The 142,268-nt window shown below is 47.6% G+C and overlaps 4 protein-coding genes across 7 annotated transcripts; 3 read left to right on the forward strand and 1 right to left on the reverse strand.

Annotated features, from left to right (window-relative positions):
- Positions 1–50,402: 50,402 nt before the first annotated feature.
- Oxa1l (OXA1L mitochondrial inner membrane protein) lies at positions 50,403–58,596 on the forward strand. The gene is made up of 10 exons (XM_051143367.1): positions 50,403–50,465; positions 50,734–51,009; positions 52,895–53,108; positions 56,678–56,821; positions 57,022–57,107; positions 57,269–57,433; positions 57,582–57,686; positions 57,788–57,950; positions 58,180–58,260; positions 58,343–58,596. Exons 1-10 carry the CDS (start codon positions 50,403–50,405, stop codon positions 58,507–58,509), a joined length of 1,464 nt encoding a protein of 487 aa, XP_050999324.1. The 3' UTR covers positions 58,510–58,596.
- Positions 58,597–59,488: 892 nt separating this feature from the next.
- On the reverse strand, positions 59,489–110,477 carry Slc7a7 (solute carrier family 7 member 7). The gene is made up of 10 exons (XM_051143069.1): positions 110,437–110,477; positions 108,812–109,356; positions 68,868–68,993; positions 67,277–67,421; positions 63,409–63,532; positions 63,074–63,177; positions 62,716–62,812; positions 61,243–61,392; positions 60,160–60,343; positions 59,489–59,932 (listed from the first exon to the last, which is right to left on the reverse strand). Exons 2-10 carry the CDS (start codon positions 109,308–109,310, stop codon positions 59,841–59,843), a joined length of 1,521 nt encoding a protein of 506 aa, XP_050999026.1. The 5' UTR covers positions 109,311–109,356; positions 110,437–110,477; the 3' UTR covers positions 59,489–59,840.
- Positions 110,478–126,259: 15,782 nt separating this feature from the next.
- Positions 126,260–129,048, forward strand: Mrpl52 (mitochondrial ribosomal protein L52). 4 transcript variants are annotated; one of them, XM_051143064.1, is made up of 5 exons: positions 126,260–126,354; positions 126,428–126,485; positions 126,561–126,628; positions 128,172–128,245; positions 128,883–128,984. In XM_051143064.1, the coding sequence occupies exons 1-5, from the start codon at positions 126,327–126,329 to the stop codon at positions 128,982–128,984; spliced, it is 330 nt and encodes a 109-aa protein (XP_050999021.1). In that variant the 5' UTR covers positions 126,260–126,326. The 4 variants fall into 4 exon arrangements, with proteins under 4 accessions (XP_050999021.1, XP_050999020.1, XP_050999022.1 ...); XM_051143063.1 differs by having other exon boundaries at positions 126,271–126,354; positions 128,172–128,236; positions 128,881–129,048; XM_051143062.1 differs by having other exon boundaries at positions 126,297–126,354; positions 126,425–126,485; positions 128,172–128,236; positions 128,881–129,048.
- Positions 129,049–131,095: 2,047 nt separating this feature from the next.
- Mmp14 (matrix metallopeptidase 14) lies at positions 131,096–141,049 on the forward strand. Its single transcript, XM_051143068.1, has 10 exons — positions 131,096–131,476; positions 135,154–135,302; positions 135,541–135,663; positions 136,033–136,340; positions 137,018–137,183; positions 138,473–138,629; positions 138,831–138,969; positions 139,093–139,243; positions 139,750–139,865; positions 140,155–141,049. The coding sequence occupies exons 1-10, from the start codon at positions 131,369–131,371 to the stop codon at positions 140,484–140,486; spliced, it is 1,749 nt and encodes a 582-aa protein (XP_050999025.1). The 5' UTR covers positions 131,096–131,368; the 3' UTR covers positions 140,487–141,049.
- Positions 141,050–142,268: the final 1,219 nt, after the last annotated feature.

Raw genomic sequence — 142,268 nt, forward strand, 5'->3', positions numbered from 1 at the left:
CCCTTTCCAAATTTGATTTTTTTTTTTACATATATATTTTTTTAATTTTTATATGCCTGAAGTGTTTTCCCTGCATGTATGTAGGCAGACATAGTATGTGCCCGGTGCCCAAGGAAGCTGGAAGATGGCCCTGGACCCCTGGATCTGCAGCTCCGGGTGGCTGTAAACCACCATGTGGGTACTGGGAATTGAATCTAGTTCCTCTGAAAGTTCTCTCAACCACGCAACCTCTAGCCACTTCAAGTTTGTATTTTTTGGTTTGTCCTTTTGATAATTTCTCATTGTGGTTTTGATGTGCAGCTCCCTGACTGGTAGTGCCGTTGAACAGTTTTATTTATACCTCTCGCCCATTTCTTGCCTTCTTTGGGAAAATGTCTGTTCCTGTCTCTTCCACTTATAAATTAAATTGCTTATTTTTGTTCCTTTTGTCTGTTGAGGGTTTGTGTGTGTGTGTGTGTTTTGTTTTGTTTTAGTTTTTGTTTTTTGTTTTTACTACCTTTTATATTCTGGACGGTAACTCTTTGTCAGATCCATAGTTTTCAAATACCTCCCCTACTGCCACAGCTTAACCCCCTCATTCTGTGGTTTCCTTTGCTATTTGGCAGCATTTCGAATGTGATTTGTTACCAGGTATGACGGCACACACCTGTATTCTCAGAACCTACGAGATGCAAGTGGGAAGATCAGTAATTCGAGGAAGGGGTCATCTCTCACTACACAAGAGTTCAAGGCCATCTTCAACTAGATGAGGCCCAGCCTCAAAGAAAAATTACTCGTTGGTGCAGTGGGCGCCACAGGGTTCGAGGAGGAGGAAGATTGTGTTACAGAACTACATAGAAATCAGGCCACAGCCTGATTGGGAGGAAACACTTAGCGCAATTTATTAAAAACACCCTAGCCAAGATCATCCAAGATGGCGTCAGTCGCACACTGTGTCTGATCCACGGAATAGCAGTGACTGCACAGCTACCAAAGGACCATACTGAGAGCTCCAAAGCACAGTGCTGGTGTTTCCCAGAGAGAAGGAAACCTGTCATGTGGATCGTCCATGCCTTCCTGCCACAGGACCACGGAACCACGCTCAGGTGAGCTCCTAGGGACCACGGACTGCTGCCGCTGCCCCAGCAGCTGCTTTTCAGGTTGCGGCCTGACACAGTGCAGACCAAGGATGGTGTTTGAGGAGGGGGTGCTGTTTGAGTCAAGCCTGAGCAAGGACTGCACTACCCACACCACAGGCCCCAAGGACCTCCTCAGTGCCAAGAGCTGGATGATGCAGAGGTGGATACTAGAGGCAGCACCGAGGTGGGGGCCTATGGCGGATGGAGCACATGATGGAGCCAGAGACTCAGGAGGCACTGAGAAACTGTAAAATTGTAAAATATAAGATGCTTGTTTGCTTGCCCAACCTTGCTTGCCTAGAACCTAAACTTCTGACCCCAGAAGTTTCTCCCAGAACTGCTAACCTCAAGAGTTCTTACCTAGTTCCCAGAATAGTCACATGCAAGCTTCCGAATATCAGATGTCCCCATGTGGTTTCCAGTAACCGCTCTAGGGACCCACACCCAAGTCCCCACAAGAGGTCTCCCAATGCCAGATGTCCTAATGTCCATATGGTTTAACTTGATAAGCAACCCCACCTGCTTTGCCGTTTTTGCTTTTAAAACTAGCCTGTACCAGCTGCTCGGGGTCCTTCACCTCCCGAGTGCTGAGGGACCCTGACACATCGACAATTGGGACTTCTGATGTGTCAGTAATAAATTTTACCTATATCTCCAGCCTGTGTGACTTGAGTGATCTCTCGAGGTGACCCCCTTCCTGAATTGGACTCAACAGAGTCAAAGTCCCCCAGGACAAGAAGCTGAGCCAAGCCAACATCAATGGTTTCTGCGAGGTACTCAACGAAGACTTTGAGAGGTCTTCACTTGCCACCTGCTTGATGGCCCACAAGATCCAGGACCCAAAAGAGTAGGAGGCCATCCAGGCCTTGATGGCCAGCAACAATGTGGTGAATTGAACGGGAGCAGGAGAGCTGGCTCTGTAGACATGGAAGCAGGAGAGCTGACCCTGAGGACCCAAGAACAGGAGAGCTGGCCCTGCCCTGAGGACATGGGAGCTGGTGAGCTGGCCATGCCCTGAGGACCCAGGAGCAGGAGAGCCATCCCTGCCCTGATGACATGGGAGTGGGTGAGCTGACCCTGCCCTGAGCATATGGGAGTGGGTGAGCCAACCCTGACCTGAGGGCACGGGAGCAGGAGAGCAGGACCTGCCTGGTGACATGGAAGCAGGAGAGCAAGCCCTGCCCTGAGAACAAAGGAGGGGGCCCTGATCCAGGCTTCTGAGTGGACCTTCCCCTACATCTACCCCATGTATGACCTGCTGGAACACATGAAGGGGCCAAACTTGCAGATTCAAAGATTAAGAATCTCCTTGACACACGGCCACAACGGGATATCTGACAGCAGTCCCAGTGAGGATCCAGTACTGATAGTGCAGGCCTCCAACCAGACCCGTGACTCCTAACAACGAACATTTGAAAGTAAACATACGTGGACTAAAGGCTATACTGCATGATACACTACAGCTTCTGTGACAAGATTTTTTTGTTTATCTATTTGTTTTATTTTACTGGGGTGAGGAGAGAGATTTTGGTGCATGACGTGTAAATCATAGATATTCAATAAAAGTAAAAAAAAAATTACTCTTTATCATTTTGCTTTTGTTATCTGTACTTAGGAGGTCTTTCCCAAAAAGTTCTTGTCCAGGTCAATGCTATGATATCCTCACTCCCTGTGTTTTTTTCTAATAGTTTAGTAGTTTTGGTCTCACATTTAAGTTCATTTTTAGTTGATTTTTTAAAATAAATAAATAAATATTTATTACATATACAGTGCTCTGCCTGCATGTACACCCACACACCCGCAGACCAGAAGAGGGCACCACATCTCACTATAGGTGGTTGTGAGCCACCATGTGGTTGCTGGGAATTGAACTCAGGACCTCTGGAGGAGCAGCCAGTGCTTTTAACCTCTGAGCCATCTCTCCAGCCCCCTTTAGTTGATTTTTGAAGGTGGTGAGCAGCAGGGGTCTAGTTTCAATTATTCTAGCACTGAAATATCTATATTTTCAAGCACCATTTATTGAAGCTTGTCCTTTCTTCAGTGTGTTCTTGGTAAACTTGTCAAAATCTGATTGGCTCTAAGTGTTTTTTATGTATTTGTGAGTTTTCCATCCTGTGTGATCGATCCATACACTTATCCTTCTGACAGTCCCAAGATGTTCTGGTTACTACTGCTTTGTTGCATATTTCGGAGTCAGATGGTGTGAATCCTTATTTGTTCTCAAAACATCCTGAGGCCCTTTGGGTCTTTTGTGGATCAGGACTGCAAGTCAGGCAGACTTTTCCCTAGCAAAGAAAAGGATGTGTAGGTAGAACAGACTTGTCACTTAAACATTTCAGGTGGCTGGAACCTGATTCTTCTCATTCTCAGAGCCCAAGACTTGATAGACTCTTTCCTTCCAGACGGAACTGTTCCTGGAGACTTTCAAATACCATGCGCGCGCGCGCACGCGCGTGTGTGTGTGTGTGTGTGTGTGTGTGTGTGTGTGTGTGTGTGTGAAATAACACTTGGCTGAGTGCTGAGGCCTTGCTTTTCCAGCTTTTTAATTTTTAAGGCAGCAAATGAAAAACTGTGTCTGTAACCCTAGACAACCTCACCCTGGTGCCATCAGTTCCATCAGTCCTTGGCTTTATCTCTGTTTCTACCAGGTCGCCTGGGTAGTACAGTCCTTGGCTTTTCTTTCTTTTCTTTTATTCTCCAACGTCTCGATCAGTCACTTAGGATTTCTATCTCTTCCTGATATAGCTGGACTAGTCTGTATTCTTACAGTAGTTTTTTTTTTCCCATCTCATCTAAATTTTCCAAACTATTGGCATATACATCTTCAAAGAAATGGGGCCTGGAAGCTGGCTCGGTGGGTAAAGTGTTTTCCATCTAACCTGATGACCAGAGTTTGAAGGCAAAAAGGATTCCTGCAAAGTATCCTTTGGCCTCTGCCTGTGCTCAGCAGCATACTCGTTGTCGGTCCCACCACTAAATAAAGAGAAAGAAAGAAAGAAAGAAAGAAAGAAAGAAAGAAAGAAAGAAAGAAAGAAAAGGAATTCTTAGTGAAGTTTTGTGGTTTTATCACATTAGTTGTATTTCTTTTTGTCTGGCATTTTATGTGAATCTTTCCTTTCCCTGCCCCCCCCCCCCCTTTACTAATCTGGCCAAAGTTTTAGTAATTTTATCTTTTTAAGAGATGAATTTATTGTGCAGTATGGTGGCACACACCTTTAATCCGAGCACTCGGGAGGCAGAGGCAGGTGGATCACTGTGAGTTCAAGGCCAACCTGCTCTGCAAAGCGAGTCCAGGAGAGCCAGGGCTACACAGAGAAACCCTGTCTCCAAAAAAAAAAAAAGATGAACTTTTATTGTTTCATCAACCTTGTATGTTATTTTAATTTTTATGTGTATGGGGTTTTTTTTCCCCTGCATTTATGGAAGTGTGCCACATCTGTGCCTCATGCCCAAGAAAGCCAGAAGACAGCATTGGATCTGGGGTTACAGATGGTTGTGAGCTGTCATGTAGGTACTGGGAATTGAACACAGGTCCTCTAGAAGAGTGGCCAGTGCTGTTATCCACCAAGTCATCTCTCTACCCCATCTTGTGTGTGTGTGTGTGTGTGTGTGTGTGTGTGTGTGTGTTGAAATTTTGTATTTCACTTGTTGTTCTAATCCTTTTTCAAAAGAAAATATTCATTTCATGTATATGAATGTTTAGTCTGCATGTATGTCTGCAGAGCACATGTGTTTCTGCTGCCTGTGGAGGCCAGAAAAGGGTGATGGATCCTCTAAGACTGGACATAAAAACAATTGTGAGCCTCCATATGGATGCTGAAAATCGAACCAAGTTCTTTTGGAAAAGCATCCAGTGCCCTTGCCTGCTGAGCCATCATCTCGCCAGCCCCTCTAGCCTATTGTTATGTTTTACCCTGTATCCGAATCTGTGGAAAAGAACAAGTTCAACACTGGACAGGCAGAATGTTCTTCAAATGCCTATTAGACCCATTTAGTCTGCAGGGAGTACAGCTTAAATCTAGCGGGTTTGGTGTTGGTGATGGCGGTGGCGGTGGTGATGGTGGTGGCGGTGGTGATGGTGGTGGCGGTGATCTAGGGCAGGTTTGGTGTTGGTGATGGTGGTGGTGGTGGTGATGGCGGTGGCGGTGGTGATGGTGGTAACGGTGGTGATGGCGGTGGCGGTGGTGATGGTGGTGGCGGTGGTGATGGTGGTGGCGGTGATCTAGGGCAGGTTTGGTGTTGGTGATGGTGGTGATGGTGGTGGCGGTGATCTAGGGCAGGTTTGGTGTTGGTGATGGCGGTGGCGGTGGCGGTGGTGATGGCGGTGATGGTGGTGGCGGTGATCTAGGGTAGGTTTGGTGTTGGTGATGGCGGTGGCGGTGGTGATGGCGGTGGTGATGGTGGTGGCGGTGGTGATGGTGGTGGTGGTGATCTAGGGCAGGTTTGGTGTTGGTGATGGTGGTGGCGGTGGTGATGGTGGTGGCGGTGATCTAGGGCAGGTTTCTTTATTCACCAGGTGTTTGCTTGTTTTTTAATGAATACTGACGAAGAGAGGATGGCTCAGAGCTGGTGAGCCCCAGGGAAGAAACATTTACTCTACAGCTTCTCACATCCAGGCTGAGTCTGAGGGGAAAGTAACAGAATCCCGCACAGTGCTGTGGATCTGAAAACAGAAAACACCTTTCATTCACTGTCTGGAGGGCTCCGAGGCAGTGGCCACAGATGGAGGCAAAGGCTGTATAAGCATTTCTAGGCCTGTGGGAACTTCGGGAGCCTCAGCATTTTCTGCAACTGAGCAAAGTACCGAAATAAAGCAATGAAACCCTGCATGCCCTCAGAAGGAAGTAAAAGCAGCAGGGGAGGACTTTCCCACCCCAAGGGCCTTACTGCTGAGACTAGGTGTGAGACACCAGCTCCCTCTGTGGACTGATGACTTCGGCAGGATGCACTGCAGCTGAGAGAGGGCAGAGGAGACAAGAGCCTTCTTTTCCCTCTCATCGCCATCAAAACAGCAACACTTCTCTAATGAAAAGTGTCCTGGGAGAGAATTCAAAATTGACTGCAATTTAATTTCTACTATCAGGTTAATGGGGTGTCTAGGGAAATTAAGCTGGATTTTTAAATACCTGAAAAATTAAATTTTGTGCACACATGAGTTTCCAGATTGAGATTAGTGTTGCCTTGGCATCAGATAGTGTCCTTTAAATATTTGCATAAAATTCTCAAAGAGTACAAGTGTACATGTCAGAGCAGCGTGAACTTTGTCATAGGAACATAATTTAATTCAATGATCTTTTCTCAATAAACATGTGGAAATGTTCACCTGCTCTGAGAGCCAATGTCCTGGTCCATTAACTATGTGCTTTAGTGGGAAATGTGATGATGCTAGAGCCAAAGCAGTCCCCAGCTGGTGACCTCCCCCAGTCGTCCCCCAGCTGGTGACCTTCCCCCCAGTGTCAGTCTTCCTATACCTAATAAGTGCTCCGTGCATATTATTTATTTTTTGTTGTTACATTTAGTGTCTGTGTCTGTGTCTGTGCATAACACAGTCTATGTTTCGCTAATTTGTAGGGGTCATTTCCCTCTTTTACGTGGGGGTCCTGGGGATGAGACTTGGGTGTCAGCACCTTCACCTGCCGAACCACGGGCATCAGCCTGACTCACGAGTTCCTCTCTGCCCCTTCGGAGTTCTCCTCAAATCACTAAAGGTCGAGAGTGCAGATCTGATGTTGTGACAACACAAAGCACCACTTCCGTTTGTAAATGCTTAAATTATTATAGTATTTCTATTTGCCTCTTGGGTTTAGGTTTGGGCTGTTCTTTTCTTTCAGGGCCAGCATATACTAACACTGAGCTACGTGTTCAGCCTTTATTTGTTTGAGACACGGTTTTAGGTAGATGACTTTGGACTTGCTGTGGAGCCCAGGCTGGCTTCCAGCTAGCAGCCCTCTCACCTCTGTCTTCTTTGGGCTAGGATTATACGCATGCACCACCATGACAGGCTTCCCTCTACTATTCTTTTAAGATTTAGTTACTTATTTATTTTCTGTGTATGCACAGATAATATGTGTGTATGTGCACCAGTTGCATGCCTGGTGCCCACAGAGGCCAGAAGAATGTGTCAGATCCCCAAGCACTGATGTGACAGGTGGTTGTGAGCCGTCATGTGGGCTCTGGGAAATAAACCCTGGTCCTCTGTAAGAGCAGCCAGGGTTCTTAATTGCTGGGCCAACTCTCTAGCCCCTACATATATTTAAAGAATGCATTGCGCTGTTGTTTCTTAATTTATCTACTTTAAGTAACACCTATGTGTCTCTTTCATAGAACATAGGGGAGTTTGCTCGCCTCTTCCCATCGGGCTGCTTGTGTGTGGTCACTGTTAAGATGCACCAGTGACTTCTTAGTGAGTGATTAGCCAGAAGATTCCGTGACTTCTTAGTGAGTGATTAGCCAGAAGATTCCGTGACTTCTGCAGCTCAGCTTTTATTTTTATTTTATTTTTTAAAAGATTTTATTTATTTATTATTTATACAGTACTCTGCCCCCATGTGTGCCTGCATGCTAGAAGAGGGCACCAGATCTCATTAAAGATGGTTGTGAGCCACCATGTGGTTGCTGGGAATTGAACTCAGGACCTCTGGAAGAACAGCCAGTGCTCTTAACCTCTGAGCCATTTCTCCAGCCCTCAGCTCAGCTTTTAAACCTACACTCCATCCTCTGTCGGCACCCTGTTTGTTTACCCTCAATGAGCAAATATGTTGTATTTTTATACCTACAAATCATGCATTTGGTATCATTCCTAAGAAATCTTTGGTTTTGCCCATTTCTCCTACAAAAAATTTGCCAACTCAGAATTTACATTTAATTCTCTGATGCATTTTGAATTTTTATGGATGGTGTGAGTTAAGAGTCTAAGTTCCATTTTAAAAAAAGAATGAATATCCTACTTTCCATCACTGTTTTAAAGACATTGCTTTATTGCCGCCCTTATGTGTGTGGCTGCATTAATGTGCCTGTGGAGATCAGGGGACGAGCCTGGTGTGTCATCCTGGCCATCCTTCCTAGTTAGAACTTGGCCTTCAAGCATCCCAGAATGCTCCTGTCTCCACCTCCCATCTCCACCTGTATGAGTGCTGGGATCACTGGCATTCATTCAGCTTAGCCCTGTTTAAAAGATTTTCAGTGGAACTCCGTCGTCCTAGTCAGTTGCTTTTGTGCCTTCATTAAACCAATTGATTAGATGTCTGAAAATTTACATTTCTTGAATCTCATTTTATTTCATTGGATTCTAAGTCTATCTTTAAATTTACATTTAGTTACTTATTGTGTGTGCTTCACTCGTGGAGGTCAGCTCTCCATCCACCATGTGAGCACTGGGGATTTAAACTCAGGTAGTCAGGCAGTGTTCACCCTTACCTGCTGAGCCATCTCAACAGGCCCAAGTCTGCTGTGTGATAATACCACATTGTCTTGATATTTGTAGTTTATTCTTAGTTTTGAAGTTAAGAAATACTTTGAATGCTTTTGTTTATTCTTCAACAATTTCACACATGCATCTTTCATTCGATGTGTCTTGATCACACCCAACCCAAAAACCCCTCTCATGTTCACTTCAGCCTTCCTGAATACTGTCTCCCTCTCCCCTTCATCCCCCTCCCCCCTGCCCCCTCCTCATTATCATCTTTATCCTCCTCACCATCCCCTTCCTCCTTTATAACCTACTGAGCCCAGTCAGTGACATTTAGATGGATATGGAGCCATGGACCCGAGCATAGGCACTACTGGGGTCTACACTCCCCAAGGAAAAATTATTCCCTGTCCCTAATCAGCCCTCAGTCACTAGAAGCTCATTTGCAAGGGGTTGACCTCTTGAGCCCCTCGCTGTGCATGCTGGGATATCGACCATGAAGGTCACCACCAAAGCTGTGAACTCATGACCGCCATGGCCAGGTTACGGTCAGAAGACAGAACTGGAAATGGAAGGGACAGTCTTCGTTTTTTTGTTTTTGTTTTTGTTGGTTTTCCTCACCATATTGATAGGTTTTGAATTTGTGTCTGAGGCGGGACAGAAGGAAGATGGAGGGTTTCTGCAATAATGTGTGTGGTGTGAATTGATTCACCTTCCATGAGGACCCTGTGTAGGCTGGACTGTAAAGGGCACGTGTAGAGGCAGAGAGGCGACCTCAGAGATGACTCAGAGGCCATTGCGTAGTGACCTGAAGAACAATGGCAGTTCAGTCTGTCTTGAAGGTTGTCAACAGACTAGACAGGTTGACTGTGGGAAGAGAGAGAGAGAGAGAGAGAGAGAGAGAGAGAGAGAGAGAGAGAGAGGAGAGAGAGAGAAACAGGACTTTAGTTTGCCCCCTGGGCATGCTGGTAAGTGGTGGTGCCACAAGGGACGGGAGCTGGGGGAAGAGAAGGGTTCTTTGTCCAGCTAACCTGGGGCACCTATGAAACGACGTTAGTGAGGGCTGCGTGCTGCTGCCTATAAGCAACAGAAACCCAATAGTAGCTGAAATACATATTCCATTATTTCTTATATAAAATACTTTTTTCCCCCTCATATCAAAGGACTTCGTGGTCTCAGTGGTGACTACAGTAGCAACTGTCATGGCCACATTAGCGCCCTTATAAAAACACTCCCTAAGGCAAGGGACGTGGCTGTGTGGTTGAGCTAACATTCATGAGAGCCTAAGCTCAATTGCTAAAACTACAAAAAAAACCAACTAAATAAAAAGTCTTCTCTCTAGAACTACACTCAGCACTTGGATCCCATTAGTCACGTGGGCTACATCTTCCTAAAAAAAAAAAAAAAGACGTTGCTTTATAGAGACAGAGCTTAATCAAAAAGTACCCTGGTACTGAGAGGGAATTAAAGGTCATCCTATGTTTAAAATCCTCACTCTCTAGGAATAACTCTAACATACTTCACGGTTAGAAGGAGAGAGATTGCACTACTCCAGTGTTCTTTAATTTATTGGTTTTTTTTTTAAGAAAATTAATTTCCTTTTATGTGCATGGGCGTTTTGCATATATATATCTGTGCACCGCGTGCATGCAGTGAGTGCCATTGGAGGCAAGAAGGGGACATATGCCCCAAGGAATGGAGTTACAGATGATTATGAAATGCCATGTGGATGTTAAGAATTGAACCTGGGTCCTCTGGAAAAGCAACCAATGCTAACTGCTGTTCCTCTCCCCTCACCCCCGCCCCGCCCCCGGCCCCCCAAGTGCTGCTGGGATTAAAGGCATTCCTCCACCCAGCGGTACGGTTTTCCTCCCACCATTGCAAGACAATATGAAAACTTCCACAGGCGACTCTATTGTGCACCCACACTATCTACAAAGTACTCTAATCCAAAAGAAAGTATCAAGGCAAAAAAATACAAGTGAGCTTAGACGCTGGTGTATTCGGTTCCTTTTGAAGTCTCCTCTTGAATTTAGAAGCACAGAGCAGCCTTTGTGTGAAAGTAAAATGTTTCAAACGGAGAAATTCTCTGTGGCTTCTTTGCTTGCTTTGAGATAACGGAAGTGCCTTGGCTCGAATCTTTCCGGGGAGCATCGGCACCTGTCGGGGTTTTTTTTGTTTTGTTGCCTTTGTTTTCTCACCTTTTAAATCTGCTACCATGGTGACGATTATGTAACCATCCTTATCGAGATTTGCAAGAGTGCTCTTAATAACTGGCAAAGTCACAGATTTTTCAGACGTTAGGAAATTGAACAGCAGTGGCTTTGCTTTCCCGCAGCGTCGCAGACAAGGGCCCGTTGCTGACAAACTCGCCTGGAGCTTTGCTGTCAAGCTGCGACGATTTAGTTGGTGATTGAGAGCCGCCTGCTCTTACCTTAGAGACGGAGGGCACCAGCGCTAGGCCATGGTGGTCTCTTTATCTCCCGTTGGCTCTGAAGTGGTCCTCTTCTTATCACTGTGGGTGGAAGACCCTTTTGATGGTGATGTGGGAAAGCAACAGATAGAATCTTTGTGGCCTTGGGAGAGCTGTAAAAAGAGTTAAATAAGGAAATAAAATAACTCTTCTGTTTTCTATGTATTACAAATTAATTTATGCTCCTCGTTTTAAAAAAAAAAAGCTAAGAAAATTTAGGCGAGGTGAAAGAGAAGTCTAAAAATCACTTGCATTTTTTTTTCACATGGATGCAGTAATCACTAATATTTTTGAAAATGGGGCTGGAGAGGCTGCTCAGTGGTAATGAGACCTTGGTCCTACTACAGAAGACCTGGGATCAGTTTACACACACGCACGCATGCACGCACGCACGCACGAGCCGTGTGCAGTCTGTTGTGAGCCATTATATGGGGGCTGAGAACTGAACCCACGTGCAAGAGCAGCAAATGCTTTCAATCACTCAACCAATCTTCAGCCTCATTCTGGTTTTTAAAATAAAAGTATACTGGAGAGGTATTTTCAGGTTAGTAAATATATATAATTAATCTAAATTATTTAAATTACTCTCCTATTAACCTCTCTGAGGACTGAGCAATGCCATCAATTATATCATTATAAACATATTTTTATACCCCAAAATTTGAATGTTTGGCTATATGAAAATTCAAATGCTGTTGAAAATATATTATAGATAAAGTCAAAACGTTGCTTTCTTTTTCTCCCAGTCAATTTCCCACAAACCTTACCAGGAATGCTTGGTGGCTGGGCTGTTCTGATGGTTATTATTTTATATTTGAATATTGTTTCTACCATTAGTAATATATCTGATTCTTTTCCTTGGTGTATCATCTTTAGACATAATATGGGTATACTTTGAGATAGGGAAAATTGATTGACCTTTCCTTGACCCCTCCAACTTCACACTGTGGTTATTATCCTTTGTCGATGTCGTTAGTGAAAACAACATGCTAGAATCTGTCCCTTTTAGCTACTTTCCCTACCAAGCCCACCGTCAAAGACTAGTTAATCGGCTGGCCATCCAATGCATTACTGTTTTTAGCTGTATTAGTATTGTATTACACTGCAATAGCCTTGTGATGTGCTATGACTTCAACTAAACCTTTGTATCTGGACTATGGGTTAATGAGGAAGTAGAAAAATCGGTACACAGTGTTTTTTATTATTGGGTAAAGAGTACTGTAATTTGATTCGAACTGGGAAACAAATGAAATTCATTTCATTTACACTTCGTTGCTTGAAGGATCACCATCCAAATGGTAAGATCTAGCTAAGGGATGGACTCAGGCTTTGTTGGTCTTGAATTTTACAAGAGCTCAGAAGTCTACCAGGCGAAAGCACAAGATTGCAAATGCTACCGCAAGGGTCAGTCCTTGGCCTTCAAGAGAGCCAGACTCCAGCTTCATCTTCTCTGTGATAAACTGCTTTACGCCCCTGACACAGGCTGACACTGGAACTAGTTCACAAGCCCCAGGGAGCCTCCAGCCTCTGCATCTCCAGCGCGGGCCTTGTAGGCTCACAAGCAGCCATGTCCAGCTTCACACTCAGATTTCCACACTTCCACAAGGCTCTTACTCACAGACTCTCCAGGCCCTAAGAGACACTTTAACATAGATGCCAGGCTCAAAAAGAAATATGTTCAAGGAAGGACTAAGACACAGCCCCACATGGGTATGGACTCCTCAACACAGAACTGTACTTAGGTGTTATTTCAGTGAGCATCTGTAGGATTTTGGTGGCTCACTAGTCACATCTGTAGAGGTTGCTGAGAATTCTTCACCCTTTCAGTATTGCCCAAAGAGTAAAGCTTACAGCAAGGTTAAAAGTTAAAACAAAACAAAACATATGTTCTCCTGTAAACAAAGCTGTAAGGTGAATTTCTGGGGAATGCGGTTGAGGCTGAGGAACAAGCAGGAATGCCCGTAGCATGAGCCTTTACATCATTTTGGCCTTAAATAAGCACAGTTTATTGCTTTCAAAAGACGTCCTTGGAAAACATATTTCACCTCTGTGTGCAGTCTGGACTATCAGGAGCATTTGAAGTTTCTCAGCAGATAAGGCGGACCAGACCTCAGAACAAAGGGGCCATTTCCCCGATCCCTTCCTTTCATGTCACCATAATTTTTCTATCTTTCTATCTTGCCTCTTTGCTATTGGTCTTTAGACACTTTTCCCCTATGTTTACAGTGGATCTGCCTTCAGATGCCCCTATGGAAACTTAACCCCCCATATTTCTGAGTTTCCTTGATTGTCCTCTAAGGCTTGAAAGTCAACAAGAGTGGAGGGGAAGGAGGAGGAGAAGGAGGAGGAGAAGGAGAAAGAAGAGAAGGAGGAGGAGAAGGAGGAGGAGGAGAAGGAGGAGGACAAGGAGGAGGAGAAGGAAGAAGAGGAGAAGGAGGAGGAGGAGGAGGAGGAGAAGGAGGAGAAGGAGGAGGAGGAGAAGGAGGAAGAGAAGGAGGAGGAGAAGGAGAAGGAGGAAGAGAAGGAGGAGGAGAAGGAGGAAGAGGAGAAGGAGGAAGAGAAAGAGGAGGAAGAGGAGGAGGAGGAGAAGGAGATGATGATGATACAGATCCTTAAGAGGGAATTAATAAACGCCTTTGGGCGGCCTAGCCACAGCAGTTCTGGAAAGCTCAGTCTGTTGGTACGGATAAGGGAGAGCCAGATGGCGGGCAGACTGACCAGCTCAGCTACCGCCCAGGACCAGATCCATGGCTTTGAGTTGCCCACCCCAAAACCAACGTCATTTGTGAACTGTTGGGGTTCAAGAGAGGCCCTGTGGTGTTGTTAATTTAGAAGTCAGGCCTAATAAATATTTATTATTGGGCTAATTGTTATTCTGGTGGTATTTTCTAACCCACTAACAGTTAAGGAAAACACAGACACCTGATGTATTTTAGAATAAGCCTGTAGGCTCTGTTTTTTAACAATTAAACTTTGTTATACAACCCAACTAGCTTACACAAGAGGGAAAAAAGGTGAAAGGGAAAAAAGAGTTCCATGGGACAGGTCCCTAGGTGTCTCTGGCCTGTGTGCTGGTCTGGCCTGTTTGGTGATCCACCTGCACTCAAGCCTGGTCTGAACCTGCTGCTGCTCTCTCCTCTTGCCTGCCTGTGTCACGTGGGAAGGGCGGTCTCCTTCTCCCATTGAGGGTTGATTAGAAAAACAATAGTCCAGGTGGAGTCCCCAGGTCTGCTTCCTGAATTCCAGACCCAGGATGGCTCCACCCAGTCTATCTCAAGGTATCCATGGTGTGTCCAAGGGGAAAGCCCGCCAAGATTGTTTTCACCTGTGACAAAGCTTTCAGTCTTTCCCACATAAGCCTTTACCTGGGGCAAGGCAGATGTTACCTCCTAAGCTATACTCCAATAACTCCCAGTCTCCATCCCATGCCATCTGATCTAATAGTTTCTATCTGGGCTACCCCTCATCCATAATCCCAAAACACTGGCCACTGTTCTCCATCTCTTTCCATGAGGAACTTCGGAATTCCTCCTCGGGGCCCACGTCGCTTCATCCCTATCCCATGGCGATTCTCCTTCTTCTTCCACTGTCCCGTCTCTTGCTTTTTTCCCAAGATTTTGTCTTCAAAAGCCTGAGAACCTTAGCCAGGCCTATCCCATTTGCCTGCCCAGGTGTAGCGGCTTTTTATTGGTCAGACAGGATTAATTTTTTAGGCAAGGTTACACAGCAATATTTGGGATACAATAAAAGACAGCAAGCTGTAATTAGCATCACAATACATCAGACCAACCTCCAACAGTCCTGCTATGCCAAAGCTGCAGGGTCTCCATGACACAGGATAACAGGGAGGAGTCCTGATGAGGATCCAATATTGACGGTGTCACAGGAGCCAGAGGCATCCAACCAGCCCAATGACTCATTGCAATTAACAATGAGCAAGTAAAGATGCATGGACAGAGGGGTCTATGGACACTGAACCCACTACAGCTTCCAGAATGAGATCCATCCTATGCTTTGTATATTGTTTGTGTGTGTGTGTGGTTTTGAGGGGCATTTCAAGGGCAAAGGGCAGATATGAGAGGACAGCAAGATAAGTTGGATTGGGGTGCATGATGAGAAACTCACAAAGAATCAATAAAAAGGTTTCTTAAAGATGTTTATAAAAGTGAGATTTTAAAAAATGAATTAATGATTAATGACTTCAAAATAACTAGAGACACTAAATCTGTTAGAAGAAAAATTGGGGAAGAGCCTGGAACTCATTGGCACAGGAGACAACTTCCTGGACAGAACTCCAACAGCCCAGGCCTTACGGTCAACAATTAATAAATAGGACCTCATGAGGCTGAGAAGCTTCTGTAAGGCAGAAGACACTGTCAACAGAACAAAGCAACAGCCTACAGACTGGAGAAAGATCTTCACCAACCCTTCATCTGACAAAGGTCTAATATCCAAAATATATAAAGAAATTAAACACCACCAAACCAAATAACCCAATTGAGAAATGGGGCTCAGAACTCAACAGAGGAATATCGAATGGCTGAAAAACACTTAAAGAAATGCTCAACATCTTTAGTTATCAGGGAAATGCAAATCAAAACAACTCTGAGATTCCATCTTACACCCATCAGAATGGCCAAGATCAAAAACTCAAGTGACACCACATGCTGGCAAGGATGTGGCGAAAAGGGAACACCCCTTCATTGCTGGTGGGAGCGCAAACTTGTACAACCACTTTGGAAATCAATCTGGTGCTTTCTCAGAAAACTGGGAATAAGGCTTCCTCAAAACCCAACTATTCCACTCCTTGGAATGTACCCAAAAGATGCTTCACCACACAACAAGAGCATATGCTCAACCATGTTCATAGCAGCCTTATTCATAATAGCCAGAACCTGGAAATAACTTAAACGTCCCTCAGTCAAAGAATGGATAAAGAAACTGTGGTACATTTACACTATGGATTACTACTCAACTATTAAAAACAAGGAAATCCTGAAATTTGCAGGCAAATGGATGGGACTAGAAATGATCATCCTGAGTGAGTTAACCCAGACCCAGAAAGACCCACATGGTATATACTCACTTATAATTGGACACTAGCCCAAAAGGGAGGTCCTATGAAAGTCTTCACTTACCAGGAGATTGGAATAGATGCAGGGACTCCCTATTGGGACTCTAGGTGAGAGAAGTATGGGAGAATGGGGAAATAGAAGGATCCAGAGGGTCCTAGAAACCTACAAGAAGAACATCATAACAGGTGGATCTGGACCCAGGGGGTTCTGCTCAAACTACTGCACCAACCAAGAACAATACATGCAGTAAGCATTGAACCCCTACTCAGGTCTAGCAGAGGGACAGGACATTCTCCACAGTTGTGTGGAGAGCAAAGACTGACTCTGACATGAACTCCAGTGTCCCATATTTGACCACTTCCCCTTGGTGCGGAGGCCTGGTAGCACTCAGAGAAAGGATAAGCAGGTTACCAGGATGAGACTTGATAGGCTGTGACCATATGGTGGGGGAGGAGGTCCCCTTCTGTCACAGACCTAGGGGAGGGTAATAGGGTGAAAGAGGTAGGGAGGAACAAATGGGAGTATACAAATGAGGGGATAACAACTGAGATGTAATCTGAATAAATCAATGAAAAAATGAATAAATGCCTTTTTTAAATCCAGGAAAGCACAAACAAACAATTGAAGGAAATTTAAAAATCCTTTAAAGAAAATACAAAAAAAATTGAAGGAAATGAATAAATTGTTCAAGATCTGGAAATAGAAATAGAAGCAATAGAGGCTAGAGAGATGGCTCAGAGCTTAAGAGCACCATCTACTCTTCCGAAGGTCCTGAGTTCAATTCCCAGCAACCACATGGTGGCTCACAACCACCTGCAATGAGATCTGGTGTCTTCTTGTGGTGGGCAGGCACACGTGTGAGCAGAATACTGTATAAATAATAAATAAATCTTTTTAAAAAGAAGGAGAAAACAAATAGAAGCAATAAATAAAGCACAAACTAAGGGAATTCTGGAAATGAAAAATTTAGGAATTTGAACAGGAACTACAGAAACAAACATCACCAACAGAATGCAAGAGATGAAAGAGAGAATCTTAAGACTGAAGATATGATAGAAGAAATGGATACATCAAATAAAATGTTAAATAAAAAAAAATTCCTGGCACAAAACATCCAGGGAATCTCGGATACTATAAAAAAAACCAACATGCAAATAACAGTATCTATCTACAAATCCATCCCTACAGAAGGTGCTAGAAGCAAAACTCTAACCTAAGGAGGCTAACTTCACCCATAAAAACACAGGAAATAAATAAGCTCACACTAGGAAAACAAAAAGAAAGGAAATACACACACACACACACACACACAAAATCACAAACAGGAATCAAAAATCATTAGCCATTGATATTTCTCAATATCAGTGGTCTCAATTCTCCAGTAAAAAGTCACAGACTAACCAAATAGTTGCAAAACCAGGATCCGTGCTTCTGCTGCATACAAGAAACACGCCTCAATACGAAGAATAAACATTACCTCAGAATAAAAAGTTGGGGAAAGATTTTCCAAGAAAATGGACCTAAGAAGCAAGATGGTGTAGCCATTTTAATATCTAACAAAATAGACTTCAAAACAAAACTAATCAAAAGAGATGGGGAAGGACACTACAAGCTCATCAAAAGAAAAATTCATCAAGATGACATATCCATTGTTAACATTTATACCCCAAACACAAGGGCACCCACATTTGAAAAAGAAACACTACTATAGTTTAAATCACATATTGACCCTACACACTGATGTTGGGAGACATCAGTGCCCAACTCTCACCAATGGACAGGCCATCCAGATAAAAGCTAAACAGGAAAATAATGGAGCTAACAGATGTTATAAACCAAATGGTCCTAATAGATATGTACAGAACATTTCACCCAAACACAAAAGAATGTAGCTCTCCTCTGTGCCTCATGGAACTTTCTCCAAAACTGACCACACACTCAGACACAAAGCAAGTCTCAACAGATACAAGAGAAGGGAACTAACTTCCTGCAGCCTGAGCACCACAGATTAAAGCTGGATATCATCAACAACAGACGCCTACAAACTCACGGAAACTGAGCAACACTCTACTGAATTAAACCTGGGCCAAGACAGAAAGAATGAAATTCAAGACTTTGTAGAATTCAATGAAAATGAATCCAAACTTATGGAAGACAATGAAAGTGCCGCTAAGAGGAAAAGTGAAAGCTAAGTACCTACGTTAAATAAAAGTGGAACAAACTCATACTGGCAATATAACAGCATACTTGAAGGTGTGGAACAAACGGAAGTAAGCACACCCAAGAGGAGTAGACAGCAAGAAATAGTCAAACTGAGGACTGAAGTAAATAAAATAGAAACAAAGAGAACAATACAAAAAAATCAGTGAAATAAAGCATTAGCTATTTGAGAAACTCAGCAAGATAGACAAACCTTTATTCAAACTAGCTAAAAAAATAGAGATAGAATTTTTTTTTAAATCAGAAACAAAAAGGAAGACATATCCACAGACACTGAGGAACTCCAGAGACTCAAAAGGACATACTTTAAAAACTTGGACTCCACCAAATTGGGCAGAATGTCAACTGTAGCAGGGAGATGCCCACACACTCGGTGCCCCTGAGGGTGGAGCAGACTCTAGGAGCCATAGAAAAGAAACGTAAGACATAGGCAAGACGTGAAGGATGGTTAGAACAGGTGGAGGCTCAAAGAAGCGGCTAAGGAGGTGGATTCTAGATTTTAGAATCAAATATGGTGGTGGCAGAAGCCAGCAGAAACACAACAGCAGCTTGATGCTGATGCTGAGTTAGTCCCTTGGTGGGAGGTTCGTTCATGCCACGCCCGTGGTTTCAGCACCAGATGAATGGAAAATGAAATCAAAGGCGGAGAACACGGCTACTCCTAAAATGTGGAGAAGGTTTTTATTGTAAATACGGAGGATAGTTGGCTCCATAATGACCTGTTTCTCATCCATGTTGGGGTGAGAATTGTTTTTTTGGTCCATACATTCAATAACTCATTAATTTAAGAAAACCGTGTTGCTATGGCCTATGTTAGGGGTAGAACACAAGAATGATTTGAATGCTCAAGTAGCTCATGTCTACAAAGACAAGATCACACACGCAGGCAGCTGGGGAGCACTGGGAGCTGAGTCCCGTGGGGCAGCATCACACACACGCAGGCAGCTGGGGTGCAGTGGGAGCTGAGGCCCGTGGGGCAGCACACACACACACACACACACACACACACATATACACACACAACTGGGGTGCAGTGGGAGCTGAGTCCCGTGGGGCAGCAGCACACACATGCAACTGGGGAGCAGTGGGAGCTGAGTCCCATGGGGCAGCATGACACACATGCAACTGGGGAGCAGTGGGAGCTGAGTCCCGTGGGGCAGCATCACACACGCAGGCAGCTGGGGAGCACTGGGAGCTGAGTCCCGTGGGGCAGCATCTCACACGCAGGCAGCTGGGGAGCAGTGGGAGCTGAGTCCCGTGGGGCAGCATCACACACATGCAACTGGGGTGCAGTGGGAGCTGAGTCCCGTGGGGCAGCAGCACACACACGCAGGCAGCTGGGGTGCAGTGGGAGCTGAGGCCCGTGGGGCAGCATCACACACGCAGGCAGCTGGGGTGCAGTGGGAGCTGAGTCCCGTGGGGCAGCATCTCACACGCAGGCAGCTGGGGAGCACTGGGAGCTGAGTCCCGTGGGGCAGCATCACACACATGCAACTGGGGTGCAGTGGGAGCTGAGTCCCGTGGGGCAGCAGCACACACACGCAGGCAGCTGGGGTGCAGTGGGAGCTGAGGCCCGTGGGGCAGCATCTCACACACACACACACACACACACACACACACACACACACACACATACACACACAACTGGGGTGCAGTGGGAGCTGAGTGCTGTGATGCCAAAGTGAGTGTTCATAGTCAGTAGATTTCAGAAAAGCCTGAGGATGAAAAGAAACCAGAAGTTCAGCCAGGAGGAAACGCCTGACGTAAGGAACGAAGGCAAAGCGAACACAGATAAGCAAAAGAGCTGAGGGGCGGCCCAGGCTGTGGGAACAGCGGTGGCAAGGGCCTGTGTCTGGAATAAATCGGAAGCTCTCCAAAAGCACGGAAAGAACAAGGCCGGCCCCTCATTAGACCCACAAACCGGTCTAAATCTCTTTCTAAAGGCATAGTGAAATTTTGTTCAGAGATTGTGTGTGAGCTAGGGATCTTTTAACAGCGTGGCTTATAATTAAACCATTGTCTCTAGTCACTGTTAGGTAGCCTCCCAGAAAGGCCAGCTACCCCATGCTAATGTATAACTCCTTTGTTTTCTGTAAAATAGCCAGCTCTGGTCTAAAAAGGAGCTTCATGCCTCTATTCAAGGGGAATGAATACCCCGCTCTGACTGAATAAGAGAAAATCTTGGGCTCTAATGATCTGTGGACCGTTCTTGGATGCACATAGCCAGCGCACCATGTAGCCCTGTTCCTTCTAACAGCGTGGAAAGAGAAGGCTTGCAGGGAGCCTGGAGAATGAGCCTTGCTATCCCTCAGCAGGCACAGAAGGAGACATGCCTGAGTGAGCATGCTGGGAGGAGAAGGCGGAAGGCTTCTAGGCAGGGTGAAAAGACTGGGGAGATTGCGAAAAGCAGTCCCTTCCCTCAGAGTTGGTTGAAGCCTCTCTCCAGCTGAGGAGCAAGAATTCCAACAAGTGGCATGCTCTGTAAAGACTGACCACAGGATATTGCTTCTCGGTTTTATGTTAAAATCACAATGCAAGGCTGGAGAGATGGCTCAGAGGTTAAGGGCACTGACTGCTCCTCCAGAGGTCCTGAGTTCAATTCCCTGCACCCACATGGTGGCTCATCTATATACTGTGATCTGATGCCCTCTTCTGGCCTGCAGGTGTACGTGCAGCCAGCGCACTGTATATAATAAATAAATAAACCTTTAAAAATAAATAAATAAGGCCGGACGGTGGTGGTGCACGCCTTTAATCCCAGCACTTGGGAGGCAGAGGCAGGCGGATCACTGTAAGTTCGAGGCCAGCCTGGTCTACAGAGTGAGTCCAGAACAGCCAAGGCTACACAGAGAAACCCTGTCTCGAAAAATAAAAATAAAAATAAAATAAATAAATAATAAAACAAAAGAACAATGCAAAGGCTTAAGACCTTAGGAAGGACCCCATTCCTTTCCCAAACACTCTCTAAGACTATGGAAATACTAACTTTGTTTTTAGCAGAAATATCCTACCTTCTTGCATCTCTGTGATATCGTTTTAGTTTGTCCGTTGTAATCCCGCCAGGAACTGCCCTGTGACCTCCTTTCAGCTCCTTGGTGACCTTTTAAAAATAATAGCTTCGACCCCACAAAATCCTGTCTGTGCAAAAGACACTGCTCTGTCAACAGAGAAGAAAGGTACTTCATTCTGAGATCAAATATGAGTGGCCATGGCCCAGGAGCAAAGATTTTGATTGCCCCGAATTCCATATTCCCAGGGGATAGCTGTTCCATGGAGTTTTTATAGTAAAAAGACCAAAAAGGTCATAAATCAAAATGCTCCTTAAACACATTGGGGGGTGGTTGTAACAAACTGGAGAAACCTGTGCTATAGGCCTCAGGTGTTTTCTGGTGACTTCCTTAGCTCTTGGCTGGTGGAAGCTAGGGATCTGTTAATGCATTCCAAAAATCTTCACCAGATAATCACAAGGATATTAGGCCAGACACAGAGGTGAACAGGGATGGCTATTAGTGGTGCTGAAGACGTCCCAAGATACATTATTATTAATGTATCTAGGCCTGCAATATCCCACACTCACTGGAGTTCTAGTCAGTAACCAGCCTTGTAGAGCACTCAGAGCAAAGTTCGTCTTCTTTCCCGGAACTTTGTTCACAGCCCCATACAGGCCCGCTGTGCAGGGAAGCCCACCTTTGACCTCGGATGTCTTAGTTTCTTCCCGGACACCATCAGCTTCCTTTCAACCCCTCCCCACAATAACTTTGCACTCCCCACACCTGAAGTCATCTTGCGATTTGTAGAAGATGTATGAATTTGGCTATGAGACAGTTTAACCAACCCATCCCTGGAGAAAAGACAATGTGGTCCCAGGTTTCCTGCATTGACTCCTTGGTTACAGAGACAGTTTATTTATTCAAGTCCAGGATTAAGGACAATGGAGTAGGCATTTCCTCTGACAGAGCCACCACTTTTCACATAGAGAGGAGATGAAGGATGAACTAGTGACTTCCTGTAGCTGTGAGAGCACACCCTGGCCAAAGCAGCTAAGGCAAGGAAGGGTTTGTTTTGTTTTCTGATTACAGCAGAAAAGAGGAGGAGGTCTGGCAACAGGCAGGAAGATCGAGCTGCCTGATCACAATATCCATCCTCATACAGGAAACCAAGAGAGAGCACAGGAAATGTGGCAGAGCTATAAAACCCTCAAAGCCCAGACCCAGACATATTTCCTCCAAGAAGGCTGCACCTCCTAAAGGTACCAGGACCTCCCAAAATAATGTCACCAATTGGGGACCCGGTATTCAAGTGCATGAGCCTGTGGGAGGCAGTTCTTAGTCAAATCACCACACTCCTTCCCCTGCCCTCTATAGGGCCGGGGCCATCTCGGTGCAAAACATGTTTAGTCTAACCTCAAAACTCCCGCATGGGTCTTTACAGTCTCAACACCCCATATACATATGTGTGTTTGTGTGTGTGTGTGAGAGAGAGAGACAGAGACAGAAAGACAGAGAGGAGAGAGACAGAGACAGAGAGAGAGAGAGACAGAGAGAGAGACAGAGAGAGAGAGACAGAGAGAGACAGAGACAGAGAGAGACAGAGAGACAGAGAGAGAGACAGAGAGAGAGAGAAGGAGGGAGAGAGACAGAGACAGAGAGACAGAGACAGAGAGAGAGAGACAGAGAGACAGAGAGAGAGAGACAGAGAGAGAGAGAAGGAGGGAGAGAGACAGAGACAGAGAGACAGAGACAGAGAGACAGAGAGAGAAAGAGACAGAGAGAGACAGAGAGAGAGACAGAGAGAGAGAAGGAGGGAGAGAGACAGAGACAGATTTCTTTCAAGGCACAACAGCATAGAAAATGCGTTCCCATCCTAAAATAGAGAAACAAGGACATAAGGAAGGAAGATTGGACCAAAGCAAGAACCACAGCAATCAATGCAAAGATCAGCTTATGTAGCTCCACACCCAGCAGCTGATGCTTCAGTTCTGAAGGGCTTAGATGCCTCCATCCCTCCATCTCTGCTTCCTACATCTCTCTCTTGACCTTCCCAGCCCTTCCCAAACAGTCCTATACGATGCAGACCAAGCATTTACTTGCGTGTTTATGTTTACATGAGTCTGCGGGGGCCATTCTCACTCACACCACCGCTGTCCGTCACCGAGGAGAGAAGCAGAAACTCAAGATGTGCACACAAAGTCGGGAACTGTGAGAACACAGTCTGAGAATGAAGCCACGTGAGGAGAGATCTGAGCGCTTGTGAGAAAACTCTAAGAAAGCGGGAGAAGAGTCTTGTGACCTCAGCTTCTTCAAAACACAAAATTGTTCTTAGAATGACCTTTTGTGTGCCGCCTCCCAGGTGTAGTGGACAGGAGTGAGTTCATTTCAAATTATTCATTACAACTGAATTATTTGTTTATTTGTTTATATGACTCTACAGAAAAACATGTTTTTTGCTGCTTCTCCTTGTGATGGTATGCTTTATGTGTGTGATTCTTAACCCTCGGTGTATTCATTGCCTGATGCTCTGAAGAAGGTGGATATTGCATGAGACTTTAGTCCACCTCACTTATTAGTTCTATTCTCTTAGGTCACCTTGCCGCTGGAGCAGTGACAAGGATGCAAAGCAGACTATGGAGAAGCACTGCTTCCTCATTATCTTTCCATGGCTTGCTCGGCTACCTTTCTCATACACAAAGGACCACCTCGTCAGAGAAGACACCGCCCACCATAGGCTGCGATCTCCCACATTACTCAGTGATCACGAAAACGTCCCTAGGACATGCCCGTAGCCCAGTCTGACAGAGGCAGCTCGCATCTTCCCGGATGACTCGTGTTTGTGCCAAGTGTAACCAGAGCAGATAGATAGAACCTGGGGAGATGTATTTCAAGTTCTGAAATGTCATAACTGCCAATCCAACTATTGCACCCAATAAAACTATCTATTAAAATTGAGCCGAGACAGCAAATGGCAGCCTTGGACACCTACCACAGCCCAACAGCCCAGCCTATAGCAGCTTCTGTGGTGGCAGAAGGCGTGGTGGTGACTGTGCTGGTGGCCATGGGTCCCAAAGCCAGAAGGACCTGCCCACAAAGCCCTCCAACACAATGCACATAGGAAATCTCCCTTTTAAAATAATTCAGAACAACATAGAGTCTATCTTTGAGGATCTCAGCACATGGAGTGTATGGCTAGTCACAAAGATACAGGAAAACTGAAAGGGTTCTGTTCCATCAAGTTCAAAGGGGTGGATTCCCTGAAGGGGGCTCTAACATAGGACAGTACACTCTGGGGCAACTGGTTACTGCAAGTGGACATTACCATAATTAACTTCAGGAAAGGTGGACCCAATGGAATAGGTGGCTCCTAAGAAGCTTGAGGTAAGTGAGACACCTTTCGTTATGACTTCTTGGGGGTGGGCAATCACCCTGGGGAGCTCTCCAGTGGAGAGCTGATTTCAAGATAATCCTCCTTTTTGCTGCTCCAAAGAGGAATTTACAGGGAACCTACAGATGAGAAAAGAGCACAAAGGCCACCACTGCTCCTTAAACCTGGGCAGTGGCAACACCACTCAACAGAGTGCTCCACACTGACTCTGACATGTCCGGGAAGTTGGAAGAGAAGAGCTTCAGACAGAGCCAGAAGGGGCTGGGATTGAGGGGATAGGGCGTGGGGAAGCTGGAGCACAGGCTGGTGGCAGGAGCCCAGAAGGTTCCATTCCCCTGTGCTTGGCACTGTCCTCCCAATAACCAGAAACAGCTTGTGAGTGCTGTCAGCTGTTTCCAAGTGGATTTCTAGTTTTTAAAAAGGAGAATGAGGAAAAGAATGAGAAATTCAAATTTTCCTTAATAAAAATAGACTAGAGAGTTTATGAGCACTTCATCAGCTCTCCAGTGGAAACTGGGAGAAATACCTTAGACTGAAGCCGTATTTAAGAATTGTCTACTACTGTGTAGCACGCAGAGCCAGCAGGAGTTAGACTCGGGGCACAAATCACGAGCCATTGGTGTTACAGCAGCAGACACAAGATGAGAAAGATACTCAATAACCACGGTTGTAAGTGCCAGATCCGGGAGAAAGATAACGGCTATTGCTCTCATGGTGCTGAAGCTGCCAAGCCCATCAGAGGGAGGAAAAAAGAAGTGACTTTCTCTTGTTTGCCCAGCCACTTGCTTCCAGTTTATATACTGTCAAGAGTTTCTGCCTCCTTGTGAGGTAATTATTTCTACTGACAAAGACCTGGAAAGATCTAAGAGATGTCTTCTAGGCATGGTAATTTCCCCCCAGGAAAGATGAATAATTGCATAAGCCATCTCAATAGCTAGTAGAAACTTATAAAACTGACATTATTTCCATTTTAGAAAAAAAGTCAGGGTAGAAATTAATGAGCTAGGAAAAAGTAAAACAGGGCATGGAGAAATGGTTCAGGGTGATGAGTAGGTTGCTCTGGCAGAGGACCCACGTTTAGTTCATGGCACCCACATCAAGCAGACACCTGTAACTCTAGCTCTAAGGTATGAGTGCAGATCTAGGAAGTTCAACATCCTCTTCTGGCATCCATGAACACTTTCATTCATTTGCGCGCGCGCGCACACACACACACACACACACACACACACACACACACACACACACCCTTAATTAAGATTAAATATTTTAAAAAGAATGAAAGAAAAAAAGAAAAGCAGAAAACAACACAAATAATGTAATAAAGAGTTGGTTTTTTTCTGGCCAATGGTGTTAAACTCCTTTAATCCCAGCGCTTGAGAAGCAGAGGCAAGCAGACCTCTGTGAGCATGAGGCCAACCTCATCTACAGAGAAAGTTCCAGTATATCCAGGGCTACATAATAAGACCTTGTCTCAAAAAAAAATAAAAAGTTGGTTCTTTGAAAAGATAAACAAAATAGCAAGACTGACAAACAGCCAAATTAGCCAGGGGAGGGGGAATAAAAATCAAATTAATACAAATTAAAGGTGAGGACTGGAGAGATGGTTCAGTAGTTAAAAACACTGGCTACTCTTGCACAGGACCCTGAAGGGGAAGTTTCTGGTTTCTTTGACCAAGTTGTGCCATGTGAATGTGTTTTTTGTTTTGGTCCCAAGTGTGGGATGTGAAAGTGTTTTTCCACAGCTGAAAACAGACATGTGAGAAAGCACATGAAGTTTTGCAGGAAGCTGTCTCATGCAAGGGGCATGGGTTTTGCCACTGCAAAATATCCTTGTATGAACTCTGAGAAGAAATAAATATCAAAGTTGGCAGATCTGGACCCAGGGGGACCTGCACGAAATGCTGTACCAACCAAGGACAGTGCATGCAGTAAACCTAGAGCCCCATTCAGATCTAGCCAATGGACAGCACATTCTCCATGGTTGTGTGGAGAGTGGGGACTACCTCTGACATGAACTCTGGTGCCCCCTGTTTGACCACTTCCCCTTGGTGGGGAGGCCTGGTGGCACTCAGAGGAAGGAGAAGCAGGCTATCTGGATGAGACCTGATCATATGGTGGGGGAGGAGGTCCCCTTCTGTCAGAGATCTTGGGAGGGGAATAGGGTGAAAGAGGGAGGGGGGAAAAGGGAGATACAAGTGAGGAGATAACAATTGGGGTGTAATCTGAATCAATTATTTTAAAATAAAAAATAAATTAGAAAAAAGAAAAAAGAACCTTCAACAAGAGAGAGACAGAGGGAGCGATAGATGGCTTAACAGTTAAGACTACTGACTGCTTTTCGAGGGGACCTGGGTTCCCATCCCAGCACACACATGGCAGCATACAACTGTCTGTAACTCCAAGATCTGTTTTTGTGTCGGGGGGGTTGAGACAGGGTCTCTCTGTGTAGCCTTGACAGTCCTGGACTTGCTTTGTAGACCAGGCTGGCCTCAAACTCACAGAGATCCACCTGCCTCTGCCTCCCAAGATCTAGGATTAAAAGCGTGCGTCACCCCGCCCGGCCAACTCCAAGATCTGACACTCTCAGACAAACATACATGAAGGCAAAACACCACTGCATATAAAATAAAAACAAATACATTATTTTTTTAAAAATCATGGAGAAGCTAAGGGATGGAGGGAACATACCTCCACACAATACAAAGCTATATACAGCAAACCCATAGCCAGCGTTATAGCAAATGAGGCAAACTCAGAGCGTCCCCACTAATATTAGGACCAAGACAAATGTTCGGAGCCAGCCTGGGGTCATTGAAGGTTAAAAGAGTCTACTGGCTATGGAAAACTAATGATGCCCCATTCCAAAGCTGACTTCCTCCTTTCAGCTCCTGCAGAGGTTTAGCAGGTTAACTGACTTCCTTCTTTCAGCTTCTGCAGATGTTGTTTAGCAGGTTAGCTTGGGACTTCCCGAGAGATAGTTAGCTAAGATAAGATAGAAACTGTTCCCCTGACCTGATGGTATTATCTGGAGATATTCTTGGGCCCCTCTTACTGCTTAGTTCTTGCCTCCACCCCATATAAGCTTTTGCTTTTGCTTCAATAAACAGACCTTGATAGGAACGCTACTTGGTCTCGCCTCTTTCTTTCCCGTCCCATCATTTCAGGTATGGCTCCCCTGGCGACCCTGTAATTACTGGTCCTGCTGGACGGGACAGACAAAGGCATCCGCTCTCTCTCTGCTTCCATTCAACATAGTGCTTGAATTATTAGCTAGAGGAATAAGAAAAGAGAAAGAAATAAAAGGGGTACAAACAAAGAGCTCAGAGAATCCCATTTTACAAGATACCTAGGAATAACCCTAAGGAAACAAAAGGCCTCTATAGACACTGAGGAAGGAAGTAGAGTAAGACAGTAGGAGATGGATCAGAAAAATTAATCTTGTAAAAATGACCACTGTGGGCTGGACAGATGGCTTGGCAGTTAAAAGCACTATCTGGTCTTTCAGAGGTCCTGAGTTCAATTGCCAGCAAGCACATGGTGGCTCACAACCATCTATGAGAATCGGTGTCCTCTTCTGGCAGGCTGGCATACATGGGAGCAAAATACTGTATAAATAATAAGTAAATAAATCTTTAAAAACAATGATCATCCTGGGCCAGAGAGAGGGCTCAGAGGTTAAGAGCACTGCCTGCTCTTCTAGAGGTCCTGAGTTCAACTCCTGGCAACCTCATGGTGGTTCACAACCCTCTATAATGAGATCTGGTGCCCTCTTCTGGCCTGCAGGCAAAACACTGTAATTAATAAATAATAATCATCATTATCATCATCATCATCATCCTACAAAAATCAGTCTACAGATTCAATGTGATACCAATCAAAATTCCAGAGCTATTGTTCACAAGTATAATAAAAACAATCCCAAAATTATGTGGAGGCACAAAAGACCAAGAGAGTCAAAGCAATCCCAAACAAACAGTAGACGGCTGGATGTAGCACCATCCCTGGCTTCGAATCATACTACTGAGCCATACTGACAAAAACATCATGGTAATGACAGCAAAATAGACATATTGGTTAATGTTATATGATAGAAGACTCAGATATAAGTCCACAAAAACTACAGTTGATTTTTTTTACAAATATGCCAAGAATATACACTGGAGAAAAGACAGTATCTTCAACAAATGATGCCAAGGAAACTGGATTTCAGCATGAAGAAAATGAAACTATCTCACCTTGTAAAAAACCCAGCTTTTTTGTTGTTGCTGTATTTTTTGTTTTTTTGTTTTTTTGTTTTGTTTGTTTGTTTGTTTGTTTTTTGAGACAGGGTTTCTCTGTGTAGCCTTGGCTGTCCTGGACTCACTTTATAGACCAGGCTGGCCTCGAACTCACAGCAATCCACCTGCCTCTGCCTCCCGAGTGCTGGGATTAAAGGCGTACACCACCATGCCCAGTTTGCCCAGATATGCCAGTTTAAGAACCTCAAATGTAAGGCCTGATATCACAAAATGGCTAAGAGGAAAAGGTAAAGAGAATGCTAGTAGTACAGGAAATAAGATCGACAATTGAAAAAAATGGCACCATAGAACAAAAAACCTTCTGGACAGCAAAAGAACTGTCAAGAGACAGAAGAGGCATCCCACAGAATAGGATTAAAAAAAAATCTTTGCCAGTTGTACTTCTGACAGAGGATTGACATCTAAAATACACAAAGAACTGGAAAAAAAACAACAAGAAAACAAATACTCAATTTAAAAACTAGGCTATAAAACTGTCCTGGTTCCTTTTCAATTACGATGACAAAATGCCATGTCCACGGCAACTCATAGAGAAGCATTAATTTTGGGCCTTATGGTTTAGTTTCAGAGGATTAACATCCATGACCATTATGGTGAGGAGCACGGAAATAGAGAGGCATGGGGCGGGAGCAGCAACTGAGCTTACATATTAATTCACAAGATGGAGGCACAGAGAGAGACAGTTAATTGGGAATGGCACAGGCTTTTGAAACCTTAAAGCCTACCCCGGGTGATACACTTCCTCCAACAAGGCTGCGTAGCTCCTAACCCTTTCCAAACAGTTCCGTCAACTGAGGCCCAGGCACTGAAATGTGTGAGCCTGTGGGGCCGTTCTCATTCAAACCAGTGCAGGGACTGACTACAACATTGTCAAAAAAAGCAACACGAGTGGCCAGGAAACCACTTTTAAAGATGTTCAACATCCTTAGCCTGCAGGGAAATGCAGATTAAAACGATTTTAAAACCCCATCTTAATTCAGTCAGAAGGGTCATCATCTAGAATACACAAATGACAACAGAGACTGGTGTGGGTGGAGTGAAAGGGGAACAGTTGTTGGGATGTAAAACTAGTGTGGCCACCTTGAATATCAGTCTAAGGCCTTCTAAAAAAAAAAAAAAAAAAAAACTAGGAATAAACCTGCCATATGACCTAGATATGCCACTGCTGGGCACATACCCAAAGGACTTACAACCTACTGCAGAGACACTCGGGCATCGTGTTCAGTGCCAACTCATCCACAACAGTTAGGAAATGAAATCAGCTGACATGTCCATCAACAGACGGCTGGGTATGGAAAATGTAGCAGGTATACACAATGGAATCTTAGTCAGCTATAAAGAAAAATGAAATTTGCAGGTAAATGGAAAAAGTATACTGAGTGATGCCGCCAAGGCTCGGAGAGACAAACACCACGTGTTCTCCCTCATGTGTAGATCCCAGCTTCACAGCTCTTGTGTGTTTGACTTGGGGCACAAGCACAAGCCAGGAAAGTAGGAAGGGGCTGGGATAGGGTAGGAACGCACTGATGAAAGGGGGTTAGTAGGTTGTAGGCTCTGTTTCTTAACAATTAAACTTTATTATACAACCCAACTAGCTTACACAAGAGGGAAAAAAGGTGAAAGGGGAAAAAGAGTGAACCTTCCGGTATCCGTTCTACAGGACGGGTCCTTAGGTGTCTCTGGCCTGCGTGCTGGTCCAGCCTGTTCGCTGATCCACGTGCGCTCAAGCCTGGTCTCAACTTGTTGTTCTCTCCTCTCCGCCTGCCTGTGTCACCTGCGAAGGGCAGTCTTCTTCTCCCATTGAGGGTCGATTAAAAAAACAATAGTCCAGGTGGAGTCCCCAGGTCTGCTTCCTGAATTCCAGGCCCAGGATGGCTCCACTCAGTCCATCACAGGGTATCCATGGGGTGCCCAAGGGTAAAGCCCACCAAGACTGCTTTTACCTGTGACAAAGCTTAGTCTTTCCCACAGTAGGTTGTAGGTAAAAGGAAGGTGGAGAGGTGGGTGGAGGGCAGCACTGTGCACTCGTGAACTCGGAGCAGCAGTGGTAACCTCCCAAGGTCTGCACAAGATGGAGCCAAGCAGCAATGCCAGGCTGGATGAGGGAGGGACTCCTGAGGTCCCACCCCTACCTAAGGAGCTATGGGCAGTTGGTAGCTACTGAGAGAGAGAGAGTTGCTTTTCTTTACAAGTGTAGCCATTGGAAGGTTGCCCGTGCCCCAGTGGATACCCCCATGCCCATCTGCATAGTGGCAGCACTATTTGTATTTAGTGGGTTAAAAGTCAATAAATAAATAACAGCAAAAGGAAAACATGAAGTTGGGAGGGAGCTATGGGTGGTCCTGGTGAAAATCGGAGGAGTTGAGTAAGGAGTGGGTATAACGGAGATATATTCACTACGTGTGTGGAAACTTCAAAGAATAAATAATATTTCTTAATTTTGAAAGTAAATAAATAAATGGAACATCACCAGCTAATTTTTTCCAGAAAATCCCAAGTGAATCCCCATTCATTTCAAATTAGTTCAAAGCCAGCTTGGGACGCATGAAATAATTTTTGCTTAAGGAAAAATATAGGCATGATATAGGTTTCCTATACTTTTTAAAATTACGCTATACTGTGTTTACTGTGTACACGCACGCACATACACTCATGCACATGCACTGTGCATGTAGAGCTCAGACAACACTCATGGGACTTGGTTCCCTCCGTTTACCGTGTGAGCCCTGGGCACTGGCCTCAGATAATCCGGCAGAACCACCTCATCAGCCTCCATGTGGTTTTGTTTGGGGTTTTGGGTTGGTTGTTGTTGTAGAAAGGGTCTCTCTGTAATAGCCTGGCTGTTCTGGACTCATTTTGCAGACTAGACTGGCCTAGAGCTCACAGAGATCCGCCTGCCTCTAGTTCCCAGGTGCTGGCATTAAAGGTATGCACCACCACACCCAGCTACTTGTTTTTACTAGTAAACAGTAAGAAGTTAATGACAGCTCTAGTGATCCAACCTAAGACAGACGACCGGGCTTGTTGCTGTGCCTTTCTTCATGTGCTTTAGCGGTTTTGTGGTTTTATTTCAGCACAAATAAAATGTGTATGTGACCCCTTCATCGGTTCTGATCCACATGCCTCCCAACCCTTTGTCATTGTGAACCAGAAACTTCCAGAAGCCACTGGTCAGCATGGGTTGTTTTCTTGTTGCTTCCACACCAGCCCTTGAATCTGCTCCACATCATGTAGCCAATACCTCTGGGTTTTCACCAGTATTCAATGGCGATGGATTGGTCTGAGTAGGGTCAGATGAACTTCTTGCTCCTCTTTTTGGGGTATCTTGAGGTACTCCAGAGGCCTGAGGGTAGCTATGAGGCCAAACAGAAGAAAACTGTAACCTCACAGGCAGGAGCAAGGTTACTTAGGGGTTGGGGATACCCTCTTGGGTAGCCTTGGCTGTCCTGGACTAGCTCTGTAGACCAGGCTAGCCTCGAACTCACAGCGGCCCGCCTGCTCTGCCTCCTAAGTGCTGGGATTAAAGGCATGCGCCACAACTGCCCAGCGTTGCTTTGTGTGTGTGTGTGTGTGTGTGTGTGTGTGTGTGTGTGTGTGTGTGTGTGTAGTCTTGTTTGTTTTGTTTTTTTATGAGGAGTTTTTGCTCGCTTGTTTGTTGAGACAACTTCTCATTCTGTAGTTCCAGGCTGGTCTGGAATTCAAGCATCCTGGCTGGCTTTGAACTTATAGTGATCCTCCGGTCTCAGCCTCTCAACTGCTGAGATTACAGGCATGTGTCACCACACAGCATTATGGTGGTTTTTCTAAGGATGAATCTGAAACTTGAAATGATTATAAAAACCACAACCATAAATTGATATTTTTAATTTATTTCAATCACATCTAAAAGCTTTTGCATGTTGAGAGGCTGGAGAGATGGCTCATTGAATAAGAACACTTAGTGACAAAGCAATTCACAACCACCTGTAGCTCTGGTTCCAGGGACCCAATAACCTCTTCTGACCTCTGCAGGCTTCTACATGCATGTGGTGTGGACCTCTGCAGGCTTCTACATGCACGTGGTGCGCACACATACACATTAAATAAATAAACAATGAAAATGTGCCACGCTGGGGGTAATTAAACTTCACTGCTTTATATATGATGGTGAGTGTATATTATATATACAGTTGTCCAAACCCTCAACGAAACCATTGATTTAGGTGATAGCAATCCATCTAGGAAGCCTTAACAGTTGTGATCAATTTCACTCTCTTCCAGAATATTGACAATGGAGAAAACTGCTATGTGTGTGGCAGGGAGCATCTGCTTCAACTCAGTTTTACTAAGAACCTAATCTGCTCTGCAAGATAAAGCTTATTAGAAAAAATATTCATCAACATAACAATAGAGACAATGAATGTTAAAACAGGCTCAGTGCTTGATTTTGTATTGCAGTGACCCTAATCACTTGGGATGAAAATCTTGTCTCCCAAAACATTGAGATAATCATTTATTTTTTTCACATATGTTCGTTTCAGAAGATAGTGCTATTATTAGTAGTAATAATGTAACTCTCAGAGGCAAAATAAAATTTATGTTATCTCACTCGAATCTCATGAGTGGTTGATGTGATGCCTTTACGGGTAAGGAAACCTACACTTAGAAAAAGCAACTAAGGCCTGGAGAGATGGCACAGAGGTTAAGAACACTAACTGCTCTTCCAGAGGTCCTGAGTTCAATTCCTAGCAACCACATGGTGGCCCAAAACCATCTATAAAGGGATCTGATGCCCTCTTCTGGCCTGCAGGTGTACATGCAGTCAGAGCACTTATACATAATAATAAATAAATCTTTTTTTTTTTTTTTTTTTTGGTTTTTAGAGACAAGGTTTCTCTGTGTTGCCTTGGCTGTCCTAGACTTGCTTTGTAGACCAGGCTGGTCTTGAACTCACAGTGATCCGCCTGCCTCTGCCTCCCGAGTGCTGGGATTAAAGGCGTGCCCTACCACAGGCCCCACTAATACATCTTAAATTAGAAGAAGAAGAAGAAGAAGAAGAAGAAGAAGAAGAAGAAGAAGAAGAAGAAGAAGAAGAAGAAGAAGAAGAAGAAGAAGAAGAAGAAGAAGAAAAGAAAAGAAAAAAGGAAGGAAGGAAGGAAAAAGCGACTGAGGTCCCTACAGATACACAGCTTTTTATCATCAGGATACAACCCTCACCAACAGCCAAGGTTCTGCCTGGGCAAATATAAAAGACTTGGGCAGTTGCCACACACTGTTAATTATTCAAGTAACTGTGCTTTGCAAGCTGTTAGTAATGACAGCTTCCAAAACAAAATCCGCTGTAGTTACCGTTACCCCGGTTGGTGGATTTGATGATTGTGTTTACCCGTTTATATTTATGAACCTGTAACGTGGGTTACATTAGTAAATTGTCGTGTGCTTTTTAAGCTCACTAAGAAGCTGGCTCTGAAGGCAAGTTTGGTCCCCACCTCAGGCCTGAGCGTGTTTGTTTAAGAGTGTCCTTCAAGACCCCTAGTCTGGAAACAGTCTGGCCCTTTGGCTGTGTGAGAAAGAGAAAGAAGAGCAAAAATAGAAAGTGCTGTATCCTTGAGAACGGAAGATGACTAAACCATTTGAATAAAACACACTGTGCCCTTGAACACTGGGAGGTTACCCAGTCCCAGGCACCTTCCCAGAGCAGAAGTCTTAGCTGTTATGTATCCGTGATATAAAAGTGTCTGCTGCAGGGAATCACTAATCAGAATTCTCACCGGGAGCAGACTTCTGCCTGAGATGCTCTTAGTGGACCAAGGACCCGGGCTGACACTCTCGGTTCTGGGGCTTCCCCAGTGGGTTTTGTTGAATGGTGGAAGTATCTGATCCGATGCTTGCTCTTTTGTTTTTTGACTCCTGCCTGCTGTCCCCTTAGCAAGCTCACTCATTGGAAACCCAAAGCTTGTGTGTAGTAAGGAACAGAGCTGAAGTCTACGTTTACAGCAGGTAAATGCCACCTCTCCCTCCTTACTTTTATTCCGGACCGTTATACCCTTTCTCTGTCCGCGTCAACAAACAGTTGCTCTTTCAGGAGGTCCAGAAGTTTAACAAATGAACCTTGCTCTCAACTGCAGGTGACGAGATCACAACAGAGATGATGCTTTTCGGCCCTGCAGAGGCCATCTGAGCTCTAGCCCAGGGGCAGGGTTGGTTAGCGTTTGAAGATGCCTACCTATGTCGATTCTGACCACAAAGCATCTTCAAAAGCCAACAGATTCCGCCAGGCGTGGTGGCGCACGCGTTTAATCCCAGCACTCGGGAGGCAGAGGCAGGCGGATCGCTGTGAGTTCGAGGCCAACCCGGTCTACAAAGCGAGTCCAGGACAGCCAAGGCTACACAGAGAAACCCTGTCTCAAAAAGCAAACAAACAAGTAGAACTGTGGTGTAAGATGAGCTTGAAACACTGCATCTTCTTGAACATCAAACAACAAAGGTAATTCTCCCAGAAGGATGGGTCCAAAGAGCCTGGGACTCGGATGGAGAGGACTCATGGACCAAAACTGACACAGTGTGAAGTTCATACTAAAATGATAGTAACATGTCCTAATCAATCAACTAACACGGGATTTGGGATACTCTTATTGACATGAATAAATTAATGGCATTATCAAATAAGAACACAATTGGGGCTAAGAAAGTAGCTTAGTAGGTGCTTACCTAATAATTCCCACCAGTTCGTTTCAAAGGCAGGGTGGGGGCAGCTTGAGAAATGACTCAACAGTTAAGAGCACCCTGAGCTCACTGCTCCCTGTAACTCCAGTCCAAGGTATCTGGTGCCCTCTTCTGGCCTCTGTGGGCACCAGGCATGCACACAGGGGACATACATGCAAGCATGGGCTCACACATACACAAAGAATGAACACTTAAAAGACAGTTTTGAAGAGGGAGCATGGTGGCACATGCCCATAATCCCAGAACTCTAGAGGATCATCCTCAGGAATATGGTAAATTCAAGGCCAGCCTAGGCTACATGGGACCTTTGTAGCCGACGTTTGCTACTTTGTGGGTTCTTCTTCTTTCCACCCTCTCCACCTCTTTTCTTTCACACTTTCAACCCCTTCACACTAGAAATGAGAGGACAAAAGGATAGAGAGGATAGAAAAAGGATCCCTGAATACAATGAGGGGTCAGAAGTGGGGCAACATTGTCACTAGATTACTTCCTGCTCATTAGGGGCACCAAGTTCCTTGGGGCAAGTTTGATTTTCAATGTCAGGATGTCTAATTTCTTCTTGCTGGTGCGTCTTCTTTGCACACAACTACTTAACAAACTATGGCCAACAGCAACCAATGACAACCAACAACCCCCCTGAACAACCAGCAACCAATCAACCAATCCCGCCTCTCAGGGCTCTAGCATTTATATACTCTCTGAAAAGTTCCCAGGATTCCAAATGCCACACAGTCACAGAAACTATCTGCAGCTGGCAGAAACACACCTCTGCTACAGCACAGGGCAGATCGTAGTCAGCTCTGTGAAGCAGCCCCATACCCCCCCCCACACCTGGGATTAAGATGAAAATGTATTCTTACAGTATTTCTTTTTTCTTTTTGTTAACTTATTTATTTAATCACTGTTCAGACTATTGCAGCCCCTTACCTCCTTGCCTCCAAACCCCTCCCTCACAACCCATCTCCCCGATTCCTTTCACTCTGAGGAGAAGGGGAGGCCCCCCATAGGTAACAACTCACCCTGGCACCTCAAGATGCAACAGGACTAAGTGTCTCCTCTCCCACTGAAGCCAGACAAAGCAGCCCAACTATGGGAAAGAGATCCAAAGGCAGGTAACAGAGTCGGAGACAGCCCCTGCTCCAATTATTAGGGGACTCACATGAAGACAAAGCTGCACATCTGCTACATACATGTAAGGGGCCTAGATACAGCCTATGCATGTTCTCTGAGCCCTGCTGGGCCCAAGTTGGTTTACTCTGTAGATCTTCATGTGGTGTCCTTGACTCTTCGGTCTCGCTCCATCCTTCTTCCCACTCTTCCACAAGACTCCCTGAGCTCTGCCTATTATTCGCTTGTGGGTCTCTGCATCTGTCTCCATCAGCTGCTGGATGAAGCCTCTCAGAAGACAGCTATGCTAGGCTCCTGTCTGTGAGCAAAGTAGAGTATCATTAATAGTGTCAGGGATTGGCTCTCTCTCATGGGTTGGGTCTCAAGTTGGGCCAACCAAGGCCATTCCCTCAATCTCTGCTCCATCTTTATGCCTATATTTCTTGTAAGCAGGACAAATTTTGGGTCAAAGGTTTTATGGGTGGGTTAGTGTCCCCCTCCCTCCACTGGAAGTCCCACCTGGCTACAGGAGGTGGCAACTTCATACTTCATACATCCAACTACTGGAGTCTCAGCTAGAGCTACCCCATAGACTCCCGGAAGTTTCTCTCTCCCCAGTCCTCCCCTTCCCGCCTCCCCACACCTGATTCCTTCCCTGTTCCCCTGCCCACCCCCACTCCCACCAGGTTCCCTTCCTCCATCTACTTCACATGTTTCTTTTATTTCCCCTTCTGAGTGCAATTCAAGCATCCTCCCTAGATCCCTCCTTGTTACTTGGCTTCTTTAGGTCTGTGGATTGTAGCATGGTTATCCTGTGCTTTATGGCTAATGTCCACTTCTAAGTGAGTACATACTATGTGTGCCTTTCTGGCTCTGGGTTACCTCACTCAGGATGATCTTTTCTGGTTCCACCCATTTGCCTGCAACTTGCATGATGTCTTTGTTTTTAATAGCTGAGTAGTATTCCATTGTGCAAATGTACCACAGTTTCTGTATCCGTTCTTCAGCTGAGGGACATCTAGGTTGTTTTCAGTTTCTGGCTGTTATGAATAAAGCTATTATGAACATAGTTGAACAAGTGTCCTTGTGGTGTGGTGGAGCATCCTTTGGGTATATGCCCAGGGTGGCATAGCTGAGTCTTGAGGTAGATCGATTCCCAGTGTTCTGGGAAATGGACAGATTGATTTCCAGAGTGGTTGTAAAAGTTTGCACTCCCCCCCAACAGAGGAGAAGCCTTCCCTTGCTCCAGATCCTTGTCAGCATGTGCTGTCACTTGAGTTTTTGATCTTAGTCATTCTGATGGGTGTAAGATAGAATCTCAAAGTCATTTTGGTCTGCATTTCCCTAATGACTAAACACATTGAACATTCGTTTAAGTGCTTCTCAGCCATTAGAGAGTCCTCTGTTGAAAATTCTCTGTTTAGCTCTGTGCCTCATTTTTAAAATTGGGTTATTTGGTCTGTTTATGTTTAATTTCTTTAGTTCTTTATGTGTTTTGAATCTTAGCCCTATGTCAAATGTAGAGTTGTTGAGAATCTTTTCCCACTCTATAGTCTGCCTGTCTGTCCTATTGAAGGTGTCCTTTGCCTTGCAGAGGCTTTTCATTTTCATGATCCTGTTTATTAATTGTTGATCTTACTGCCTGAGCTGTTGGTGCTCTGTTCAAGACACTGTCTCCCATGCCAATGTGTTCAAGGCTTTCCCTTACTGTCTCTTCTACTAGAGTTAGTGTCTCTGGTTTTATATTGAGGACTTTCACCCACTTGAACTTGAGTTTTGTGCGGGGTGATAAATATGAACCTATTTGCATTCTTCTACATGTAGACCTCCAGTTAGACCAGCACCATTTATTGAAGAGCTTTCTTTTTTCCATTATATGGTTTATGGTTTATTTGTCAAAAATCAAGTGTCTGTAGATGCGTGTATTTATTTCTGGTCTTCAACTCAATTCCATTGATCAACCTATCTGTTTTTATATCAACACCATGTGATTTTTATTATTATTGCTCTGTAGTACAGCTTGAAATTAGGGTTGATGATACCTCCAGAGGTTTTTATTATATGAAATTGTTTTAGCTATCCTAGGTTTTGCTGTTTTTGTTGTTTTATTTTTGTTTTGGTTTGTTTTTCCATATGAAGTTGAAACTGCTCTTTCAAGGTCTGTAAAGAATTATGTTGTAATTTTTATAGGAATTGTACTGAATCTGTAGATTGCTTTCAGTAAGACAGCCATGTTTACTATGTTAATCCTACTGATCCATGAACATGGGACATCTTTCTATCCTCTGATATCTTCTTCAGTTTCTTTCTTCAAAAACTTGAAGTTCTTGTCAGACAGGTCTTTCACTTGTTTGGTTAGAGTTACACCAAGATATTTTATATTATCTGTGGCTATCGTGAAGGGTGTTGCTCCCCTAATTTCTTTCTCAGCCTGTTTATTGCTTGTGTAAAGGAGGGCTATTGAATTTTTTTTTTTTTTTTTTTTTTTTTTTTTTTTTTAGTTAAACTTCTATCCAGCCACTTTGCTGAAGGTGTTTATCAGCTGTAAGATTTTCTCTGGTAGAATTTTTGCCAACATTTATGTTTGCTATCATATCATCTGTGAATAGCGATGCCTTTACCTCTTCCTTGCCAGTTTGTATGCCCTTGAGCTCCTTTAGTTGTCTTATTGCTCTAGCTAGGACTTCCGGTTCTAGATATGGAGAGAGTGGGGAGCCTTGTCTTATCCCTGATCTTAGTGGAATTGCTCTAAGAGTCTCTCCATTTAGTTTGCAGTTGGCTATTGGCTTGCTGTGTCTTTCCTTAATTGTGTTTAGGCATGTGCCTTGTATCCCTGATCTCTCCAAGACATTTATCATGAATGGGTGTTGGATTTGGTCGGAGGCCTTTTCAGCATCTAACGAGATGATTATGTGGTTTTTTTTCTTTCAGTTTGTTTATATTAGTGGATTACATCAATGAATTTCATATATTGGACCATCCTTGCATCCCCGGAATGAAGCCTACTTGATCATTGCACATGATATCTTTTAATGTGTTCTCGGATTCAGTTTGAGAATATTTTGTTGATTTTTCTTTTTGCAATAATGTTCATAAGAGATATTGGTCTGAAATTCTCTTTCTTTGTTGGGTCTTTGTATGGCTTAGTTATATATATCAAGGTGACTGTGCCTTCATAGAATGAGTTTGGCAATGTTCCTTCTGTTTCTATTTTGTGGAGTCATTTGAGGAGTATTGGTATTAGCTCTTCTTTGAAGTTCTGGTAGAATTCTGCACTGAAAGGATCTGGCCCAGGGCTGATTCTATTTCCTCAGGGTATATAGATCTATTTAAATTGTTTGCCTGATCTTTATTTAACTTTGGTAAGTGGTATCTAACAAAAATCATCCATTTCTTTTAGATTTTTCAATTTTGTAAAGTACAGGCTTTTGGTTTTGTCTTGTTTTGTTTATTTGTTTTTTGAGACAGGGTTTCTCTGTGTAACAGCTCTACCTATCCTGGAACTAGCTCTGTAGTCCAGGCTGGCCTCGAACTCACAGAGATCCGCCTGCCTCTGCCTCCCAAATGCTGGAATTAAAGGCATGCGCCACTACCACCCGGCTGAGTATAAGCTTTTGAAGTATGATCTAATGATTTCTTGAATTCCCTCAATGTCTACTGTTATGTCCCCCTTTTAATTTCTGATTTTGTTAATTTGGAAACTCTCCCTCTGCCTTATAGTTACTTTGACTAATAGTTTGCCTATCTTGTTTATTTTCTCAATGAACCATGTCTTGGTGTTGTTGTTGGTGTTGGTGGTGTTGTTGGTGTTGTTCTCTTTGTTTCTAATTTATTGATTTCAACCCTGAGTTTGATTATTTCCTGCCTTTTACTCCTCTTGAGTGTGTGGGGTTTTTTTTTTTCTTTTTGTTCTAGAGCTTTCAGGTGTACTTTTAAATTGCTAGTATGAGATCTCTCCAATCTCTTTATGAATGTACTTAGTGCTATGAACTGTCCTCTTAGCACTACTTTCATTGTGTCTCATAAGTTTTGGTATGTTGTACGTTTGTTTTTATTGAATTCTAGAAAGTCTTTAATTTCTTTCTTATTCCTTCCCTGAGCCAGTGGTCATTAAGTAGAGAGTTGTGTTGTAGAGAGGTCTACTCACACTATAAAAGAGAGGCTTAACAAACAGAAAGGGTAACAGAAACCCTGAGAAATTACATGGTGCTTTATTAACTTCAAATTTTAGATGCTAATGAAAAAAAAACTACAGCTGCTGAGAAACATTGGATTATGGAAAAAACTGCTGAACTAAACTAACTTGTGTATATTAGGGACGTCTAAACTTCCGAATGGAAGGAAGTAAATGTGTTACACTGAGGAAGAGATTTTGTGTATGTTTCCACAGAAAAAGAGAAACTGTGGGTTCCATTCAGATTAATCAAAATCAGATATGACCATGGGAGACCTCCTGAAGATCTCCACAGATAGGAAGAAAGAAATCAAGAAGAGCAGCAAAGCAGGCAACATTATAGCTGAACCCTCCACATGGGAACAGCTCTGAGACTGAGACATGAAAAAAATGTCTCTGCAAGGCAATAAATCCTGTTGGCTGCAGAGCCCTCAGGACTTATCATGCCATCCTTTTATATGGCATAGATAAAACTGGTATTACAGTTTGGTCATACAATCCAGACCGGCTTGTAAAGAAAAGACAGATGCCTTTCACCTGCTCAGAGAACAGAAAATCGTTTTCAGCTAAGTTGTGTACACTGCACATTTCATACATGTGTTTGTGCGAAAATGTTTATTACCTGTGAAAATTTATGTTTACAGAACAAAAGGACCAGACATGATTCATCCTGAGGGATGCTGGGACAGTGAGACATGTTCCTTCTAGCACCCTGGCTGATCCTATCACAGACTACCTCAAAGCTGTTTTCTTTACAATCTACATCCAAAACAACTAAAAATGGCTAGCTAAATTGTTCAGCATCATAGACTGTTCCAGTCTGGACTTCAAATAAGCCTATACTTCCACAGGACACAGAGATTGGACAACAAGTGCAGCAGCTAACCTCTCCCTCCATCCATCCACCCCCACACACAGGACAAGGTTTCTCTGTGTAGCCTGTGTAGGCTGTTATCATAGATATCTTCCTGTCTCTGCCTCTGCCTCCCCAAGTGCGGGGATTACAGACGTGCACCACCACACCCAGCTCTGCTATCTGTCTTAAGAATGGTCAATATCAGCCGGGCGGTGGTGGCACACGCCTTTAATCCCAGCACTCTGGAGGCAGAGGCAGGTGGATCTTTGTGGGTTCGAGGCCAGCCTGATCTACAAAGGAGTCCAGGACAGCCAAGGCTACATAGAGAAACCCTGTCTTGGGGGGGAAAAAAAAAAGAATGGTCAATACCCCAAAAAAGGAAATGCCATCCCAAAAATAGCAGAAAACAAATTTAAGAGACAATGCCCCATTTCCCAAAGAGAGGGGGTGTCTGTTGGCTGTTCTATAGATGATGACAGCTTGCTGTTAAAAGAGAATTGGGTGAAAACTGTTAAATGGTTTTAATTAGGGAGAAAAGAAGGCAAAGGAGCTTAGACTCAGGGATTTCTACCTTTGGTTTTTTCCTCTATCCTTCTCTCTCTTATCTACTGTTAAGGGGGGAAGTGGGAATAAGAAAGATGGAAAAGGGGGGATATGGAATAATACAAGAATAATAGGATAAAAGGGGAGATTACTGAATCTACTTTTAGAGTAAAGAGCACTAACAAGCCAAATATTTCCCATTTAGTATGAACTTTATGTGTTGATACAGATTTAGAATCATATTTTGCTATAATATACTATGTTTATATGTTTCAACCCTTTTTCAAGGTATTGTTCCTATGCAACTCATTTAAAAACCCAATGTAAAGTTCTAGTTCTTTTGAAAGCTCCTATTACAAACTGTTTGGAATAATTAAAAAATGCAAGTGAGGGCTGGGTGTGGTGGCACATGCCTGTAATTCAGCACTCAGGAGGCAGAGGCTGGTTGAGGCCAGCCTGGTCTACAAAGCAAGTCCAGGACAGCCAGGACTACACAGAGAAACCTTGTCTCAAAAAAAATTAATTAATTAACTAATTAAATTAAAGAAAGATATACAAGTTAGTAGTTTGTCGATCAAACTTATGGTCATGATAGAAACTAGTTTAATTAATTACAGAGAGATGTTTGCTAGGTTGAACTATCTAGTAAGTAGCTAAAAATGAATAATTTTTGCCTATTCAGATATATTATACATAGTTAGATGGTCTTCAAAACCTCAGAGATCCACAGAATATGGCTTTTAAATATTTTTTAAAGGACCTCTTGACATTGAGACATACCAGCTCCTAGCAGCAACCCTTTCTATTTCAAAGAAGATGATGGGCATCAAAGAACATCTATATAGAGTTTGCTCCAAAACTAGTTAGCCAAGCCAGGCATGGTGGCGCATGCCTTTAATCCCAGCACTTGGGAGGCAGAGGCAGGCAGACTACTGTGAGTTTGAGGTCAGCCTGGTCTACAAAGACAGCCCAGGACAACCAAGACTACACAGAGAAACTCTGTCTCAAAAAACAACAACAACAACCACCACCACCAAACTAGTTAGCCAACCATCGGCCAAGAAACTTCAACTGCACAAACTCGGACAAACAATGCAGGGAAGTCAACTGCCAAACTTTACCAAGACAAGGTAGGCAATCCTTCATAATTTCTGCTTCACAAAAAAAGTCTGCATACACTGGGCCAGAAGGCTGAAGATGATGCCCAAACATTACAGAGAAAAACTGGGATAACTGTCCAGGCAGCCAGCTGTCTCTGTCATTTCTATAATTAGGAAGCTGCTTGCCCTGCACTTCCTGTTTACCCAGGTACTATTTGTCCTTCCCAGGTGTCTGATGGAGTTGAAGACAAGATAGTTATAATCACAATGTAGCTTAAGGTGTTTAGGATTTAAGAAAAATGTTTTTACAGTTTACTCTTAGGTCTAAGAAAATTATTTGGGTACAGAACTCTGAATTCACCAAGATGATAGATAATAGAGTACTTTCTCCTGCGTGTTGGGGGTTGGTCTGATGCTCTGTGTATTAAATGCTGAATTCCGGGCCCGAGGATCTCGCTGCAGTCCAGACAAGGGCATCGTCACATACATTGATCAATATTGTGCAGACCTTGCTTCCCAATTATCTCTGATTGGTTATTAAAGTAGATGACAGCCAACTACTGGGCTTCTGCTTCCGGTCGTGGAATCTCAGGTGGGTACCACAAGGAAGAAAGAAGGGACTAAAGAAAAGGATGAGAAAGTACATGGCCCGATGGAGCAGAAACAGCCCCAAAAGGACCAATATGGCAAGTAGCTCAAGGCTCATGGCTGGAAAGTAGCCAGACTAGCTTAGAGGATTAGAATAGATCATCTCTGCCCAGTTATTGAGCCTAAAGCTTATTAATAAATCTAATAAGTCTCTGTATCATTTATTTGGAAGCTAGTGCAGATGATTAAAAAGGCCTCCCAAAATACAACTTATCTCTTCAGAGTTGTTTAGTTTCCATGAGCTTGTAGGCTTTCTGTTGTTTCTGTTGTTGTTGAAGTCCAGCTTTAGTCCATGGTGGTCTGATAAGATACACAGAGCTATTCCAATTTTCTTCTATTTGTTGAGGCTTGCTTTGTGACCAAGTATATGGTCAATTTTGGAGAAGGTTCTGTAAGGTGCTGAGAGGAAGGTATATTCTTTTGTGTTTAGGTGAAATGTTCTGTAGATATCTGTTGTGTCCACTTGACTCATAATGTTGGCTAGCATCGTTATTTCTCTGTTAAAATTCTGTTTAGTTTCTGTCTCAATGACCTAACTATTGGTGAAAGAGGGGTGTTGAAGCCTCCCACTATCAATGTGTGGGGTTTGATGTGTGATTTAAGCTTTATTAATGTTTCTTTTATAAATGTAGATGCCCTTGCACTTGGGGCACAGATGTTCAGAATTGAGACATCATCTTGGTGGATTTTTCCTTTGATGAGTATGAAATGACCTTCCCCATCTCTTTTGATTAATTTTGGTTGAAAGCCTATTTTATTAGATATTTTAATGGCTATTTCAACTTGCTTCTTGGGCCCGTTTGCTTGAAAAACTTTTTCCAGCCCTTTACTCTGAGATAATGTCTATCTTTGCTGCTAAGATGTGTTTCTTATAGGCAGCAGAATGATGGATCCTGTTTTTATATCCATTCTACTAACCTGTGTCTTTTTATTGGGGAATTGAGTCCGTTGATACTGAGAGATATTAATGGCCAATGACTGTTAATTTCTGTTATTTTGATGGTGGTGGTGGTGGTGGGGTGTGTGTGTGTGTGTGTGTGTGTGTGTGTGTGTGTGTGTGTGTTTCTCTTCTTTAGGTTTTGCTGATGTGGAGTTATTTATTTCCCGTATTTTCTTGGGTGTAGTTAACCTCCTGGGGATGGAGTTTTCCTTCTAGTGTCTCCTGTAAGGCTGATTTTGTGGATAGATGTTGCTAAAATTGGGTTTTGTTGTGGAATATCTTGTTTTCTCCATCTAAAAGTTTTGCTGGGAAAGGCGTGCGCCACCACGCCTGGCTCTCTGGCTTCTTGTATTTTTATAGGCATCTCTTTCTTTAACTTTTCTTCAGTGATTTTGTTGAAAATATTTTTGGGGGCTGGAGAGATGGCTCAGAGGTTAAGAACACTAACTGCTCTTCCAGAAGTCCTGAGTTCAATTCCAGACAACCACAGAGTGGCTGACAACCATCTATAATGTGATCTGATGCCCTCTTCTGGCGTGTAGGTGTACTTGCAAATAGAATGCTCATATGTGTAAAATAAATAAATAAATCTTTTTTAAAATATTTTTTTTCTAAGCCTTGGAGCTAAGAGTCTGTTGGGAGCCGAGAGACCCTGGCTGAGTTGAGAGACCCTGGTTGCGTTGAACTCCAGCTGACCCTTTCCAGCCAGCCTATACAGAAAGAACTTATCAAACATTTTGCCTGGCAACGGACAAACCGCAAACATCGTGCGGGGAACTTGGCCCTGAGAAAAGGAACACTCAGTGTACCGTGGCTTTGTAGCCTTTCTCAGAAGTCACGGTACATGAACATCTGACGTGCTGTGGTCTCTGGGAGAGGACCGCGGGGCCACCTGTCTCCTCCCCCCGCCCCACACATTGTCCCAGGGGTTCCTACCCCGAAAGATTCTGTACTTTCCCACTGCTCTCCCTCCTTCCCCTGCCCTTCCTGAAGCACACTTTAAAAATCATACACCTGCTTTCAGTAAATGACTCTTGATAAGACTTCCTTTCTAGAGTCGTGTCTTCTCTCTCGCCTATTCTTCATTCACAGGCCGCGACCCCCTTCGAGAACCCGAATAACTAAACCCGCGGGACGGGGACAAGAGTCTTCTCCTTCTTCTATTGCTATTATTTTTAGATTTGGTCTTTTCATGGTGTCGTGGATTTCTTGGATGTTTTGTGTCAGGAATTTTTAAGATTTAACATTTTCTTTGACCAATGTATCAATTTCTTCAATTGTATCTTTTAAGCTTCAGCTTCTTTCTTCTGTCTCTTATATTCTGCTGGTGATGCTTGAGTCTGTACTTCCTGTTCTCTTCCCTGGTTTTCTATCTCCAGGATTCCCTCAGTTTGTGTTTTCCTTATAGCTTCTCTTTCCATGTTCAGGTCTCGAACTGTTTTATTCATTTCCTTCACCTGTTTGATTTCCTTTTCCTTTATCTTTAAGGGATGCATTCGTTTCCTCTCTACAGGCCTCTACCATCTTTATAAGGTTGGATCGAAGGTCATCTTCTTTTTATTTTTTTAATTTTTTTTATTTTTATTTTTTGTTTATTTATTTTTAGAAAAGAAATACAGATGTGTAAAAACAAACTGCAAAATAATCTTCACCTTGTTTGAAAATAACACTTATGAAACATTTAATTGGTGCTATAAATCAGCATAATGTTTTGAAAAGAATTTTAGTTAACACATTTCAAACACTACTAAAATTCCATCACCTTTAACTCAGTGAGTTCAAGAAATCTAAACATTGAGCATTAAAAAGCAAGAGATATGGCTTCATGGCTGAACTCTTGTCTTGCACGCTCCAGACTCCAGGTCCAATCCGCAACATCACAAAAGTAACAATAATAAAATAAAATAGCAAACATCAGTAGAATGCTAAGTGGAAGGTCATCTTCTTATGCTTTGTCTTTGTTAGGAAATCCAGGGCTTGTAGTAATAGGACAGCTGGGCTCTGCTGGTGCCATACTGCCCTGGCTCTTGTTGGTTGTGTTCTTATGCTGGTCTTTAGCCATCTGGTTGTCTCTGGTGTTGGCTGGATGTTCCTGATGTTGGCAGGACTCCTCAAGGAAGCAGGCAGAGCCTTAGGCCTGACAACGGAGCTCAAGCAACAGGACACAGCTCACCTCTGCTGCCTGTGCCCCAGGAGGACCAGGCAGGTAACAACTGACAGGGAGATTCTAAGCTGGATATTCCTGGAGCCCTGCAGGCCTTCTCAGGAACACAGGCAATGTGCAGCTCACCTTTGCTGAGTGTTTATTTCTGGGTTTTTGGTTGTTGGTTGGTTGGTTGGTTGGTTGGTTTGTTTTTGGTTTTTCGAGACAGGGTTTCTCTGTGTAGCCTTTGCTGTCCTGGACTCACTTTGTAGACCAGGCTGGCCTCGGACTCACAGTGATTCAACTGCCTCTGCCCACAGAGTGCTGGGATTAAAGGCATGTGCTACCACACTCAGCTCTATTTCTATTTGTTTGTTGTTTTGTTGTTGTTGTTGTTTTGGGGGGGGTTGTTTTGTTTTTCGAGACAGGGTTTCTCTGTATAACAGCTCTAGGTGTCCTGGAACTCTCTCTCTCTGTAGACCAGGCTGGCCTCGAACTCACAGAGATCCTCCTGCCTCTGTCTCCCAAGTGCTGGGATTAAAGGTGTGTGCCACTACCACTCAGTTTGTTTGTTTGTTTGTTTTTTAAAGAAGCCAAAATTCAGCCGGGCATGGTCGCGCATGCCTTTAATCCCAGAACTTGGGAGTCAGAGGCAGGCGGATCACTGAGTTCAAGGCCAGCCTGGTCTACAAAGCGAGTCTAGGACAGCCAAGGCTACACAGATAAACCCTGTCTTGAAAAACTAAAAAATAAAAATAAAAATAAATAAGCCAAAATTCCATAATTCTTACTACAGACACTGATTCAAAAAAAATTAACTTGCAGGAAAAGAAAATGGAATGTTCTTCTTTAGAGAGGACTTTAACTCATAATGCAGAAGAAATAGTGCTTTTAAAAAGTTGTCATGTGAGGCAGGGATGTCATTTAGTTGATACAGTGCTTGCCTAACAGTCATAAACCCCTGGGTTTAATCTCAGACACCACACACTCCAGATGTGGTGGCACCTGCCTGAAATCTCATCACTCAGTGAAGGCAGGAGGGTCTGGTCAAGGCTATCTTTGCCAACATGGTGAGGTGAAGGCCAGTCTGAGACACAGGAGACCGTCCTCTAAAAAATTAATAAGTACAAACATGTCTTGTGGCAAATATGACAATAGTGACTGTATAGACACAAGGACTAAGGCAGATGAGTAAATGTTTACAGAGCTTCCTGGTTTCCTTCTGCTATTGTAATAAACACTATGACCAAAAGCAACTTGAGAGCTAAGCGCAGTGGCACACATGTGTAATCCCAGCACTCAAAGGAGGCAAAGGAAGGTGGATTTCTGTGAGTTTGAGGCCAGCCTGGTCTACAAAATGACTTAGCTAAAGCAGCCAAGACTACACAGAGAAACCTGTCTCTTAAGTCAGGTGTGGTGGTGCACGGCTTTGATCCCAGCACTTGGGAGGCAGAGGCAAGCAGATCTCTGTGAGTTCGAGGACAGCCTAGTCTACAAAGCCAGTCCAGGACAGCCAAGGCAACACAGAGAAACCTTGTCTTGAAAAACCAAAAGAAAGAAAATGAAAAAGAGAGAAACTCTGTACCAAAAAAACAAAACAAAACAAAAGCAACTTGAGGAAGAAAGAGTTTATTATATTATGCTTCCAGATAACACTTCATCCCTGAGGGAAGGAGCTAGAGGCAGAAACCATGGAGGAACACTGCTTAGTGGCTCATTCTGAGGCTTCTTTCTTACACTTCCCAGGCCCATTTGCGTAGGAGTGGCATTGCTCACAGTGGGCTGGGCCAATTAAGAAAATGCCACACAAATATGCCTACGGGCCAATCTGATGGCGACGGTTCCCTGCTTAAGATTCCCTCCTCCCAGGTAACTGACTCTTCATCTTCTCTGGGCCGCTGTTGAGATTTGGTTGGCCTGCCCTGGTTTTTTTTCTTTTGGACTCTAATAAAATTTTCTTTAATATTCTTTTTGAGCACATTCCAAAATTATTTATTAACCTCAAAGGGGACCGTCAATTTCCCTGATAACAAAAATGGTAGGGACAAATGACAGAAGTGGGGATAAAAAAAAATCCTGCCTTCCGTGTGACTCAGCAACTTTTCCTGGTGCTCCTCAAGAAAGCACTTTAAGAGAGACTGGGCCATGGTGTAGATATAGCAAAAAAAAAACAAAGTTTTAGATCAGGATTGATTGAGATGATGTAAAAATGAGGAAGCTGAAATCTTCCTCAACAGGAACAAAGAGCACTTCATCACTGTGAGGAGCAAGCAACCGTCCCAGGGGAATGTAGGTGGAGGAGCCAGGATTCCGGGGGAGTCAGGGTAAGGTAAGGATTAGGGGTGGATGGAAGCAAGAGTTTTAGTTTTTTCTTTTCTTTCTTTCTTTCTTTTTTTTTTTTTTTTTTTTTTTTTTTTTTGGAGACAGGGTCTCTCTGTGTAGCCTTGCTGTCCTGGACTCACTTTGTAGACCAGACCGGCCTCGAGCTTTTTCTGAGAATGAGTGGTTGGGTGCACACAGGCTTTTCAGGACCCGAGGATTTAGCTTGGGTTGGACGTCTTTATTAGAAGGGGCGGAGGTTCTTCTCAGGGAGCAGAGGCTCTACATCTCTCTCAAGATGTTACATAGTCCTCTGGACTTCCTTATCAGGAGCAACGTTCTCATTAGGAGAGAAAAAAAGTTAGTGGTTTACCGGCCACACAGACCTTCAAAGATGAGCTTCGCACATCCATCGTTGTACTTATAAATTTGTGGCTTATTTTCTAAATTTTTTTTTTTCAAGACTAGGTTTCTCTGTGTAGCCTTGGCTGTCTTCGACTCGCTCTATACACCAGGCTGGCCTCGAATTTATAGAGATCCGGCTGGCTCTGCCTCCCTGAGTGCTGGGATTTCAGGCGCGCGCCACCACGCCTAGCTCGTGAAGGCTATTTTTAACCCCAAAAATCGGGGGACAATTGCGGTTTAGAAAATGGAAGGGAAAACGGAAAATATAGCAGTTAACAGCGGTCACCGACGTTGAGTCTTAGCTTATATCTCTGAGCGATCTCATTGGCGCGTCTTAATCGCTTCACACAGGACCGCCTCCCTTCATTCTCCCTCACTACCTGCTCTGTGACGACATATCTGACTTCCTGCCCACTTCCAAAATGGCCTCTCCCTCAGCGTCAAAGCTCTGAGTGCGCACGCGCGGGCGTAAGTCCTCTCCCGGGCAAGATGGCGATGCGTTTAGTGTGCGGTCGCCGGCTGCTTCTTCGCCTTCTGCGGCCTCAGCGTCCGGTAAGGTCCCGTCCTTAGCTCCGGGATGCTGCCTTGTCCCTGCCACCTGAGCTGAGGCCATGAGCGGACGCTGAGCTGGTCACTGGGACCTGCGCGTCATGACCTCGGGTCGCGTGAGGACACAGCAGGGTTGGTCACCTGCAGGGGGTTGGTGGCCCGGAACTGCCTCTGACCCTGAGCCGTGACCCCCCGGGGTCCCAGTCACCCGGCTTCAGTAACAGGATGCGGGAGGGAGGCCGGGGCCCAAGCTGCACCCTGCACGCTGCAGTGCACGCCTTCGGGACCTGCAGTCTGTGCGAGCAGAGTAGCAGGTCCCTGCAACAGGCTGTCGGCGGGGGCCCTGGGTGGGGGCGGCGGGGACTCAGGGGCTACCCTTACCCTTTCACACGAGCAGTTCCACAGCGTCGCAGGGTCCCCGAAACCGCTGGCCGCGGAGCTCCTCGTCGCGGCCCGCCCTGGTAGTGGGCGGACACACTACGCGCTTCTCGCCGCCTTAAGTCCCCGCTGCATCAGTACATCTGCCACCTTGTTTGCAGAAGCCCAGGTAAGAGGTTCCCACCGACGTCAGGAGCGCTGCTTTTAATTTTTGTTTTGTTTTGTTTTTCCGGGAGAGAGTGGATGTGTAGCAGAGTTCTTTTCCACCCTCCACGCAGTTCCTCATCATATTAGCCTCGCTGTTTGGAATAGAAGTAGATTCTCAATCAACTCAGCAGGGAAATGCTTGGAAATGCATGAGAAATTTGTGGGGCAGGCTCTTGCCGTGCAATCCTGGGGACCTGAGTGCCAATTCTGAAGTAAAAGGTGGAGCCTCTTGTGGCACAATCCCTCTAATCCCAGCACTTGGGAGGCAGAGGCGGTCAGATCTCTGAGTTCAAAACCAGCTTAGTCAATATAGCAAATTAGGGTTGGGTAGTGAGATCCTGCCTCAAAAATAAAAGATTGGATGGATGGATAGATAGATAGACAGACAGACAGACACAGACAGACAGACAGATGTGGAAGGCAAGAACTGGCTCCATAAAGTTGGTCTCTGACTTCCACCATGCTGTGGCATGCATGCCTACATACCTCATGCACACACAATAAAAATTAATTTAAATTTTGTTTTATATTCAAGACACTGATTGTCAGAGTGGTAGCAAGCCAATAATGTGAACTGTTATTATGTGTATGACTGTGTAGGTGATCATGGGTGCCCATGGGCACCAGAAGAGGGCATGGAGACCCTGAAGTTGTGTGCTGCCCTATAAAAGGGTGCTGGAAACTGAAAATGGATCCTCTACAAGGGTTCTTAACCCCTGAACCATCTCTTGGAAATATATTCAATAATAGAGCTCTTGGTTAGCACATGTAAGGCCAACCTGGACTGCAGAGCTATCAAGATCCTGCCTCTAGCCTCCCCACCCATCACCACCACTACTATCATGAAAAATTTTTTTTAAAAAACTGAATTGAATTGACTTTAAAAAAAAAAAAAAAAAAAACTGTGAGCTGAGGGCTGGCTCAGTCAGTGCTCTATTTTGTGTGAGGCCCTGAGTTCAATTTCTAACACAAAACAAAAGAAATCTTGTAGTGGTAATTTTGGAGTTTGGGTTTCTTTTAAACACACACACACACACACACACACACACACACACACACACGGGGTGGGGGGGTTAGTATTATAAGAATATGTTTGTTTGGTTTTTTTTTTTTTTTTTTTTAATCCCAGATGTGGCATGTGGGCCTGCTTCATATTGTCTGCAGCAGGTGACTATGATTTGCCTCGTGCTCTAGCAGAGGTGTGGTTCTGCCAGCTACAGATAGTGTCTGCGATTTTGTGACGTTTGGAATTCTGGGGACTTTTCAGATGGTATATAAATGTTAGGGCCCAGAGAGGTGTCATTGGCTGGTTGTCGGTTGCTGTTGGTTGAAATTTGTTAAGTAGTCGCTCACAAAGAACAAGAAGAAGAAATTAGGTATCCTGACAGCAAAGATCAAACTGCCCCCAAGGAGCTCAGGGCCACTAACCACCAGGAGTAATCTAACAGTCACTACATCCCCTTTCCCCTCTGTCCTTTTTTCTCTCCTACCTAGTGTTAGGTGGTTAAAAGAGTGGAAGAAAGAAGAACCCACAAAGTAGCGAACCCTGGCTGCACATTCTAAGTACTATAGTTTCAGAATATGGAGAGGATGGCGACCATGATGCTAAAATGCCTGAAATCTGGGACGCTTGATGCAGGAAACAAGTTCCCTGCCTGAAGGGAAGCCATGAGACACTGTTAAGTCGTTATTATGATAGTGGCAAAAAGAATGTCCTTTGAAAGCAGGAATGTGTAGACACCATTGGCCATCCCGGAAGAGCAAGAAAAAAGCCCAGAAGAGATTAGCGTAAGGGATGCTCACCTTTCACGTGTCCCACTTAGAGTACTTGCTCTCCTTTCTCACAGGTCCAGGCACCTCCTGCTGTTCCTGCCGCCTCCACCCCTGCTGCAGTGCCAGGGGTGGCTTCTGGAGAAGCTGCGGATGTGGTCCAGTGTGCTGCAGAGCCGAGCTTCACTGAGCTGGGCCTTGGGTCCTACACCCCAGTGGGACTCATCCAGAACCTCTTGGAGTTCATGCATGTTGACCTGGGCCTACCTTGGTGGGGGGCCATTGCCACGTGTAAGAGTACATCCTGGGCAAGGGTGGTGGAAAAGGGGACAGGACCTCAATCGCGGCAGTTCCGTGCGTGGAGTAAGGAAATGAGTGCAGAAGGCAGATGATTCTAAGAGGGATGGTACTCAGCTTTCAGTTCCTAAAGAGCACCTGACAGCCACTTTTACATGTGCTTCAAAATGTACAGATGCTTGAATGTGAGCTAACAGCTGGAGGAAGGGAGCCATATTAAAAGTAATGAAGGTTTAAAGAAATAATTTTTTTTTAAAAAAAGAGCTGGGCACGGTGGCGCACACCTATAATCTCAGTACTCGGGGAGGTAGAGGCAGGCCTGGTCTACAAAGAGAGTCCAGGACAGCCAAGGCTACACAAAGAAACCTTGTCTCGAAAATAAAAGTTATGGAGCTATTCTGACTTACCAGAATAGATGGTTGGGTTGGGTGCTTATGCTACCAAATTAGAAAGCTATTGTCATTGCTCTTATAAAAGCTGAAAACATGTTTTATTTTGTTTAATCCTTATCCTAGTAGCTTTTTTTTTCTTTTTTCTTTCAGTTTTTTTTTTTGTTTGTTTGTTTCTTTCTTTCTTTGTTTTTTGAGACAAGGTTTCTCTGTATAGCCCTGGCTGTCTTAAAACTTGTTCTGTAGACCAGACTGACCTCGAACTCAGAGATCCGCTTGCTTCTGTTTCCCAAGTGCTAGGATTAAGGTGTGTGTGCCACCACTGCCCAGGACAGTTTCTTTCTTTCTTTCTTTCTTTCTTTCTTTCTTTCTTTCTTTCTTTTTTAATCATAAAAATTCAGTTAAGGATAGAAATGTAGCTCAGTGATAGAGCACTTGCCTATTGTGCACGAAACCAGCCTGGGCTACATAGTCAGACCCTCTCAAAAACCAAAATCATTCATCTGCCCCAGTGCTTGGGATATAGATGTCAGAGGGTCAGAGTTCAGACATCCTTAGTTAAATAAAGAGTTTCAAGGCTAGCCTTGTACCCTAGTCTCTGTTTTGAGCACAGCAACTCTTTTTTGTTTCCTCTGTCCTCTGGCTGTCCTGGAACTCACAGAGATCTACCTGCCTCTGCCTCTGCCATCCTGGGATTAAAGACGTGTGCCGCCGCCACCCAGTGACCACAGCAACACTTACAAAGGAAAGCATCTCGCTGGTGATTTGTTTACAGTTGCAAGAGGTTTAGTCCATCATCCTCATCTCAGGGAACATGGCGGCATGAAGGCAAGCATGGTGCTAAAGAAGTAGCTGAGCTCTACATCCTGGTCCATAGGCGGCAGAGGGAGAAGTGGCTGGGCCTGGAGTGTGGCTTTTTGAAGCCTCAGAGCCCACCCCCAGTGACATACTTCCTCCAGCAAGGCCACGCCTCCTAACCCCATTCAAATAATGCCACCTCCAACAAATCTGATGACTAAGCATTCAAATATATGTGCCTTCAGAGGCAGTGCTTATTCACGGCCTGGGCTGCATGAAACTGCCTTTAAAACATTTTCAAACACTTCAGTTGAGCGAGGTGTGGTGGTATACACCATTAATCCCAGCCTGGGGTAAGGGGTGCAGAGACTGGAGGAGCTCTGTGAGTTCAAGGCCAGCAAAGGTAACAGAAACCCTGGTTGGTTGGTTGGTTGTGGGGGCATGGGGTTGAAGACGCCTCAGTGGTTAGGAACACAGCTGCTTTCGCAAAGAACCCAGGTTCTATTCCCAGCACCTACATGGTGGCTCACAACTAACTCCAGTTCCAAGGGATCTGATACCTTTTGACCATTATGGGCATATTGGCAGGCAAAACACCCATAAGCATTAAATGAGAATACATATTTTCCTTTGTTTTATATGTATGAGAGTCTGTGTTTATGCCTGTGTGCCACATGCATGCAGTACCTGCTCCAGTGACCTTGCAATTGCTAAGGCAAGGGTCCTACCACTCAGTAAAATGCCTCAGTTTTCTAGGGTTTTTACACCAGCATGAATTTCCCTGTGAATTTGTACACTTGTCTGTGGATCCCTTGGAGCTGCAGTTCCAGGCAGTTGTGAGCTAAAAAATCAGTCACGCAAAGCCACTGAGCACTCTCTCCAGCCCTTTGATGTGTGGAAGTCAGGGCTTGCTGACCCTCCTCAAACTCATACCCTTGGCCTCCCTGGTGCTGAGATTAGAAGCTGCACCATCACCCTAGGTCTCAGTACTTTCCTGTTTACCCCAAGTATTCAAACAGCCTGCGCGTGCCTGTGTGTTACTTGAGGGGTCCGGTGGGCCTGCTGCTTTGTAGGCTTTGACCCTCAGCCATCAGGGCTTCACTAAAATCACCTCCCTGAAACTGTTGGTGACAGCATTGCTGAATCCACTTTTTCATCACACTCGAGCTTGCATTAGATAAGTTAAAACCTAACACCCTTGGCGTTGTGAAAGCTCTTCCTGTGCTCTCCCCCTCTTGTTTTTCTGACCACACCTGCCCATGTCTGACGCTCCACCTTTCTTCAGTGATGGTATCTGGGTTGTGTCCTTAGTGTCTTCTTAGCCCACACCCCCTTACATGTCTCCTGCTAGGGGGGCCTTGTTATCTGTTGGGATGGCCAGTCGACAGGAGTGTGAGGGAAGGAGCAAGTGAAAGCACAGAAAGTGGCGGCTGACTACTCTAGCGGCTTTCCAGATTTGTTCTAAGCTGGGTTCAATGAGGCAGGCCTATATTTATAGCACTCGGAGGTGGGTGGGTGGGTGGGTGGGGGCTGAGGAAGGAGGATCTTGAGTTCAAGACCGGCTTGTACACACCACAACCCTGTCTCCAAAATGAAATCATATTTCATTCTAAGACTCAGAGTTCTATAGAGGCACTGAACAGGGTGATAGTTCTAAGTAAATGTTGTTCCTTTATCAGGAGTAAATTAGTTGGCATATTTTCATCTACACTTAAGAGTTGACGCCAGGCGTGGTGGCGCACACCTTTAATCCCAGCACTCAGGAGGCAGAGGCAGGTGGATCGCTGTGAGTTCAAGGCCAGCCTGGTCTACAAAGTGAGTCCAGGGTAGCTAAGGCTACACAGAGAAACCCTGTCTCAAAAAACAAAAATCAAAACCAAAAAAAAAAAAAAAAAAAAGAGTTGAGGGGAACGTTTCCATTGACAATACAAAAGTTTGAAGTACAAAAGGAACTTTTGCTTGGCACTGGTGGTAGATTTTTCCTTTTCTTCGATTTTTCGAGATAGGGTTTCTCCATGTAGCCTTGGCTGTCCTGGAACTCACTCTGTAGACCAGGCTGTCCTCAAACTCAAAGAGATCCGCCTGCCTCTGCCTCCTGAGTGCTGGGGTCACAGGTGTGCGCCACCATGCTGGCTGGTGGTGTTTTTTTCATGGAAACCAGATCCCTACTCATCTGCTTAGAGAAGTGACACTAAGTTTCTGCCATGGCGGCCTGAGCCTGGAAGAGCTAGATGTGCCCTGTCCCTAAATCTGGGCCCCTTGCGAGCCACAGTGTGGAAAAGACTAGAGTAAGACTTGGAGCGAGAAACTGAAGCCTTCAGCCTTCTAGTAGTGGCAGCTTTTAATTTCGCTCCAAGCCTGTGTTGTGTTTTCCAGGTACGGTCCTTGCCCGCTGCCTGGTTTTCCCTCTCATCGTGAAGGGCCAGCGAGAAACAGCCAAGCTCCACAACCACATGCCAGATCTCCAGAAGTTCTCCAGTCAAATCAGAGAGGCCAAGTTGGCAGGAAACCAGGCTGAATGTGAGTTGGTTGCAGGGCATGTGTTTGAGACAGTCTGCTGGGGGGCCAGGGGAGGGGGGCAGACAACAGGGGCCATGCTGGGGCAGTTCTGATTAATCTGAAGGTTCATCCATTCCTTGGGAAGCTCATGGAGCCAAGATGAGGATGTTCACCTTCACTGACGACTCCTAACGCAGTGGTCCATCTCTCTCCCGTCTCAGTTTACAGGGCCACCATAGAGATGACACGCTATCAGAAAATGCACGACATTAAATTCTCCCGGTCCTTCATTCTACCTCTCACCCAGGTGAGCAGAAATGTCCCCCTGCTAACTCTCTCTGAACCCATAAAGTTGCCTCCTGTTTCCCATGTCCCCAGAACTCCAGAAAAACGGGTGATGGAGCTATGTGTGGCTTTTATAAAGACAGACCTCATGTTAGGCTGCTGACTGCTTACCCTGTGTAACAGGCACCCGTCTTCATCTCCTTCTTCATTGCCTTGAGAGAAATGGCCAACCTGCCTGTGCCCAGCCTCCAGACTGGTGGGCTCTGGTGGTTCCAAGATCTCACGGTGTCTGACCCCACCTACGTCTTACCGCTGGTCGTCACTGCCACAATGTGGGTTGTCCTTGAGGTAAGCAAGGCCTGCCGGTGATGATGGGGCATCCTGGATGGGGATGAAGCCGGATGCAGAGTGTAGGGCTTCCATTCGCTGGAGAAGCAGAGCTGACAGGGTCAGGCATTGGAACTGACTGTTGCTTCCCTCAACCCGTTTCCGGCAGCTAGGTGCTGAGACGGGCATGCAGAGCTCTGACCTCCAGTTCATGAGGAACATCATCAGAGTGATGCCCCTGATGGTCTTGCCCCTGACCATCCACTTCCCCTCGGTAGGTAATGGCTCTGTGGCTGCCTCCAAGCCCTCCCGCCTAGGGCCTCTGAACAAGCTGGCTCCCTCGCAGCCCTGAGCACCTTCCCTCCATCCACCCAGGCAGTGTTCATGTACTGGCTGTCCTCCAACATGTTCTCCCTGTGCCAAGTGGCCTGCCTCCGGGTTCCCGCTGTGCGCACAGTGCTTAAGATCCCCCAGCGCGTCATACATGACCCTGACAAATTGCCCCCTAAGGAAGGCTTCTTGAAGAGCTTCAAGAAAGGTAAGGGGTATTGGGCGGTGGGGTGGAGGGGCGGGGCGCGTGTAATCCCAGCAAGCTCAAGGACAAAGCAAGATTGTACCACCTAGCCAACCCAGGCTGCATAGTGGGGTCAAGAGCAGCCTGTGCTACGGGACTTGAGATTTTTCTCAAAAAAAGGAAAGGGCAGGGGGGTCAGGACCAGGAGAAAGTAGCCTTAAAAATGAGAGGAATTCATTTTCTCCTCCTACAGGCTGGCAGAATGCTGAGATTGCACATCAGCTCCGAGAGCGTGAAGAGCGAATGCAGAAACACTTGGACCTAGCTGCCAGGGGTAAGGAGACCTTTCCGGCTAAATGCTGTCTCCCATTTCTTCTTTCTCTTTGCCCATTGAGATTTGTTCTGTCTTCTCCCAGGTCCCTTGCGACAGACTTTTACCCACAACCCTCTGCTACAGCACGATCCAAGCCACCCTCCCAATACCCCCAACAACACCAGCAGCAGCAGCAGCAGCAGCAGCAGTAGCAGCAGTAGCAGCAGCAAACCCAAGCCAAAGCAGCCTTGGCGTGACACCCTCGGCTGAGGCAGTCTGTGCTCACCCTGACAAGAGCCCTGCCTCTTTACGGACTCCTCCAAACAGACTTGATGCTGTGTCCTTGCCCTGGACCTGGGGACCTGGGGATTTGGAAGTGTTCATTTTAAAAGTTGTTTCCACTACAGACTCTTATATGTCTATATAAAGAGCACCAAGCCATCTTCCCGTCCGCAGAATTAGTAAACTTCTGTCTTGTCTGGGCTTCTCGGTGTTTGTTAAATATGGAAGGAGAGTTGTGCTTCGGAACACTGCACATGGCGGGAAATGCTGCCCTGTGCTAGCCTTTGCTCTTGGGAAGAGTCTGCCTGTTTCGTCCTGGGCTTCAAACTCAGACCTCTACCTCATACCCTGGCCACCTGCATTGCCACGTGCACTAGAGGCGGTGGGCAAGGCTATGTGGCTGTCTTTTTCGCGGTGCCAGGGATTGACCCTACGTCGCCAGCCTTAGGCATGGTCCGTGACCTCCACGATTGCCTGTTCGGCAATCTTTGAGAAGCAGGTGTGCTGAAATCCTTTGTGGTGATTTAGGAAAATGAAGGGGGGCTGGGAATGGCTCAGCAGATAAAAGTTCAAACTGCCAGCACCATGTGAAAAGCTGAGCATGGCCCTATTCTTAGGCCTATGACCCCAGTGCTATAGGGACTGGGGACAGGAGGATCACAGGGGCCTGCTGGCCTCAGCCTAGCTCCAGGTTCAGTGAGAGGAATATGACAGGGCAGGACACCTAATGTCCCACTCTGGCCTCTGCACATGTGCCGCACATTAAAAAGAAGGTGAAGTTTTTATGCACTAGCTTTTTACATTTATGGCATTTTGAAACTACAGTTCGGGTATATTTGTAGACATGGTTTTATTACCTTTTGGCAGCTGGCTTCAGAGGGAGAAATTAATTCATTTAGTTTTCCATGTCTGTTTTTGAACCGCATAAATATCCCAAAGTCACTAAGTAGAATAAAGCCACTCAGACTTTAGGAACGTAACCTCTTTATTCTCCTGCATCTGTGACAGTTCTGTGTCCCTCCAAAGGAGACAGGTTTGGAGCATTATTGGCCCTTGTAAAGGAAAAGAGGAGTGGGTAGGCGCACCCAGGTGTTTCCAGAACCAAGGCCCAGAAGTATCCTGCTTGCCGCCACAGTCTGCGCCAGCCCTTATGAAGTCTGAAACAACACGTAGCAAAGCAAATAAATTACTTTTCTTCCCTCAAAAGCAAGTTCAGAGTTGAAGCTGCCAAGACTGGGCTCCTAGATGCCTCCTCCAGAGCTTCTGGCCAATGGGAGAGAAGCACCACCTGTTTTGTCCACATCTCAGAATTCCAGATTCTATTTAGACTTGGGACTGTGTTCTCCATCTTCCAAGTCCATTTCGGCAGCAACTGACATACAGAGGATCTGGAGGTAGCGCGTGCTGCAGGCTGCAAAGAGAAACCAGAATTAAAACCGGAACCAGGTTCAGGGGGTGGAGTTCAGTGACAGCAAAGGGAGTTTGAAAGGAGTGATTCAGTTAAGCCATATGGTTAATAACAGGAACTGTATCACAGCTGGCATAAGGGAGCCGTGAAAGCTTAGGTTTGCAGAAAAAGGCAAAAAGAACAAACCAGCCTGTTCCCGTAGCTGACAGGCGCGCGGAACCGAAGCTTACCTACAATCTTCCGGAGGCAGCGAGGTCGTTTGTGCTCCGGCACTCTGATGATGAGGAAGTAGAAGGGTAAGCCGGAGAGCGCGATGCCAATGCCGATGAGGGAGTTGACGGTGTCACTGTAAAGTGGGACAGCCACCAGGAAGATGGTACAGAGGCAGAAGACAACGGGGAAGAAAAGGCTGAGCTAGGCACAGAGGAAACAACTGGAGTTAGCTCAGGGTGTCCTGCTTGCTGCTGCTTGTTCCTTGTCTCTCCTTGTAGCCCAAGCTAGCCTCAAACTCAATCCTGCCTCAGCCTGAGTGCTGAGCTTGTAGACACTGGTCCCTAAACCCAGCTATCTCAGAATTGCTAGCAACCAAAATAATCCTAATCCCATAAAGATAAACGCTGAACGGCTAGAGATAGAACACTCTAGCACTTGCCCCACAGAAGTACTAAGCCTCCTTCCCACGGTCAGCATGCAGCCGCCACCAAGTCCTAGCACTGTTTATTGGGTTTGGTTTGGGGTTTTATTTTGGGGGCTGGGCAGGAGGGTGAGATCCAGTCCAAGGCTTCGCATATGCTATATGAGTGGTCCACCACTGAGCTGTATCTCCAGTCCTAACAGGGTCCCATATAGCCTAGCACGGTCTTCATGCCTTCACCTCCCAAGGGTTGAGGTGACAGGCATGTGCCACCATGCCTGGCTTCCCAGCCCTTGTGGGTTTTTTGTTGTTGTTTCAGAGTAGTATTTGGGGTTTTTTGTTTGTTTGTTTGTTCATTTGTTTGTTTGTTTAATGCATATGGTTGTTTTGCTGCATGTATGTCTGTGTTCCACATATGTGCCTGGCACCAGAAGAGCCAGAGAGGACAGTGGGTCCCCTGGAACTGGAGTTAGACAGTTGTGAGTCACAGTGTGGGTGCTGAGAAGCAAACCCAGATCCTTTATAAAAAGCCATCTCTCCAGCCCAACCCTTGGCTTATTAATTGCACGTATGTGCCACTGTGCCTGGCCTAGGAAGAGGATAAACACTGGTAAGAGCCCTTCGGTGGCGGCACTAGCTGTACTAGACACAGCAAAGATGGGCTGGGGGCATGGATTACCTTGAGAGGGCGAGGCCGGTCGGGTTCCTTCCAGCGGAGATAGAGTTGGCCCACAATCGAGAGCCCCACAAAGAACCAGTAGCTGAAGCTGTAGTAGTTTATTAGCTGGAAGATGTCCTCCACACACAGGTAGACCAGTGCCAAGATGCCCTGTTGGTACAAATCCAAAGTCAGCTCCTCCCAGGCCGCCCCAGGTCACAGCGTCACAATCTCCACGTCTCTGTCTCTGCTCACACCCCTCCCAGGCCCGCCCCAGGTCACAGCGTCACAATCTCCATGTCTCTGTCTCTGCTCACTCCCCTCCCAGGCCCGCCCCAGGTCACAGCGTCACAATCTCCATGTCTCTGTCTCTGCTCACACCCCTCCCAGGCCCGCCCCAGGTCACAGCGTCACAATCTCCATGTCTCTGTCTCTGCTCACTCCCCTCCCAGGCCCGCCCCAGGTCACAGCGTCACAATCTCCATGTCTCTGTCTCTGCTCACACCCCTCCCAGGCCCGCCCCAGGTCACAGCGTCACAATCTCCATGTCTCTGTCTCTGCTCACTCCCTGCAGCACTCTTGTCTTGGTACGTCATCCCTTCGCTACTAAAAGACACTTGCTTCTAGCCAGATGGTGGTGGCGCACGCCTTTAATTCCAGCATTCAGGAGGCAGAGGCAGGGGGATCGCTGAGAGTCTGAGGCCAGCCTGGTCTACAGAGTGAGTTCCCACACAGCCAGGATTAAACAGAGAAACCCTATCTAAAAAAACAAAAAAAAAGGACACTTGCTCTCAACTAGATTTTTAGTGTACTCTTCAAACCTTTGCCAGGTTAACTCTAACACTTTGGTTTGGTTTTTGGTTTTTCGAGACAGTGTTTCTCTGTAGCCTTGGCTGTCCTGGAACTTGCTCTGTAGTCCACGCTGGCCTCCAACTCACAGTGATCCACCTGCCTCTGCCTCCCAAGTGCTGGGATTAAAGGCGTGCACCACCATGCCCGGCCTTAACGCTAACACTTTAAAGCTCCCAGAAGTCTTGGGCAAAACCCTGTAGTGGTTCCAACTGACATTCTGCATTTCCCATGACACAGCTCCATAGAGCTTCACCACGAGACTTCGTGGTGCTGTTCCCTACCTAAAGCCCATCTCTACAACCCTAACCATCACCCTCCACCTTAGAATGCCCTCCTCCAGCCAACTTCTGTGCCCATGGGAGTGATAGTTCTATCTCTTAAAGAGTACACCACACAGCATCAGGGCAATTAATCATTACCATGTCATCTGCATGCCTCACTGCTTATCTTGCACCTCGGGTGGTTAGCACCTCTCACAGACCTTGGACCCTTGGGACTCCATCTGCAGTCGTCACAAGTGCATCAACAGCTTTGAGGTCGGGGCTTCCTTCATGGCTTTCAGGAACCTACAATAGCTACATCTAGCCCTCCTAGGTCTCCCTCCACAGTCTGGTTTTCAGTCCTATCCCTGAGATCACTCACATTGAAGAGCAGAGAAGGCACAGGCGTGAACCGTTCGACATGTATCATGCAGATGGCATCAGGAAGGTGGCCTTCTCTCGAGCCCACAAATAAAAGCCTGTTGAGGTCAAATAAGAGAGGCTGAGAAAGCTGGGAGGGCACATAGGGCAGCCTGGGTCACCTGTCACATCTTCCTCCCTCCCTCTCTGCCACCTTTCAAAAGGTCTCAATAACAGAAGCAAGCTCAGTGTGGTGCTTAGAGCTTGGGGCGGCTCATGGGATTGGGGAACACTGGCGACAGAAACCGTAGTCCTACAAGTTCATTTCTGCCAAAGCTTTTCACGATTCCCACCCTGTCGGCGAACAGTGATGTTCCTACCTAGAGGCAGCCACAATGGAGGCATTGAGGCCCCCGAAGCAGGACAGCGCAACTGCTACTGGAATTGTCCAGTTGAATACTCCAAAGATCCGGTCCGCAAAGGTCTAAGAAAGAGGAACCTGCATCGTTAGCACATCCTAAAGGAGATGAAAGGCATATATGCCCGAAGCCCTCCGGAATCTAGTTCCATCCACAAGGTGACAGGGCCTCCTTGCAAGCCCGGTGTCCTAACTGTGCACTCCTTACCAGGCTCCCTGCTCCCTTCCGGCTGAAACGCACTGGCTCTATCCAGGACCCCACAACACACCCTCAACCTGCTGGTGAAAAGCCTTTACCACAGCGACAGCTTCGCTGGCCAAGATGTCCTTCATGTCCAGCACACTGTAATAGGCCACATTGGTCAAGAGGTAGATGATAGTGACGATGGGCATGGAAATGCCAATGGAGAGGGGCAAGTTCCTACAGCAAGACAGAGAGGGGAAAAGGGAGGTGTCAGTCCTGCCATCTTATCCCCGCCTCTTAGTCCTCAGTCTCTGCCACACCACTCTCTCTAAGGACACAGACACCTGCTTCCCAGGCCCTTTGCCTTTGAGGTTGCCTGAGGTGTTGGCATAAGCTCTGAGCTCTTCAAAACTATTAGGAGAAAGAAATGCTCTATTAAGAAAGCTATGCAGAAAAGGTGAAGTGCCGCTTGCTTGTAATCCCAGCTGCTCTGAAGGCTGAGAGAGGAGGGGCCTATGTGGACAATTTAGTGAGACTGTCTCAAATAAAACCAGGCTAGGGATGGCTCAGGGGTTAAGAGTGTTTGTTGCGGGCTGGATAGATGGCTCAGAGGTTGAGAGCACTGGCTGCTCTTCCCAGGTCCTGAGTTCAATTCCCAGCAACCACATGGTGGCTCACAGCCATCTGTAATGTGATCCAGTGCCCTCTTCTGGCCTGCAGGCGTACCTGCAAATAGAGTATTCATATACATTAAATAAATAAATAAATATTTTTTTTTAAAAAGGAGCATTTGTTGCTCTTGCAGAAGACCTGGGTTTGATTTCCAGCACCCATATGGTAGTTCACAGTCATCTGTATCTCTAATCCCAAGAGATCTGAAACCCTCTTCTGGCCTCTGAGGGTGCTGGTCACACAGAAAAACATTCACACAAAAAATTTTAAAATATTCTTAAAAAATAAAGCAGGCTCCAGGCAGAGCTTAGTGTGAAGTTTTTGTCTAGCACGCCTGGGTCCTGGGCTCGATCTCCAGTACCACTGAGAGACAACAACAGAAGGTGGGGGGGGGGGGGGGGGCGGGGGGTTGGCCTAGAACTGTGTTATATTCCAAAATAACAGGAAAGTGGCTGTCCTAGTTCTACAACCAGTGGTCGGGTCAGGGCTCTGTCTCTGGGCACTGCAAAATGTGTCTTCAAGGGAAAACAAAAAACAAAACAAGAAACCGGAGAGGCAAACTGTGGAATCTCACCCCTTCAGTAGAAAGAACAGCATGTGCATCCAGACAAGGAAATCATTTCAGAGAACTCCAGGCGCAACCCTAACTGGCAGCCATGAAAGGGGCACAAAGGCTCAAGCGCTCTCAGGTGCCAAAAGATCGCTATCTATCTAAACGCCCTTAACAATGAGGCTGCAAGAGGAAGGGAGGGACAAATATGGGGTCTGTCCATTTTTAGAATTAAATCTCGGAGCAAGGATAAATCTGCAATGGTTCTCAACCTGTGGGTCGCTGAGGGGCCCATATCAGACACCCTGCATACCAGATATTTACATTACAATTGGTAACAGTAGCGAAGTTACAATTTTATGGCTGGGGGTGACCACATCATGAGGAGCTGTGTTAAAGGGTCTCAGCGTTAGGAAGGTTGAGAGCCACTGCTCTAGAGCCCTGAGCATGCTAACTAATGCTCTACAGTGAGCTATAGCCCAAGCCCCCTTTTTATGTTGACAGGGTCTCAGTAAATTGCTCAGAGGCCTTGAGCTCACTCTATACCTGGCTTTGAACTTGCGATGCTCCTGCCTCAGCCTCCAGAGTAGCTGAGTTGCAAGCCTTCACGGTGAGGCAGAGCTGCAAATAATCCAGAGTCATTCAGCTTCTCGCCAGTAGGTGGCAGCACTACTAACTACCCACCCTCCTCTTGCTTCTGGTAGCCCTGCAATGGTAGCCATTGCAGTGCCAGCAAGATGTGCACCAGGAAGGCTTTTTGTTTTTCAAAGCCAAAAGTTAATTGGTACGAGCACTGTTATAATTTAGGGAAACTATTTCCTGGCAAATCTTAATTTCTAGGATCATAACAGTTTAGAGCCAAGAAGACCATGGAAATCCTATAATTCAATCCCCTTAATTTTATATTAAAGAAGCCGGCAAGGGCTAGGGGAAATGGCTCAGTCCATGAAGTTGCGTGCCTTGCAAGGAGGGCCTGGGTTTGATCTCAGAACCCACATGCAAACACTGGGTGGGCTATGGAGGATGGTGTGCGCTTGTAAATCCAGAATTAGAGAGGCAGGAGCAGGGGGATCCCTGGAGTTCCATGGCCAACCAGTCTAGCCTAATTAGCAAGCCCCAAGCCAGTGAAAGAACCAGTCTCCAAAACAAACAAAAAAGGTAGGGGGCTGGAGGAATGCTCAGCTGTTAAGAACAAATGCGCTTTCAGCGGGCCCAGGTTCTGTTCCCACCATGTGTACCACTGGCTCGCAGCTGTCCCTAGCTCCCGCTCCAGGAGATCCTGCACCTCTTCCGAGCCGAGCCCGGCAGGTTCCTACACTAATGCGTACCAGTGCACTCAGGCGCTCACTCATACATATAAAACAAATACGTTTTTTAAGTTGACAAAAAAAATCTAAGGAATAACACCAAAGTGATTGCCACAAGCATGTGTGCACACACAGCAGACACATATGCAAAAAAAAAAAAAAAAAAAAAAAAAAAGCACCAGGCAATTTGGGCATTGACGGGAAGGTTACAAATTTGAGACCAACATGGACTACATACATAGCAAGATGCTGTCACAGAAAGGGGGGGAGGGGAGAAGGAGTCTTAGTAAAGAAAAGAAAAGAAGGGCCAGGTATAGTGGCACATGCCTTTAATCCCAGCACTTGAGAAGCAAGGGGAACCAGATCGCTATGATTTTGAGGTCTACATAGTGAGTTCCAGACCAGCCAGGGCTACACGGTCAGAGCTTTTCTCAAAACAAAACAAGAACATGGCCGGGCGGTGGTGGCGCACGCCTTTAACCCCAGCACTTGGGAGGCAGAGGCAGGCAGATCGCTGTGAGTTTGAGGCCAGCCTGGTCTACAAAGTGAGTCTAGGACAGCCAAGGCTACACAGAGAGACCCTGTCTCGAAAAACCAAAAAAAAAAAAAAGAACATGGACTAGCAAGTACACGGATGAAAAAAAAATTAATTAAAAAAAAAAAATCTGCCAAGGCAGACTCCAAGCTTGTGGCTCCCCATGCAATACACTACTACAAGGCAGCTGAGAAGGCACCATGGGGCGATGCACTGAGCTGCTGGAAGAATGCCACACCTCGGTATGAATCAGGGCAAGGAGGAAAGGCTCGGAAGGGAGAAGGAAGTCTGTGGCCTAAAGGTATCTATGCAGGGATGAGGTGAGTGAAGGTCTTAAGACAGAAAGGGCTTTATGAGTTTATCTCACAGCGATGCTTGGGTTAGTTTACAAATCCCTCACTTCAGGCTCCTGAGTGACTGGGACTTGAGGTGTCTAAAGCACGTATGAGCACAAAGGATAACCTGCTTTACTTAATGTAGAAACGAACGAGTGAACAAGCTTTTATAAAAGGATTTACAAAACATATGCAAGAAAGTGCACATCTTAGCATAGTTGCTGCAGTCATGGACAAGTTAAGTCTCTGGGTCTTAAATCTGTTAAAAATCAGGCTTGATGAACTGAATTCCAAACCAGGCATGGCGATGGTGGCGCACACCTGTAATCCCAGCACTCAGGGAGGCAGAGGCAGGCGGAGCTCTGTGAGTTCGAGGCCAGCCTGGTCTACAAAACAAGTCCAGAATAGCCAAGGCTATACAAAGAAACTCTATCTCAAATAAATAAATAAATAAAAAGGAAGGAAGAAAGGAGGGAGGGAGGAAGAAGTGAATCCCACAGTTGAGAGGACACGGTGCCTGGCATGGCGAAGCCGGAAGTGGTGGCTAGCACTGGTGCCGAAAGGTGGTGGAGAAGAACCTACCTCTCAGGATTCCTGATCTCTTCGGTGACATAGTTAAGGGTATCCCAGCCCGAGTAGGAGAACAAAGCTGAGTATAGTGCCAGGGCAATGTCACCCATGGCAAATGATGAGCCCTCAAAGGACTTCTCAAAGTTAGCGGTGGCTCCTGGAAGGTAAGAACAACACGAGACGAGATTGAATGGCCCACCCCGACCCCCACTTCAGCTGATCCCGTACAGAGGGGAAAATGTATGGTAATAACAGGTGATGGTGGGAAATGGCCGCAAGGGCACCTCTGAGGGGCCAGGGACAGAAGAGAGGCATCTGCAGAGGGATACAGGGCGGAGAATCATGGATGTGGTCTTGACGGGACTAACTCAAGTGACTGCCTAGGATAAGAAACCACCACAGAACCGAAAGGGCCAGAAACTGAGGTGATGCTCGCTCTACACTACAGGCTGCCCTGGATCCTACACACCTAACACCAGACAGGGGGGCCTCGGGAAGAGGACAGACGGGGTTCCGTACACCTCAGCCAACAGAGGAGTTGTTGGGGAGGTTTCATACCTGAAAACCAGGTAGGCGTGAGGACAAGGAGTGCCTTTCAGAGTGCTAACTTGCAAGGGCAGAAACGGCAGAGCAACAGCACTTGGCCAGGCAAGCTGTAAAAGCCAATCCCCAGGGTGTAGCTATCAGTCCCCTTGCCAAGGTCAGTTTTCTGTGGGAGGCAGCATAGTAGAGACTGAAGGGACAGGGCTTTGGAGTCAGTCTGTGGGCCACAAGTTTCAGCCTTTCTACTTTCCCACTTGGAACTCGAGCAAGACAGTCAACCTGGGTGTTCATTCTATTGGCGGGCTTTGTTGTTTTGCTTTAAAATAGGCCCTCACTGTATAGCCCTGGCTGGTCTGGAACTTGCTATGTAGATGAGGCTTGGCCTCACACTCAGATGCACCCTGCTCTACCTCTAAGTTCTGGGGGTAAAGCATAAACTGCCACACCCAGCTTTTGTTTTGTTTTGAGATAGTCTTCTGTGTCACAGGCTGGTCTCAAATTCTCTACGTAGCTGAGGACGACCTTTAACTCCTGATCCTCTTGCCTCCCACCTCACGAGTGCTGGGGTTACAGGGATATACCACTCTGTTGTAAGATAGGTGATTAACTCCATGGCCTGTCTCCTCACTTACATCAAAGGGATAATAATAGTGCCTACCGGGGCTGGAGAGATGGCTCAGAGATTAAGAGCACTGGCTGTTCTTCCAAAGGTCCTGAGTTCAATTCCCAGCAACCACATGGTGGCTTATAGCCATCTATAATGTGATCTGGTGCCCTCTTCTGGCCTGCAGGTGTTACATGCACACAGAACACTGTGTACATAATAAATAAATAAATAAATAAATAAATAAATAATAGTGCCTACTAAATATGGTATTTGGAGATTGAAATAAGGTCACTTAGAGGCTCCCAGTGAGGGTGTAGATCTGAGATACACTGCTGGCCTACCATAGGCCAACACTCTAGGTTTGATCCTCAATACTCCAAAGAAAAATTTAAAAAAAAAAAATTTTTTTTAAATAAAAGTTAGTCTCTGTTTTGTTTTGTTTTGTTTCCTTACCCTGCCCAAGTTTCACAATGCCTGCGATAATGACTGCGATCAGCGCCAACACTTTAGCGTAGGTGAAAACATCCTGGACCAGGGTCCCCCACTTGACATAGGCACAGTTAACGAAGGTTAAAAGACCTGAAAGAAAAATAATACTGATCGTGACCGACCCTTCCCATGTGGAGGGCCTTAGACTCCAAAGCACCTTTTCCAGCACTAGTCATCAAGATGGACCCAGAGGTAGAGTCAGCGAGGTGTCTGGACTGTGCCTGTTTGCTCCCAAATATCCTCAACTTCATCCCTGCACGGCATTTGTTGAGCACCCGTGTTTACCCTGCCACTTTCCAAAACTCCGGCATCTTAAACTGGAGTCACAGAACAAGGTGACAAAGTTCCTGGTCACAGAAATGGGAGGCACCTGGGAGTTGTGCAGATTCGTGGTGTATTCTGGTCCTTTGCTCTTTAAAATCATTCTCTCTTCCCTATGTCCCCTCCATCCCAACACACACACACACACACACACACACACACAGGTCCAGAACCCAGCATCCTGAATCTGTGATGTTGTCATTAGCCCTGACAATTCCTGCTATAATTCATCCAATGTCTAAGCCGACAAGTGTGTCCAAGGATTAGCATAGAGACCAAACTTCCTGCCCACTGCCCACTGCCCACCGACCCCTGCTATTGGTTCTGTGCTAAATTTCTTTAGAAAGAGGGCAGGGCACTTTTCCTCCCTGAATAACACTACCGTGTGAGCTATAAACATTCCTCAAGTCCTTCTACCCTAGGCTAGAGGCATCCTCTCTACCTGGATGAACTCAGGGAAAGTTCACAGACCATTCTCAGAGAAAGTGTTTGTAACAGGGTGTGACTGTCTCTTGCAAAGTGTTCTGGTATGTGAATATACACGTTGTCCTATAAAGAGGCCATATCTTTCATCAAAATCTCGGAGTACTAGCTGAGGGTGTGTAGCTCAGTGGTAGATCATGAAGCCCTAGGTTCAAATCCTTTCACCCAAAAAATAATCTTGCAGGGCAGTGGTGGCCCACACCTGTAATATCAGCACTCTGGGAGGCAGAGGCAGGTCGATCTCTGTGAGTTCAAGGCCAGCCTGGTCTACAGAGTGAGCTCCAGAACAGTGAGGGCTACACAGAGCAACCCTATCATCGTCATCGTCACCATCACCATCACCATCATCATCATCTCAGAAAAATCCATTAACCCTCAAATTGCAATCCATTTCTTTGGAAGAAATTCAAGGAGGAGGGTGTGGAGGGTTGGCTGAAGAGACGACTCAGAGGTTAAGAGCACTGGCTACTCTTCCAGAGGTCCTGAGTTCAATTCCCAGCAACCACATGGTGGCTCACAACCATCTATAATGAGATCTGGTGCCCTCTTCGGGCATACAGGTGTACATGCAGACACAACATTGCATACATAATAAATAAATAAATCTTTAAAAAAAAAAAATTCAAGGAGGGAAGCTTCCATGCTGTGGGGCTGACTGGCAGCTCAGGGATTCTGGATTCCCAGGGAAGAAAGTCAGAGAAAACAACTCAGAGGCTCCTCACACAGACAGGCAGCTTATACACATCACTGGACCCATCCCACCCCCATGCCCCCCACGTCCCCACCCCCCCACACACCCCCAGGAATCAATGCACAGCTTCTAGCTCAGCACCCGGAACATCCCACAGAGTACTTGACTGTCAAGTCTCCCCACAGCAGCTCTCAGAGCAAAACTTGCCTGGTAAGACAGGGGAGCCCCATGGAGGTCTTATTTAATTCGGGGTCACCAACAAACACTCCAAGCCCAAGGGCACCCAAGGCCAGGGGCTCAAGCTGTCAGGCACTCAGAAGACTGAGACAGGAGGATTGCCTATAATGTTAGGCCCAAAGGAGGCTCCAATTCACCAAGCTCCAAAAGGCGATGCAAATAATCCAGAAATGGGCTCAACCTGGACTACAGGAGGATTTATGGTGGTTAGATAAGGCCCAGCATTCCTCAGGAACTTGAGAAGTCTGTTCTTCTCTACCAACAGGAGTCATTTCCCTTATGACCGGCAGAAGGCACAATGGCTTACTATCAGCATACCAAAGTGCACACTGGCTTCCAGGTCCCCTCGACATCAGAAGCGCCTGTTAACACGTTTTAAAGTTCATGCTAGCACCTTAGCTCTTCTCACACTTTTTTCCCTACCCTAAACTCCAGCTCATGGGCTTCCCTCCCTCCAACCTACTCACACTTCTTAGAACCCTGCTAGTCTTTCTCTCTCCTCCTCTCCCCCCCTTCCCCTCCCCCCTCTCTCCCTCTCTCTCTCTCTCTCTCTCTCTCTCTCTCTCCTGCTCTGTTCTTGTCACTGTTTACACTCTACCCCCTGCTCTCCTTCCGTCTCTTCAGACAGCCCTGGCCCTGTCCAGTCTGCTGGCCATGTTCAAGCTACTTCTCCGCTCCAGACTCCCCCAGATGCCTCTGGCTGTTCTCTCCCTTGCATCTACAATAAAAAAAAAAAAAACCTTCCCCTCAGCCATACCGTAGAGCAGCACGTGGTCAGTTTATACATCTACAAGTTTTCATCGAGGCCAGCCTGGATTACATGGTGAATCTCAAGCCAACCTGGGCTACAGTGACCCTGTCTCAGAAGGAAAGAAAGCACCGGCCTCCAGGTCCGCAGACCTCTTGTGGTTGGTAGGTCCTGGCCTCATAGTCTCACTCTGGCCCAGAGGCCACTCCACTAAGAAGCAGAGAAAATGAGGCATCTTCTACAATCTTCCTTCAAACCCGTCTGTCTGTGTGTACGTGAGAGCAAGCCCACGCATGTGTGCTCACGCATGCCGGCACATGTGAAAGCCAGTGTCAGGTGTCCTCCTTCATCCCTTCTCCGCCTTATCTTTTATTACAGCTGTTCCCGTGTTAAGTGTGCATGCCGCAGTGCACACGTGGAGGCCAGAGGACAACTTGAGGGAGTCAACTCTCACCTTTCATCACGTGGGACCTGGGGCTCAAACTTGGGCTTGGGGGCAGAAGCCGCTCCTGGCTCTCCACCCTCCTTTTTTTGAGATAATCTCGCTGCACCTGGAGTGCATTGATTTCCCCCCAAGCACTCTGCAGCCTGGTCTTTTACGCAGGTGCTGAGGATTTGAACTCAGGTCTCCTGTCTTGAGCAGCAGCGGGCACTTTGCCCAGTGAGCCAGCTCCCCAGCCTGCTTTCTAATCACTGACTACACAGTCTTCTGATTTTACTGAAGAGTTTTCTGGCTCTATTCAAACACATTTCTCTGTGCCTAATAGACATGACAATAAACAACCAAACCTTATCACAAGGCTGAGCAAACATGGCCCCATTGCTCCAAGCCACCCCAGTGCTAAGTTAATAATTAAAGGCACAAGTGTACTGTCTCGTCAGTAATTCTACAAAATAGTCTTTATCTTGCCCTCCCCGAGCCCGCCAAATGCTGATCTTCCTCAGCCAGTCCTCATCCCTTACTACCCACTGGACTTCCACCCTCGGCTACTCAGCTGCCTCCCATCCTGTAATCTCTGCTCTTCGCCTTTGGCCTCTGCTCTGCCTTATGAACACAGCGCGAGCCAGGTTCGCATTAGAAACACCCGCGCACAGTGCGCTGCCACTGCAGCCGGCCATACGCTCAGGAAAGTGGTATCTCCTAGCCTGGGAACTCCTGGCAGGAATGAAGACGTTCTTTTGGCTGGCAGATGATTAAACAAAAGGTCCCCAAGAAGTTGGAATTTCCCTAGGAGTCTCAGGCTGGGAGGAGAAAAAGGCCGAAGCCCAGTGCCAACTGGGAAAAACAAAACAAAACTCAAAGAGATTTCACACAGTTCTGACATCTCAGACCGCTCTGCCAGAGACACTAGCTAAGACAGAGGCCAGGCTGGGCGAGACCATTTTCTTTCTGGACTGCTTACCTATGCTCGCCTCTTAGTCTCTATTTAAACCTAAACCACGTGTAAGGATCTACTGAACCTCTTTGGCGGTTTCTCTTCCCGGTGTAGCCATCCTCTTACTTTGTCTGTTTGTCCCCACTACAGACAGAAGCAGCTCAGGACAGCTCTGTAAGGCTGCCGGGGCCAGGCTCTTCCTCCAGCATCTCTGGTAGCATAGCAACTACAGTTAGGCTGCAGGGTCCGCACAGGTCACAACGTGGGGCTGGGATAGGCAGAAGGGAAGAGCTCCAGTTCACGGAGCCAGCAGCGCCATGCCTCAGGCTCTGGTCTCGCTTCTATTCACAGTCATGAATGAGCACAGGAGAGTACAGACAGCCAACTCACCCCCCTTTTTCTTTTTTTTAAAGATTTATTTATTTATTATTATATACAGAGCTCTGCCTGCATGTACACCTGCAGGCCAGAAGAGGGCATCAGATCACATCATAAATGGTTGTGAGCCACCATATGGTTGCTGGGACTTGAACTCAGAACCTTTGGGAGAGCAGTCAGTGCTCTTAACCTCTGAGCCATCTCTCCAGCCCCTCACCCTCCTTTTTCTAACAGCAACTTCTGCCATGACAATGTAGAGCAGTGGCTCTCAGCCTTCCTAATGCTGTGACTCTTTAACACAGCTCCTCGTGTTGTACTGACCCCCAGCCATACGGTTACTCTGTGGCTACGTTTGCTACTGTTATGAATTGTAATGTAAACATCTGATATGCAACTCCTGGGAAAGAGTTAGAACACACACACACATACACACACACACACACACACACACACATACACACAAACACACACACACACACACACACACACACACACACACATACACACACACACACAAACATACATACACACACATACAAAGGGGTCACAACTTGCAGGTTGAGAACCGCTGATGTAGAGGTAGCTTATGTTTGACCCCTACTGCTTCTCCGTCTGTTCACTTCATCCCTCCTACTCCGCACTACTGTGCTTATGTTTCCGCCACCGACCCACCCACCGTCAAGCCCAGATCTGCTCTAGCCACGGGATACGGAGGCTCAGTTTGAATGCCCTAATCCTGTACAAAGAGACAGAGCACTGAGAGAACTGCCTGAAGAGAGCTGGCTCTCACCTCCCTGCTCCCTCCCCGCTTCCTCTAGAGCTCCTGACCCTGGGAACAGGAAACGGATAAGGCAAGCCTCAGTGCTGACTAGGTTCTTTGTCCCCACCCCGAACAGATACAGCTGACCAGAGTCCCCAGAGCTCAGCCAAATGCATGGCTCTTTGACAAACCCCAACACCACCCTCTGCCCCTTCAGAGTCAGAGAAAGGCTAGAATAATGCAGATGCAACAGCAAGTTAACCTCCAAGCACAGATAGGCTAGCCTTCCGCCTCTGAGGGTAATTCAGTCCCCACCCAATACTGAGCCAAGTCCATGGGAGGATTGCCTAAAATGACCTTTAACCTTGACCCAGCTGCTACTCCGGGGAAAAAAAGCAGCTGCTGCACAGATGTCGAGTCCTAGAACGTGAACAGGTACTCCAGGACGGACCAAACCCAGCTGACACAAAACCCTTAACCCCGTTCTACGTCCTGCAGAGGATGCTGCCTCTGTCACCAGAGCCAAGAATCAGCTCTAGAACAAAATGTTAATTCCCAGCTCGGGTTATTCTGAAAAGGAACGATGAGGGGCTGAGCAGTTAAGAGTGCTTGCTGCTCTTGCAGAGGACCCATGTCTGGTTCCCATCACCCACACAGCGTCTCACCACTGCCCGTAACTCCAATTCTAGGGAACCACACACACTTTTCTGACCCCTGCAGGACCCTGCATGCATGTGGCATATGCATACACTCATATACATAAATTGTTTTTTTTTTAAGATTTATTTATTATGTATACAGTGTTCTGCCTGCGTGTACACCTGCAGGCCAGAAGAGGGCACCAGATCTCATTATAGAAAGTTGTGAGCCACTGTGTGGTTGCTGGGAATTGAACTCAGGACCTTAGGGAAAGCAACCAGTGCTCTTAAACTCTGAGCCATCTCTCCAGCCCCATAAATTGTTTTTGTTGTTTTGTTTTGTTTTTAGGTTTTTCAAAACAGGATTTCTCTGTGTAATGGCCCTGGCTGTCCTCGAACTCTAGACCAGGTTGGCCTCGAACTCACAGAGATCCACCTGCCTCTACCTCCCAAGTGCTGGAATTAAAGGTGTGTACCACCATGCCCAGGCCCCATAAAATGTTTTTTAATCCAAAAGTAACAATGCCTTTAGCCTGCTCTGATCAGTGCCCAGGTTGACTTCAAATAGTCTAAAGTCCCAGCAACAAACTAGAAATCCTTATCCTGTAGGGATTAACCCTGAAGTCTTTACAAATTAAATGTTAATGATGCCTGAGATAAATCTGATAATCTCCTGAGGATGACAATAGTGACAATTCACACTGTGCTTGAATCCCATAGGTTCATTTCATCACGCACCCTACTTTTGCATTAATACAATGTTGCATTTTTTCCATGATATGCCTTTCTTAGCTCATAGAGGTCCAATATCTAATAGAATAAAGTCAACAATAGCAAAGGGTGCTCAAGGAACCCATGTTTCCTTTTCCATCTTGTAATCTATATTAGGAGAGCAAACGGTTTCTTTTTCAGTCTGATAATGTGTTACACATGCCAAAAGGCCAGAGCTTCTCTTTGGTCCTGCGTCTGTCCTAGCGAGCTTGTCTGCGTGTGCACCACACAAGCTCAGGCGCCCGAGAAGGCCAGCCGCCTGAGTCAGACCCAGACCCTCTGCAGGCGCAGTAAGCTCTGTAACTGCTGAGCCATCCCCCTGGTCCTGATTTCCCTGCACTATTACAACAGCAGACCTTGTTGTGTGGTGGTGCTGGCCTTTAATCCCACCACTGGGGAGGCAGAGACTAGTGAAATTCAAACTTGAGAGAGGGAGGGGGAAGGAGAGGGAAAAGGAGAGGCAGGGCGAGGGGCAGAGAAACTTTAGAAAAATGTTTTAAATGGAATATAAGAGTATATAGCAAGGAAGTGGTAACTCACGCCTTTAATCCCCGCACTGAGAAAGCGGAGCCAAATCTCTAAATTCAAGAGCAGCCTGGTCTACAGACGAGTTCCAGGACAGCCAGGGCTACCTAGAGAAAGGGGGGGGGGCGGCAGGGGAGGGCCAACAGTGTTAAGTAACACTTCTCTCTGAGGGAAAGATACACTTGAGAGGCTGGCATCTTTGTGTCTCTTGAGTAACAGAGGAAGGCCTCCTTTTAAGCACCTGAGCTAGCCTACCTGCAGGCAGTGCTCAACGCCACTGTGTGTTACATTTGTGAGAAAGTAAGGAAAAGGGAGTGAAAAATCTTTGGGCAGATCTCAGTGTCTTGCTATACTGAATTTTTCCTCTCCTTGCAAAGCAGACAAATATGACCGTGGCAAGGGCTGCAAGGCGGCGGGGGGAGGGGGGAACCCACGCCTCATTCTGGGAGAGCCTCACACAAATCGGCCTCTCTTTCATATAGTACATGCGTGCACACCCCCAGTGCGATCTTTCACTGTCCGCTCTCTAACGAGTATCCCTGCAGCAGGAGGGAGTGAAAAGTCAGAGACGGTTCTCGGCCTTGCTGATGGTGTTTGTAGATATAAGACATCTGCTCCTTTCTCCAAACACTTTACTGAGCAACTCCTCCACCCCAAAATCCTTCTTGCTGTGTAGCACCAGATGGTTTTAAAATACTCTTTAAAAAAAAAGAAAGATTTATTTATTATATACACAACATTCTCCTGCATGTAACAACTGCAGGCCAGAAGGAAGCACCCGATCTCATTACAGATGGTTGTGAGCTACCATGTAGTTGCTGGGAATTGAACTCAGGACCTTTGGAAGAATGGCAAGTGCTCTTAACCTCTGAGCCATCTCTCTAGCCCTAAACTAGTCTTATTATCTGAGGCTAGACGGTTCCAAAAGCAGGGGTGCTTGCCACACCAGCATGAGGACATGCTGTGTGGGACATGGGTAGGGGGATCCCTGGGGCTCGCTGCTCGCCAGGCCCTGGTTCAGTGAGGGCCTGGTTCATAGAGACGCTCATCTGCAGTGGGCGGGGCACGCATGCACACAGAACGTGCTCACGGTTTCCGGAACCTTCACTTTGTTTCTTCTTGCCTCCAAATTTCAGCGTAAAGCTTTCTTATGGGTGTCTCTCCTATTGCATCTCGGCTTTTTAGTTAAAACCAAATGTAACCGAGTCTCTACCAATCACAGGAAACCTGCTCGAATCCCCCACACAAACTCCGTGGAGTGTCAGGGTTCACAGCCAGGCACTGTGTGTTCTGCACTTTTTTTTTTTTTTTTTTTTTTTCAGAACAGGGCGTCGGCCTGCTGAAGCTGGAGTCCCAGGCTGTCGCGAGCAGTCTAGCGAGAGTGCTGGAAACCAGGTTCTGGTGCCTCGCAGGAGCAGCAAGCACTCCTAACCACTGAGCTATCTCTCTGGCCTCCTGTTCTGTGTTCTCTGTTCTTTCACAAACACACCCTTCAACTGACAGAGGATGGACATTCCGCAGAAATTCAGATGGCAATCTCCGATGTTGGTGCAGCCAGTGACATATTTTTGGCATCTCCTAATGGGTGACACCATCCACCCCATAACCACCTACAGAAGGGCAGCGGTCCACAGGCTTCGCTGGCACGAGCATGTTCTCTATCATGCCGTGCAGAAACTAGACACCTCTCAGCTCTGTCGGGGGTACAGGAAGTTAGAGAGGGGTCTCGGGGAAGCAGACAGGCCCCATACCTGCTGCACCCAGGCTCCTAAACATCCTACACTGTTTTCCCAGAAAGTCTAATTAAAGGCCTCCTTGCTGTTTCTTCTCCCTTTCTTCATCTCTCAATTATATGCCTAATGCTTTTTCCTAAAACTACTTTGAATCCGGGCTAGCCTCAAACTCAGTGTCCGAGGCTACCCTTGCCTCCACCTCCCCAGTGCTGAAATTCCAGGCTGGCAGCACTATGCCTGGCTTAAGAGCGGGTTTTTCTTCCTGCCTTCCTTTTGTGATTTCCTCCTAGGTGTTGTGCCAGGGCACAGAAGCATTTCACTTACTCAGGCATCCTGGGTGAAGACGACACAAACACAAAATGGCCATGGGTCACTGAATCAGACCCCTCCTTGTGTCCTTCCTAGAACTCAGCACTTTGACCCCTGTAGCTCTGACATCTCCGAGGAAACAAGCACACCGTGTCTACATCCCTTTTCAAAGCAACCCAGAGGGCACAGTGACTCAGTGGATCGTCTCAGTCATGAGGTGCCTTCAGCCAAGCTTGCCTATCAAAATTTGATCCCCAAGACCAACATGGAAAAAATGGAGAGCCAGTCCCCACAAGTTGTCCCCTGACCTTCAGAGGTGCCCCCTGGCACATGTGCGCGTGTGCACACACACACACCACACACACATATACACACATGCACACAATAAATAAAGAAAATGTAGAGTTTTTTAGAAAGCAGCTACTTCCTAAATGTTTGCTGAGCCCAGGTCAGTCCAAGACCTCAGATACCAGGCGTGAGGCTCGCGCAGCCCTGAGAATCACCTGCCACAGTGAGACCCAGGGGAGTTCTGATTCAGGAAGTTGAGACCCGGTTTCCCACAGCAGCCTGGTAGTGTGCCGCTCTGCACTTAGCTGAGGTATTTACCCAGCGAGGTAATCACAGACAGACCAACTGTAAGCAGAACTTAACCTGAGCTCCTACCTCCCCACGGCATGTTGCCATCACTGAACAAGCTCAGGTGCCACCCACGGCAACGAAGTCGAAACCTCTGGGGCAGCCCCGCTGTCAGCAAGTTGTCAAAACTCCAGGTACCCATGGCAACGGTGAGACCTACTCTTCCACCTCCTGTAAGAGGAGACCCCCAGCACTCCTCAGCAGTAATTTGTCTTCCTTAAGTCTTGCCCCCCGACATACATACACACATACACCACACACACACACACACACACACACACACACACACACACACATATTCCTGTCTTCTCTGAGAAGCTCCAATACCTCCAGCCAGGGAGTAGGTGGTAAACATTTTGGGGTTTTGGGTTTTTAATTCTCGGGTGTAGATGAGCCAAGAGTGGTGGCCCATGCCTTTAATCAGGCAGATCTCTGTGAGTTTGAAGCTAGCCTGGTCTACATGGCAAGTTCCAGGCTACATAGAGAGAACGGTCTCAAAGGGGGGGAAAAAAGGAGGCTAGAGAAATGCCTCAACAGTTGTGAGCTCTGGATGCTCTTCCAGAGGACCCACATTTGATTTCCAGCATCCACATGGTGGTTCACAGCCAACGGTAGCTTTAGTTCTGGCTCCCTTGGGCACCAGGCATGAGCAATTTGTACAGACATGTATGCAGTCAAAAAAGCCATATACACTATATATATTTTTTGTTTGTTTGTTTGTTTGTTTGTTTTGTTTTTCAAGACAGGGTTTCTCTGTGTGGCCTTGGCTGTCCTGGACTTACTTTGTAGACCAGGCCGGCCTCGAACTCACAGCAATCAATCTGCCTGCCTCTGCCTCCCAAGTGCTGATATATATATTTTTTTAACCTCTGGGTAATTCCAGTGTACAAGCAGGGTTCAGACTCACTGTCCCAAGCTCTTCTCCCAGCCTCCCTTAGACCATTCCTGTAGGACTTCTGAAGCAGAGACGAAAGTAACAGAGAAAAGCGGCCACGAATGGACCCCCAAGAGCTGTACGGGTCAAACCCTCACACAGCTGCACCCCTTCACCTTTGAGGAGTGTGCACTGACCCTGTGTTAGGACTAACCCGAGACTCTGATCCCACCCTAACTGTTAGGTGACTGTGGGACATGACCGCACCTCTAACTTAAGATGGATCTTGGGAAAAAACCTTTCCAAGATAGGAATCTACCTTCCAAGTAGAAACTCAAGGGGCAAAAGTCAGCAGGAGGCCCAGCTGTTCCACCTCATTAGCCATAAGCACATGAGGTCAGTCATTCTAGTCAGGGAAAAAAAAAGCTGCACGAGGATTCATGGTCAAAGATCTCAGACAGACACACACAGAGAGCCGAAGTCCTTCGCAGTCCACTGTCTGTGCCAGTCAGCGCATGATGAACCGTCTGCCCTCCCCTCTGCCCAGTCTCCATAGCAATCCCCAGGCACGAGCCAGGACCCTTGAGAGCGTGGAATGCCCTGCCTCAAAGATGCTGACTCTGGAGTTCTATCTTCTGTGTAGTCAGCAAGCCAGCATCTAAAAATCCGATTGGTGCGCACGGTTCAGTAGGGCCAAGTGTGAGGCCTGCGTCCTAAAGAACAGTAGGTGCCCTGTTGGCGGCCCCCAGTAAGCGCTGCTGGTTGAACGGGGCTGACTAGAGACATTCTGTTAACAAAGGGGGTCGGGAGTGTTAAACCAAAATAACTAGTCCTCCGTGAGTAAGAATAGGCAAAGCAATGTCTAACCAGGCTAACAGTGGCCAGAGCATCCTGCTTCTGAGGCAGGCTTGGTCAGGCAGGCACAGACTTCCAGATGCTTCTCCTCAACTCTGCCAGCCTGGTGTACATAGTGAGTTCCAGGCCTGCCAGCGCCACATAATAAGACTCTGAAGAGAGAGGAGAGCCAGCGAAATGGGCAGAGAGACAGACTCCCTTCCCTACGGTGCAGTCTAGTGTCCTCTCTCCCTTGCCATCCTTCAGGCCAACATTTCCTGGATTCTGTTGATTCCAAATGACACTCCATTTCGTCCTAACAGTTCTTCTAGAGAGACTACTTTGAGCATGTGCCCTCCGTCTCTGCTCCCTCTTTCCCACAGTAGCACCGTGGCTTAGAATGGTTGGTTTCCATATCCACCCTGAGCTACATAAAGACTGTTGAATGGATCTTTGTCTCCCCTGAGCGGAGCACAGAAATAAGCACATAGTGACACTGAGTAGATTTTTCTCAGTGAAATAGTCCTGAAATCCAGTTCCAGCCTCATTGCCTTAAAATGGCCTAGGAGGACACCCACGTGGGACGTCACCACAGGCCTTAGGAGGATATCCACGTGGGACGTCACCGCCGGCCTTAGGAGGACACCCACGTGGGACATCACCGCGAGCCTTGGGAGGACACCCACGTGGGACGTCACCGCGGGCCTTGGGAGGACACCCACGTGGGACGTCACCGCCAGCCTTAGGAGGACACCCACGTGGGACGTCACTGCAGGCCTTGGGAGGATACCCACGTGGGACGTCACTGCAGGCCTTGGGACGATACCCACATGGGACGTCACTGTGGGCCTTAGGAGGACACCCACATGGGATGTCACCACAGGCCTTAGGAGGATACCCACGTGGGATGTCACCGCGGGCCTTGGGAGGACACCCACGTGGGACGTCACCGCGGGCCTTGGGAGGACACCCACGTGGGACATCACCGCGGGCCTTGGGAGGACACCCACGTGGGACGTCACCGCGGGCCTTGGGAGGACACCCACGTGGGACGTCACCACGGGCCTTGGGAGGACACCCACGTGGGACGTCACCGCCGGCCTTAGGAGGACACCCACGTGGGACGTCACTGTAGGCCTTGGGAGGATACCCACGTGGGACATCACTGTGGGCCTTAGGAGGACACCTACGTGGGACGTCACCACGGGCCTTAGGAGGATACCCACATGGGACATCACTGCAGGCCTTGGGAGGACACCCACATGGGACATCACCACGGTCCTTCCTGGAGCTCCTTCTTATCTAAGCGCGACCCATTAGCCAATCAGACACTGCTGCTCACTGCCGGTTTCTCAAACCACTCTCCCCTAGCCTCCATCCCTCCCGCTCCCCTCTTTACAGATCTTCCTCGTCACCACTTTGCAGAACTGAGATCTCTCACGCGCTGGCGTTCTTAGGTTCTGTTCTCTGCCTTCCCTGTCTACAGCCAGGCCTAAAGTCACCTCCTCCACAAAGATGGTTCCTATCACTGATTCTCAGAATGCAACAGCAGCCAAGCACCACAATCCAGGAAACATGACCAGCCAGTTGCTGCTGGGGGGATGGGAGAGACAGCTCAGCAGTTCCGGTGCTCGCTGCTCTTTCCAGAGGACCAGAGTTCAGATCCCAATATCCACACTGGGCTGGTTACAGCTGCTTGTGATTCTAGTACCAGGGGATCTGACACACTCTTCTGGCCTCTGAGAGCACCCAAACCCATGTAGCATACATTCACACACACACACACACACACACACACACACACACACACACACACAGCTTAAGGGCTGGAGAAATAGATGGCTCAGAGGTTAAGAGCACTGGCTGCTCTTCCAAAGGTCCTGAGTTCAATTCCCAGCAACCACATGGTGGCTCACAGCCATCTATGATGTGATCTGATGCCCTCTTCTGACACGCAGGCAGAGTACTGTATACATAATAAATAAATAAATAAATCTTTAAAAATAAATAAATAAATAAATAAATAAATAAAGCTTTAAAAATCCCTACTGAGGGGGACACCAGCCCACCCATAATACCTCCCACCCAGAGGTTGTCTTGTCTGCATGAAATATAAGGGACAAGATGGAGGAGAGACTGAGGGAATAGGAGACCAGTGACTGGCCCAACCCAAGACCCACCCCACGGGAGAAAGCCAAGCCCTGTCACTATTAATGATATTCTGCTATGCTTGCAGACAGGAGCCTAGCATAGCTGTCTTCCGAGAGGCTTCATCCAGCAGCTGATGGAGACGGATGCAGAGACCCACAGCCAAACAACAGGCAGAGCTCGAGGAGTTTGGTGGAAGAGTGGGAGGAAGGATTGAGGGAGCCAGAGAGATCAAGGTCACCACAAGAAGACATACAGAGTCAACTAGCCTGGCCCCATGGGAGCTCACAGAGACTGAATCACCAACCCAAGAGCTTGCATGGGCTGGTGCTGGGCCCCCTGCACATGTGTAGCAGATGTGCAGCTTGGTCTTCATGTGGGTCCCCTAACAACTGGAGCAGGGGCCATCTCTGACTCTGTTGCCTGCCTTTGGGTCCCTTTTCTCTAGTGGGTGCCTTGTCAGGCCTCAGTGGGAGAGGATTATTTCGTCCTGCTCTGACTCAAGGTGCCAGGGTGAGTTAGTACCGCTTGGGGGCCTCCCCTTCTCTGAGAAGGAGGAAAGGGGGGCAGGGGAGTAAGAGAGACATAAGAGTGGGACTAGGAAGAGAGGAGGGAGGTGGCTCCGATCAGGCTGTAAAGTGATTAATAAATGAAAAAAATCCCTACTGTATGTCATCAGGTGCAGCCAAATAAACGTATTCAGAACCAATCGCATCAACTCTCTCAAACCTCCTCCTCCGCCTCATAAGCGACTGACATCACCATCCACCATTTATCTTACTATATGGGTAGCATTTCGTCATCGATCCCAGCCAATATCTAATCAATGGCAGATCTAACCCTTATCCCCAAATCATGATCTTATGATTCTAGTCTGAGCCACAGGGTCACTTAGCTTACTTGATTAATCTCTCTGCTGTGGCCTGTGTGCTTTCTTTTTTTTTTTTTTTTTCTTCTTTCTTTCTTTCTAAAAATCACAAACTCAAAAATACAAAGTTTCAGGCTAGAGAGCTGGCTCTACAGTCAAGCCCACGAACTGCTCTTGCAAGTTTCCGTATTAAGAGACTCACAAGCACCTGTGACTCTGGCCCCAGGGAGAAGCAACGCTTCTGGCTTCCGCCGGCACCTGCACTCTTGTGCACACACACGTACACACACACACAATTTAAAAGAAAATCTTAAATAAATAAAAATAAAAGCCGGGCAGTGGTGGTGCACACGCCTTTAACCCCAGCACTTGGGAGGCAGAAGCAGGCGGATCTCCGTGAGTTTGAGGCCAGACTGGTCTACAGAGAGAGAGTTCTAGGACAACCAGAGCTATTACACAGAGAAATCTTGTCTCAAAAAACTCAAAAATTAATTAATTAATTAATTAATTAAAAATAAAAACTTTCCATGATAAAATAAACTAAGAAGGGCGCTAAAGAGCTGGCTCCTGCAGCTCTTCCAGAGGTCCGGGTTTATTTCCCAGCACCCACATGGTGGCTCACACCCATCGGTAACTCCAGTTCCAGGGGATCCAATGCCTTCTCTGCCCTCTCTGGACACCAAGCATGCACATAGTACACATACACATATGCAGGCACTTACATACATAAAATAAAAAAATATTTTTAAAAAATACTCTAAAGGAGCCAGGCATAGTATCCCAACACTTTGGAAGCAGAGGCAGGTATAGCTCTGTGAATTCAGGTCAGCCTGGTCTACACAGTTCCAGGACAGCCACGGCTACATAGAAAGACCCTGTCTCCAGGTAAATAAATACATATTAAGCTTTAAAAAGTAAAAACAAGCCAGGCCTGTAATCCCAGCACTCAAGGAGGCAGAGGCAGGCGGATCTCTGTGAGTTCGAGGCCAGCCTGGTCTATAAAGCGAGTCCAGGAAACCCAAAATAAAAAAATAAAAATAGACCAAAGGAATTTATGACCACTCAGCCAAAATCCACAGAAGATACCTGAAAGAATCCTTCAAACTGAAGAGAAAGACAAATCCATCCATGAGGCTACAGGAAATGAACTACACTAGAATAACACTCAGCAAAAAAGGAAGAAAAAAAATGCTACAATTAAAATGGTAGGAATCGATACACAGATTCCAGTAATAACTCTGAATACTGCTGTTCTCAAGTCCCCAATCAAACGACACAAACTAGAAGATTGGATGGAAAAACTGGAGCCATCTATTTTTTTTTTTTTTTTTTTTTTTTTTTTTTTTGCCATCTATTTTCAAACACCAAGAAACTCTCTCACCACAAAAGGTAAACACTAGCTCAGGTTGAAAGGCTGGACAACGATTTCCAGGAACACTGACCCAGTAAACAAGCTCCTCTTGCTGTTCTGATAACAAATAGATTTCAAACCAAAACAAGTGAGAAAGGATAAAGCCAGCACTTCATACTGATTGAAGGAACAATCCAGCAAGAGGGCAGCATGATTCTACACAAAGGAGCACCCAGTGTATATACAAAGCACACACCAACACAGGCGAGTCAGAGATTAGCCCCAGCACAGAAGCAGGCGGAGACTTCAGTGCCCCACCTTCACCAAATGACAGGTCACCCTGACAAAAAATAGAAAATAAAAAAAACAACAGAGATGCCGGACAGTGGTGGCACACTCCTTTAATCCCAGCCCTTGGGGGGGGGGGGGTGGGGGGGGGGGGGGGGGGGGGGGGGGGCTGCGGGGGGGGGGGGCGCGGATCTCTGTGAGTTTGAGGCCAGCCTGGTCTACAAAGCCAGTTCCAGGACAGTCAAGGCTACACAAAGAAACCTGTCTCAAAAAAAAAAAAAAAAAAAAACAACAAAACCAACAGAAACAGCACTGAACGTCATCTCTCATAGGTGGATCCTAGCTTTGAATTTTAAGTTTCTGTGTTCAAAGTGGAGTATCTGTAGGGCTCAGGAGCCTGGAGCCCACCACAGGGGAGGTTGCAGTGGTCTTAAAGGGTGAAGGGAGAGTAAGACACAGATGATTTAAAAGAAAATATAGAATGAAGGAAATGCTAGGGGTTAAATATTTAAGGAGGATTGGGGTGTGGCAGAGGACAGAGGAGAGGAGGGGCTGGGGGGGTATATTAATCTAAACTAAGGATGCATAAAAATCCCTCATGGAAATCCACTATTTTGTAATCTAATTTAAAAATATTTGGGGGGTGGAGGCTGAGAGATGGCTCAATGGTGAAGGCCACTTACCACTCTTCCAGAAGAGCAGAGTTCGATACCCAGCACCCACAAGGCAGCTCACAACCACCGGTAATTCTAGATCCAGAGCATCTGACACCCTCCTCTGACCTCATCTGCATCGCGGGCACATTACACAGACATAGATGCAGGCAAAAAACCCACACAACATAAAAAATAAAAATAAGCAAATCCAAAAGATTTTTTTTTTTAAAGATTGATTGATTTATTATGTATACAACGTTCTTCCTGCACTCCAGAAGAGGGCACCAGATCTCATTACAGATGGCTAGGAGTCACCATGTGGGGGCTGGGAATTGAACTCAGGACCACTGGAAGAGCAGCCAGTGTGCTCTTAACCTCTGAGCCATCTCTCCAGCCCCCGAAAACCTTTTTTGGGGTTTTTTTGTTTTGTTCTGTTTGGTTCGTTGGTTGGTTTTGGTTTTTTTTTTTTTTTTTTTGAGACAGGGTTTCTCTGCAGCCCTGGCTGTCCTGGACTCCCTTTTATAGACCAGGCTGGCCTTGGAACTCACAGAAATCTGCCTGCCTCTGCCTCCTGAGTGCTGGGATTAAAGTTGTGCACCACCACACCCAGCCTCCAAAAAAAAGGTTTTAATACAATTTTTAAAAGAAGTTTGAACACAGTAACCCTGCACTGGCAAACAGTGCTTCCCTTAGAAGACATGGGTCATTAAATAAAAAAATCTCAGTTCCAGCTATGGATACATCCTTATAAATTACTCGCTAAGGAGGCCCCTAGAAGCCTCAGAACAGCACAGGCTCTTGATATTGCTCTTGGTCACCCATTTGAACTAGATAAGACCCTATACTGTAAGACACCACACACACTGGTTCCAGGGCACAGAAATCTCAAACTGGAACTGACCTGAAAACTTCCTCCCTTCGAGTCAGCTTCGATAGTGCTGGAAGGTGCTATGCAGGCCACGGGGAGAGAAAAGTCTTCAATGGTATTACTCAGTGGTGAACCCTGAATACTGTAAAGCCACCTGGTGGACAAGGTGCGTTCCGGGGTGCATTAGTGGCACAAAGGTTATAAAAGTAACCAACCGCTTTGTGATTGGCTCGAATGCCTGTTCCACAGGATGGATTTCATGTCTGGTACTATGAACCTGGTCAAAACCCCATGGTTCAGATAGTCACAGCCCCTCAGGAGGGACCAGCTACTGCTGCCTTACTAAACGGTCCGAGTGTGGAAAACAGGTGACTACTGAGTAGCTGTCTTTAGGTGACATAGCTACATTAACCCCTCTCCCCAAAGCTAAAGGAACATCAAGGAAGGGTGGGGGGGCGGGAGAATGTAAGAGCTCAGGGTGGAAGAGAATACTATGAACTGCTGCCTTCTGGGCATGACCCGGGCACTGTTCTCATGAACTCACTGCAGCTATGGTTACCTGGACAGGAGCGGTCAACATTCCGACAAACAACACTAACTGGATTCACTGGATTACAACAGAGAGAGAAGAAAAGGATGGAGAAGACGTGAAGGGAGGACAAAGACATGTTGTGTTCCTGAGGGGAAAGCGGGCTGGGGCCAGACAGGATCAAGATACATTGTTTACACATATGAGATACAGGTAGCCGCACTCTGAAAACAGAGCCAGGCAGGTCCTAGAGAGCTTCTTCAGGTCAACCAGGGCCACACAGACCCTACCTCCAAAATAAAAACAAACAGAAGATAAGTTGTTTACATCTATGAAATTGCCAAATAATTAATAAAAGATATCTTTTTTAAAAAAAGATTTATTTATTATGTATACAGAGTTCTGCCTGCATGTACACCTGCAGGCCAGAAGAGGGCATCAGATCTCATTATAGATGGTTGTGAGCCACCCTGTGGTTGCCAGGAATTGAACTCAGGACCTTTGGAAGAGCGGCCAGTGCTCTTAACCTCTGAGCCATCGCTCCAGCTCTAAAATATCTATTTTTTTTTTTAATCACAAAACTGTCACTGGTTGCACTAGTTATAACTTGTTTTGTTTTGTTTGCTTTGTTTTTTGAGACAGGGTTTCTCTGTGTAGCCTTGGCTGTCCTGGACTCCCTTTGTAACCCAGGCTGGCCTCGAACTCACAGTGATCCTCCTGCCTCTGCTGAAAGAGCTTCCTCAAGATATGTCTGCCTCTGGCCTTGCCCTTGATCCAATCCAGCTGTCTCGGTCCCTGTCTAGGATAACACTGAACCCGCAGGGAGGTACAACTCACATGTCCTCCTTTTGCTTTGCCTGTGCCTTTATCCACCACACTCTCCTATAAATACTCATGCTTTCACCCGTGGCTTTCTCCCACCCACCACCATAGCATAAGGTTTAATGAGTACCTAGGAGGAGAAAGGCACTGATGCAGGTGCTGGAGATTAGGAAATAAGTAAACAATGCTTGCATTGTAGAGGAATAAACAGACAATAAGCAAATACATCATTGATGCCTGGTGGTAATGGGTGCCACAGAGGAAAACAAAAAAGGAGAGCTGGGGTGTGTCTCAGTAGGAGGGTGCTTGTCTGCCATGGATCCCAGCACTGAGAGAGATGAGGAAATACGGGGAGAACAGAGGGGCCCAGCGAGGTGGCTAGGTGGGCGAAGGCACCTGCCACCAAGCCTAAGAATCGGAGTTTGATGGTGGGTGAAGAGAACTTATACACTGTCCTCTGAGCTCCACACAAGTGCTAGGGCATGCACGTACACGGGCACAGCATAAGGAAGTGCAGGATTTAATTATTTCTTTAAGGAGGGGCTGGAGAGATGGCTCAGTAGTTAAGCACACATGCTGTTCTTGCATTCAGTTCACCCCGCCCACATGGCCACTGACAGCAGTCGGATCCTAAGAAGTCTGATGCTTCTTGTTGTATCCTCTGAGGACACACACACACACACACTCAAAAAAATTTTTTTAAATGTGCAAACTGTTCTAAGAGGGAAAAGCGAGTTGAGAAGTTGAGGAGGTTCCTCTTGTGTGGTTGGTTGGCTGGTTCTGGTGCTGTGGCTCAAACATGGGGCCTTAAACACAAAGAGCCTGTGAGCCTCACTCTGATCTCAGGAGAATGCTGTGCCTGGAGCCCCACTCCGATCTCAGGAGAATGCTGTGCCTGGAGCCCCACTCCGATCTCAGGAGAATGCTGTGCCTGGAGCCCCACTCTGATCTCAGGAGAATGCTGTGCCTGGAGCCCCACTCCGATCTCAGGAGAATAAAGACCATTTCTCACGAGGCAGTATTTGTACAAAGAAGTGCATGGAGTAGGTCTGTGAACATCTGGCGCAAGAGCCTCCCCCGTTGAAGGAATGAACCAAACCTGAAGCGGAAACACACCCGGCAGCGGTCAGCAAAAGCCAAGTGTGGCCGGGCGGTGGTGGCGCACGCCTTTAATCCCAGCACTCGGGAGGCAGAGACAGGCGGATCGCTGTGAGTTCGAGGCCAGCGTGGTCTACAAAGTGAGTCTAGGATGGTCAAGGCTACACAGAGAGACCCTGTCTCGAAAAACCAAACCAAACAAACAAAGCAAAAGCCAAGTGTGGATGAGGCAGAGAAGGGAGAGAAGTCCGGGAAGCAGGCAGCGCAGAATGCTTAGGCGTGATAGGAACCTGAGCACTTCCGCCCAACTTTGGCTCCTCTGTCTTTCAACATAGATGCAGACACCATCCGCTGCTAGGACGTGCCACACTCACTGTTGGGCATACATTTGCCTGGCCCCTCTGCCACACTGCCAGTTACCTCTCTGCTCCATGTTTTATAAAGCCCACTACATTCAATAAAAGTATTGAGGGGTACTGAGACAGGGTTTCTCTGTGTAGCCCTCACAGCCTGGAACTCACTCTATAGACAAGACTGGCCTCGAACGCGGAGATCAGCCTGCCTCTGCCTCTCAAGAGCTGGGATTAGAGACCAGCTCAATAAAAAGATTTTTCAGCTCAAATTTCCATCCGTTGTCCTGATTGTAGGTCCTGCAAGCAACTTCCTGACAACTACTATGTGCCCCTATAGCTTTTTACTCTGTTAAGGGAAGGGACGCCTTCACGGTGAACATATGCATCTGGTCACTAGCACTCACACCACCATCACAGTGCTCGCCACTGTCCACTAATATACCTGGCACGTCAATTTCCTTTTAAAGTGAGCATGACTCAGCTTCCCAGAAAATGACCCAAGTCTAGGTCACACTGACCCATGGAAGACATTGCTTATAGAAATAAGGCAGGCTAAAAAGTGGGGGGAGGGGGACACTAAGGCAACACAGGAAGGAGCCCCCTACTCCAGAGTCTAGTTGGAATCCCTCACCAGCTGAAGGCTGAGAATTTTGACATGAATGAGAAAATTGGCCACAAAGATTACCTAAAGGAACAACATTCCTTCTGTGTAGAAGTAATTGAAATAATGCTAAAATAAAAACGGACCATGCTTATAGGACCTTTGAGTATAACTTCATTCTTTCCCGCAGATGCAAACCTGTAATTTTTTAAGGATCTCACTAATAAGATTTTTGACTTTGTATCAAAACACATTTCTTAACTCCCTTGTAAACCATGAACCACCCTATGATCTCATCCACCAAAAAGGAGAGTGGGGGGGGGGGTGAGGGATCCTTGGCAACTCTTTAAACCACATAGCTTCAGAAACCAGCCAAATTATATAAGTGGGTATTGTTGAGAGCTCAAGAGCAAACTTTTCTAGAGACATCCACACTCACCGTTGAGTAAATAACTCCTTTTCCTAAGCATCTCTTCCCCCCTTTAATGGTCATGCTCAAACTTATGTTAAAACCTTTTGTTTGGAAACTCTAACACTGGGGGACTGGAGAGATGACTTTGCCATTAAGAGCACTTGCTGCTCTTGCCAAGATCTGGGTTCAGTTCCCAGCACCCACATGGTGGTTCACAACCATCTGTAACTCTACTTTCAAGTCATCCGATGCCCTCTTCTGGACTCTGTGGGTATCACGCAAGCAAGTAGTGTACTCTACATACATACAGAGAAACACTCAGACACATAAAATAAAAAGAAGTAAATTTTGGACCGGAGAGACGGCTCAGTGGCTAAGAGCACTTGCTGCTCAATTATAAAAACCAGAGTTCAGACCCCAGCACCTGCAACACTTGGCTCACAAACACCTCTAAACTCCAACGTCTGGCTCTATGGGTACCTGCACACACATCTGTGTACACAGACTCACATACACCTATACACACAGATAGACACACACACACAAAGAAAAGGAAAGAAACTCCAAGTTCCAGTCTGGGGAGAGAGCTCGCAGCTAGAGTGTGGCTGGCCTTGCAGGGGCGCCGGCATTACTCTAAGTACCCACTTCCAGGGGCACAAAGCACCTCTAACTGCAGGCCCATGAGGATGCAGTGCCTCTGGCTTCTGCAGGCACCTGCGCTCACACACACAGATCCACATAGGTACATACATGTGCACATAATAATAAAATAAAAATTTGAAAACATTACAATGAAGAGCCTGGTGTGGCGGTGCATGCCTTTAATCCCAGAACTCATGAGGCAGAGGCCAGTGGATCTCTAAGTCTATATGAGCCTGGTTTTATTTTTGTTTAATTTTATATAGTGCCATGTCTTTAATCTCAACATTCAGGATGCAGAGGCCAGTGGATCTCTGTGAGATGGAGACCAGGTTGGTCTACCTACCAAGTTCCAGGCCAGCTAGTGTCTCTCTCTCTCTCTCTCTCTCTCTCTCTCTCTCTCTCTCTCTCTCTCTCTCTCTCTCTCTCTATGTATGTGTATATCTATACATATATATAATAGATATACAGATATACAGATATACAGAGAGAGGGAGATTCCAACTTTGCCAAGAACTCTGCCTTCACCTGAGTGGAACTCTACAAAGAGCCCCTCAGGCGGCTGCAGCTCCAGTGTGGAGCTGGGTCTCTCCCTCCTGCGGTCCACTGACAGAAGGACCACAGGAGGCCAGCACAGGCCCAGAAGTCCCCACCTCGTCACTCAGCCCATCTTCCTTATTTCAAATGGTAGCCATCCATGCTGACCTGCTCAACTTCAAGGCCTTAGCCCACTTCTGAGAGCTCCCACACCCTTCTCATCACAGAAGTCCCAGCAATTCTTTATCCAACCCCTCGTCTCGGTCCCTAAGGCCACTCCTTTCCCCAGCTCTCCAGTCTCTCCACCTTCCTTCCCACATCCTTTCCAAAAACACTCTCCGTGGGGCCAGCAGAGCTCTCTTTGCAACCACGTGTTCATTTCAGCACCTCTCGCCTCCTTCAACGTCACCTGCTTTGTGAAGCCAACAGCTCCCTCACGTTTCAGTTCAAGCCCATATTAGACGCCATGTAGAACCATCTTTACCCTGTCGGTCTCCCTGCCCAGCCCACATTCCAGTCAGAGAACTACCTAGAATTCTCTGAATGCTCCACACAGTGCTGGGTCTCTGCACTCCACAAATAGGGTTTTCACTGAGAAGCATCCTAGAAATCAGCCGTGCATCAAGTCTGAACTGAGCATGGCCTGGCCGCTCCCTGTAAAGTCCTTGTGAGCTCTCCTCCCACAAAAAGTTCTGCCAGGAATGGCAAACAGTTGTAACAACCAGCAATTGGAAGACTGAGGCAGGAGGCCAGCCTGGGCTACATAGGGAAACCATTTCAAAGCAGAAAATAAGACTCAAGTTGTCCTACTGGCTCCCTCGTGCCTTTCGCCGCACTCACTGCAAGGCACATTATCTGACAACATGTCTGTCTCCTTCCTGCCCTGTGAATTCTCGAATGGAAAGGGACATCCACTATTGATCGTTCCCAGCACCACATAAAATAACTAGTACACAGTGTGCCCACATCATGCTTCTGGAAGAACGGATAGATGAGAGAGGTACATTGAAGCCTCTCTCTTGTCAAACATGAGGATTTAGCTTGAGTCCTCACCTAGGCTGATCGGAATCTCAGCATCTGACGTGCACTGTGACCTTATGAAACAGTGACTAAAGAACCAAAGCCGTGCCGGACACAGTGGCGCACACCTTTAATCCCAGCACTCGGGAGGCAGAAGCAGGCAGATCTTGGTGTGTTCGAGGCCAGCCTGGTCTACAAAGCAAGTTCAGGACAGCCAAGGCTACACAGAGAGACCCAGTCTCAGAAAAACCAAAAAATAAATTCTTACTATCTTGGCTGCCCTTCTGAACCATCTTTCCAGCCACGCCCCCAGCCCCCCCACTCCGCCCCCAAAGCTACTAAAGACAGAACAAAGGGCAGAGACTGTCGATGACCCCAATGACCCCACTGGAGAAAAGTCAAACTGCAGGAGGAGTAAAGACCTACAAATACACAACAAGGTAGTGACTTCAAGCACTGTGATAGTCAACAGCTTACACCCGGGTTCAATGCTTTTCACTGCATCTTTCTTATATATGAGCTTAGTTTGTTTTGAGACAGGGTATCACTGTGCGGCCCCTTGGCTGGCCTCGAACTCACTATGTAGACCAAGCTGGCCTTGAACTCACAGAGAACTCATCTGCCTCTGCCTCCAGAGGTTTAGGATTGAAGGCATGTACCACTACACCCTCCTTGTTTGTTTGTTTGTTTGTTTGTTTTAACAGAGTCTTGGTATACAGGCAAGGCTGGCCTTGAACCCATGACACTTTCACCTTCCAAATTCTGCAATTAGAGACATGAGCCATATGCCCAGCTGTTTTACCAAATCTCTGAAATACTTTACCCAGAACACATGGGCTCAAGTAACCATCCTGCCTCTGCTTCTGGAAGAGCTACGTCACAGCCCCAGGGTCCCCTGGCCCTCAGCTCATTTTCACATTACACTGAAAGCAAAGAGTGGCTGCTCCTGGCACCTAGAAGCACACAACTGTTGAGCTCAGCCTCTAAGGCAAGTGGAGCACACTCTCCCTTCTACCAGGGTTGTCTTAAAAATGTGCCCCTGCTGGGCTTTGGTCGGATGGTCAATTTAGAACTCCAAGGTCAAGGTCAGACCCACACACCAACTGGCCTAGGCAGCCATCCTGCCAAAGCCATAGGCAAAAGAAGATGCCATCTGTCCCCACTCGCCACCCCCTCCCCGATGTCCCCCAAACACACATAAACTCTGTGTCCCAGCACACAAGCAGGCTTTGGCTGGCTCAGGTGGGCTTGGTGGCCGCAGTATCCTGAGGGGCCCAGCACAAGGCTTGCCTGGCCCCAGCTAGGGCCTTGGGAGGAAAAGTTGAGAAACGCAGAGTCAAAGCTCAGACTAGAGGAAGCTCGGAAAATGACAACTGGACCTCAGAGGGGACTGCGTAGAGTGATGGGCCTGGCAGGGGCCACAAGCACCAGATGATTTTCGCAACTTGCTCCTACTGAACCAGGACTTGGCTCCTGCCTCAGGCCCAGAGACCCAGGCAGGAACCACCCACTGAGAACTTCAAGTCAGCAGACTGCTGTGGCTTCATGCTAACCATTGACCTCACACACCTGGAGTGTTTTGAACACAGCAGATGCACAATAAACCAGTTTCCGTGACCCCACTGCCAATCTTGTGCCTTTTTGGTTTTGTTTTTGCTTTTAGTCTCAAAAAGTAACAAATATTTATTTAAAAAACACAAGGTGGGAACGTGACTAGGAAAGGCACAAGAGGCAGACACAGGGGCAATAGGCTGTAGTTACTGAATACTCACCAAACACATCCCAGGCAGAAGAGGTAGGATGGGACAGATAAAACCTGAACCACCCAGTACACACTCTAATCACTAATGCTAATTAGTGCAGAAGTACACTGTCCACACAAGTTAGGCTTTACAACAGAATTTTGATGCCTGCCTGAAGGAAAATAAATTACACATATGGTACAATTAAAAAATGAAAAAGAGGGGGCTGGAGAGATGGCTCAGTGGTTAGGAGCGCCACCTGCTCTTCCAAAGATCTTGAGTTCAATTCCCAGCAACCACATGGTGGCTCATAACCATCTATAATGTGATATAGCGCCATCTTCTGGCTTGCAGGAGTACACGCAAGCAGAGCAATGTATACATAATAAATAAATAAATAAATCTTTTTTAAAAAATGAAAAAGAAAAGCAAACACTTTACAGATTGTGCTTAACATCATGGAATGCCACGCAGCGTCAATTCTTAGAACAGAGATGTATGTCCCAGAAAGACTGCTTGACCAGTGTGGGATGGTCCTCACTGCAGAGGACACGTGGCCGGCAAACGCACATGCAGCTCCTTGTGGGACATCCCAGGGTGCACCACGCCCCTCCTGACATCCCAGGGTGCACCACGCCCCTCCTGACATCCCAGGGTACGCCACGCCCCTCCTGACATCCCAGGGTGCGCCACGCCCCTCCTGACATCCCAGGGTGCACCACGCCCCTCCTGACATCCCAGGGTGCGCCACTCCCCTCCCGACATCCCAGGGTGCACCACGCCCCTCCTGACATCCCAGGGTACGCCACGCCCCTCCTGACATCCCAGGGTGCGCCACGCCCCTCCTGACATCGCAGGGTGCGCCACGCCCCTCCTGCAGAGCCCCTGCTTTCCAGCTGAGTTTCTACAGCTGCTTACTTGTCTTTCGTCTGATCGTCTTCTTCAAGTTTTCGGATTTCATTTTTTAAACAATTTATCGTTTCACGACTTGCTTTTAATCTCTCCTTAAGCTCTGCAATTTCAAAGCTTGTCTTTTTCTTGGCAGCTTCTAACTTTTCTCTGGTTTTCACTTCAAGTTCTGCAAATCCTGTCTCGTGCTTATGGGCTCCTAATGTCAGCTGACGCAATGTTGTTAACAGTTGATGCATCATTGCTGTCGGGTCTTGAAATATCTTATTGTAGAACTTTTTTTTTTTTTTTTTCCAAGACAGGGTTTCTCTGTGTAGCTTTGTAGATCAGGCTGGCTTCGAACTCACAGCGATCCGCCTGCCTCTGCCTCCCAAGTGCTGGGATTAAAGGCGTGTGCCACCACATCCAGCCCCACCCCCGCAACCCGTGCCTTCTACTCACTGGGGAAGTCTGCAGACTCTTCCTAACTGTGGCCACTTTGCATGTTTTCTTGTGCATGTATATGTATGTGAGTGTTCAAGAGTTTGAGTGCGTTTCTATTCTCAAATTAGAAACAGCAATTTAGAGGGGGCCCAGAATCAAGGAATGACAGGCAGCTGTCACAGATGGCACAAGTAGACATCAGGAAAGAAGAATACCTACGGGACTAAACCGTCAACAGTCTGAGGCCGCTGAAGAAGTGAAGTAGCCTTCCCTACCTCACGGTTACAGAAAAACTGAGGCGTGCTTAAGGCCAGCTTTTGCTATTTAGCAAGACCCTGTCTTGAAAGGAAGGAAGAGAAAAGATGAAAGAAAAGAAAAGAAAAGAAAAAGCCAGCCGTGGTGGCGCACACTTTTGATTCCAGCACTCGGGAGGCAGAGGGAGGTGGATCGCTATGAGTTCGAGGCCAGCGTGGTCAACAAAACCAGTCTAGGACAGCCAAGATAACGCAGAGAAACTCTGTCTTGAAAAAAAAAAAAAAAAAGAGGGCTCTGCAGTAATAACCCTGAGTCATCAAACAAAATGCCAAATTACAAAGGCAAGCAAATGCACGGCTGGTTTTACAGAGATGTCAGCAAAAGTGGTTAAAATAATAGAAGCCTGGTGCTTACAGCGATGCAGTCACCTTAAAAATATCACTTAGAGAATGTGCCTTCTCCACCTTATACCACGGCTGAGGAGCCCAAGACTAACAGGGGCTTCACCAGTCAGTGACCTACCAGACGGGACAAAAGGGACACAAGTGAAATTACAGATCAAACCAGAGACCTCAGAGGAAAGGCCTCCCCAAGAGCGCTGTCTGCCCTTCCTAACTACTGACTGCATGACAAACACTCCCACACAGAGAACAGTGTCAGCCACAAACACAAAAATCACAAAACAGTCAGCTGTTGCCATAACTGTAAATCGGGGGACGGAAGAAGCTGTGGGAGGGACCGCAAGAGAGACAGCGAGAGAGAGAGCAGGAAATACGGTCACCGAGTCAGTCGGGGGCACATCTGCTCGGTGCAAACTTATTGCACATCCTGCTGCTGCTGCCGTTCCATAAGCCGATAGCTACACGTCACAGCTGGCGGGGGCTGGGGGGCATCAGAGTCATCTCCAAGGCCCTGGATTAGCCAGGCTGGAACAGGGGCTGAAAAGAAGGGAGGCTAGCCACCTCCCAACACCTCCAATATGACTCTAGCCATACAGCATTTAGAAGAGTCAAGGTGGATCAAACTGGTAAGTCTACAATTCCAGCCCACAGAAATATTTGTGCAAACTGCCTCCAAGCAATTTGCTTCACCAATAAAACTCGCCCAGACTAAAACTGAACTGAAGTAGGTGTACTTTTATCAAACAGAATACACTTCAATTTTTTAAAAAAACTATAAAGAAGCCAGGCGTGGTGGCACACACCTTTAATTCCAGCACTTGGGAGGCAGAGTCAGGTGGATCGTTATGAGTTTGAGGCTAGCCTAGTCTACAAAGTGAGTCCAGGACAGTGAAGGCTACACAGAGAAACCCTGTCTCAAAAAAAAAAAAAAAAAAAACTATAAAGTATCTGGGCATGGTGCCACACTGTTGATCCCAGCATTCAGGAAGGAAAGACAAGTGGATTTCTGTAAGTTTGGGGCCAGCCTGGTCTACACAGAGAGTTCCAAGTTAGCCAGGGCTACACAGTGAGACCCTATCTCAATAAACAAACAAAAACTCTCCAAAGAAGATGAGTGCAGTGAGGTACACTTGTATTCCCACTTGAGGCAAGAGAGTCACATGAACCGAAGAATTCAAGACCAGCCTGGATAATATAAAAACTATAAAGGGTCAAAGAAAGTCAAAGTCACAACGATAAAGAGATCAATCCAACAAGAAGAAATAATTGATGCCAGAGATGACCCAGCAGGTAAGACACTTACTGCTCTTACAAAGGACCTGGGTTCTGTTTCCAGCACCCACCTGGTGGTTCACAACTGCCTGTAACTCTGGTTCTGGGGGATCCAACGCCCTCTTCTGGCTTCCTCAGGCACTGCACACACATGACAACATGCATACATGTAGGCAAAACACTCATACAAGTTTAGATAGATACATAGATAGATAAAATTAATCTGTCTAGGTGGTGGTGGGTGGCAAATGCCTTTCATCTCAGCACCTGAGAGGCAGGAGCAAGCAAATCTCTGAGTTCAAAGCCAGCCTGGTCTACTGAGAAAGTCCCAGGACAGCCAGGGCTACACACAGAAACCCTGCCCAAATTACCAAAAATAAAAAAATTTTTGAGACAATATCTCACTATAAAACCCTGGCTACCCTGGAGCTCACCTTGAACTCACAGAGATCTGTCTGCCTCTGCCTTAGAATGTTGAGCTTAAAGGCATGGGCACCACACCTGGCCTAAGAAATAAAGCTCGGAACAGAAAGAAGAGGAGGAGCCACCTTCGGCTTTTACAATCTTTCTACCTCCTCTTTACAAAAATCCCTGAGCAGTAAGGAAGGGGGTATGGTACACACATCCATTTAGAGCTGTAAGGAAGGGGGTAGGGTGCACACATCCATCTAGTAGCCTGAGAACTCCTCTGCTGCTTGCTCTCTGCACTTTGACCAGTTCTGGGTCTCCGTGCTAACTGCCACCTCCTGCAAGAAGCAGGAGAGTTGAGAGGTGAATGTAGCGGTTTGGATGAGAATACCCTTACAGGCTGATATATTTGAATACTTGGTCCAGTTCCTTTAAACTGTTTGGGAAGGATTAGGAGCTGTGGCCTAATTGGAGGAGGTGTGCCACTAGGAGCAGGCTTTGAGGTTTCAAAAGACTCAAACCACTTCAACTTAGCTCTTTCTCCCTCTTGCTTTCAAATCAAGATGTGCACTCCCAGCTGTTCCTGGCACTGGGCCTTTGCCCTGCCGCCATCGTGGACCCTGACCCTTGGAAACCAAAAGTCCAGTTCAATGCTTTCTTTTATACGTTGCCTTGGCCACAGTGTTTTGCCAGTGCAACAGAAAAGTAACTGCTATGCTGTGATAATCTACAGGACTAGCAGTAAGTCATTAGGAATCCATTTAATGTTATGCCCACTTAGCAGAATAGTAGCAGTAGGGTCTCCCCAGGGCCTCTGACCTATCCAGCCACCGGCCACAGCCCTGATAACAGTGCCGGGAATGGGTTCCATCTCATGGAATAGCCTACACGCATGTCTGTGTACATGTGTGTCTGCTGCCCATGTAGGTCAGGAGAAGGCATCAGATTCCCTGGCACTGGAGTTTTAGTCTAGATAGCAAGCCCAGGACCACTGGAAGATCAGCAAGTACTCTGAACTGATGAACCATCTCTCCAGCCCTGCAGATCAGGCTTAAATCCAGTCAGGAAGTAGCTAGTGATCCCTACAACATCCATGCCACTATTGTACCCATGGGCAGATGTTATTGTAGCCCTCAGGGTTCACAGGTGGGTGACACTGACCATTATTGTCTCCGCCAGTAGTGCGCATGGCACCTTCCAGGACTGTGAAAGCTGGCCAGGAGAGATGAAGCGTCCAGGTCGGTACCTGCTTGACATTTATGTGTACAATGGTGTCATCCTTCCATTCTGAAGGTAACCAAGAGCACTGGCAATAGCCTGTAATGCTCGCAAGTCTATTAAACCTCACTGTCCATCAATTCCAAAAGGTGTTACCCACGCCTGGCACTGGGCTTTTCGTGTGTCAGCCTGTGGTGTCTAGCAGGGGCTAGACTAAACAAGAAAAAAGAGGATCCCAAATAAATCAAGCCAGAGATGAAAAGGCAACATAAAGTGAAATACAGAGGGTCATTATGGATGAGCATACAACGAAAATTGGAAAAATCTAGAAGAAATGGATGGATTTCTAAACACATATAATCTCCCAATGGAGTTATGAGAACATACAAAACCTAAGCAGACCACTAACAAATACTAAGATTGGATCGTGGATTTAAAAAAAATCTCTCAAGAAAAAAACTCCCGGTCAACAAAATGAACACAGTAGGTAAAATGGCACTTGTCACCTGCTGGCCTGAGTTTGATTCCTGTGACCCACATGGTGGAAAGACAGAACAGACTCAAATAAGTTGTCCTCTGACCTACACACACACACACACACACACACACACACACACACACACATTAAAATCGCTTTTCTACGTAAGTTATTTATGTTTAAAGAAAAGGAAAGCAGCCCACCAGTAGACAGTTTTGTTGCCGAGTCCTGCAGAGCTGAAGACTAAACCCAGGACCTCACACATGCTAAGCCAGCAGTCTACCACTGAACCCAGGACCTCACGCGTGCTAAGCCAGTGGTCTACCACTGAGCTGCTCCCCAGGGTATCACCAACTGTTTTTGTTGCTGTTTGCTTTGGTTGAAGGAGGTTGCACTGCCTGGGACTGAATCCAGCTCCTGAAGATCACTGAGCAAACGAAACGTTCTAGCACTGAGCCACCCATCCAGCCCATGAACATGGTGGCACATGCCTGTAATCCCAGCATTCAAGAGGCTGAGGCAGGAGGAAAAGTGTCACAAGCTCAAGGCCAGTTTCTGACTGCACAGAATGTGATGCTTTAAAAAATAAAAAATTAATCATAATAAAAAGCCAGATAGCGTGGCAGTAAACACCTTAATCTCAGCACTTAGGCGACAGAGGCAGATTGACCTCTGTGAGCTCAAGGAGTTGCAGGCCAGCAAAGACTACATAGTAAGATCTTGTCAAAATAAAGCAATTCAAATTTTAAAGATTAGCTGGATGTGGTGGGCAGGCGGATCCCTATGAGTTCAAGGACAGCCTGTCCCACAAAGTGAATCCAGGACAGCCAGGGTTATTACACAAAGAAATCCTGTCTCAAATACAAAAATAAAAATAAAAACGTAAAGATTATAGACAATATCAAAAGGAACATGCAGGGATGCAAAACTGTTTTAACATATACAGTGTACAATCAGGCTGAGAATATGGCTTACTGGTAGGGCATTTATTTAGCATGCACAAAGCCCTGGGTCCAAGCCCCAATAGCAAAAAGAACAGGGATCAAGGACTCAGAGGGTAAAAGCACTTGCTCCTAAACCCGATGACCTGCATTCCATTGCCAGGACCCACAGGACACATACACACATGTACACATACACACATGCACTCATAAACATGCACACACACACATACACACATGCACACATGCACACATACACACATGCACACATATACACATACACACATGCACACATGCACACATGCACACATACACTCATAAACATGCACACACACACATACACACATGTACACATACACACATGTACACATGCACACATACACACATACACACATACACACATGCACACATGCACACATACACACATGCACACATACACACATGCACACATACACACATGCACACATGCACACATACACACATGCACTCATAAACATGCACACATGCACACATGCACTCACACATACAAAATAAATAAATAAATATTTTTTAAAGATACACAGCTCATACATGTGACACATCCATCACATTAACAGAGTGGAGGACAGAAAGTATATTAACATTTCAATCAGTGCAGAAATCAACATTATTCCTAATAAAAGTCCTCAGAGTCAGTGATGAGGAAATGACATAGCTCAGTAGCAGAGCACAGGGGTGGGAAAATAGTTCAGTTAGTAAAATTTGACCTCTAGCACCTACATTTAAAAATAACAAAAACAAAAACAAACAAACAAAACAAAACGAGGGTGTGGTGCTGGAGTGAGGGCTCAGTGATTTGAGAGCACTTGCTGTTCTTGAAGAGGACGTAGGTTCAGGTCCCAGCATCCACACGGTGGTTCACTGTGACTCCAGTTCCAGAGGATCCGACTCTGCCTTCTGGACTCACTGGGCACTACACACACATGGTGCATTTATAAACATGCAAGCAAAAACACTTACATACATAAAAATAAGTAAATAATAATCTTGTTTTAAAAAGCTAAGCACTTATTTGCTCAGCCATGTTCATAGCAGCCTTATTCATAATACCCAGAACATGGAAACAGCCTAAGTGTCCATCAGTAGAAGAATGGATAAAGAAACTGTGGTACATATACACTATGGAATACTACTCAGCTATTAAAAAACAAGGAATTCCTGAAATTTGTGGATAAATGGATTGAGCTAGAAATGATCATAATGAGTGAGTTAACCCAGAAGCAGAAAGACTCAAATGGTATATACTCACTTATATCTGCATACTAGCCCAAGGGGCATGTCCTACGAAAGCCTTCACTTACCAGGAAACTGGGACAGAGGGGAAGACATCCTATTGGGACTCTAGATGAGAGAAGCATAGGAGAATAGCAAAGTAGAAGGATCCAGAGGGTCCTAGAAACCTACAAGTAGAACATTATGATAGGCAGATTTGGGCCCAGGGGTCCCACTCAAACTAAGGCACCAGCCAAGGACAATACAGGTGGTAAACTTTAAACCCCTACCCAGATCTAGCCAATGGTCAGAACATTCTCCACAGTTGAGTGGAGAGTGGGATATGACTTTCTCATGTACTCTGGTGCCTCACATTTGACCATGTCCCCTGGAGGGGGAGACCTGGTGGCACTCAGAGGAAGGACAGCAGGTTACCAAGAAGAGACTTGATACCCTATGAGCATATACAGGGGGAGGTAATCCCCCTCAGGAACAATCATAGGGGAGGGAAATAAGGGGAAAATGGGAGGGAGGGAAGAATGGGAGGATACAAGGGATGGGATAACCATTGAGATGTAACAAGAATAAATTAATTTAAAAAAAAAAAAGCTAAGCACTTGTAGTAGTGTCCCCCCCCCCCCCCCCCCCCACAAGAAGAGAGTAGACAGGGAAGCTACTTAAGAGGCAGTTTTTTCAGAGAGGAGGCAGTTTTACCAGGACAGTAACAGAGAGATGGTTTGCAGAGAGAACTCAGGTGAAGACAAAACAGGCCAGAAAACAAGAAGATGCCAAAAGATGAGAGCAGATTGCTGAGTTAGTTTGAGGCCAAGCAGAGCAATTCCACAACAAGAGAGAAAAGTCAGATTAACTGAGTCAGCTGGCAGAAGAGTTTGAGCCAGAACAGCTGAGTTGAACCATCCCAGAGTTCAGAAAGAACAAGTTAGGGTGAGCTTATTCAGCAGTAAGTCTCAGGGGCTGAAAACATTCCAGGCCTCGGTTAGATTGTAAGGAGGGTAGAAGCTTCCAGGCATAGGCCTAGGCCAGCAGAAGGAAGCAGTAAGCCTCCCAGACAACAATGAGCCAGGAGAATACAAGTTACTTTTACACACAATCATCTGTAACTCCAGTTCCAGGGAAGCTGACACCCTCTTCTGGCTTTCTCTGGCACCAGGCACACACATGATGTACATACGCATTTTTGGATAAGACAGTCATTTGCATAAAATAAAAATAAATAAGGCTTAAAAATAATAATAATAATAAAGGCAAATAGCTCCTGAAGAATGAAACCCAAGGTCAATCTCTAACCTCTAAACACCACAGACAGAGAGAGGGTGAGAGAGCAGTATTTAGGCCAGCCAGGACTGCATGGTGAGAGAAAGTGGGCTACAATTGCACTGAAGCGTCCTCCCTGCTGTGTAGTTTTCATAGTGCCAAAAGGTGCTACGTCAACTGCTAGGAAAGAAAAAGCCATCATGGTCTTGCCCAGCTGTGAACCACACGCATGCTACAATACCCACCTACCTGGCAAAATGTCCCCTTTGGCACAATAGAAGATGTGACTGTTCTGTGGTTAACCAACCACTTCAGGTTTGAGGCCACCTCTATAGGAGGGATCTCATACCCTGTCCGTAAACCTTGCCTAAAGCCGGTGCTCAGGAGGTCACAGCCCCCGGAGAAGCCTACTACTGTCCTGCTGCTAAATGGACACCGTATCAAACCACCTCTAAGTGTTCATATTTATAGCCATAGATTAGTATTGCTCGCAACCTTGGTCAGAGACGCGTCTTCGGGTCTGGGCAATGATTAATTCAGAGACTCTGGCCAATGTCCTGAGGACAAGAGGCTGTTGAGTATTCAGGCATAAATAGGACATCTATATTACCTGCTCCTAGGCTCAGGGAATGTCTCAGAAGAGAGGGCGAAAAAAAACTATAAGATCTGGAGGGGGGGAGGAGACTGTGAACCGCTGCGTGTCCCTGCACTCATGAGCTAGCTCTCAGCACCTGTAGTTTCCTGCATAAGAACTGTGATGATAGGCCAGGTGTGGTGGCGCACGCCTGTAATCCCAGCACTCGGGAGGCAGAGGCAGGCGGATCACTGTGAGTTCGAGGCCAGCCTGGTCTACAAAGCGAGTCCAGGACAGCCAAGGCTACACAGAGAGACCCTGTCTCAAAAAAAAAAAAAGAAAAGAAAAAAGAAAAGAAAGAAAGAAAAGAACTGCGCCAGTGGAGCCAGTCAGCACAGCATCAGGGGCGGGGAGGGGCGGTGGAGCCAGTCAGCACTGCATCAGGGGCGGGGAGGGGCGGTGGAGCCAGTCAGCACTGCATCAGGGGCGGGGAGGGGCGGTGGAGCCAGTCAGCACTGCATCAGGGGCGGGGAGGGGCGGTGGAGCCAGTCAGCACTGCATCAGGGGCGGGGAGGGGTGCGTGCCGCTGAGGAGCTGACTGTTGGGTGTCAAAGGTTGCTGGAGAAGGATGGATTCTGTTCTTCAGTGGTCTAACCACTGTTGTGCTGCCCATGCACCAGAAAATAACTCCCCAGCTCACGCAAGGAAGCCTTTAATAACTCAGCAGGTCACCAAGAAACAAACCAGATGTGACAGTGGGAGGGAGACTTGTTGAGAAAAAGAAGTGGGTCAAAGCCTGGGAGGGGATGGAGAGAGTAACAGAGGCCCGTAATCCCAGCACTCGGGAGGCAGAGGCAGGCAGATCCCTGTGAGTTCAAGGCCAGCCTGGTCTACAATGTGAGTCCAGGACAGCCACGGCTACACAGAGAAACCCTGTCTTGAAAAACCAAAAAAAGGAAAAAAAAATTAAAAAAGAGAAGGTAGCAGAGAGTCGTGGCACACGCCTTTAATCTCAGCGCTCGGGAGTTTGGGACCAGCCTGGTCTACAAAGCAAGTTCAAGACAGCCAAGGGTACATAAAGAAATCCTGTCTTGAAAAACCAAAAAATAAAATTAAAAAAAGGGGGGGTAACAGGGAATGAGAATGACCCAAATACATTGCATACATGCACAAAATTATCAATATATATATACTTTTTTTGTTTATTTGTTTTTGGTTTGGTTTGGTTTTTGGTTTGCTTGTTTGTTTGTTGTTTGATTTTTCTAGACAGGATTTCTCTGTGTAACCTTGCTATCCTGGCTAGCCTCAAACTCACAGAGATCTGCCTACTTCTGCTTCCCTGAGTACTGGGATTAAAGGTGTGTTCCATTGCACCTGACCAAAAAAAAAAAAAAAAATTTAAAGACGGCTTTTCCCAAGCAGGTGGTGAAGACCAACATCTGATTTGTCTTCCAACTCCACACACAAACTGTGGCACAGGCATACTCACACACACACAGATAAATATACATATTATAGAGCTTGCAGCCTAAGTCACAAAGCAAATGGAGACCAGCTCAACTACATAGTCAGCCCCTCATCTCGAAAACCTGAGTGACCTTGAACTCCTGATCTTCGGCCCTCCATCACCACCACCAAGGACTGGGACAGCAGGCATGCACCCAGGCCTGCTCGACTCTTACAGAGTACAGCATTAGAAGTGTTGGCCACAGGCACAAGGCAAGCAAAGAAATGAGGATGCCGTAACACGGGAGAGGACGCCAAGCTATCCCTGTTTGCCCATAACACTGCGTTATACACAGAAAAACTCAAGACTCCTCCCCAAAACTGTTAGACCAGGTTTTTTTGTTTTTGTTTTTGTTTTTTTGTTTTTGTTTTTTTGTTTTGTTTTGTTTTGTTTTGTTTTTGAGACAGGGTCTCTCTGTGTAGCCTTGGCTGTCCTGGACTCACTTTGCAGACCAGGCTGGCCTCGAACTCACAGCGATCCGCCTGCCTCTGCCTCCCGAGTGCTGGGATTAAAGGCGTGCGCCACCACGCCTGGCTCTTTTATAACACCAACACTGAAACTGCAGGAAGAAAAATCAGGACCCATTCTTATTTATAATAGCTGCCAATCTCCAATGAAGATCACAAAACAACACTTAAAGCCAAAGAGGATACACACATCCACATACACACACAAACATGGGGGTAAAGGGGCAGCCAAGCATGGCGCACGCCTATGATCCTTTGATGCCAGCACTTAGGAGACAGAGGCGAGTGGATTTCTATGTGTTTGAGACCAGCCTGGTCTACATAGAGTTCCAAGACAGACAGTATATAGAGAGACCTTATCTCAAAAAGAAAAGAAGACAAAAGGAGGAGGAAAAGGAAGAAGAAGAAGAAGAAAGAAGAGAAGAAAGAAAAAGGAGGAGAAAAAGAGAGAGAGAACCAATTGGAGAATAGTGTTAAAAATGCCTGTATTGCCCCAAAACAGCCTACAGTGCCTGTGCAGAATGCACATGATGCTCTTCACAGGAGAGGGAGGAAGCAATCACAGCCTGATGAGAGATGGCTGCACCGGAAAGCATAAGGACCTGGGTTCAAATCCTCAGAACCCGCACACCCATCCGGGCATGGCCACACTGTCAGCAGCAGACACAAAAGCATCCCTGGGCTTGCTGGCCGCCAGCCTCGATCCTGGTTCAGAAAATCACCTTGTCTCGGTGCATCTAAGTGGAGTAAGTTACACGGCAAGAAGTCGAAAACACCGGACGTCCGCCTCTGGGTTCTGCCCATACTACACAAATTATTTTTGTTTTTAAATCAAAAATTTTATATTAGGGGCGGGGGTGAGGGGGCTTCACAGCTAGAGTAATCCTGAACATAGGTGAAACTGGGGAGACAGAAGCAGGTTTGAAGCCAGCTTGGTCTACACAGCAAGTTTTAAACCAGCCAAGGCTACACAGTAAGACGCTGTCTGAATTTAAAAACAAAAAACAGTGATGAAAACAGAAGAGGGGAGGAGGAGGGTACCAGAACCTATAAAGGGGAAAGAAAGGCATGGGGGGATGGAGCTAAGATGACTGATAAAAAAGGGAGCAACTGGAAAGGACAAATATGTCTAAGATTATATAGCACAGTCGGACTGTGGCTGACAACAATTTATTGAATTTCAGAATAACTGAGAAGACCTTGAACATTCCCAACACAGAGAAATGATGATGTCACACTGATGAGAGGACAGATATGGCAGTTACCTCGCTGGTGACTCACCCTGTGCGTATAGATTAAAATGCCACATGCATTAAAATGGGGCTGGAGAGGTGGCTCAGCCACCAAAAGCTAGGCTCACAACCAAAAGTCTAAAATGCCACCCTGTATCCCACAGTACATGCAGTTACTTCATGCCAATAAACATATAATTTTTAAGAACCACTCATGAACCAGGCCCGGTGGCACATGCTTATAAATCCTGGTACTTCAGAGGCTGAGCTGTGAAGATGCCACGTTCAGGCCGGCCGGTGGTGGCGCACACCTTTAATCCCGGCACTTGGGAGGCAGAGGCAGGTAGATCGCTGTGAGTTCGAGGCCAGCCTGGTCTACAAAGCGACTCCAGGACAGCCAAGGCTACACAGAGAAACCCTATCTCAAAAACAAAAACAAGTTCAAGAGATAATGTGGTGAGTTCCAGGTCAATCTGTGCTGTACAGCAAGACCCCAGCTCACGGGGGGGGGGGGGGGGGGGGGGGGGGGGGGGGGGGGGGGGGGGGGGGGGGGGGGGGGGGGGGGGGGGGGGGGGGGGGGGGGGGGGGGGGGGGGGGGGGGGGTGGGGGGGGGGGGCCAGAATGGAAGGCAAAACAAAACAAAAACCTCCTGAAAGTACATAAAGGAGAAACAATGCAGTGCACTAGTACCATGGCCACCTATAAATGTAAGAGACTGGAACCAGTGTACAAGGCCACAAACAGGCCTGCGGTGGCGGCTAGGAGATCTGATAAACCGAAGAGTGGTACAGGCACAGTGGTGCCACCTGACTTCACAGAACAACAAACAAACACAGAACAAAACTGTTCACGGAGAACAATTAGCAAGAGCATGCCAATTGCTATAGGCAACCATTAGGGAAAACATGAGGTGAGCGGCTTTCTTCCTTTTGTGGGGGCGGGGGAGGAGGGGTTAGAGACAAGCTTTCTTTGTGTAGCCCCTGCTGCCCTGAAGCTCAACCTGTAGACCAGCCTGGCCGCAAATGCAAAGAAATCTACAAGCTCCTGCCTCCTTGAGTGCTGAGAATAAAAGTGTAGGCCCCCACTGCCCAATTCTTCCTTTATATATATATATATATATTTTTTTTTTTAAGATTTATTTATTTTATTTATGGCATATGAGTGCTTTATCTGCAGAAGAGGGCATCAGATTACATTATAGATGGTTGTGAGCCACCATGTGGTTGCTGGGAATTGAACTCAGGACCTCTGGAAGAGCAGGCGGTGCTCTTAACCACTGAGCTATCTCTCCAGCCCTTCCTTTATATTTTAACACCATATTTAATTGTTTGTTCGTTTGAGACAAGGTTTCACTATGTAGACCAGGCTAGCCCCAGAAACACTTCAAGCTGCCTTCTGGAATTAAAGATGTGATCCATTACATCTAACCTATTTGTTTGCTTTTGAGACAAGGCTGGCCTCAAGCCTGCTAAGGAAGAAATGACCCTGAACTCCTGACCTCCAAGAAGCCTCCATCACTCAGATGCTTGGCTTACAGGTGCTAGTACACACAGTTTAACTGGAGTGCTGGGGATCACACAGAACTCTTTAGGGGTAGCACTTGCAGTTGAGCCCAGAGCCTCCAATTGAGGCCTTATTAAACTATACCCACACAGTACAGATTAATTTTTACAATTAAAAATTGACATAGGCATTCATTTCCCCACTCCTTTTTTAAAAAAAGATTTCTATATGTACTATGTATACAGTGTTTTGCCTGCATGTATGCCAGTATGCCAGAAGAGGGCACCAGAGCTCATTATAGGTGGTTGTAAGCCACCATGTGGTTGTTGGAAATTGAACTCAGTACCTTTGGAAGAGGAGCTCTTAACCTCTGCCATCTCCAGCGCCCCTAACTCCTTCTTCTTGATTGTACTCACACACACACACCCCACCCCACACACACACACACACACACACACACACACACACACACACACACGCACACCCCAGCCCTCCCACCCCACCCCCACCCCCACTTCCACCCAGTGCCTGCCCCATTCTCCACTTACAGATGCAGGCGGCGGCCAGCAGGCGGCCAGCAGCGTAGGGCGCACCACAGGTCGGGAAGAGGGGCTGGACCATGTAGTTGGCAAAAGTGATGGCAATCACGGCCTGGCTGGTGGGTTCAATGATGAGCAGAGAAGTCCAGAGGCGGATGAAGGCCAGAAATCCCCCGAAGGCCTCCAGGATATAAGCATAGCTGGCCCCAGATTTCTTAATGGTGGTACCCAGTTCGGCATAACAAAGGGCCCCAAAGACAGAGAAGATGCCCCCAATGGCCCAGATGACCAGTGAGAGGCCAAAGGAGGCACTGTACATGAGCACCCCCTTCGGGGAGACAAAGATGCCTGAGCCGATCATGTTGCCCACGATCAGGCACACGCCGTTCAGCAGTGAGATCTCCTTCTTGAGTTGGACCTGCCCCGCCGCTGGGCTGGCTCCACCGCCCTGAGCGGAGGCATCTGCCTCATCCTGGGCTGCCGCTTCATACTTGGTGCTGTTGAGCATGGTGGAGAGAGGAGGGAAGCCTTCACCAGCTTGCTGACATCGCCCTCTAAGAAAGAAAGAAGACTGGGTTGTTGATGACAACAGCGCTCTCCCTCCCACTCCACAGGACCCCAGGAGAGTCAGCACCGCCAAAGCAGAGACCTTTCTCGATTCTGACTTCCCAAAACCCTCTTCCTCCGGGCTTGTCAAAAAACGACCCCAACTTGACGCTTCCCCTAGAAAAGCACCAGCCTCTCTCATCCTCGGGGTGCATCATATACCCTTATTTATCTGACAACTAAAGCCTGAGCCGATTGTGACACAGGACAGGCTTGAGGCAGTTTGGTAGTTCTCCGTATAACCATAGCGGTCCGAACCTTTTTTTCTGCCTCCCCACCCCCACCACTCACAACTGCACCCCCCCTAAAAAGTCTCTCTTCCCTCCGATTTCAGTTTCAAATGTCACTGTGCTGAGCTGTCTGCATGAGGAAGCAGCCCTGCAATCGACTAATTTGCTAGATCCTCTTTTTGCTAATGTGCTGCTCTTTCCCTAAGGAGTCTGTGTGCGAGCCTGAAGCTTTCAAAGCGCTCTGGTGGCAAAGAATACCCATCAACAAATGGTCAGCTGGCATCTCTGATGCTGGCAAAGCCCGAGCAGCCCCACCCATCCTGAAAAAAGGACAGGCTTTCCCTCTTCAAGTACCTGTTCCAGCCTCTAGCATCCTAGGCCTCGGGCCACCAAATCCCCCCACATCCACACCAGCCAAAAAGTAGGAGTGAACTTTCAGAAGGATGACCCAAAGACACAGCAGAACCCGGAGATGACGAGGGGCAGCGGGTGGTGGCTGCCCACCCACCATAGAACCGCATACCAGAGCAAACCAAGGAAAGAGCTGAAGCCAGGCAGCAGATGCCTGGAAATACAGAGACAGCTGCACAGAAGAGGAAGGCTTAATCAGACAAGTGGGAAACACTGGAGCAGGAGGCTCTGGCACTCCAAGGAAGTCACTGGACATGCAGAAAGGCAGAGAGGATTTAGCAAGGGGACAGGGTGGGGCACACTCACTCCCGGGAGCCCCTGCTGGATAGAAGTAGGTTCCCACAGCGATGGTCAACGGCAATTTCAGAGACAAAGAGGCACACACACCCTCCAAGAACAGTGGTCTAGCTGCTCCTCCTTCTCCCAGCAGTAAAAGGGAAACACAGACAAGTGCTTACCGGATTTAAGTCAGATCAAGAAGGGGGGAGGAGGGGAGGGAACTAGAAAAGGAAGGGATGAGGAAAAGGGAGAGGAGTGTTAAGCAACCATCTGGGTCCAAGGTTCACAGGCCTTTCACATCTGCGAAAGGGGGCAGCTAGGAGCTCTCAGCTCAGCACTTTCCGTGATAAGAAGGTGCTCGCTCAGGAATCTCCTTTGTCAGCTCCTGCCCCAGGACAGGAGGCCTCGAGGAAGGGACAGCCAACTGGGTGTGCTCTCCGCAACCCAGGAGTGTCTAGCAAGTCAGGGTGGCGCAGACCTCTTCCCGCTTGTCCTCCATGTCCCACCCACACCTCCCCCTCCCCAAACAAGAAAGGCAGGAAGGTTATAGAATGCCGCACATTGTTCATAATGCTGAGATTGGAGGAAGTGAGAGAGTCTTTCAGACACCCTGTGTGGGCGTCCTAAAGTGAGAGCTCTGTACACTTCCCCATGCAAGAGAGGGGAGGCTGCCTCTGAACTCAGGCTACCACCCCAAACTCTGAGCCTCAAGCTCCTTCAAAAGAAATATAGTCCAGAAAGGAGATCAAACTGCTGGGCATACCACGCCCCACCAGCGTGCTCTCTCATCCTTAGGGAAACATACCAAGACCTCTGGAGCATCCGAATATTCCTGTGAATGCCCACTACAAGCTTCCTTCAATGTCTGAAAAAATATATGGAGGCCCAGATGTAGTTGGCTTACCTGTACTCCCACCACTACCACTCAGAAGGTTGAGACAGGAGTTTAAGGCCAGACTGCACTACAGAGTGAGGTCCTATGTCAAAAAAAAAAAAAAAAAATGTGGGCTGCCAAGGTGAAGGCCACAATAGAAAGAAATCTTCCTTTGTCTTCTGACCTTCGCTTGTTTGAGCATGTGTGTGCGCAGACACACACCACTATAATAAGGAAAAAAGTAGCTGGGCATAGTGGCACACACCTTTAATTCCAGCATTAAGGAGGCAGAAGCAGGTAGATCTCTGAGTTCAAGGCCAGCCTGGTCTACATAGTGAGTTCTAGGATGGCCAGGGTCATGCAGAGAAACCCTATCTCAAAAAAAAAAATTTATATATATATATATATATATATATATATATATATATATTATAAATACATACACACACACATGGAAAGCTGGAGTGTAGCTCAATGGTAGAGTGCTTACCTACACTCTACAAACACACACACACAAAGTGTGGAAATAAGATTTCACTGAGCTAGACAGGCACAAAATAAACAGAAAAGCTCCGCAATTTCTAAATCACAGTTTATTCTATCCTTATAATCTACTTTAAATCTGGTATGCTGAGCCTTTTTTGACAGCCTCCTTGTATTGAAACACAGCTGTCTGTCCCTGAGTCTTCTTCCACCCTTCCTTTCTCTCTTGGGTTACACCTCAGGGCACTTTCTCGCTGTACTGTATGCAGCCCCACAAGGGCAGGGACCACACACTCTGCAGGGTGCCAAAGTAGAGGAGAGGCGGGCAACAAAGATCACAGAGCTTACACTGTCTCCTCAAATTCCATCTCTCTGGCCCTAGACTGTCGCGGGCCACTTGACCTTCCCTTTAGATAGGAAACCACTCCAGGTGGCTCCCTAGTGAGTTACTTGGAGGGGACTAAGATTAGATTGAAAGGAAAGTCTTCACAGTCTTTAGAGGCAGCATAGGTGAAGGCACCCCACTGCCTTCAGGCTGCTCCCCACTTTCTCATTTCGTGTGAGGACGTACCCGGAGTGACTTCTGGGGTGCCCACTACTAAAGACACAGAAACACACATCAGGACACCCACCCTTTGAGGATCAAGTGACAGAGCACCAAGGGGATATAAACTCAATTGTCGATCCCAGAAAAGAAGAAAAGAGAAAAGGAAATGTTGGGGGGGGCGGGGCTTGGGGGAAGGGGGTGTGTGCAAGGTTGAGTTCATGGCTGGCAATTTTTTTAAAAAAAATTTTTTTAAAGTGAAGCCCTAAGGGAATTGAACCTCATGGGCCCAGGCTGGAGCCCACACCCCAGCAAACAGCATGCCCTAGTGGCCTCAGCAGGAAGTACTACAAATGGAATGTTCTTCCTAACCTTGCCAGTCATCCCTTTCTAACCAGGCACAGGCACAAGAGGCTGCTATTCATGGAGATGTCGCCTCTTTCCCCAACCATTCCTAGCACCAAAGGCAAGACGACCCTACGTTCGGCAGCTTACATTTCCCGCCTGAGGCCCTGGCTCTCAGTGGACCGCTTTCACCGTCCACACAAGCCCTGTCAAGCGACATCTGCTAGGCTCTCCTGAAGGAACTCAGCCAGAAAGCGGGCTGCACAGAAGCTGCCATAACCCTAGTCATGTTCCCTTTCCTTCGGGGTGCTCATCTCTGAGGAGTTATCCCAGAAAAATCCACTCGTGCTACAGCCTACAGTAGTTTCCAAGGTAGGCTTTTCAGGGGGAAGGCAGCAGGACCCCAGGCATGGAGTGCCTGCCAGTGCAGCCTGCCAGTGTGGAACTACCATGCTCAGTGCTCCAACAGAAACACTAGAGCATCCGTCCTCTGGAAACCTGCACACAGTTCAGAGATTCTTACTCCTCAGCCAAGCTCCGTGAGTTACTGTGAGAACACACTATCTTTCCCAGAGACCCCGGGGCTTGTACTCTGCTAGCCAGCTAGTCTGTGTGGCCTCTCTTAACAACAGAAACAAAGCAGACACATGTGGCTCCAGTTGGATCCCTCATCACTCCACCATAGCTGCTCAGCCCCTCCCTCTCCCATTCTCCATTTGTCTTTCTATATTACACTATAGCTAGTACTGTCCCTTTTAAAAAAAAAAAAGTGAATTAAAAAAAGAAACTGTTCCAGCACTTGGGAGGCAGAGGCAGGCGGATCGCTGTGAGTTCGAGGCCAGCCTGGACTACAAAGTGAGTCCAAGATGGCCAAGGCTACACAGAGAAACCCTGTCTCGAAAAACCAAAAAAAAAGAAACTGTTTACTGCTCTGACCAGGGCTTCCGTTAACTAAAGCTGAAGTCTCGGGACAGAAGGTTCTGCCTAGACAGTGCCAGGGCTAGAGGCCAAAAAAGTAAGGTTCTTCGGTCTCTCCTTGACCAACATTCAAGCACTCCATCCTCCTCCTGTGCTCCGCCCCCCCCCCCCCCCCCCGCGCACATCCACTTTCCCAGCTTCCCCAGCTCTTACCTGTGTAAAGACCTTTGGACAAGTGTAGAGAGGAGGGGGCCGCCAGCACACTGGGGTGAGGGGTGGTAGTTAAGAGAATCAGGGGTGTGACTTCAGCAGCTGTTGATTCTGAGAAGGAGAAAAGGCAGAGGGTGACGGGGGACCGAAATGGAAAACAGGAAAACACATGTGTGACTCTGGCCGGCAATGGGGAGGGGCCAGAGGACGGGCTGGAGCTGAGTGAGACTGCCTGGCCGGACCGGGAAGACTTCGGAGCGCGCAGGCACCCAGGCATCTTCTGGTAGGCTCCCCTCCCCCACCTCAGCCCCTTGTTGTCCTAGCTTGCTGAGTACTTAAGTGTACCCTGCGATCCCAAGTGCCCTCCTGAACCCCCTCTCTGCTTCTCCTTCATGCTATTGAAGTGACCACGATCCCACCGTCAAGCCAGTGAGACGCCAGTGAGACGGGCAGTCCAAGCACAAGAGTTTGTGCCTCTGAAACGACCCGAGGAAGCCAATGCATACCACTGAATGCCACCTGTGGGTACAGACTTGTCTGTACCCAGATACCACAGGCCCACTCACAGCTCAGATCTCTAATTGGCTGAAGACTTGTCAACAGTGAGTCTGAGTCTCTAGGTAAAAACCAAGTATGCTTGTGCCACCCAGGGCACATTCCTATGTTGGCAGCCTTTCAAACCACTGTTATTTAAATATCTGTTGAATGTTTACTTTGCAGAAATGGAGGAAATGTGACCCTGGACTAAAAAGTAGGAGAGGACCGGGGAGGTGTTTCTGCAGGTGAAAGTGCTTGCCTTCAAAACTTGACAAGTTGATCTAAGCCCTGGATCTCTCGGAGGAAAGGGGGAAAGCAATTCCCAAAAGCTGCCCTCTGGCCACACAAGGTGGTTCAGGTCTTTACTCCTTTAATCCCACCACTCTGGAAACAGAGGCAGGCGGGGATCTCTGAGAGTTCCTGTGAGTTTGAACTCAGACCGGCCTATATAGTAAATTCCAGGACAGACAGGGATAAACATAGAAAGATCTTGTCTCCAAAAAAAAAAAAAAAAAAAAAAAAAGCAAAGCTTTCCTCTGCCCTCCACAGATGCACTATGGCATGCGCACACTTACATGCACACTCATGTACACACACTAATTAATAATGTTTAAAAACTAGATGAGGCCAGGCATGGTGGTGCACACCTTTAATCTCAGCGCTTGGGAAGCAAAGAGGCAGAGGGACAGCTGTGAGTTCGAGGCCAGCCTGCTCTACAAAGTGAGTCCAGGACAGCCAAGGCTACACAGAGAAACCCTGTCTAGAAAAACCAAAAGAGAGGCTGGAGAGATGGCTCAGAGGCTAAGAGCACAGAGAGCTACACAGAGAGACCCTGTCTTGGAAAAAAAGACAAAGAAAAAAGCTAGATGAGCTTCTTTCTATTCAGAAATAGAGCTATCAGGTTCAGAAGAGACTTCTTGGTAGGTATATTAAAGCAGTGAGAATGTAGGCAGTATACATGTCTGTCCCGGGGAGCCGCACTTCACGGCAGGAGAAGCATCTGATCTGCACAATCCAGGTATGCAGCCATCAGTTTGCTGGTCTCCAGTCCACACCCTGCAATTTGCACCTATGTTCTGCAAATTACTCCAGATAGGGTCCAGGTAAGGATGTAAGAATTCTGACTGGGGGCTAGAGAGGTAGCACCGAACGTCCCCAAGCCACCTCACCCATACTGGGAAGCTCCTAATTGCCTTCATCTCCGGGACATCTGACACCCTCTTCTGGCCTTTACAGGCGGCGCTTGCGGTTAAGGGCAGTGCTCACACACAACATGTGTACATAAAGACAATGAAATAAAGTTTAAAGAGATATCTGACCGCCTCACTAGACGGGAGGCCAGTTACATGTTGCCAAAAGGCAGACATCAGAATTCACTGGCACCAAGTCAGAATTATTCAAGGGAAATGGAGATGTCCCTTTTAGGCCCAGGCTGCTAGCTGGCTGTCAGCAGGGGAGGGTCATAGGAAGTGAGACATAGTTGCCCCTGTTCTCCCTCACTGAAGTCTGGCCTCTCTGTTGGGACCGCACAACAGCTTCACTCCCACCACAGAGCTTTTGCTGTGTCTGTTTGGCTGTTCTCCCCGCTGCTGTGAGCATCCTCCTCTGTGACATTCCTCATTCCGGGCGTTATTTACGGGCCATCACCTCAGGCAATAGAAGATGAGCTCCATAAAAATGTTGTTCAAGCCGGGCAGTGGTGGCGCACGCCTTTAATCCCAGCACTGGGGAGGCAGAGGCAGGCGGATCTCTATGAGTTCGAGGCCAGCCTGGTCTACAAAAGGAGTCCAGAACAGCCAAGGCTCCACAGAGAAACCCTGTCTTGAAGAGAAAAAAAAAAGTGCTGTTCACCATTGCACCCTGAGGAGGTGGGGGGGGGGGTTGGGGGCCTAATGGGGGGATGGGGGGAAACGGAACACACAAACCACCCATAGATGTGTGCTGGACAGGTAAGTCAAAAAAACGGACAATACTGTTTCTGATTTCCCAGCTGGCTCGGCTCCTGGGTGGGTCCTTGAATTTGCCCTCCAGGCCACCTAGCGTCACTACCACTAGGTTACTTAGAGTCAGGAGAGTTCACAGATTGCAGTCTTTTGTTTTGTTTTGTTTTGTTTTTCGAGACAGGGTTTCTCTGTGTAGCCTTGGCTGTCCTGGACTCGCTTTGTAGACCAGGCTGGCCTCGAACTCACAGCGATCTGCCTGCCTCTGCCTCCCGAGTACTGGGATTAACAGCGTGCGCCACCACGCCCGGCTACAGATTGCAATCTTTTCCATTTAGATGGGATTACGGGAAAAAGTGTGGTTTTTATGGACAGGACTGAAACTGTTTGAAATTGACTTTTAGGGCCTGGCGGAAGAGCACTTACCTAGCGCGCACAAGACCCTGGGTTCCATCTTTAACAGCCGGTGCAGGTGGAAGCATGAGAATTTTAGGGCTAAGCATGGTAGGGCAAAGCCAGCATTTCGGATGTGGAGGCAGGAGGATCTGGAGTTCAAGGCCAGCCTCAGTGCGTGAGTCCCAGGCTAGTCTTGACTGCAAAACAAAACAAAAACAAAAACTGTTTCAAAAAAAAAGAAAGGAAAGAGAAGATGAATAAAAAAGGAAGGACGGAAGAGTAAGGGAGGACTGGAAAAATGGTTCTGTGGGTGAGATAGCTAAGAAGCTAAGATTGATGGCGGCCCAAGCAGGCCCAGGACCTGAGTTCTAATCCAGCACCCTAGGAGGATTGCTGAGTCTGCTTGGCTGCCAACCTAGCTCCAAATTGGGTGAGAGATCTCCCCTCAAGGGAAGTGAGAGATCCAGTGTGCATACCCTGCATCCTCTGACTCTAGGTGTGCACAGGCACAAACACACAATCACACACACACACATACACACACACACACACTCACTCACTCACGCTCACCCTCATACACCACACTCAACGTGTACACCAGAAATGAAACTGAATTTTGTTTCACTAATGGAAAAACTAAAAGACCCCATCTAGAAGTGGCCCATCCCCCTCCACCCGCGGGCTCACCTTTGCCTCTCTCCCACACTCCCTCCCCAGCCACTCTCATTTCACTGGGGGCCCTGTCCGCACCTCCCTTTTGTTGGTGCCTTCCTTTTGGTCTACAGAGCTAAAATCTAGGCCGCTGAAGACCGACCTAGCCACAATCGCCCCTCACGTCCCACCCCCGTCTCCCACCCCCCACCCCCGGCTTGAAATGGCCAGGCGCCAACTAGGGCTCTGTCGGGGGAGGGAGGCGTTTAGACACCAGGACCCCACCCCACCCAGCCCGGCGTCCCTTTCCTTTTATCCAAGAGGCTCTAGAAGGAATTGTGGTAAATAATAGCGAAGGAAGCAAAGGTCCGAGAACCCAGAGGCCTTGCAAGCCGACCCCCAGCCCGGCCCGGCGCCTGCACTATGAGTCCCCAGGGAATGAATACGACCGCGGATACCCTTAGAGACGAGTCCTCTGCCCCAGGCACACTCAGCTTCCTCTTTCCCTCCCTCCCAATCCAGCCTCAGCTGTCAGCCAGACAGGAGTCTGACTAAAAACCCCGACCCTAGACAGTCTCTGCCTCCAACCGATGACGAGCTAGCTGAAGCTCAGGAGGAACCCTGGTCGGGAAGCCCCGGGGCAAAGGGGGACAAGGGAGGTGCCTGCTTGCAGCTTGGGGGGAGGGGTCTCCCGGACTTTATCTCTGCCTGCCTCTGTGTTCTGGGACACCCCGCCCCCTCGGGGAAATTGTTGCATCAGCTTCCAGGTCCCAAATTTAAAGTAGCCACGACGTGCCAAAGGTCTCCCGAGTAGACGCCAGGAGGCAGCACTTAACCAAAAATAGCGGCAACAAGGGAGTTTCGAAGGCTGAACTTTCCCAGTGCACCTTTCATCAGGCCCTGGCAGAGAGACACAGGGACTCTGAACCTGGTAAGGTGGCATACGCTTGATATTCCAACACCCAGGAGGTGAAGACATGAGGATCAGAAGTTCAAAGTCATCTTCGGCTAATATAGCAAGTTGAAGGCCCTCAAAAAAGACTAAAAGAAGAGGTTTTGGGGTTTTTTGTTTGGTTTTTTTTTTTTTTTTTTTTTTTAGACAGGGTTTCTCTGTGTAGCCCTGGCTGTCCTGAACTCTCTTTGTAGACCAGGCTGGCCTCGAACTCACAGCGATCCACTTGCCCCTGCCTCCCGAGTGCTGGGATTAAAGGTGTGTACCGCTACACCTGGCAAAGAAGAGGTTTTTGAAGGACCAGAGATACAGCTCTTTTAGGAGTGCTGACCTGTCTGTCATGCATGAGTTTTTGACAGTCCAACTCACCAACAGCATAACACAATTTTGGTCTGTGTCTGAATGGTATAAGTATGTATGTGTGCATGTATGTATGTGCAGGAGAGGGTAGGGTGTTCAGACATGCAGAGACCGAAGGAGTGCTCTTTTCATTTCTGTGAGACAGAGCCTCTCGCTGGACCAGAAGCTCACCCATCATTCTGGCTAGGCTGTCTGACTTACAAGCACCCAGGCCTACCTATTTCTGTTCCTCTATGGTAAGATCACAGGTTTGCAGCGTCAATCCTGATTTTTCAGGTGGGTGCCAGAGAGTCAAACTTCGGTCCTCATGTTTGTTTAGGAAGCCCCTTTACCCACTGAGCCAGCTCCTGAGCCCCATATTTGTTTTAAATGTTTTATTTATTAGCATTTCTGTGTGTGTGTGCATGTGTGTGTGTGTGTGTGTGTACATCAGACACTTTCAGTAGGTTCGGGGGATTGAACTCAGGTTGTCAGGTTTGCTTGCGAGCATTTTTACCTACTAAACCATCGCACTGGTCCCCATACATTTACTTTTTAAAGAATCAGGAGCAGGGCAGATGAAAGAGGCCTGTACTTGTGAGGTTGAGGCAGGAGGGTTTAGTGTGGGAGACCAGCTTGAAGTAGTTTGCAAGCTTCCCTCTCAATAGATAGAATACAGAAGAATCTAGAAATGCTTTGTGTAGTTTACTACTAAATTCAAGTTCATAGATCATATTTCTTGCATAATTTGACTTTGGCTTTTTGGGAGGAAGGGTGGGGTCTCACTTTGTAAGTCCTCATTGGCCTGGAGCTCATTGTGTAGACCAGGCTGACCTCAAAGTGACAATGACCCCCTTACCTTTGCAGCCTGAGTGCTGGGATCAAAGATGTGGTCCTCCGTGCCCCACCTTTGGCAATATCTGTCTACTTACAGATATCAACCCACTTTTAAGACAAACCGTGTGAAAAGGCCCGTTGTTTAGAGACAGCACAGTGAGGGCTGGCTCGGCTGTTAAGAGAACTTACTGCTCTTGCAAAGGACCAGGGTTTGCTTCCCAGCACCCACATGCTAGCCCACAACCAACTCCAGTTCCAGGGGATCCAACCCCTCTCCTGATGGCCAAGGACTCGTGCATATACCGATGATACACATACATTCACTCAGGCATACGCAAACACATATAAAATAAAAATAAGTAGACCTTAAAATGAATAAACAAAGCCAGATGTTCCAAAGGCTAAGCAAGAAAGACTGTAGCTGACTTATCCTGAAGCTGGGTCATTGAGTGGAAACTTTCTAGCTCCGGAAAAGAAGAGAAAGATGTTCCAACACTTAATGTAAATACAAGTAGATACAATGGCATTACTTTGTAATCCAAGCATTCTGGAGGCAAGAGGATCTCTGTGGGTTCAAGGCCAGCCTGCTCTACCTAATAAGACCAGCTCTCAAAAGTGGGGGCGCTGGAAAGATCGCTTACCCTTATCCTCATACCCTCACCCTCACCATTATGAACCTCAATAGTACCATTCATGGCAATTTTGTGTTGTGGAAGTTTTGGTTTGTGATATGTAAACATGATTTTGTTTTTTGTTTTGTTGTTGTTGTTTTGATTTTAGTTTTGTTTTGTTTTGTTTTTTGGTTTTTCGAGACAGAGTTTTCTCTGTGTAGCCTTGGCTGTCCCGGACTTGCTTTGTGGACCAGGCTGGCCTTGAACTCACAGCGATCTGCCTGCCTCTGCCTCCCAAGTGCTGGGATTAAAGGCATGCGCCACCACGCCCAGCCCACGCATTTTTGTTTTAATCCTAGGTGTGGGATACGGGGCCTGTTCCAGTTTGTCCACAGCTGATAACTGCCTCAGGAGAGGACATGTGATCTGCGTCAGCTGGGAACTGCCTCCTGAGGGTGGGGGCGGGGCTGGGAACTGCCTCGTGCTGGGGCATGGTCTTTGCAGTGGGAATAAATGCCAGACTGGGGCCTCTAAGAAGAAGGCTGCTGGTGTGTCGCCTCTGCTGCTCCTGGTTGCTCTTGCTGCAGCTTGATGAGAAGAAGTTGAAGATACTCTGAAGTGAGGATTGGACTGCCCCAAGGAACCCGACAGGAAACAGCAAGAAGTAGATGAGGAAAACACCTCTTCCCACTAACCTTCTTTCTCTCCTACCTGCTATTGGCGTGTTGGAAGGAATCGGGTGAAGAAAGGAGAAAGAGATATAAGAAACCAAAATAAAATAGTTTAAAAATATAGCTGGGCGGTAGTGGCGCATGCCTTTAATCCCAGCACTCTGGAGGCAGAGGCAGGCAGATTGCTGTGAGTTCGAGGCCAGCCTAGTCTACAAAGCAAGTCCAGGATAAAGGCTATACAGAGAGACCCTGTCTTGAAAAAAAAAGAAAGAAAGAAAGAAAGAAAGAAAAGAAAAGGAGAGCCGGGCGTGGTGGCGCACGCCTTTAATCCCAGCACTCGGGAGGCAGAGGCAGGCGGATCGCTGTGAGTTCGAAGCCAGCCTGGTCTACAAAGTGAGTCCAGGACAGCCAAGGGTACACAGAGAAACCCTGTCTCAAAAAACCAAAAAAAAAAAAAAGAAAAGAAAAGGAAATGCCTACCCTTTTGTACTTTTGAGCATTGAAGGGAAAGGAGTCAGTTACAAAGCCTTCTCTAAAAGAAGTCCAGGAGTCGTGAGGCGGGTTGTGAGTTCATGTGCCATAATGTCAACACACAGGTTCTGGCATCTAGTCCATCAAAAACGCTGAACCAAACACAAATGTTCCCCAGGGTTTCATCCACACTTCCTGAGTGTCTGGATGTCCCCATGGCGAGATTGCAGTCCTTAGGGAGGTAAAAGATGGAGTGAGCATTGCAGGAGCCATCGGATTTCCCAGCGCAAAGCTCTGAGCAAAAGTAATGCTGTCTAGACTATAGAACAGGGAGGTATTTGGATAGCATTGGGGGCTGTGAATGCGTAACAAAATGTTAAAGCTAAACTTGGAGCCTTGAAAGGCAAAGCAGCCTAGGAGAGGAAACACAGGAGCCTCAGACTCAATTGTCTATAGCTCTTGACTCCCTTGTTCTCAGATGAAGTGCAGAAGACATTCAGTGTGACCAGACAGAGCCACTTGCCTGTGGTTGACAAGGCTCGACAAGTCCCTGAGAGGTTGTGCAGACGGCGGACTCAACTGCTCCACAGAGTTCAAAAGCTCATGGACTAGAGAGGCAGCTCAGCAGTTAAGAGCACTCACTGCTCTTGCAGAACACCTAGGTCCAATCCCTACCACTCACGGCAGCTCACAGCCAGCTGTAACTTTCTCCTTGCAGCTTTCCTGCCCAAATGCCATCCAATCATATACTGTAAAATCCATTTCTTTGTCTAAAACCTATTTTTTTAAAAACCCTCTCAATTGAGACTCAAGGTCACTTCCCTGCGTCTGCTGTGCCAGTGCACGGGAGGGGTGGCCCGACGTTCGAACCTGCAATAAAGACTTCCTTGTCATTGCATTTGGACTCAGCTCATGGGTGGTCTGTTCAGGGAGTCTCTCAAAATTTGGGCATAACACCAGCACTAAGGGAGGCAGAGGCAGGTGGATCTCTGTAAGTTCTCGACTAGCCTGGTCTACAAAATGAGACCAGGACAGCCAAGGCTACACAAAGAAACCCTGTCTCAAAAAAACAAAACAAAACAAACAAAAGAAAAATAAGTGTATGGTGCTAAGGGGTAGAGATCATACCTAGCATGTTCAAGACCCTAGACTACAAACGAAAAAGGAAAAGACAGTGCAAATGTAAAGTAAAGCCAGGCCTCTCATCCTGGCTCTTTGGAGACTGAGGCAGGCCACCTTGAGACAGAGTTCAAGGCCAATTGGAGTAGCTTACCTGAGATTCTGTCTCAAATTAAAAAATAAAGGATGAAGCCGGGCGTGGTGGCGCACTCGGGAGGCAGAGGCAAGCGGATCACTGTGAGTTCGAGGCCAGCCTGGTCTACAAAGTGAGTCCAGGATGGCCAAGGCTACACAGAGAAACCCTGTCTCGAAAAACAAAAAATAAATAAATAATGAGAGCAGGTCCGGGCATGGTGGCGCACACCTTTAATCCCAGCACTTGGGAGGCAGAGGCAGGTGGATCGCTGTGAGTTTGAGGCCAGCTTGGTCTACAAAGTAAGTCCAGGACAGCCAAGGCTACACAGAGAAACCTTGTCTCAAAAAAAAAAAAAAGGATGAGAGTAGGTATGTTAGCTCTCACATATAATCTCAGCACTCAGGAGGATGTTCAGACTAAAATATCATTGCACATTTGAGGGCAACCTAGACTACACAGTGAGCTCTAAGTCAGCCTAGGCTACAGAAAACCCATCTCAAAAAAAAAAAAATGATTTATGTAATAGTAGTAGTCTATGTCTGTGCCTTATTTCTCTCAAACTTTGTAGTAGAGTTTTGACTTTTCAGACAGGGTTTCAGGTACCACAGGCTGGCCTTGAATTCATCTACCTACTCCAACCTCCAGAGTGCGTGCTTCTTCACCACAGCCTGCTCCCCAATGTTTTGCTTGGTGGGAGCTGGGGGGGAAGTAGGGGGTGTGAGCAATCTGGAGCATCTACTTAAGTTTCTCTTTGTTGTTGTTTTTTGGGGGATTTTTTGTTTGTTTGTTTGGTTTGGTTTTTCAAGACGTGGTTTCTCTGTCTTCCCTTGGCTGTCCTAGACTCACTTTATAGACCAGGTTGGCCTCGAACTCACAGCGCTCCATCTGCTCTGCCTCCCGAGTGCTGGGATTAAAGGCGTGCGCCACCACACCTGGCTTGGTCTAGAACTCTTGAACTCTTGGTTCTCCTGAAAATTCAAAGTCCTTTGGGGCAAAACTGTAAATTACTGGGTTACACAGGCTAACAAGGACAAGGGGAACACGAGACAGAGTTTGTCATTTCCTTCCGCAAGACTGGGGGATTTTACCCTGGAGGTGTTTCTGAGTTGTTCCAGAAGAAAAAGTCAGATCCTGGTTTAAGAATGATGCAGGGAGCTGGGCGTGGTCCAGGACAGCCAAGGCTACACAAAGAAACCCTGTCTTGGGGCAGGGGGGGTGGGGGGGGAGTTCTAGACCAGCCTTGGTTACTTAACAAGATCCTGCCTCCAAATGGGAGCAGGAGAGGTCAGGGAGGACAGAGAGTAAAATGAAGAAACATTATTGTCTCTCCCTTGGGGTGCCCTCCCCTCTTCCTCTCCCTCTCCCCTCTCCTTTTCTACAATAAATCTCATACCATTTGTGTAAAAAAAAAAAAAGAAAGAAAGAAAAAAGAGTTTTTCTTTTCTTTTCTTTTTTTTTCCATTTTGTTTTTTGTTTCGTTTTTCAAGACAGGGTTTCTCTGTGTAGCCTTGGCTGTCTTGAACTCACTTTGTAGACCAGGCTAACCTTGAACTCGCAGTGATCCACCTGCCTCTGCCTCCCAAGTGCTGAGAGTAAAGGCGTGCGCCAACCACTGCCACTGGGCAAAAAATGAGTTTTTTAAAGGCAGAAGTAAATATCAAAAGAGAATAAATAAAGCCAGGCATCGCTATGCTTGTACAAACCTGTAACCCCAGAACCCTGAAGGCCGATGCAGGGGTGCTGAGGCAGCCAGGCTACCTGGCAGGTACTGGGTCGTCCAGAGCTACCTAGCAAGTGACCCCATCTCAAATCAGGTGGTGGGGAGGTGAAGCAGACCTAGCTTTACAGGTTAAGCATCCTTCATTTGAAAGGCTTGGTGCTGCTACCATCATGGGGCCTTGATCAGTTTTGTTAAAGAATTAAAAGGCAGAATAACCCTAAACTGACAAGGAGGCGCAGAGAAATCTCAAACACAGCATAGAATCAGCACTTGAAGAAAAGCTTTTATTGGGGCTGAAGAGACACATAACACACATCAGACACATGCAGAGAAAAGACCCTTTGCAAAGCAGAGCCCAGGACTCAGAAACCAAAACTCCAGTCTCTTCTCCAAGGCTGGGGTTTTTAAGTCTCTGAAGTTTTCCTCCTCTAATTTAGGGTTGGTCAGTTTTGTAACATGTACCGATCGATCCAGCCTTGAATTTCTGGGAGCCAGTCCATCAGCAGGAGGCCTACTGGCAGGAGAAAAGCCCACAAGGTTCTTGTTTTAAACTGCCAGGCTGGGGGCTGGAGAGATGGCTCAGCGGTTAAGAACACTCACTGGCTGCTCTTCCAGAGGACTCCGTTCAACTCCCAGCACCCACATGGCAGCTCACAACTGTCTGTAACTCCAGTTCCAGGAGATCTGACACCCCCCCACACACACATATACATGCAAATAACAATGCCTATAAATAAAAATTAAACCGCCAGGCTTTTGCCTCAGGCTAGAAGGTGAGGAAGAAGCCAGCCATCTTGGAAGCTCACCACCCTTACTAGCTAGGCATGGCTACCAGGGCATCTGTCCAACTCCCGGTCTCTTAGTACAAAAATGCCTCTGATTTGGGAACACATGAATTGACATAATGAGATATGTTGGGAATGGCCGTGAAGTCTAAACACAGAATTCCTTCATGCTGCTGGAGACGAACCCAAAGTCTGAGCATGCTAGGCCAAGAACTTCACCATAAGAACCATTACCAGCCCTTAGTGGACCTGGTTTTTGACTAAATGACTAAATGTGTAATTTTCCATTGTAGCATCATGTTTGGATTCAACAAGTTTGATTTTTGGACCACTCAAAGTATACTTAACACATGTGAACGTGTGGTGAGTGCTCTTTAAAAATTGGAATCAGAGCAGCCTTATATCCTAGCATTTGGGAGGCAGAGGCAGGTCTATTTGAGTTCCAAGGCAGCCTGGTCTACACACTGAGTTCCAAGGCAGCCTGGTCTACACACTGAGTTCCAAGGCAGCCAGAGTTACATAGTAAGACCCTGTCTCAAAATACAAAGTAATTTTTTGTTTTTTTACAGACAGGGTTTCTCTAAGTCGCTCTGGCTGTCCTGAACTCACTTTGTAGACCAGGTTGTTCTTGAACTCACAGCAATCCGCCTACCTCTGCCTCTGAAGTGCTGGGATTAAAGGGGTGCACTGCTGGGCGTGGTGGCGCACGTCTTTAATCCCAGCACTCAGGAGGCAGAGGCAGGTGGATCGCTGTGAGTTCAAGGCCAGCCTGGTCTACAAATCGAGTCCAGGACAGCCAAGATAACATAGAGAAACACTGTCTCGAAAAAAACAAAACAAAAAAAGGCGTGCACCACCACTCCTTGCAAAAGCAATTTTTATCACCAGATAGTCTTGCAAATAACATATACTTCCCTTCCCAGCACTCGGCTGTAGTATTAGTCACGGCTGCGATCACTTGTCTTCTCTAGACTCAAGGCTCTATCTCAACTGTTTTTACTATTCCTACAATCTCCTAACCCACTCATTACTCTTCAGTTCTGTTGGATGAGAACCAAAATTTTCTGATTCGTTCTACATTTGATCGTGTCATGATCAGGAAAAAATAAAATAAAAAGATGCAGGTAGCTGCACAACGAGGTTCGTTGGATACTACGCTTCTGATTTTCCTCAATTTCCAAAGCCCGGAGACCACCCACGAAAGGTGTTGGAAACAGCTACGAACGATTCAGGCACAGGTATCTCCACCGCCCCGCCCCGGAGGAAGCAAGATGCACGCGCCGGACAGCTCCTCCTGTCAAACCACTCAGCCCGTAGCGGACCCTCACTTCCGCACGATGACCCAAGATGGCGGGGCCGGCGGATAAAAACCACATTCAAGATGTCGGCTTCCGGTTTTCCCGGCTGCGTCGCGCGTGGCCTCCCGTGGCCACGCCCACTTCCGCCCCCGTTGCACGGCATGGCTGCTTTAGGGACTTGGCTGTCCAGTGAGTGACTGTGGGGTTGGGGACCCGGGATCCGCGGGGCGACCTGCCGCCTAATTCCCTGCTTTTCCAGTAGGTGTCCGGAGGTTGCACTGCAGCGTCGTGGCTCGGGCAGGCGGCCAGTGGCGACTTCAGTGAGTGCCGGGCGGGGGCGGGGCGGGACCTGGAAGCCCGCCGAGCCCTCACCCCAATGTGTTTTCCCCACCCAGGCAGGGGCTGGCTGCCAACCCTTCCGGCTATGGGCCCCTCACGGAGCTTCCTGACTGGTCTTTCGCGGGTGAGCCTTGACGTCAGGTTTCTTCTTTTTTTCCTCCGAGAGACCACCCCTGGCAGGGGTTGGGGGCGTGTCTGGGAAAATATTGAACCTTTTGCTTAGGAAGGAGTTCGAGTTTAGGAGCTCTAAGTTTGTCTTGACTGCAGAGCGGGGCGTGGTAAGCGCACACCTGAAGTCGTAGCTTTGGAGAGCTGAGGCAGAGGGATCGCTGTGAGGTCAGTGCGAGTATGTGCTACGAAGGGAGCCCCGGATTATCCTAAACTACAGAGAGCCTGTGTGTAGATGAGGAAATTGGCTAAGGATGGTGGAAGGTAAGCTGTAGGGGATCATAGCCTGCAGATAGAAGACAGGCAGGAAGGGTGCGTGGCTTTTGTCTTCTCCAAAGGAGACATGTGGTGAATGTATTTTGAGAATTTGATTCCAAATACACAAGGAATTCTTTGGAAAGCTGCTGAAAGGAACACCGAAGATCCCTGTGAGACTAAAGATGGCAGACTCAATACAGAGAAGTCTTTCGCTTTAAAATTAAAAAAAAAAAATAATTTTGTTTTTAAAGCTTACGGGCTGGAGAGATGCCTCATATGCACTGGCTGCGCTTCCAGAGGACTTGAGTTCAATTCCCAACACGCACATGGTGCCTCACAGCAGCTTGTAACTCCAGTTCCAGGGGGATCGGATGCCGTCTCACTTCCACCTGCACCAGCCTCCCCTATGGTGCACAGATGCATACACGCAAACAAGATGCCCATTCACATAACAATAAAGCTCTTTAAAAACATGACATTAAAGAGGAATGAGGAATGCCTGCAGTGGTCACGCAGCAGGCAGAAACAGGAGTATTGAGAGCTAGGGGACAGCCTTGGCTACAGAGTGAGACCTTGCCTCAAAAATCAAAGGGGGGGCGGCTGGAGAGATGGCTCAGAGGTTGAGAGCGCTGTCTGCTCTTCCGGGGGCCCTGAGTTCAGTTCCCAGCAACCACATGGTGGCTCACAACCATCTATAATGAGGTCTGATGCCCTCTTCTGATGTGCGGGTGTATATGGAGGCAGAACACTGTGTATGTAATAAATAAATAATTTTTTAAAAAATCAGAAGGGGGTGGACAAAGCTGCGTTTCTTTATATAGTTGAGATGAAGCTTAGCAAAGATTCCTATTGAGCGAAGGGCTTCTGAGGATAAAACGGTGAATTCAGCATTGCAGTTGATCCTCACTCCATGCTAATGATGGAGTTAAATTAAATAACAGGAACTCATGCCTAGGAACCCATTTCCATCATTTGGTTGTACCTCACCACCGAAGATGCCACATGTATTTTAGAAAAATTAGGTTCGAGTGATTGTGAGCTGGTTTCCTCTTCAGTATTGTTTTTGATGGGCCATACATAGGACCTCACTCCTGCTAGCCTCCACCCCAGCCATAGCAAGGTGTAAACAAAGAGGCGGAGGCAGAGACTGACTCTTCTGTAATTCCTCTCAGACTGCAGTGTTTGGACAAGATGCCCAGACCACACTTAACACTTACCCCTTTTCTCAATTCTCTCCGTAGATGGCCGCCCTGCGCCCCCGATGAAAGGCCAGCTTCGAAGAAAAGCGCAAAGGGAGAAGCTTGCAGTGAGTGTGGCCGGAGCTCTGGCAAGGGCTGTGTTTATGATTGGAGGGAGACACTTGAAACCAACCCTTCTCTTTGTTTTCTTTCAGATTGACTTTTATTTTATATGTATGTGTGTTTTGCCTGTATGAGTGTATGTTCATCACATGTGTGTCTGGTGCCTGTAGTGGCCAGAGGAGGGTGTCAGATCCTCCAGAACTGGAATTACAGATGGTTGTGAGCTGCCATGTGGCTGTTGGGAGTTGAACCCCGGGTCCCATGCAAAAGCAGAGAGTAACTCCTAACCACTGGGCCGTCTCTCCAGCCCCATAAACCAGCAGCTATTTCTCCAGTCCTGACACCTAATTCTATTTGTTCGTTTGTTTAAATGAGGGATATAGCCCAGACGCAAGAGATGGGCCTGCTTTTGCCTCCCTAGTGAGTGCTAGGCTCAAAGGATGCTCCACCCTACCGAGCCCAAGCCAAATGTTTTGATAGCGCTGTGAGACTCCCGCCTCACATCCTTACCTCCCTTCTGTCGTGCAAGATCTGGTGTGACGCCAGTCAGCAACATCTGCAGCCAGCTGAAAACAGGAGGAGAAAGGATATCTGCTCGATGGTACGTAGGCTTGAGCCCCAGATGTTACTCTTTTCCTGTCTGTTTCAGAGACGAGTTGTTCTGCTGACACAGGAAATGGATGCTGGATTACAGGCGTGGAAGCTCAGGCAGCAGAAATTAGAGGAAGAGAGGAAGCAGGAAAATCCTCTTAAACCTAAAGGGACTTCTCTGAGAAGGCCACTTCCAAATCAATAAAAAGCCGCTCCTGTCCCACGTTCCCAGACTCTCTCTGGTTTTCTTCTCTATCACCTAAATGCTTTATGCCAGGCAGAACAAAGCCATTCACATTGCCCCCCACCCCCACTAATTGTATTGACAGCAAAAGACCTCAGGCACCAGGAGGAGCTTGACATCTCTGCCTGCAGGCTTGGCCCAATGCCCTTAGTCCTCGCTCCATTCCAGTTCAGCCAGAACTTGCTCTGGGGTCATTATTTTGGCCCTGGTACTGATGAATAAACCCAGAGCTTTGCAAAACCTAAGCATGCCACGACCCCACCACTTAGCCTTGCTGGCCATAGGACTGACCCAGCTCGGAGCAGCAGCTCACCTTCACATTAACCCTCATATTTGCATCACCAGTGGCCCACACACAGTTCACTTGTGTACAGTTGGCATTCAGTAATGATGAAAAGGGCTCTCTGTCTGAGGTCTTTTTTTTTCCCCCTTCGTTTTTCGAGACAGGGTTTCTCTGTGTTGCCCTGGCTGTCCTGGACTCACTTTGTAGACCAGGCTGGCCTCAAACTCACAGAGATCGACCTGCCTCTGCCTCCAGAATGCTGGGATTAAAGGCGTTCACCACCATGCCAGACCTTTTGTTTCTTTCTTTTTGAGGCAGGGTCTCACTCTAGCTCTGGCTGGCCAAGTAGACCAAGCTGTTTTGAACTCACAAGATCCTCCTGCCTCTGTCTGGGTTTAAAGCCATGTGCCACCACACCTGGCAGAAGTCCCTTAACAAGCAACTAGTGTCCAGATACATGGTCCAGGAGACACCCAGACTGGAAGGCTAACTTAGGAACAATTAACTTGGGTGTTTTGTCTTCCGCCGAAGGAGTTATGTTCTCACTAAATTCCAGAGGTGGTTGAAAAGGGTCCTGTACCTCCCCAGCCCCACACAATGTCACTGTGTCACTAATAGCCACTGTTCACCTCCTGAAAGCTGGACACGGCTCACAACCTAGCAATCATTCACTCTGTTGATCATGAGCCATCCCCTGGATTCTGATGGCAAGGACTTTGTTCCCGCGCCGGTGCTGAATGCTGGCCGGTCTTCCAAGCACAAACCTGGCAGTTGTGTGTCTCTGAAGCTTCCTACCTGACCTTATTTCTACCCTCTCCTCTGCTGTTTCCCTCCCTTCTCCCCACTACCTCCTTCCTCTCGCTGACCAAATGCAATTCTTGGATCTTACATTTCGCTGATGGTCGAGTTTTCTGTCTCCCACACTTTTCCTGCCTCTGTCCCCACAGCGTGGTGCGTTCCAGATCTGGTTCTCAACCTCTTATCTCTCTCCCTTTCTCACTGCCAGCTTCTGCCTGTCTTCCCCCCACTCCTCCTCCCCCCCCCCTTCCCTGCATGCCTCTCCTTTTGTTCTCACAGCCAGCCATCACGGAAGCTCTACTCCAAGGAACCGTCTCCTGTGTGTAAAGACCGTGAACGAAACTCCACAGTCCTAACTCCCAGTCCTTCCTCTCCCAACAATTTCCATCAAACTTTTATCTGGCTTTCCCCAATTCTCTGACCCGAACCCTTTTCCTGCCCAGCCAGTTAACACTCAATGGAACAGCCAGATTACAAAAGCCATTACTAAAGGTGTGGGTCCCCAAACTCAAAAGAAACTGTGTTTGCTGTTAGGCACTCTCTTTTGTTACAGTAAGTTTGGGGCAGGAGAGGGAGTTTGTCCGCTGGTCTCAGCACACAACCCCCTCGTTAAATGCCTTTTCTCCCAACCTAACTCATGTCACCACCATCCCTAGCCATCGGGCCTCCCAATACTGATCACTCTGAAATGAGACATGCTGAATACTACGGGAATCAGGCCACCCAAAAAATGCTTAGGAAGAGAAAGCCTTCCGCATCCTGTCCCCTGGGACACCCAGGCTCCTAGTTAGTTGTCAGCTGTGGCCTCAACCCCTGCAGATGGCAGCCTGCACCACAGAAAGGCAACTTTTTCCCCCCTTCTCTCCAGCTCTTGGCTGTAATTGGATTCAGGCTGAAACAACCACGTCCCCACCAGGAAAGGAGGGCATTGGGGCGGGGGCGGGGGAGAGGCTGTGGGAGAAGGGAGGGACCAAAGGAGAGAGCAGAGAGGGCTTCCAACCCAGTTGCCGACTAAGCAGAAGAAAGATCAAAAAACGGAAAAGAGAAGAGCGAACGGGCACTTTCAGTAGCAATCCCCTCACCTCCAAGCTGACTGCGCTCTAGGAATCCAAATCCCGTTCTTTCAGAGGACAAAGGCGCCCCAGGAGAGCGGCGGCAGGACCCCAGGGCGTGGGCCCCGCCGCGGAGCCCGCACCTCCCGGCGCCCCGACGCCGCGGACCATGTCTCCCACCCCTCGATCCTCCCGCAGCCTCCTGCTCCCGCTCCTCACGCTCGGCACCGCGCTCGCCTCCCTCGGCTGGGCCCAAGGCAGCAACTTCAGCCCCGAAGTAAGTGAGCTCCTCCGGCCCTTCCCGGAGTTGCGCCCACCGGGTAGGCGAGCCCGGGGGGTCCTCCAAGGAGACAGCCCCCGCTGAGAGCAGGGCTCTTGGGGGCTCTGCTGCTCCAGCCTTTCTTTTCCCTCCTCATCTGCAAACTCGCAAGTCGATCCAACTTTTGCCTGCCTCCAACAGACTCCCTCCTCTGCCACTGACTCTTTCCCACTCCTCCCTTCCCTGGAAGAACTTTGCGGCGGGGCCCGGGCCTCGCTCTCCCGAGCTCTGCGCGCCCTGTTGCACCAGGCGGGAGCCTCCTAAACACTGTACTCCGCTCCAGCCCCTCGCCGTCCAGGCCGGTGTCATACGCGAGTTGTTCCTTCAGTCAGGCAGCACTCAGGTGCCCGCGGCCCTGCACGGGAGCATCTGTACCAAGTGGGGCGTCGGGGGGCGGCCGAGAGGTACTCGCCTCCCCCTTGACCGCCCTCGGTGCGGGCCGTGGGCCCTGGCGTCGAGGATCGCAGCGGGCCGAACTTCCGCGCACACAAAGCTCTTCTTGTGAGCAGCGGGGCTCAGCCTGGCCACCGCCTTCGGGGGTGGGGTTTTTTTTTGTTGTTGTTGTTGTTGTTGTTGTTAATTGTTTTTTCTTCGTTAATTGCATAGTGACTAGGGGGAGTTACTTGGCGAGTGAGTTGAGGATGGGCCTGGGTCACCCTCCAGCGTCTCGACTGTCTTGGGCGCCCCCACCCCCATCCCCAACTCTTCCTTGACCATAGCCCACCCAGGTCCTGAAGGAAGAGGCGTGGGAGTAATCCGAGGAAGTTTTCCCTCCCTCTCTTATTTTGGGGTGAAGGTGGGAGACGGATTTAATCAGCTTCTTATTTTGGGCCACCCCAACCCACTCAGCCTGGTGGGGACCTGGGTGTGGTAGGGAAGGGCTGGGAAGGGCCCAAAATGCAGGACACGCTCTGGAGTTGACTCCCTCTGTGCTAGTCCCAGGCCCAAGCCAGACAGCACCCTCCGAATGAACTTCCCCGGGGCACATGCCTCCTGTGCCCCTGAAGAGACCTGGGACTGAACGAACTAGTGTGTAGCCCTAGGAGTGGAGTGGGGGCTACACTGTGCATAGAAACTAGGAAGAGTAAAAACCTCCCAGAGACTGGGGACCAAACCCAATTGTCACAGAGGAGGCGCCTCTCCCAGGCCTGAAGCTCCCATCTCAGCCCCCAAAGAAAACGTGCCTAACAAAAGGAGCCTCTGGAAAACTGCCCACTGCCAACTTCTTTTTCCCTCCCCAGCCTCCACTAGGTCCCCTAGGGGAGGGGCAGCAGCAGCCCTGGCTCTGCTCTAAGTGGATCCCAGAGCCAGAACCACCATTTGCTTCTGGAACACAGTAGGGTGGGAAGCTGAGGGAGGGCGGGGCAGACCCAAAGGCCAGGATCCAAGGCTTGATGTGGAGCTTGGAGAGCCCCCACCCTCTCAGCCGACTAACGTGGGAGGCGGTCCTTGACTTTCTCACAGGGAATACCCTGCCCTTATTGATGAAGGCAGTGCCAGCCAACTGGGTCGGTCCACCCCAAACAGTTGCTCCTTCTTCAGGCCAAGCTGATGGGAGAGAAGGGGCAGCCCAGGCAGGCCTGAGGTAGCTAGATCCCTTTCACCAGCCAGGCATCCACAGCTCCATGCTAACGCTAGGACAGTCCTCTCCTCCCATCCTTGATGTGTCTGGTGCTTCACCCTTCCCCCCACTTAGCCGCAGACACCAGAGTCCTCTCCTGTGGTTCCACTCTCATAGTCTGTGGTTCTTGCCTGGCTCTGTGAGATGGAGAGAGAAAGTTGCCCAGTCCGGGAGATGAAAATGACGGGGACAATTTCTTTCCTGGCTTTGTGATAGTTTTTCGGGGAGTCATTTTCCTGACAAAGCATCCATTTTTCTCCACAGGGCACAGGGCAGGGTGTATGAGCATGCTTATTTAGTCCTGCCTGCCTGTTGAAAGGCTCACAGGGAAGGGGTTTATTCAGAGCTCTTGGCTACGATGCTTCTCCCACCAGCTCCCTTCTCCACCCCTCTCTCAGAGCTGTCCCTCAATCTGGCTAAGTGTTCAGGACCTGGTTTGACTCCTCCTGACTTCTAGCTTGGGGGTGAGGTGCGGGTGCCAGACCACTCCCACTCCTCCCCCCTCCTCCCCCTACCGCCCCAAGCCCTGAGGCAGCTGTTACCCCAGTATAAGTCAGAGCGTACAGGTGACACTAGGAGCAAAGGGAGATTCCTGCATAGTTGGCACAGGCCACAGCAGGCCTCTGGAGGGCACGGGCTGTGGCATCAGCCTGCACAGGTCAGGACAAGCCTTCAGATCGGAGGGAACAACCCTGGACTTACACACCTTGGTAGGCCTCTCTGACATACAAGAGGTTAAACTCCTGTGGCCTCCAGGTGTGTTGGGGGGGGGGGGCTTTGAGATACAGGTGGTGCTAGGGTTGTTTGGTCAGGCTTCTTGGCTGAGGAGTGGCTGCGTTGTTTTCAGCTCAAGCTTTTAAGAGGGGATCACTTCCCGGAACCGTGTTGCAATTCCTGGCCTGTTGGGCTCAGGTCCCAAGTCAGCTGCTTCTGAATCACCCCCAGACCCCACACAAGAGCATTGCTCCACCACCCGTGCCTAGACCTGAAGGGAAAACACCCTGGGGAGATGGAGCCATCCTACGGACCATGGGTAGGAAGGAGATGCCGGCCCCAAGGCAGCGTTTGCCCTTTTCCCCTCCTGATGCCCATTCTAGGCAGCTTAAAGCCCCTGCTGGACTTCTTCAGAAAGGTCAAGCTAGGGTAGGACCAGAGCTGGCAGGGTCCTGTCTCCCACAGACGAACCCAGGCGTGCACACAGTCTATGTGTGACATAGCTTGCCTGGCTTTCCAAGCCTTGATTCCTGGGTTGTAGAGCATTTACTTAGGGCCATGGCCAGTTAGTGAGCACCTCCAAAGGGCCCAGCTCCCCCATCATCCAGCCTTACCCCTCACTCCTTTGTTGCCCTCCTTCTTAAAAAGATTTCTGCTGTGAGGGTCCTAGGAGTGTGGCACTTCTGTTCCAGGAACTCCCTTGCCCCAACTCTACCACTCTTCCTATCGGGGCACATCCCATTCCTCAAATGGCACATGCTATATCTTCAAGAACTGGCACAGAGGGGCAAATGCCAGAGAGAATGCCAGCCCTAAGACATCCTAAGGTGTGGTAAAATGCTTGCTTCTGACACACACTTGCAATGTCAGTGCTGGAAAGGCAGAGGTACGTGGATCCTTGAGGCTTGCTGGCCATCCAGCCTGCCCTAATAGGTGAGCCACAGCTCCCTAGTACCAGAGATTGACCCCTGGTCTCCACATGCATGTACGGACAAACCAAAAATGTTCTAAAAACTCTCTTAACTGTCCAATGCCCTCGTTTCCAAGAGCACTACAGCCAGTCAGGAGCAGTGGCTCCCCAACATTATAGCTGTCTGTTCCCCATCACCCCTGAGGACAAGCCATACTGGGGTCTAGGCTAGAGTTCAGCTCAACAGTTAGCCTGAGAGTTTCTGCCAGAACCAGTCTGGAGGCCTATCACTTCTCTCTAGGCCAAGGACATCTGCCAGACACTGTGGAGAGTCAGGCGGGCCCCCTGGACCAAGTGGAAATTCTCTAAGCCACACCCCTGTCCTTACAGGCCTGGCTGCAGCAGTATGGCTACCTACCTCCAGGAGACCTGCGGACCCATACACAGCGTTCACCCCAGTCACTCTCGGCTGCCATTGCCGCCATGCAAAGATTCTATGGTTTACAAGTGACAGGCAAGGCTGATGCGGACACCATGAAGTAAGTTTCCAGCATCCAGGGACCACGCTGAATACCAGAAGTGCAGCCACTTGAACCTGCCTCCAGTGCCAGTATACTAACCCTCTTCCATTCACCTTACCTGGCCTTTCCCTACACTGATACCTACAAAGCCTCACCCAACACTGACCCTGGGTCAACTACAACCCTCCACGAACTCCCCTTGAACACTTTGGAAATTGTATATTACTATACTGACCCTTTTGTTTCCTCCGCCCAGGGCCATGAGGCGCCCTCGCTGTGGTGTTCCAGATAAATTTGGGGCTGAGATCAAGGCAAATGTTCGGAGGAAGCGTTATGCCATTCAGGGCCTCAAATGGCAGCATAATGAGATCACTTTCTGGTGAGTCCAACAGCCTAGAGATTTCTCTCACACACTTCCCTATTAGTTGTAGTATTTTGAGTCAGAGATGGCCTGCACTGTTCTTTGTGCCTAGGGTGTGGGAAGGAAAACAGCCCTAATCTTTCAAAGAAGTGCAGCCTTTGCGGGGAGGGTTGGGGAGGGGGAGGGCAGTGCACTGTAGTAGCAACACCCTAAGCCTAAAGATTCCCTTAAACCTTTAGTTCTCTGGAGTGAGACAACATCCATGCAAGATCAGGGACACAGGTCTGTCAAGGTGGCTGAGGAATTCAGTCAGAGATAGGAGAATACAGGGAACCCCGCTTCCTTCATGCTAATGGTTCCCTTCTCCACCCTTGTGTCTGGATGTAGCATCCAGAATTATACTCCCAAGGTCGGCGAGTATGCCACATTCGAGGCCATCAGGAAGGCCTTCCGTGTATGGGAGAGTGCCACGCCACTGCGCTTCCGTGAAGTGCCCTATGCCTATATCCGAGAGGGTCACGAGAAGCAGGCTGACATCATGATCTTGTTTGCTGAGGGTTTCCATGGCGACAGTACACCCTTTGATGGTGAAGGAGGTTTCCTGGCTCATGCCTATTTCCCGGGCCCCAATATTGGAGGAGACACCCACTTTGATTCTGCCGAGCCCTGGACTGTCCAAAACGAGGACCTAAATGGTGAGTAAGAGAACCTTGGGTCCTACTCTGTGCAGAGGCTGCAGTCACTTGCATATAGTGACTAAAATCTAAAAATCTAAGCTAGCAGGGTGTAGTGGCCAGCCTGGTCTCCATAGTAAGCTCTAGGCCAGCCAATGCTACATAGTAAGACTCTGTCTCATAAATCCTTAAAATTCAAGAATGAATCTAAGTGCTGAGGCAGGAGGATTGTTTGAGTTTGAGGCCTCCTAAACTACATAACACGTTTCTATCTCAAAACAAATGACAACAGCAACAACAACAAAACCCCAACAATAGCTGAGTACTGGCCATACAAACCTCATATGAAAGCAGAACTAGTATTTTAAGCTATTTATATCAGTATGTTGTCTGCTGTCGCTACCTGACTGACTTGCCAATCACAGACGTAACAGCTTCCTTCTCCCCCACTTTTCAAGGCAAACTTGATGTAGGGTTTCTTGGGCTTAAGATCCTGCCCCAGACACCCCACTTCACGCAGAGGAGGGTTGTGACATGCCTTTGGGCATTCCGAACCAAACAGGAAGCTGACCCTCAAGACTTGATCACTTTAGGTGGAAAACATGACCAGCAGGCTTGTCTGTGACACTGGAGTCTCTGGAGGGAAAAGAGGGAGCCTAAGGAGGGAGCCGGGCTCTCACCTCTCTCCGTTCCTCCAGGGAATGACATCTTCCTGGTGGCCGTGCATGAACTGGGCCATGCCCTAGGCCTGGAGCACTCCAACGATCCCTCTGCCATCATGGCTCCCTTTTACCAGTGGATGGACACAGAGAACTTTGTGCTGCCGGATGACGATCGCCGGGGCATCCAGCAACTTTATGGCGAGTTATCTATCTTCATGCCTGTTCCTCTGTCTCTGCACTTGTCTCCTCTTGGTCTCTGGTTTGCATTTTCCCTCCATCACACTGTGAAGCCTGTACAATACACACACACACACACACACACACACACACACACACACACACACACACACACCACTTTTCACTGCCTCTATTAGCTCCCACTTTTTTTTTTTTTAAGATTTATTTATTTATTATGTATACAAATCTCGTTATAGATGGTTGTGAGCCAACATGTGGTTGCTGGGAATTGAACTCATGACCTTTGGAAGAGCAGTCAGTGCTCTTAACCTCTGAGCCATCTCTCCAGCCCCTTAGCTCCCACTTTTTAAAAGCATTTTTTAAAATTATTCTACATGTATAAGTGCATTGCCTCTATATATGTATAATATGCACCACGTACATGCCTAGTGCCTGTGGAGTCCAAAAGAGGGCTGAAACTGCCTGAAAGTGCCATGTGAGTGCTGGGAACCAAACTTGGGTCCTCTGTAGAAACTGTGGGTACTCCTAATCAGTATCTCTAGCGCCTCAGCGCCCACTTTTGAACACACCCAACCTGACTACTTCATCCTTCTCCTGTTTACCCTGCCTTTTTTTTTTTTTTTTTTTTTTTAAATATTTGTTCTTGCTGAGCGTGGTGGCACACACCTGTAATCCCAGCACTCAGGGAGGCAGAGACAGGCGGATCTGCGTGAGATCAAGAAGCAAAGCCTTTCTCTCATAGGTAGAATTGATGGATGCAGGTGGGCCCCTCCAGAATTGGCTGATGGGTAGGGAGAAGATACTATCCCTTATGCCTTAAGCCTTCCTCAGTCCCCAAAGCTCCCCAATGCAAGCAAGTCCAGGACACAGAGAAATCCTATCTTGAAAGCAAGCACAAAATTGTTCTTATTTGTGTGTGTGTGTGTGCGTGCATGCGTGCGTGCGTGCGTGCGTGTGTGTGTGTGTGTGTGTGCGCGTGCATGCGTGTGTGTGTGTTTGTGTGTGTGTGTGTGTGCGCATGCATGCGTGCGTGCATGCGTGTGTGTGTGTGTGTGTGTGTGTGTGTGTGTGTGTGTGTATCTACATAGGCCAGAGGCATCCAACTTCCTAGAAGTGGTTATGAGGCACCTGTCACCTCATCTCAATGCTAGGAACCGAATTCCCATCCTCTGGTCCCCGCAGCACCCCTACCCTCCTAATGCTTCCTAAGGGTGTTGTCTGCTTATCTTTCTGTCCTTCCATCCTCTCTGCCCCACAGTCTGAAGTACCTCTATTGTTCTCCTCCCCAGGCAGCAAGTCTGGGTCACCCACGAAGATGCCCCCTAAACCCAGAACCACCTCTTGGCCCTCTGTCCCAGATAAGCCCAGAAATCCCACCTATGGGCCCAACATCTGTGATGGGAACTTTGACACTGTGGCCATGCTCCGAGGAGAGATGTTTGTCTTCAAGGTGAGAGGAATCAAAGCGATGAGATTGTCGTTGGTGGAGCGGGGGAAACAGAAGGACACTCAGCAAGGAAGCTGGGTTGGAATAGTAACAGAAGGACCCCTAAAGCAAAAACCATCAGCCTGAGCACTGAAGGGAGCCTTGGGGACTGAGGAAAACTTAAAGCATAAGGCATAATGTCTTCTCACCTTTACTGGTTTCCAGGAGCGATGGTTCTGGAGGGTGAGGAATAACCAAGTGATGGATGGATACCCAATGCCCATCGGCCAATTCTGGAGGGGCCTGCCTGCATCCATCAATACTGCCTATGAGAGAAAGGATGGCAAATTTGTCTTCTTCAAAGGTAACCGGCAGTTCCTAGTCTTGGGAAGTTGGGAGGGTCTCCTTGGATGAGCTGGTTCCACTTCACTCCCAGCGGCCTCAGAGTCAAGTTGAAGCCAGATGTTGTTCTTCTGTCTTCTCCCAGGAGATAAGCACTGGGTGTTTGACGAAGCCTCCCTGGAGCCTGGGTACCCTAAGCACATTAAAGAGCTCGGCCGAGGACTGCCTACTGATAAGATTGATGCGGCTCTCTTCTGGATGCCCAACGGGAAGACCTACTTCTTCCGGGGAAATAAGTAAGACCTCAAACCCTTAGCCCCAAGCCTCTCTACTCAGAAACCACTACCACTGCCACCCCAAACACCCTCATCCCTGAATTCTGAAGAAAGGCTCACTTCCTGCCCCCCACCCCCACCCCCAAGGTGTTGCCTTGGGAAAGGAGCCGGCACTATTGCCTAGCAATAGGCAGTTTTTCTTAGTGCTGTGTGAGTGGGCTGTGACCGGGTCACCCGTTTCAAACCTGGTCATTTGATGCCTCCTGCCCCCAACACTGCGCCTCCACCCCAGCCACCAGGCACTGTCATTAAGGGGCTGCTGGTGGCTCCTTACAGCCAGGCCCTCCCTTCCACCTCCTCCTTCCTCCCCTTTCAGCTGCAGGCCCTCATTACTCAAAACCCCTGTCCCCACCCTCGTCCATAGCTACCCTTTGTTCACAGGCACACTGTGTCGTTGTCGAGGGTCTGCTAACCTCTGAGGGCATGCGCAGTATCCAACCCACTCCTCTTTCCCGCCCCTCTCCCAGGTACTACCGTTTCAATGAGGAATTCAGGGCAGTGGACAGCGAGTACCCCAAAAACATCAAAGTCTGGGAAGGAATCCCCGAGTCTCCTAGAGGGTCATTCATGGGTAGCGATGAAGGTGAGTGGAACGTCTTGTGGGAAACAGTGACAACGGTAGCAGGTGGGGTCCTTGTTGCTTTGCTTGTCCGGAACTAGCTGAGTGCTTTCATATGTGGTAGCCCTCAGTCCTTTTCCATTCTCCCAGCCTGGTACTGTGACCTACTCCATGTTACACCTGAGGAAGACTGAGAGGTAAGCTTAGCTGGCCATCTCACTAACCATGTTTTTTTCTGTTCTCTCTCTCTCTCTCGGGGCCTTTACGGACTCTGTTTCCTGTCTTGGTTCTTTTCCTCTTGGTGCCCCCTCAGTCTTCACGTATTTCTACAAGGGGAACAAATATTGGAAATTCAACAACCAGAAGCTGAAGGTAGAGCCGGGGTACCCCAAATCAGCTCTGCGGGACTGGATGGGCTGCCCGTCAGGGGGCAGGCCGGATGAGGGGACTGAGGAGGAGACGGAGGTGATCATCATTGAGGTGGACGAGGAAGGCAGCGGAGCCGTGAGTGCGGCCGCCGTGGTACTGCCTGTGCTGCTGTTGCTCCTGGTGCTGGTGGTGGGCCTTGCTGTCTTCTTCTTCAGACGCCATGGGACCCCCAAGCGACTGCTTTACTGCCAGCGTTCACTGCTGGACAAGGTCTGACCCCCACTGCTGGCCCACCCGCTTCTACCACAGTGACTTTGCCTCTGAAGGCCGGTGGCAGCAGATGGTGGCAGGTGGGCTGCCCTCACCCATCCTGAGCCCCTCCCTCCAGCCTCCCTTCTCAGTCCCTCAATTGGCCTCTCCCACCCTCACCCCAGCAGTGCTTTGTCCATAGGTGGGTCCCCTGAGGGTCGAGCAGGAAGCTATCTGGCCTCTGGCCCTCAAGGGACTTCACAGCTTGGTATGTGTCCAGCCCTATTTGAATGTTGTCAGGGCTCTGCACTTGAAGGCAAGACCCTCTGACCTCACGGGCAGAGGCCAAATGGGGTCATCTGCTTCTTTTCCATCCTCCCCTAACTACATATCTTAAATCTTTGAACTCTGACCTCAGGAGGCTCTGGGCATGTGAGCCCCCATAGGTACCAAGTGTACCCAGTTGGCACCCTCTCACCAGTCTGACTAAAAGGAATCTGAGGAGTGTGTGTTTGGAGGTGGAAAGATTGCTCAGCTACACTAAAGACTTTGATTTAAAATAAAAGGAAACAAAGAAAAGGAAAGAAAGAGGGGGGAAAAAGCTCAAACAGAGTCTTCGTGGCTTAGACAGCCAAGCTCCTCTCCACAAAGATCTGCCTCTATCCAGCAGAGCCTGGAGACCTTCCAAAGGCGCCTGAGCCATTAAGGACTAAATGGGTCTGAGGAAACCTTTGGCAATCCAGATGCCTCCTGAGTGTTAGCCTTGGATGGCAAGTTCAAGGTTGGAAGAGCTGGGACCAGTGGGAATGGCCCCAGGTGGAGGTCAAGGGAAGACAGTAGGGTCTGGACCAGGAGAGTGAACCTGATGGCTCATAGCAGAAAAATACCTTGTTCAAATGCCCGTAGCTGGGGCTGGGATCCAGAGACAACAGTCAGAGGGGGCAGGAAATGAAGTGTGGTGGTGGCAGCGTATGCCTGGGAGTCTGGGCAGACGGCAGGGCACACACGGAGTGGGTGAATGTTATTGGATCTCTCAGAAAGAGTCTTAAGAAAACCGCACTGGCCTCTTTTTGTCCTCTCGCTCACTAACAGTGTGGAAGGGAAGGATAAAAGTGGGTACAGGAGTAAAAAAAAACCATATACATATGGCCTGGGGACTCGATGGAGATTAGGCTAGGCTTTCAGAGGCCTCGGCTGGCTCAGCCTGCCTCATTTCCCTAGTGAGGCAGGTGTCTGGGTGCTTCTGGGTAGTGAGGCCCTCCTTTCCTGATGCAGGCACTCCTCAGCCCATTTTACCTATGTCCTGCCCTTCCTCTTCCTCACCCAGCCCACCCATTTGAAGTCTCCTTCAGCCACTGGAGGTGGTCATGGTACTGGGGACTGGGAGAGTGAGACCTGTGGAGGGAGTGAGAGGAGAAGAGTGTCTGGGTGGGGTTTGGGGGTAGGGAAAACGGGATGAACGGTGCTGGAAGCCCAGCTAAATTTCTGTCTTGTTTGGGTTTTTTGTTTTGTTTTGTTTTGTTTAATGTATATTTTTATTATAATTATTATATATGAATGCCATTCAGATTGTTCCTTTTTGTTAACAAGGGGCATGGGGAGGGGTGGGGGTGGGGGGAGCAGAGGCAACTGGCCCCAGAAACCTGCAGGGCGGGGCTGGGTCAGTGCTCTCTAAGGAGATTTTTTGGCCTTTTTCAACCTTTCCACGAAGAATAAACTGTGTTTCACATTCTTTGTGTGACTATAGCTTGGTGTAGGGGTGAATGCAATGTGGCCAAGCAGGGCCTGGAAGAGCAGGCCCTGAGATAC

The sequence above is a fragment of the Acomys russatus genome, chromosome 3 (genome assembly GCF_903995435.1).
Source record: "Acomys russatus chromosome 3, mAcoRus1.1, whole genome shotgun sequence".
Lineage (NCBI taxonomy): Eukaryota > Metazoa > Chordata > Mammalia > Rodentia > Muridae > Acomys > Acomys russatus.

What these genes read in the sequence shown, in the direction of transcription:
- Oxa1l (XM_051143367.1), top strand. Translation starts at nt 50,403, where the DNA reads ATGGCGATGCGTTTAGTGTGCGGTCGCCGGCTGCTTCTTCGCCTTCTG. An exon ending in TCATTCTACCTCTCACCCAG is followed by an intron (nt 57,108 to 57,268) that starts GTGAGCAGAAAT and finishes CCTGTGTAACAG; the next exon opens with GCACCCGTCTTCATCTCCTT. An exon ending in TGACCATCCACTTCCCCTCG is followed by an intron (nt 57,687 to 57,787) that starts GTAGGTAATGGC and finishes CCATCCACCCAG; the next exon opens with GCAGTGTTCATGTACTGGCT.
- Slc7a7 (XM_051143069.1), bottom strand. Translation starts at nt 109,310, where the DNA reads ATGCTCAACAGCACCAAGTATGAAGCGGCAGCCCAGGATGAGGCAGAT. An exon ending in GCTGGCCGCCGCCTGCATCT is followed by an intron (nt 68,994 to 108,811) that starts GTAAGTGGAGAA and finishes TTTTTCTTTCAG; the next exon opens with GTCTTTTAACCTTCGTTAAC. An exon ending in ACCGGCCTCGCCCTCTCAAG is followed by an intron (nt 60,344 to 61,242) that starts GTAATCCATGCC and finishes CTCTGTGCCTAG; the next exon opens with CTCAGCCTTTTCTTCCCCGT.
- Mrpl52 (XM_051143062.1), top strand. Translation starts at nt 126,327, where the DNA reads ATGGCTGCTTTAGGGACTTGGCTGTCCA. An exon ending in GGCGGCCAGTGGCGACTTCA is followed by an intron (nt 126,486 to 126,560) that starts GTGAGTGCCGGG and finishes TTCCCCACCCAG; the next exon opens with GCAGGGGCTGGCTGCCAACC. An exon ending in CGCAAAGGGAGAAGCTTGCA is followed by an intron (nt 128,237 to 128,880) that starts GTGAGTGTGGCC and finishes TGTCTGTTTCAG; the next exon opens with AGACGAGTTGTTCTGCTGAC.
- Mmp14 (XM_051143068.1), top strand. Translation starts at nt 131,369, where the DNA reads ATGTCTCCCACCCCTCGATCCTCCCGCAGCCTCCTGCTCCCGCTCCTC. An exon ending in GCTGATGCGGACACCATGAA is followed by an intron (nt 135,303 to 135,540) that starts GTAAGTTTCCAG and finishes TCCTCCGCCCAG; the next exon opens with GGCCATGAGGCGCCCTCGCT. An exon ending in TACTTCTTCCGGGGAAATAA is followed by an intron (nt 139,244 to 139,749) that starts GTAAGACCTCAA and finishes CCCCTCTCCCAG; the next exon opens with GTACTACCGTTTCAATGAGG.